A 139072-nucleotide genomic window follows, 5' to 3' on the forward strand; every position below is an offset into this window, starting at 1 on the left:
CCTGTCTGCGGGTCCCCTTCGGGGATAACCGCTCTCTTGTCCTGGGGCATGGATGGTAAAGGTGCCGAAACTCCGTCTCTGGCTGCGGGGACGCCAGCACGCGGTGACTTCCCCAAGGCCAGCGCCGCAGCTCTGGCTCTCGTGGGCCTCGTCCCCCGCCTCGCGGACCCGCGCAACGCAAGGCCGGGGGGCTCAGGCCCAGAGCCGTCCTCGGCACGGTGCTCTGAGCAGCCGCGGTCAACCACAGCCGGCATTCCCACGGCACCTAGCAGCCACCTCGGTAGGAGATCCTCCAGTGACAAATCCAACAGTCAAGGTCAGGGTGAAAAAGGAGGGTCAAGCGAGGGCGAGTGCAGGGTTCTGACCGCCCCTCAGAGACACAGTCATTTCCTCGGATGAGGCTGTCGCAAACACAGTACCTTCCCTGCTGCTTTGCTCGGAATTGTAGGAGCAGAAAGATGCACTTTTGGTTTTGGATTTTCCTTGTTTCCCCATCCCTGCAGGGGCCAGAGCGTCCTGCGAGATGTAGCTACGTGTGCACGGCAGGCTCACGGGGCTGGACGGAGGATGCAGGGAGCTTTTCTTAGCTGTTTGAAAACTGATAGACTTTGCGGGGAGTGGGAAGGGGGGGTTTGGGATTCAACCTCAGGTTTGTTGCAGACCTCTGGATACCGCATGACCAAACATCCCTGTGATCCCCGGGAGTGTGGCCACGGTGTCTGGGCTGGCAAGTGGAACCAGAGGCCCTTTGGGGCCCCCCGAGGAGGGGCCAGGGCGCGCGACAGCCTTGACCCCTCCCCACGGAGGAGGGGTGCCCTCAGGACCCAGGGATGCTGAGCCATGGGGACCTACAGACCACCCGGGGGCACGCTGGCTGAGCCCTGGGCCCCGTCACCTGCACCTGAGATGGAGGAGTGACTCCTCCCAGAGGCTGTGTGTCCCGTCCCCTCCCCTCCCCGGCACTCTCCAGTGCCCTTGTGAGACTGATCCCAAAGACCGAACCTTCTAGATCAGGTCCTTTATTAACCCTAGGTGGGGAGGGGGAGTGGGCGAGACAGGAGCCTTTTGGCATCTTCATTTCCTCTCCCCGCCCCACAAATCCGTTCCAAGTCGATGGCATTTGCGGAGTGTATTTCCATGGGACCCCATAATCCCTTCAGAATATTAGGGCTGCATTATTTTATCTTTGGTTACATTAACTTTAATTTTCCTTATGAGTTCGTATTTGGCTAAAAATTAATATAGTGAAGTCGAAAAGAATCTCATGATAGAAAAGACTAATTTCATCTCCGGCTCCGGACCCCAGAGCACAGCGGGGTCAATGTCATTAAAGCTGCGCCCGCACGCAGGGCTGTGTACACACGCCGCCCCGCCCTGCTGGAAATGAGATTAGATTTTATTGCTCTATATATTCCGGTTATCTCCGCCGAGCCGGCTCGGTGCTGCCGTGACACGCAGAACCATCTGGTACTGAGCCCGTGCGGTTTATTTAAGGATTTAATTAAATGCTCTAAATGGAGAGGTTCTCTGAATTAACATTTTAAATGTGACTTATTGCAGGTTTAATATTGTCTTAATGCCAACCTGGGAAACCCCACCGCCAAGTTGTTGACGTTCAAATTGAATTCATTTGGGCGGCTCCGGGGGGACCCATTAATTAATCGAAACAACTAATGGGGATTGGTTCTGACTTTTGATGAAGATTATTTACTGAGACAATTTGCAATGAATAAAGAGTCACAGTAGGCAAATGCTTAATTGAATTCAAAAAAGTCTCGTTGTGTTTAATATCAAGGATGCATCGCGCGAGTAAGCTCTGAGATAAATACCACGGAAGGGGCCACTGCTTCAATCTTCCTAGCTCGGCGCTAATAACAAAGCAAATGGGTAATTACATTTTCCTGGGCAATTTGCTGCTCGCAAAAGGACAACAGGTCTGGCTGGCTAATCGCTTCCCCGGAGAGCCATTCCTGAAAGCACCCCCTTTGCCCTTGGATGGCACACACCCCCACCCCCCAGCTCCCCAAAGGCAACAAGAGGGGCCTAGGTCTGCAGGAAGCTGCGTGGCCCAAAAAGCCGCCCCCCTGCCACGCCCAGGAAGTCCCTCAGGAGTCGCCACCTCCCTGCTGCTCTGCCGCCACACGCGTAGGTGGCATAGGTGACGCCGGTGAATCCAGTTTGGTGCCTTCTGGGTCCACGCACGCCGCGCCTCTGCTTGGAGGCAAACATAAGGCTGGGAGGACGGGAGCCTCCTCTGTGAGGGGCACAGGCAGCCTGGGGTCCCCTTGGCCCTTCCAGCCCCACCCCAGCCTTAGGGCAACCTGGCGCCAGCACCCAGCGCCCTCCCCCCAACCCAGCCACAGAGGCTCCGGGCAGCCCCTGCCTCCTGCAGTGGCTGGAGGTCACCGCTGGCCAACTGTGTCCCCCCCCCGCCCACCGCTGCCGGTCACCGGCCTTCCCGGCTTCCCAAGGTGCAGCCCAGGACTGGGCTTGTTGGAGATGCAGACATCAGGGGCACCGCGACCCACAGAGTCATAACCGGCCATCGACAAGGCCCCCAGGGACGGGTGCACAGCCCGGTGAGGCCTCTGCTCCAGGGCACTGCCCCCGCGGGTTGGTGGGGCGTGGGCTGGGGCGCCCCATGGTGAGAGCGAGCTTCTCTGGTCTCCGGCCCGCCTGGCGCCAGCGGCCCAGACGCAGGGCTCAGGCTTTGCTGTCTGGGGTCGGCAGGGGCACCAGGGACTGGGAAGAGCCTGTGTAAACAAGGATGGGGACGGGTGGTTCTCCCCAAGCCTCCCTCCTGCCCGGCTGGCGGGGACTCCTGGGAGCTGACTTAGCTCCCTAGGTCACAGGCGCCGCGGAGACCTAATCCCACGAGGGGCAGGGAGCGCCGCCTCGCATGGTGACCCCCCTCAGAGCCCGGCGCCCAGGGACATCCGGTAAATGTCTGTTGGATTGAATACGCCATTTCTGGGGACGAACCTTCCCATCGAGAGGGATGCAAGCAGCTCCCGCGACACCAGTTCCAGATGGTGGCCTATGCTCAAGAGGGGCCTTGGCGGCCCCCAGGGAGGCCCCCACCCCGTCACACCACCCAGCTCGCTCACCTAAGGCAGGTGTGGCAATGTGTCCGTGGACAGGACACCTGGGTTTTCGCTCTGCAGAGCCTGGCCGCATGTGAGTCTCACCAGACAAATCGACGATGCACAGGCGGCCTGTATAACAAAGGTTTTATTCTATAAAAAGGGACCCCACAGAGGAAGCCTCTATGTGCGCTGCAGCTTTGCTTCAGGCCGCAGGGGACGCCCCTAAAGACACAAACCAAAGTGTTACAAAGCCAACGGCTCCCACAGGGAAAGGGCAGCAGACAGGGCGGGCAGCCTGCAGCGGGAGGAGATACTTGCAAACATGTATCTGTTCCAGGGCTGACACCTGTTCCTTCCAGAGCAAAGAAGGAACTCGTTGTTCATTTCACCGCAAAACCCACAAATAACCCAGTTTAAAAATGGGCAAAGGACTGGAACAGACATTTCTCCGGCAAAGACAAACGAAACTCCAACAGGTGTTCAGCGTCGCCGGTCACCAGGGAAATGCCAGCCCGGAGCCCAGTGAGATGCCGCCTCACACAAGCCCTGGCCGGGACGTGCTCTGTTGGCGGGGGCAGGATGATGCAGCCCCCGTACAAAACAGTGTGGCCACTCGGCAGAAGGTTAGAACTGGAACTACCGAAGGGGATTTATCCACAAGTACCGAGGTCAGGGCCGGGAAGAGAGGCCCGCACGGCCGCTCCGTTCAGCGCCATTCACAGGAGGCAGGCCGTGCGAACAGATTCAAGACGGCGTGGCCCGTCCACGCGGAGGGCTCGGCCTTAACAAGGGAGGAAATTCTGGCCCCGGCTCCAGCGCGCACGGGCCGGAGGCCGTTCTGCTCAGTGAAATCAGAGGCCTCCCAAGGGCAAACCCCGCACGCCTCCCCTTCCACGAGGCCCCTAAAGGCATCAGACCTTAGAGACAAAAGTGGAATGGTGGTCGCCGGGGGCTGAGGGCGGGGGAACGGGGAACCGATGTTCCAATGACATCCTTTCGGCCCTGCAAGATGACAAGTCCGAGGAGCCGCTGCGCAGCCCTGTGCTCGTAGCTGTCAATCCTCCGCTGCACGCTGAACAGCGAGCACGAAGAGCGTTTTAAAAAGCCAGCTGACAATAGTGTTGCACCAGCATTCATTTCTTAGTTTTATTGTGGCAACCGTGACTTGGCGGCTGTGGGATGTTGGCATTCGGGAAGCTGCTGCGGGGCTCACGCCGGCCGCCCGGTCTCGGCCGCTGCTGACATTGTGAACTACCTTATTCTTCCTGTGGGGCCCTCCCATGCTTCCCAGGGTGTTCAGCAGTGTCCTTGGCTTCTACCCGCTGGAAACCGAAAGCACCCCTCCCCCCATGTGACAATCAAGCATGTCTCCTGGGGGCTCCCAGTGGAGAATCACTCGTTAACAGGGACTCTACTATCTTTACACTCTTACTAATCTAAAATTATTTCAAAATAAAAGGTATCTACCGTAACACCAGGGCTCGATCCATGAAAGAAACAACAGATAAGGCAGACTGCATTAAAATTGACCACCTCTGCTCTATGAGAGGCAACATCAAGAGGAGGAGGGGCCAAGACACAGCCTGGAACAAACACATTAGCGAAAGTCACACCTGATCAAGGACTGTTACACCAATATACAAAATAACTTTTAGAATTCAACAACAGGTAAACAGCCCATGTGGAGGCTTTGCCCAGCCCACGGAGTCTGAGCCCGCTCATCTCAGAGCTCCCTGGTTCCCGGCACACCTATTAGCGCCCCTCAAACAGAGCACCTTCTGGGAACCTCTGTTCTAGATCAGTGATTTTTGTCCCCCAGGGGACGTGGGCATTTTGGGGTGTCATGACAGTCGCGGGTGCTGCTGGTAGGAGGCGTGGGGGACCAGGGACACGGCCAGCGTCCTACAAGGCACGGGACAGTCCCCGCAGCACAGAGTTCTGTGGCCCCAAACGTCAACCGTGTCCCCGTGGATAGCGCCCACCCCTGGGGATCCCACGCTGTCTGTCCTGGGGATTCCCCTTTGGTGGCGGTGGGTGGGCTGGGAAGGGCAGGAAGCGAAGGAGAGGGCCAGCCAGGGAGCTGGGGGTCAATGGCAGAGGGGCCTGTGAAGCTGGAGGCGCCTGCGGAGAGTAGAGGGGTGTCTGTCCTCTGCAGGAGGCTGCGCGTCCCCGCTGCGATTTTCAGTGCCCACTCCCGGGCGCAGGTGTGCGCCCCGATGTGAGAACACGGGGGACAGAGCCGGAAGGTCGGCACACGACAACACCGACCAGACCGCAGCTGACCCCCGCCTCTCCGGAGCCCAGAGGGTCAGCCCCCCGGGGGCCTCCAGCCCGAGGGGGAGGCCGCCGCCAGCCCGGCTTGGTGGAGGGCAGGCCCTGCAAGATGCGTGTCTCTGTCCCCTCCCGTGGCAGCCCCCAGCCCCCCTCTAGTGCATTAAAAGAAAGCTTTGCACCAACCTCCGTTTTACTACGTTGATCTCACTGGCAGCCTTCGAGATGCCAGATGCTGCCACCTGCCCCAAGGGAAGTCATTTTGTCGCTTCCCCTGTCACACAGAAGCTCGCTGCAAGCCCCGCGGAGGCGCCGGCCTCTGCCCCGGCCGTGGGCCAGGCAGCCGTCAGAAGCGGGGGCTCGCCTCTCCCGGCCCCGGCCCCTCGACGTCCCTCGGTCTTGCAATCGCAAACTGCTGCTTCCATCGCCTGGACGAGGCGTGGGAAATAATTTATTCACAGAAAAGGCTTAACTGGGATACGGCCACGTTATTAAATTGCAGGTACCCTAAAAGGAAAAAACCACATACTGAAGACTTTGTAAAAGAGAAAATGCTGGCATTATGATGTTACCTGGCAAAAAATGCTGAATACCGTATGATCTCAAGTTATAAAAATATGAGAGAGAGAGAGAGAGAAGAGAACAAAAAACAGAAAAATACGGTATCTTATCTTCAGACAGAAAGAGACTGGATAACGCGTTTACTGCTTTGAGCTGTTCTCCAGTTTCGGATTTTTCTATGTAATACTTGGATACTACATAACTAAACGTCCATTTTTTAAAGAAAGTCAACTCCCCTCTCTTCACTCGCAGGGCAATGCGCTTTGACGGATGACACCCCCGTAGGAAGGGCTCACATGTGAAGCCAACAGCGTCTTCTCCCATCATTTATCAGAAGGGATCTCCTGAAAACTGGCCCACAAAAGACATCTTCAGGGGATCGCTTTTGGCGGGGGGGGGGGCGCAGAAGGGAGCCACTTTGGAGCACAGCCCATTTTCACAAAGCCAGGGGCACTAAAGAAGCCCTTTAATGAGACAACCCATCCAAGGACAGAACGAGAGCACCCCCCACCGCCGTCCCACCAACTTTGACATCTATGGAATCTTCCAGAACCCAGCTGGCCCTGTAAGATGCTGCCCGGGCCCAGAACGTATCTTAGATCTGATACCAGTGCCCAGCAGGCAGGGGGAACATGTCTGGGTGCCTCCACGCAGGGGCGTCCCTGGGAGAGCAGCCCCCCTGCCCCGGACAGAGGTGGAGGGGGTCGATCCCAGGACCGGCTCCCCAGCTCCATCCACTCAACCCCTGTGTATTGGGCACCTAGGACCACGTGACGGGGCACGTGCCAGGTGCCGGGCAGGGCAGTAAATCCCTGGGGGCTGCCTCTCTTTGATCCTGGACCAGCCTCAGGGCCAGCTGGGGTGCTCCTGAAACCACAGGTCGCTGCTTCAGTCAGGAGTGGGGCCCCCAAATCTGCATTCATAACAAGTCCGCAGGCGATGCACTGCGTCCGCTGCTGGCCAGTGTGCCCAGGCTGAGAACCACTGGAAAAACAGCAGGGAGGCGGCGAGGCTGGAACCCACCAGCTCCTTGTCCCCACGACAATGGACACAGCACGGGCACAGATCCTGAGGGTGGGGACCCGCCCGGCCGCCCTGGGGTCAGGGAGCCACTTGGCGCCCACAGGGGCCCCTCCCCGGAGGTCTCTGTCTCAGGTGCGGGGCTGGAGCGGGGCAGCCGCGCGGCCTTTGTGAGCGGGCGCTGGCTCAGCGGCCGCCCCCTCCGCCGCAGCCCGTGGCAGGGCCGGGGACGTGCACCATCACACGCACCTGAGGGCTTTGAGACCCCGCAGAGGGCCAGAGCTCGCGTTTGTCGATCCTGAGGGGGCTTCTCAGCACGAGGACCCGCAGGTGGGAAGAGGTGGGTGTGTGCGGCGGGGGAGGTGGCAGGATCCACGGAGATTAGTAAATAATTCACACCTCTCCCTCCACCCAAACAAAGCTGCCTTCCACTCCGCAGTGCTTATCAACACCCTAAGGTTGTCCATCCATTTTTAAAGGAGGTAGAAGGTGGAATATAATCATATTTAATTAAGAAATTAAGCCTTCCCTTCCTCAATATTCAGTCCTGTGTTTATTGCCTCCAGGAGGAGGGGAAAGGAAGAGTCCAGCCATTGCGGAGAAGGATTTTCGTCACCCGCAAAATCCGATGCCCAAAATAGCCCACTGTTGCCCTGGCAACTAGCACTTGCTCCCTCCCCCCACCCCCGCCCGCCTTTGCATACTGCTGCATATTTCTATCACCTCCTCCCAGGCGCTGCTCATAAACAGGGCGGCATAATAAAGAATGTTATCACCAATGACTTACAGCCCAGCTGCGCCCCGCGAGATAGCGAGTGGCAAGCAAATACAATTTCATGCAGCGAGGGTAACAGATTGATTGGGTGCCCTTCAAATGTGATGCCACTTCTTCAAGTCAGTCCAAATTCAGAAATGAAGTTGGTCTCGCCCTCTCCCCGGCCGTGCTAGCCTCGCGCTCGGCGACAATGCCCGGGGGTCTCATTAGGGCTGGAGCCGTCTTGCCCGCGACAGGGATTAAGCCAACAGACCTCTCGGCTCCCCTCCTTCGCCTCCCCTCCTCTCTCATCAGAGGGCCGAGGCCGGGATGTGGGCCTTTTTGAGTTAATTATCCTCTCGTGTGCAGATTACTGGGGCTCGGCGCTGGGGGCGGTGGGGGCGGTGGGGGCGGGGCAGGGCTGCAGCAAATAAAGATCAAGGAAGATTTTCCAGCTCCATACCTGCAGCCTCCAGTTGGGTGGGGGGGGGGCGGGGCAGGGACGGCTGTCTCTCTTCACAGGCAAATGCACAAGCAAGAGCTCTTGGCACAGACCCAAGACCCTGGACGCTCGAGAGCTACTTCTGCTCGGAGAGGTTCTTGAAGCCCGCGAGTCAGACAGCCCTGCGTCTCTCGGGCCCCAGGCAGGGACGTCGTGGGGCGAGGAGGAGGAGGAGGTCCCCAGGGCACCGGCTGGCCCTTGAGAAAACGATCCGTGAAAGACAGGAAGCTGAGGTGCGGGTGATGGCAGAGGTGGGGGGCAGGGCTGGGGGTGGTCAGGGCCTCAGGTGCCCACCGCTCAGCTGACCGCTGCCTCCTGGACCCGCCCAGCGCCCCGTGCAGGAGCCTGCAGAGCGCCTGCCGCTCCTCGCGGGCCTTGCCCGGCGGCGCCGGCCTCTCAAACCCCAGTCCGTCCTGGGCTGCGGGGCGAAGGAGCGCGCTGAGGAACGGTCTCCAGGGGACAAGTGGGAGGACAGCACTTGCTGTCCCTCCTGGAGAGTTTCGGGGCTGCCCGGGCCCCATCCACCATCAAGATGAAGGCCCCCTCATCTTCCTCCCACAGACCCGACCGGCCTAGGGCCCCCACGCCATCACTGAGGAACCGCAGAGTCTGGAGGAAAACAGCCACGCCTCGCCCACTCATGGCTGCTCCCCGAGTCAGCCGGCGCGGGGCGGCGCTTGCGTCGCAGGCTTCTCATATAATTTTTTAATTGAGATAAAATTCACGTAGTGTAAAGTGAACCATCTTAAAGCGAATATTTCAGTGGCATTTAGCGCTCTCACCGTGTCGTGCAGCCTCCACCTCCGTGTAGTTCCAGAACATTTCATCGCCCCGGAAGGAATCCCCGTCCCCGCGAGGTCGCTCCCCAGCCCCCGCACCCCCGTCGCTGGCGCCGCCAGTCGGCCTCTGTCTCCCCGGACATGCCTCTTCTGGAGATTCCGTATACGCAGAATTACACGAGACGTGACTGTCTTCTCCGACTTACCCACGTTGGAGCACGAATTGGAACGTCTTTCCTTTTTTATGACTGAATACTATTCCCTGTGCGGCTGGGCCATGTTTTGTTCATCCATCTGTCAGCTGACGGGCATTTGCATTGGTTTCACCTCTTGGCCACTGTGAATGTTGCTGCTGCAAACATGCTCGTACAGGCCTCTGTTTGAATACACGTTTTCCGTACTTTAGGGTTTATTTCTAGGGGTGGAAGTGCTGGGTCATAGGGTAAGTGGACGTTTAACATTTTGAGAAACCACGACACCATTTCCCACCGCAGCCACACTGTCCTCCGTCCCACCGGCCTTGCCAGCATCCTGGGCTCCCCCATCCTGGCCGCGCTGGAGGGTGTGGAGCGGCACCGCACCGGGGTTTCGACCCGCGGTCCCCGTCATCGGCTCATTGCTTTCTTTTCTTTTCCTCTTTGCAGGAAGTGTAATATGTTTTATCCATTAAGATTTTCACTCACAGAGACAATGCAAACTGAGCCCAGGAGCACATGGGGTGTGGGACAGGGTCAGAGAGAGAGAGAGAGAGAGAGGGAGAACTCACCACCTCTTTCCTCAGACCGTCCTGGTCACAGAGCTGGGGGGAGCGAGAACTATAGCAGGGGACCCAAAGGTGCTGGAAAATATTCAGCCTTAAATTCTCTGCTGTTCCGGGCACGTCTTAAATCTCCCGTGGAGGGAAGCGAGCAAACACACCCCGGTGTGTTCCGTGCCAAAAGGAAGATTCCAAAGAAGGCGGTCAGCAGCTCTAGGTATCTTTCTCACCTTGAGCCATTTCCAAGAAGGCAAAACAAAGTCAGCTTTGCAAGGTGATGAGGCCTTTGTAGGACGGAAAGTTCACAGTGAACTTCTCCCTCTCCTAAGTCCTCACACCGACACCCTAACGCGTCTCTACGGGCCCGCCGACCACCAGGTCCCCTCCTCTATGGGAGCGCAAGACGGCGAGAACCCGCGCTGAAAAATGTCACCGTGCCTCTGCCCCTCCCCCCAGGAGGCCTCCAATGCTCTGTGGTTTTGTCACCCCAGATCAGACACCTGCTTCCTCTTTGTCATTTTCCAGCACAACGAATAGCTCTGCGTGCTGATCTCACCCCAGCCAGCGTCAGACGAGGGGCTGTGAGCGCCGAGGCAAGGCTTGGGCGTCGGACGCGGCACAGGTGCCGAGTTGGGTGGCCAGGCCCCCCGCTGCCTCCTGACCTCGAGCTGGTTATGAAAATGGGACGGCCGTCCGAGACACGGTCACGTCTGCTAAAATCGAGCCCCTCCACCGCAAGGTCTGGGCATGTTTCTGCTGCCACCTCAGCTCCTGCCAGCCCCCGCCCACCATGCGACAGAGAGCCCTCCCCTGGGGCTCAGCCTTGATGGAGGGTAAGGGACCGGGCACTGTGGTGGCCATGGAGACGGGCGAGCTGCCTGGCACAGAATCCCAACTCCCTGGTGTCTGGGTCCTCACCAGGTGGCACCATCGGCAGAGGGCCGTTAGGGGAGTCTCGGATTTCCACAGCCCGAGGAGCTGGCAGTGGGGAGAATTTTGCAAGTGGAAGGCACAGCCCCAGCAGGACCGGGAGGTGGAAACACATGGCCCATGGCGGGGTCTCCCTGGGCCCCATCTCCGCACCAGGGTGTGGGGCAGGGAGGGGGTGCCAGGAGGAAAAGGGACTGGAGGCCAGATTGCGGAAGGGAGGTGGCCTCTGCTCCGGCCCGGGGAGAGCGGGACGCGCCCTTTCCCCGCTCCAGATCAGGGTGGGCCGGCGGGCCTGAGGCGGAGCGCTCACACCACGGAGCCGGCCAGCTTCTCCTCCAGGGAGCCCCTTTCCAGCGCAGCGCGCCACCCCGCGCGACGCCCGCGAGGACCCCAGCGAGCCGCGCTCAGGCGGAGCAGGGCTGTGAGGACGTCCCCATCCGCCTGAATGCCAGCTGCCTCCACCAAGAGGACCTTCACGCTGCCTTTGCCAGTTCTGATCCAGGGTGGGCCGGGCCAAAGTGGGCGTACAGTTGTTGGGGTGGAGAGTGATACAGTAATTAAGAAATAATAAAACAAGAGTAAACTGGGTTTCGCGGACTCACAGCGGTACGCCTGCTTTTGCCCATCCTGCCTGTCCCTCCTCTGTCATAGAGTCCCAGCCATGCCGCTTCAATTCCTGGACCTTTGCTTCCTTGTCCACCAAAAGGAGACAAAGAGCTACATGGCTGTTCTCAAACCTTAGCTTGTGAACAAAACAACATGGTCATTTCTTCTAAACGCAGGTCCCCAGGCCCAGCCTCCCCTCTCTGGGGATGAGGCTGGGAGGCGGCGCTGAGCCTCAAAGCCCGTCTGGGACAGGCAAGGCAGCAGCCCAGGCGCCCCGGTCCCGGGTCTCTGCGGAGTGAGGTCACGGCCAGCTGGCGGGACAGCCCCGTGTGTCCTCTGTCAGCAGCTGCATGGGGGGGGCGGGGAGGGCGCGGAGCTGAGCACCTTGGGCGCTCAGAAGGGGCCGGGTCCCTAAGCTGCCCTCCAGCCTGCTGCTCTGGGATGCGGCCCTCACTGTGGCCGTGCCCTGTCCCTGAGCCTCTGTGGGGACCTGCTGGCCTAGCGGCCACATGGAAAATCTTGGAATGAACAAATAATTCCCAAACAGCAAAAGGAGAGGCGATTTCCATCAGTGAAGACCCCGTAAATCTTTGTATGTTTTTGAATCTCACTTACACTTCTCGTCCGGCTGGCGCATGAAACTTCTCGAGAGTTGCACACGCCAGCTGCGTAAGTCGTCCCCCCCAAGCGGCTCTCTATCTCGATGGCCTTTTGGAAGCCAGTGGCTGCCTTTCTGTTGTTATCCATAATTGGAAAAGCAGTGGAGATAAGAAAATTTATGGCAAGGAGCAGCCTACCTGAGCGGAGCTGTAAAGAACACTGTGTCTGAAGGAGGGCGGGGGGCGGGGAGGGGGGGCGGGGGGAGTGCCCGCTCCCTGTCTATCAACTGTTGTCATCGACCAGGGTCCCCGGCAGCCCCCGAAACCCGAGGGCATGGGAGCCACTCTATTTTCTGAAAACAAAGGTCTGGGGACACAATCCTGCCCCAGCCAAGTTCATTTCCATTTCCACGTGGATGCGGACCGTGTTTCTGCAGAGTTAGGTGGTGAGCAGGAGAAAGCGGGGTGGGAGTGAGGAGGAGGGACCATGGGAGCATCTTCTTGTCCCTGTCAGCCCCCTGGTGATGCCCCGAGGGCCCGCCATGTGCCGTGGGCCGTTCTGGGGGCTTGAGGCGCACAGTGAACAGAGCAGACAAGGATCCTGCCTGTGCGGTGTTTATGACCTGCGGGACCCGCGGCGCGCTGTGCGGGCTCCGGCCACCCCTCCCTCCACCCCTGATCCGGGCCTCCTGACTGGCCGCCCTTCCTCCGGTCCATCCTCTCTGGCGAGATCGCCTAAAATGCCGCTACGGCGTGCTGCCGCCCAGCCCCGGGCCTCTGCGCGGCACACTCGCTCAGCACAGCATCCAAGGGGAGGCAACAGCCCCGCCGTCTGTCGGTGGACAAGTGGGTGACACGGCGCGGCCCATCCACACCCTGAAATATTGCTCGGCCCTGAAAGGAAGGAGTCCCCACAGTGAGGACACCTCAGCTCCAGGGTGAGACCTGAGGGCCTCGTGCCCGGTGAGATGAGCCAGATGCAAAAGGATAAATGTGTGATTCCACTTATAGGAGGTCCTGGCGGAGTCAGATCCAGAGAGACAGGAAGTGGGATGGGGGGAGGGGCGGGGGGAGTCTTTCACGGGGACAGAGGTTCCGTGTGGGAGTATGAAGACGTCCGGAGAGGGTGGTGGCATGGTACAGCATCCATGTCCTTAATGCCACTGAACTGGGTACTTAGACATCGTTATGACGGTAAATTTTGTTTTCTGTATTTTGCCAAAAAATTAAATTAAGAAATGCAAACGCTAACCACCACCAGGTCGCTTAGCCAGAAACTTCTTCCACTGGAGGCCAAGCCCCATCCTGGCTCCGCCCCAGACACTGCTTTGTGTCCTGTGAAGGCACCAAGCTCGTCCCCACCTTGAGGGTCTTTGCTCTTTGCTGTGCCCTCTGCCTGACAACTTCATCACAGGCTGGCTTCTTGTCCCTCAAATTTCGGCTTAAATGTCCCCTCCTCCAGGAGGCCCTCCGGGACCACCTGTATAAAGCAGCCCCCCGCCCCGCCCCCCCCCCCCCCCCCGTTTCGGCTCTCACGCTGCACAGCCCCCTGTCAGGCATGCCCTGACTGTTTCGGTTCCCACCATCCAGCACGGCTGCCTCATCAGAACAGGACCCCGCCTGCCTGCTGGCGCACGTGGCCCACAGTGGCTGTTCAAAGGGCTTTGGAAAGAGGGGTGGCAGGAAAGAAGGTGCTCAGCAATCCTGTGTCTACACACTATCACCGCGGGGTCCCCACTGGGGTCCCGGGACAGCGGACCGGGGGACGGCCCGTCGTGCGCAGGGTTTTGGAGAGCGGGGCTGCTGTGCCGTGCAGGTGGACCCCGAGCTGGCCCGGCTGGGACCCGGGACACGGGCTGTCCCAGGAGGGCCGGGCCAGGGGTCAGGAGAAAGGCCCTCTGTCCAGCTGAGGGCAAGTCCAGGAGAAGCGCTCAGGAGAGCTGGGGGGGTCCTGGGGGGCCGCACGCAGCCCCCACCTCCTGTGTGGTTGGTGTGCCCGTCCCTGCGAAGACACCTCTCCCCAATGACTTCCTGCCGCAACTCTCTGCCCAGGCATGAACCACCATCGGGGCGGCGGGTCAGGGGGAGGCCGCAGGGGCAGGGGAGCTGCGGAAGCCCCCAGGCAGGCCTCCCCGCCCGCCCGCAGGACAAGGCTCTGGACCACAGCCCCCCAGAGGAGCGGGGTGCTCCCAGAACCCGCCCTTTCCCGAGCAGCCGGTTCTTCGCACCCTCAGGAGCCATTTTGCCATCCAAGTGCCATCAACCTCCTGCTCAGCCTGACACCGCAGCCCGGCTCCGGCCAACCGCCCCTCCCGGCGGGGGTGCATTTCCAGTGGCCCCCTGTGGGGTCTGAGCGGGAGGTGGGCAGGGGGCTGTGGGAGGGGTGGGGGCCAATGGCGGCCCCAGGGACACTTGTTTCTGGTGGGGAGAGTGTATGCGTTCACACACGTGTGTCACTGCGGAGCACTGCCAGAGCGATTGGTTTCCAAGGAAACGGGGTGCCGGTTTGGGGGTGCCACACGCACTCAGCAAGTGAGAAATTCGTGTCCTGAAGCCCGGCTCCCGGGGGAGCCCAGCCAATCACCGCCTGCCGCTGGAGGCCGAGGCCGAGGCTGGAGGCGGCCTGCCCGGCAGCTGGAGGGGGCCTGGCCGGGCCAGGAGGCTGCGGGGCAGGGGCGCAGGACACGGCCCGGCTCCCCATTGGCGGCCAGCGGCACGCCCTCAGTGCCACCCTCCCCCTGCCCCGCCCCACCCCGCAGGCGGGCAGCCAGCCATCCTGCGACCCCCTCCATGGCTAATTATTTCCCATGATGAACATGTTATTATGTCTTCCACTCGAAATAATCAATTTGGAATCGCCACTTTGATGAGTTAATGGGCACTTGGTGGGTGTCATTTGAGAATCTCTCTGCAAAGGACGGTTCTCTTTTTAACAGCGGCTGCATCAGGAACACGAGAGGACATGCTAAGGGTGCGGGGCTCCTGGCTGGCAGCTCGTGCACACACGAGTGCGTGCGCGCGCGCGCTCTCTCTCTCTCTCTCTCTCTCTCTGCCGGCCTCACCAGCACCTGCTCCTCCTTTGTGCTGTGGGGCCGAGGACAGGGGCTGGCCAGTGAAGCAGGTCCACTCCCTGTGCCCGGACCATGGGGTTCCCCACCAGGCTAAACCCTCGATGTACACTACGGACTGAAAGTGGGTTCCTCGCAAATTTATAGGTTGAATCTTAATCCCCTGATTAGTGTCCTTACCAAAGGGGCTCCAGAGAGCTGCCCTGTCCTTCTGCCCTGAGAGGACACAGGAGACAAAAAGACAAGACAGCCGTCTGTGAACCAGCTGGGGGCGCCCCACGGGACACCGAGTCTGCCAGCGCCTTGATCCTGGGCTCCCAGCCTCCAGAACGGGGAGAAATGGCTCTCTGCTGTGTGAGCCCCGGTCTGTGATACTCCGTCACGGAAACGCGTCCCAGCCCACTGGACCCGCCAGCAGCCCCAGAAGGCAACAGCGGTGGCCAGCTCCATTTCACGTCGCATGCGGGGGTCTGCGGTAGACCCAAGCCTGACCTTGCCCACAGCAGGTATCTGCTCCGTGTGGCTCAGTGTCAGGCCCTAACGCCGACGAAATAAGCAGCGGGAGGATTCCAATAGATAGAACGTCATCGCAGCAAAGACAGGCAACAGAGGAGGAGCGCAAAGCCGTCGGACACGTAGAGGAGGGTAGAGAGGAGGGGGGCAAGTGTGCTAAGACCCCCCAGCCCAGCCCAGCCCAGCCCAGCGCGGTGGTGCAAAGCTACGCTTCTGAAATGAAATGACGTGACACCTCCGAGGGGACGAGGAGGGGAGGCGTGGGGCGGGGGCCGCGTTCCCCGTCGCGGCTGCGCTGCGCTGGGGCTGGTTCCCCCGCACACAGACTGCTCTGCTGAAGAGGAGCGCTCAGCCTGGAGGGTGGGGGCTGCGCGGGAGAGACACTGAACTGCAGTTGAGCAGCTCAGGAAAGGAAGCTTCCGCCTCCCGCTGGGCGCCTTTGACGAGTCTCTGCCACCCTCGAGGGCTCGCGGGGCACTGGCGGCTTCCCAGGGCTTTGTGACACTCGTGAAACCGAGGAGCGAAGAGAGGAGCTCCCGGGGCACCGCCCCGAGCACGGAGGTGCTGGACGGCCGGGGGCAGGGCCGGCCAGGGACCGACAGAGAGGACGCGCCCGCACCGGTCGGCGCTGTGAATTCTAGTGGCTCCCACTTGCGCTCACACATCAAAGGGCTGCGAGGAGATGCCTGTAAAAGCTCGCAAGCCCCAAGTCCCGGGTGTGACCCCCAGGAACCCGGGGGCTGTGTCACGCACCTACTGCAACGCTGAGAGGGAGGCTCCCCGGGGAGCCTCCGGGCCACCAAGCCGGTGTCCCCAGAGCCACCCTGCAGGTGGCCCATCGGGCTGAGAAATATTCATGGAGGCCCTGAGATAGGTAACAGCTTAGGTGAAAAGGTGGACAGGGGACTGTCGAGCTGGGGGGAGGGACTTAAACAAGACAGAAGCTGAGCGGCATCTTGGGAGGGAACAGGTGCAGGCCACCCAGGTGTGGTGCCTGGCGCCACGCAGCAGCTGGCCGCGGGCTGCCCACCCCGTCTCGAGGACGTGAGCAGAACCGGCGGAGGGTTGTGGCCTCATTATCATAAGCCCCCCCCCACCTCGCCCCGGGATCATTGCGGCCCTCAAGCAAACAACCTAGTGACCCCTTCACCCCACACTCGGAGGGCCACTGGCCCTTTGACCTTCGTGTGGTTTGAAGACAAATCCACTCTCCTATTTGTTTAAGGCAAGGGCTGCGAAGCCCAGAGCCCTGGGAAGAGGCCCTCTTCCTGCCACACAGAGCGGGGCGGGGGGGGGGGCCTCTCCTGTCCCGTCCGTTCCCCAAACACAGGCGTCTTGCTTTTATGAAGCGAGTGCGCCCACGCCCCGGAGGGTGTGACCTAGTGGGTCTCCAACACCCAGCAGGGTCGCCCGACCCACGCGGCCCTGGGTGCAGGGGCCGCCCTGAGACCTGCACTCAGATGCCCAGTGGGCGGCCGGGGGTCCTACCTGGAAACCGGGAATCGGCTCCACGGAGCCTCGGCCCTTCCCGGGTGCCTGGCCCAGGCGTCCCTCTCGGCAGGCCGAGGATGCGCGTCGGCAGAGGCAGGAGCCCGCAGGACAGGGACCTGCGGAGCCCGGGTGCCTGCCCAGGCTCCGGGCACCTCCACCGTCACCATGGATGCTGTGCAGCTTCTCAAGGCCCTGGTACTGGAGGAAGAGTTTCCCTTTCACCGATAAAACTCCGGGGTGCTGGGAGGTAAAGTCACTGGTCTGACAGGCATGGTCGCTTAGGGGACAGCCTCCCGGCTGGGAACGAGCCAGTTCCTTTCCAGAGCCTTCCATGGGCTCTCGGCCCAGCTGCCCGTCAGAACCACCTGCAGATCTTGAAAAGGGCAGGTGCCTGGACCCCTCCCTGCAGAACCGCCCTCTGGGGCCTGACTCTCCCTGAGACCTGAGCCTCGGTCAGTCTGGAGCCTCCGGACGCACCGCTGGGCCCAGTCGACCTCCTGCACCTTGAACTTGGCCAGCCGGCTCCACTTCAGGGACGCCAGAGCCCCAGGCCGGGCGGAGGGGAGGGGAGGAACGGGATGGGACCGGACCGCCCGAGGAGGAGCTGGGCGGGCACAGGCCTGGGAAGGCGAGCGGTGAGTCCCAGGCGGACACTCAGCAAGGGCAGGGGCCAGAGCGTGGAGGTGGAGCTCGCGCTCGCGGTGCGCGGCCTGTAGGAGGCCACGCCCAGCCAGCACGGGTGGGCGGGGCATGCTTAGCGGGTCCACCTGGGGAGGGGGCGGGGTGGGGGCGGCTCCCCGGTGTCAGTGGCAGAGGCTGCAGGTGCGCGCCCCGGGGTGAGGCAGGGTCAGAAGGATCCAGACTGCTCCCACTTGAACTCCCCGCCGCGCCATCTGGCACCAGGTGTTTGCCTGGTAGGCCGAGGCCTGGTGGTCCTGGCCCCCCGCCCCCGCTGCGCCCCTGTTTCTTCTCCGCTGGCAGGTGCCGAGGTTGCATTCGCAACCCAAGCGCCGCCGGTGCGGTGGCAGCACACCCCCCTCCACCCAAAAGCTGTGGTAGGGAAGCTGACGGAAGCAGACGAAGGCCTGGAGGGAAAGCACCTGCTGAAAACCCAGGGTGTCAGATGCGCAGGCCCGCAGCCTCGCATTCGAGGCCCGAGCTCCGTCCTCCCTGGAGCCCGCGAGTTCACCCAGGTGGGTGGGAGCTGGTCCCCACTTAGCTCCCGTTCTCAGCACATCCGAGGAAGGGCCTTCCATACATGTGCATCCTGACTTCCACCTGGAAAGCAAAGGGTGTCCCGTGGAAGTCGGCTGGGTCCACTCTTCGCACTGCACCTCGTGGCTGGGTGGTGGCCAGGCCTCAGGCCCAGGACGAGGCCAGCGTGTGCCAGCAGGTAACAGGGGTGCCTATTCATTTTCAAGTGTTGCCATAAAGCATTGCCAAAGGGGAGTGGCTGGCAATACCTGGGATTTATTATCTTAGATTCTTTAGGCTCTAAGTCCAACGTGGATCTCACGGAACTAGAGCAGAGGAGTCGACGGGGCCACACCCTTCCCAAGGCCCTGGGGGAAATCGCCTGCTTGCCTCTGGCGGCTTCGGTGGCCGCCGGCCACTCCCATCCTCAAAGCCCAGGGCGGGCACCTCCCTGGCCCTTCTTCCCCCACCGCGCCTCCCCCGACTGCAGGCAGGGGCTGTGCTCTGCTTCGAAGGGCCCGGGAGTCGACCAGGTCACCGGATGATACAGAATGACCTCCTGTCTCAAGGCCCTGACTTAGTCGTATCTCCGAATCCCCTGTGGCCACATATGGTGACGTACTAGAGGGGAGCCCCCCAAATGGAATTTAGTTATAAAAAACTGTGCACTGGTTTTGACATGTTTACACTTCAATCACCGTCAAAGAACTCTCCATCTGATGCAATACACCTGCCGAGATATTTTTTTCCACTACTCAGAACAGTGTTTGAACTTGATTTTGATGCCTTTTAGTGATTCTGTCATTTTTTTTCCACCAGGAAAACATTTCCCTTTGAGGACTTTTTTCATCTGGGGAAATAAAAAAGTGGCTCGGGACAAGGTTGGGTGAATAGCGAGGGTGGGGCATGGGGGTTATGCTGTTTTTGGTAAAAAACTGCTGAACACTCAGCAGCATGTGGGCAGGTGCACTTGTGAATCTCCCACCGTGAAACAGGCAAATAAGTTCAAAGAGTTTTCAAAAACAATTCACTGAAGCCGGACGCAGCCTCTCACCACAATGCCAGCTGGTACGCGGATCCAGATGGGTTCCTAGAGCACTCACCCAGCGGGGGGAACAAGGGGCCCAGCTTCCAGAAGATAATTTTGAATTTGGGGGGCGCCCCCTCACACTCACAGGTTCTGGGGACTGGGATGTGGACACCTTTGGGTGGCCATTGTTATCTTGCCCACTGCAACGCGCTACATTGTAGCAACAGCAAAACTCGGGGGTGGGGAGTGTTTCAGTGATCACATAAACGTGAGACTCACTGCAGGGAGCAAAGCTAAGCAGGTTCTGCACTGCAGGCCCACTCGCTCGCAGCATTTACTAGGCCAGCGAGCGGGGTGCAGGTTATGGCGCACGTCTGTGACCCCGGAGCCCCTTCACGTTTGCGTGACCGTTGGCCCCTCCGTAGCTGAGCTCTGCGGGTCCCTGGGCTGGGAACCCAGAGCGGCCCCTCCCACCCCCCGGTCCTTCCGGCCTCCCAGGCCCATTAGACTCCACCCTGGGTGGCAAGACTGAAGCAGCCCCGAAACCCCGCCTCCTCTCTGGGGCTGAGGCCAGCGGAGACTGCGTGGGAGGCCTCCCCGCCCTCAGGGGCGAGGACGCCTTAGCGTCTGGGACAGACACAGCGCTGCCACCGCCCTGCCTTTCTCCGCGCATCTTCCCTGATGGGAGGCAGCCCATCTGGGTCCTCCGCAGTTTGCATGTCAGAACTCAGGGAGGCACTTTCTGGAGGCTTCGCTGACCAGACTGGGGGGCACCCTGCACCCTGCCCCAGGAGGCCCGTGACCTGGGCAGATCCCCGGGCCTCCCCAAGCTTCCAGTTCCTCTCCTGCAAGGGGTGCGGGGTTAGGGAGATGGTTTGCACGACCTCTCCCGACTCCGAGCTCCGGGTGCCTGCCTCCCATACCCCTCTGCATGTTCTCCCTGAGTCCAGTCTGCACGAGGATAACCCTCCGTCCACTGCCGATAACGATGCCCATGTTTTCCAAGGGGGCTCCCCTTCCCTGGCATCCTTTATCCTGCTAATTTCTACCCGAATCGCACGGCTCCCAGGGAAAGCATTGTTTCATCTCATTGTGCGGCAACGTGATCATTAGCTGCACGTGGCCATTGAAGAAATTCCAGCCATAAATAATAAGGCTGATTATAAAAATAATAACAAGTGCAGTCCCCACTCCCTGTCATAGCACGGGCTGCTGCTGCTTTTTTATTTTTTTAAATGCCACTCGGTGCCAAAAGCCTTCAGAAAAGGAGTTAATTAATATCCCTTGCTGTGGACTAATTCTCGTTTCAACATGTGGCTGTCATTTCCCTGTCTTCAGAGCTGATTTACAACAGGGTTTAATTAAATTCTCCCTACATTATTCAGCATTCTCCAAAGACACCCCCAGAGAGGCCCGGGGTATTTAAAATGTCACCTGCTGAGACATATCACCTCTTCTTAAATAAATATGACAGTGATCAAACTTTGACTAATTACAGTGACTTGGTTATTTGTTTGTATGTTTTAATATTTAATTGCTTTCATGTTCATCCAATTACTGAGCAACAGCAAATAGAAATTAACTTTTTATCAGCGTGCTCGCAGCCCAGAGAGGAAGCGCCCCAGTCTCGGCGCACGGGAGGCGCCGCCCGGCCTGGAAGCGGCGCAGAGGCGCGCTCAGCGCCGTGCACCGGTGGATTCAGTTCTGGGAGAGCCCTCCTGGCTCCCGCCCCGGCTCCCAGCCTGCACGAGGGCAGCCCGGCTTCCAGGAGCATCTAACTTACTGCAGGCCCATACTGCCACCCTGTGGCCACTCTGTGCAACTGCCCCAGTTCCTTCTTGTGCCCCAGTTTCTTCCTGGAAGGAGAGGACTCCCTGGGGACAGGCAGGTTTGTGTCTGCAAGTACCCACGCGGGCAACGTGCCTTCCCCTCCTGAGCAGAGGCCCTGTCTTCATGCTCCTCCGGCTTTGGCGGGCAGAGGGCACGTCTGCTTCTTGGTAGACATTCTAGCACCTTCTGTGAAGCTCCCTGGGACAAAGGCAGCACCCGAGACTGTGCCAACTGCATTCCGTTTATATCGTGAATTCCAGCGGCTGGATCCTCCGCCAGCTATGAGCCGGGAGCCGTCCACACGGCTGGTCATGAACGGTGTTCTGAGCACATGCCTTAGGCAGGCCCCGAGATGGCCCGCGGAACCCCCAGAGCCAGTCCCCCCCCCATTTTCTCCGAAGTCACACTCCTCGTCTCTCCGGCCCCCTCGCGCGACACACCGCTCGACACATTCCAACACGCGCCTTTCCTCCCAAGCCTAACCTCAGCATCTCAGAATCTCTGCAGAGTATTTTTTAAAATTTCTAAAGGATGAAGAATTAAGCCTTTTCTGCCACTCTTCGGCGATTCCAAATTGAATAAGATGGTTCTACCTCCCGCCTAACCCCACAGCCTCATGGGATGCTGGCTTGCCATGCTTGGCTTTCCAGAAATAAAAACCACCTTGTCACGTACTTCCATCTTATCTCCCAGGCCCAGGGCCCAGCAGAGGCTGAGCCAGGCGGAGAGCTGGAGGAAGGTCCCTCCGGCCAGCCTCCTGCCGAGGGGCCCATGAGGGGCCCTCCCACAAGGTCTGGCTCTCAAGGGGGCATCTGGGGTCCCGTGAGGACAGGCCTTCGTTCACTGAGCCAGTAGAGCCTGGAGTGCGCTAGGCGCTGACTGAACACAATGGTGACAGATGACAATACGGAGGCCCTGACCTTGGCGCTGAAGTCTGGGAGGGAACACAAACATGCCCAGGGAGTCAAGGTGTGGGGCGGGGGCGGCGCGGGAGCAGCCTCCCCAGGGGGCCGCCAAATGCAGGGACCCGGCTGAGCGCCCAGCGAAAGCTTGCCCTGCAAGCCGCGTGGGCGACAGAAAGTGCAGGAACCTTTTTCACGTAGCAAAGAATAGGGGACCGTTCGGACATTTTCCCGTGGACCCAGGGTGTATGCAAATGACCCCAGCCCAGAACTAGCGATGCTAATTGGTCCCAGCAGGCGCTTCTAGGTCAGGGTTCAGCACCGGTGTTAACCTCTCCTGGGTCCCCAAGGCCCTCACTGGCTGTCCCAGTCACTCTCCTCAGACCCCAGAGGTTTTTACCTTAAATTGGCATCGAGTCCTTATTTCTGTCTCCTCTCCAACTAATGCCCCTTGACAGACAAGTCCTTAGGGAAAGCCGCAAAGCTCTCAGTCCTGTGGCCCAGCTGGAACCTCCCGGGAAGCCAGGACAGAGAGGCGGCAGAGAATACGGCCCCGAGGGCCTGCATGTCACGGGGCGCCCCAGCGACTCGCCCAGGCCGCCCCACCCTGGCTAAGGCACGAGGACCCAGTGCTCCCAAGCCCTGCGCCACACTGCACACCGAACTGCATTGTGGGACATCGCTGGCTGGAGCTCAAGGTCAGACAAGGGCCCCAGCAGCCGAGAAGTCAGAAACTGGCCTTCCGAGACCGACCCAAGGTGCCTGGCTCTTCCGGAAGGCAGCCCAGTGTGGCCCACCAGCTCCACGGCTCGATGGTCTGGGCTTGGTGACGTAGGGCACTTAAAGGGAACCTCAGTTTTCCTACCTGCACAGTGGGAATAACTCTGGGACTCAGTCCATAGAGTTGCAGGGCTGGGTGAGGTAGCCCACGGGGAGCCGGTTCTGCGCTGAAGTCTTCCCCTGAATTAGCTCCTTCGACGCCCCGGCAGCCCCGTGTGCTGGCTCGTCTCCATCTCCAAAGTGGGGAGCAGAGCCAGGCTGCAGCTGGGAGGCGGGAGGCATGCGCCAGCGGCTCCTGCCATGGCCCCCGGCAGCTGGTGACGCCTGAGGACGATATCTTTCTCAGGACATTTTTAAGAGCATAAAATGAAATACGGAGAATTACAACAGTAACCAATGAGACTGAATACCATTCCCCAAAGTAGTTTTTAAAGATCACGATATGACAGGTGCTTCTTGATTAACGCTCGTTGGATGACGGACGTAATTTCTAAGTAATGATGAGGATGAAGACGATTTTGAGATATTTGCAACAACTACGATGCCGTAGAGAAGTGTATGTGTGTGAGTGGGCTCCTAAGGAAATGCTGGACTTCAAGAGAAGGTTCCTGAATCGAAAGGTGGAAATTTGCCCCATCCAAACTCCTGGACTCCCTGAATTTTGTCTACACACCCTAGTAGGGCCACGAGGGCCAGGTTAGGGACCTCAGCCAGCCTGGTCTCTATCACCTCTGAGTAAACATTAGCTACTATTACTGGAGGTTTGGATTCCTTCCGAAGGGCTGCAGAAATCTACCGACTTGCTTCCTGGGTGGGGTAGGAGTAGGGGAAGGGTAAGCAGATGCCCATCCCCGCGCAGAGGCTCCGTGTTTTCCACAGTTGCAGATGGTCCCGAGCCCCTTACCTCCTTCCTAAACAGATGTCAGAGCCCTTAGCCCCCGCTGCAGGTTCTTTCCAGAGGAAAATTATCTTGCTATCCCCATGAGTACACAGCATTTTGAGAGAAAAACAAACAGAAAAACGGACCGTTCAGGAATAAAAGGAAGCACCTTCTGCAGCCTCCAAAGTCAGCAGGCCGCTATGACCCCTCACTTCCCACTCGCAAGACCTGCAGGGACCTGGCCTCTGAGCAGCTGGGGCGAGGCCAGCGGAGGCCTGAAGGAAGGAGGGGACTGTTACCGTGATGTTACTTGATTACGCTAATTACCAGTAACGGCCCAAGCCAGGAACACACCACAAGCCAATTCATTTTAAGAGCTCTATAATAGTGTTTAGGATAAGGAATTAATTTTTATAGCCACCAGAGCCGTTGAATTTCCACTGTGATGCAGATTTATTACAAATTAAAATTTCCCCTCAAGTGCTTAATGCAAAGACCCCGAACGGCTCCGTGACTGGGCCCCCCGGCTATGCTGGAGCCGAGGACAGGTGTGTGACGGCTGCTGCCCCGCCCTGGTGTGTAAATACGTTTTTAAAGATCCTGCTCTACAGATTAAAACATAATAACAACCACAACAACAAAAATGCCCTGGCCAGGGGGCTCAGCTGCTTGGAGCGTCGTCCATCCTGCGCGGGTTCGATCCCCAGTGGGGCATGTGAGGGAGGCAACCGATGGACGTCTCTCTCTGAAATCAACATATCCTCGAGTGAGGATCAAAAATAAAAGAAAGGACAAGACGGTGCTTCAGGAAACCACTGTGGTGGGGGCAGGGGGCCGGCAAGGGCTTTGTGTGGGAAGACTGGCCGCGAAAACGCCCTGGCGGGTCCTCCCATGGACAGTCGGGAAGCCTTTCCCCTTCTGTCCGGGCAGATGTTTTTCGGGGCCTGGGATGTATCTTTAGAGGCACATTCTGGGGTCGTTCTCCCCAGCAGATCCCGCAGGAGTCAGCTCAGGCCGCCCCTCCAGGAGCGGCGTCCGGAGGGGAGGAGAGGGCGGCAGGGCAGGCGAGATTCCGGCGCCTTCTGACGGGTGTCAGGTCGCATCAGCAGCTCTCTCGAAACATCTTCCCCGGCTGTCGTCCTCGCCTCCGGCCCCGGCAGCGGGGGCCCGAGACAGACAGGCCCCCTAATGGAGCCGGGCAGGCAGCCCCGCAGCTCGGCCCTCCTGCTCTCCAAGGGCCAGGAGAGCGTCACGGCCAAGGGCACGGTCCCGGGGCCTCACCCGGCCTTCGAGCCCAGCTTGGCTCCACGTGGCCCTCGGAGAGGCACAGCTGGGGAGGGCGGACCCTCAGCCCCTGCCGGGCCACCCCCCAGGCAGCAGAGAGAAAAGGCAGGACCCAGCTCCCGGGGGCCCTGTCCCCATTTTATGGATTATCGTCGCTGCCACCTGGGCCTACCCAGTGCCGCACCGAGGCAGGCGGGCGCATCCCAGCCCCCTGCGTGCCCGCCCCCAGATCCCCTGAGCTCTCACGCCCGGCCCTTGCCTGCTAGGGGCGGGGGCACTTCCTTCCCAGTAGCAGCCACTCTGCTCCCTGTCCCTCTGTCCCTTGGTGCCCCCACTTCACCCTGGGAGGCTGCAGGAGGGTGGTGACAGGAAGGGACCGAGGGAGGGAAGGAAGAGCAGCCCACGGGCGGCAGGTGTGGCTGGGCCTGAGCCCCGGCCTGTGGTTTCAGGTTCCTCCCACCACAGCCGGGCGGAGGGGCTTTGCGGACACGGACTTGGCAGCTGCCTGGCCTGCCCGCCTCGGGCGGCCATTGGGCGTGCGAGCTCCTGGCCGCTCCACGCTGGACGCCCCTCCCCTCGATTTCTGTCCTCTTTCTAAAACAGCTCCGCTTTGTCCGAGAGTGGGAGCGAGGCTCCGGGGACCACGCCCAGGACACGAAGGGCTTGGCGGAAACAAGAACCCTTTTCCCGCCCCAGACCACGCTCACACCCCATGGCCATCGTCTGGGCTCTGAGCAAAGCGGCAGCAGGAGGAGGAGGCCCCAAGACACCCAGAGACACCTGGGCTCGGGATTGCCCTCCTCCCTGAGACCCGCCGCGCTGCCGGGCAGCTGCATCACGTGCTCCATCTAATCCACAGGCAACACCTGCACCCTGGAGGTGGGCCCCCTCGCCCTCCCCCTCCCCGCTCCTCTCCCGGTGCTCCGCACGGTCGCTGCCTAGGAGCTGCACCTGCAGGGAATGGAGGCGCTTGGGCCACCTGCAGGGCAGCCTAGCTGCCCACGGGGCCACCAGACACGCGGCCAGGACAGTTGCTCGCTGCCCGGGGCTGGCCTCATCCCCGGGAAGGGCTCCAGCAGGGCCAGCAGCCCCAGGAGGGGGCCGCGGTGTTCCTGGGCGTGGGGGGCTCGCTGCGGTGAGCCGTCCTGCGCCCGGGGACTGGAAGGTGGGCTCAGTGAGACCGTATCTTCCGGGGGGCTCACTGTGCCCCTCCCGCCCAGAGCTAGAGCTGTCCTGCCCCCTCGGAAGGACTGTAAAGGGTGCTTGTGTGTTACAAGAACATGAATAAAGCGCTGGTGAGTGCGATGGTCCTTAATGACGTGGAGGTCACGTGGGAGATGGGCGGGGCACCGCGGCGCGGCGCACGGCGTGGGAGGGGGAAGCGGCCTGAACGCGTCTGGTCGTTTCCTCCTCGCCCAGGGAGTGGGGGTGCCGGGCATGGCGTCCACGCGGGGGGAGGGGGGCCCTGGTGCAGGCGCCATCTTCCCACCAAAGGCGTGGACTTGAAATCCATTCACACGTCCCAACGTGCTCAGCCCGGAGCCCAGGGCGGCTGCCCGGGCTCTTGGGGCGCTCAGAGCACCCCCGGGCTTCATTCTGTCCACGCAGCTGAGCGTTGCAAGAAGGGTCCTTGTCGTCTCTGAAGGCAGGTTGTCCTCCTCCAGCATATCCTGCCGGAGCCTCTCAAAACTCCCCCCATAACTTCCCAGTCCCAGGGGTGGGGGTTGTCACCAGCAGGGAGACCTATAGCAGAGGTGGGATGGGCGCCAAAGTCAGCCACTCCCTACGTGGCACTGGGGTGCTCTTGAGCCCCCGCACCGAGGTTCCAGCTTGAGGCGGGACCTGCGGGCCCAGAGCCACAGCGCCTCCACCTTCAGGCCGCGGGCCGCCAGGGAGCGGGGCTGGCCCTCGGGTGTCCCCCCAAGCAGGACCTGGGCCAAGTGGGGAGACAGCCGGCAGTGGAGGGAGCCAAGGGCCAGGCCCACAGTCATCAAAGGCATGGCCCTCAGGGCGCGGGTCCGCCTGAACAAGGCTCACCTGGAAGGTGAGGGGACGAGGCGGCAGCGCAACGTGAGTTCAGGCGAGGGCTGAGCACCCAGACGGGAAAGCCAGCGAGAGAGGCTTTTGGCGGGGCCTGAGAGGCTCCGAGTTCACAGGGACTCTCGCCGCGGGCCATGGCTGTCGCCTGCGGGGAGAGGCCACAGCGTCGCCAGGCTGGGGCGGGCTGAGGGCTCAGGCGTTGGAGCCCCGACTCTCCCAGTCATGGGCGCCGCAACCCAGGCTCGGGGTGGCCGCCTCCAGGAAGGCGGGCCAGGTCAAACACCGGAGCAGAGGCAGCGGCAGCCCGCCCCCTAGCGGCCGCAGCTTCCACAGGCAAATAGAAAAATTAGAAAAATGAGCAGAATTAAGAGTTACTGCCATGTACTACTTACAATGTCCAGTTTTGCCCCCAAATTATAAGCCATGCAAATGCATGGGGAAGCGTGAGCTGCACCCCCAGGAATAAGCCGGCAGTAGAGACGGGCATGAAAGAAGATGGGGGACAGAAGTGGCTGTCGTGTGTTCAGGGCGCAGTACAGAGACTGACTTTGTAATAGCACCCGAGGCACAGGGAGGTGACAGCTCTCCGTAGCTTCAGCCCACACAGGGGACTGAACAGGACTCAGAGCCTGCAAGGCATGCGAAGAGCAAGCTCTGTTTCTGTCGGGAGCTGCCGGACATTCAAGTCACCCTTTTAATCCCCGAAAAGCAGCACCAACACGGGGTGCGCTCACTTCCGCGAGCTCTGCGGCTGACTCGGGGCAGGGGCGGGGCAGATACCAGCCTTCAGAGCCTTGAAGACAGGGCTATTAGAGCCGCGTAGTTTTTAAGAGAGAGACAGAGTACAAAGAATGACAAGAAACCCCCTAAATTACCAGTGTGGGTTGCAGTAATTGCTAAATTACAGAGCTCCAGCTTTATTAGACACACACCCCCTCAGCCTCCCCGGTTTTCAAAGGCTGCCTGGAGCTGACAAAAGCCAAAAAGCTCTGCGGAAAGTCTGGCGTGGAGCTTTGGGTGAGGCTAGGGCGCAGAGACCCGGCGAATTCCCCTGGAGGAACAAAGCCGCGTGCACGTGGGGGGTTTGGAGCTGGGAGGGCAGTGTTTTTCAAATAGGCAGAAGCAGCGCTGCCCGTGGTGGCCGGTGGATTTGGGTCCTGAGGGTTCCTCCGGGGTCTTTGGAGGCGGCCCCTGATCAGGCTCCTCCCCCTTGTTAGCTTTGCTGTCTGCAGCTGTAACGATTAAAGCTTCAAGCAGGTGTTGGTCCTTGCAAATCCCCTCCCTCCCTCCCTCCCTGCACGCAGGCGTCACCCTGTCCGAAAGCGCTGGCCCCGCACACACCCGAGGGCCTCCTCACGTGCCAGCTACACGCGGGCCTGTGCCACCTGTTCCGTGTACACACACATCACGTTTCATGCTGGCCTCTCCTGAGCACCTGAGGAAAGACCCGCCCCCCGCCCCCCCTCCCCCGTGAAGCACCTGAAGTGAGAGGTGAAGCGTTGAAGCCCAGACCCAACTCAGCTGTGCGTTGGCTGGCTCAGCCCCTCCCATGAACAGCCAGAGGGAGGCGGCGGCCTGCTCTTTCCAGGGGAAACATCCGTATTTTACACTGTTTCTCTACACCTGACATCTCAGGGACACTAATAAAATTGTACAACACGTAAAAAAGCAGGAAAGTGTGACCCACAATCAAGAGAAAAATTATGAATAGAAGTAGACCCACGGGCGGCCGAGAGGTTGGAATTATTAGCCAGGACTTCACGTTAATTCTACTGACGACAATGACAAGGCCCAGCGGGAAGGCCCAGCGGGAAGGCCCAGCGGCCCGTGCGGGCAGGCGCCGGCAGCGGAAGTGCTGCAGAAGGGGCTGCAGACGCCCAGCTGCTCCTTGGAGGTCGGCTCTGCCCTGAGCCTCCGGTCTTGTTCCTGTTGGCTCCTGGGCAGAGGAGTTGAGGCCCCAGCAGGGCCTTTCCCTGCATTTCAGCTTCCGGACGCTGATGGGGACAGCGGTGGTGGCGGCGGCGGCGCGGCGCAGGGCGGCCGACGTCTGTGGAGCTGTCCATCGAAACAGCCCTGGGTGTTAGGCAGTTACCACCACTTCACACTTGGGGAAACTGAGTCATGGACCGAGGTCAGGCCCCCCGTTCAAAGCCGCCCGGCTGGCAGGTGGAAGACCCGGGATTCAAAGGCAGCTCCCGAGAACACTGCCCTTCGATGGCCTTTGCAAATGAACACAGTCCAAGGGCCTGCAGAGCACTGAGCAGGGCGGCGGGGAAGGGGCGTACGCATTGCCTGACGACGTCGGCCGCTAGGGAAGTAAAGCGGAGCTGAGAAAACTCCGGGGGCCGCGAGCTCCAAGTCTCCCCGCTCCTCGCTCCTCAGGCCCTCTTCCGGCTGAGGCAGAACAGACTGCAGGGCGTTTGCCGACGGCCGGCCCGGGCTCTTTTTTCTTTGAGCACTTGGATGTGCCCCGGTGGCTGTCTCTGGTTTTCATCACTGGGTTTCGCAAGGCCGGGTGTTGTGATGCCGGTTGGGTCAGCGCTGCCAGCGTGTCCGCCGAGGGCTCCTCTCCCAGCTGCTCCCCTGCAGTGTCCGCGTCCCTCTGCCCGGTGCGGCCGGTCCCAGCCCTCGCCGCCCAGGAGGCGGCCCCCACCCGAGGGCCACCAGGGCCCTGCCGCGTGCTCCCTATACCTGGGCTGCGGGGGCGCGCATGTACTGGAGTCTCCCGTGTGGGGAGATTCCCACACTCTCCCCACTCTGAGACCACACTTGAGGGGCCGCGATCCGGCTGGGTCCCACCCAGGGAGGCTGGCAGCACAGAACAGCTGCCCGAGCAACGCCAGGGCCCAGGCCCCTCCTCCACGCTGCCGCAGGCCCGCAGCCTGTTTCCCCGCCCGTGCGGTGGACTCGCCCGCCTCTGATGTGCCCTCTTCAGAGGGACCGGTGGGTGAGAATCTTTGTAAACCGAGCCCCAGAGTCAGGGCTCCTTGTTCCAGGGCACCAGGACAAGTCCAAGCAGGAGGCCACTTGCTGGGGCCCAGCACGGGACCAGCGTCTGGGCAGAATCCGGATTCTGAGCCGTGTGCACCTTGGCCGGGGGCAAGGACCGCCCCCCAACACACCGCCCGGCTTCCCCGAGTGCCTGGGCCTGGACGGAGCTCCAGCCCTGCACGTGGCCGGGTCCTGCAGCGACTCTCTTCCTGGGACGGACTCTGCAGAAGTTTCTCGGGGCGGGGGGGGGAGACGGAGAGACCGCGGCAGGATGGGGGCGGCCCCCTGCAGGGGGTGAACGGGGCGGGGGCTGGGGACCGCAGTGGTGGGACAGAGGCACAGTGCCTCCCGACTCCTCCGCTGCACCCACCGGGGTCTGCATGGCTCCCACCCTTCCCGGCCTCCTCTCCCAGGACCCCCAAACCAAATAGAGCAGTAGAAAAGCAGTGTGAGAATGATAATCAACACCCTGCCTCGGTTGGTGCAGAGAGGGCGGCCGGGGTGTTCCACTCCTCTGTGACGGTGTTTTCCTGGCATTTTCCGCAGTCTACGTTGTACATGCTACTTTTGTCGTTAGAAAGTTGTGATTAAAACAGGAGGGGGGAGGGGGACATCCTCAGTCAGGATCCAAAAGGAGCCCACTGTCGGCCCGCGCCCATCGGGCTTCCTCCCAAGTGGAACCCATGCACCATGGGTCCTCGCCCACGGCGGGGACACGCACAGGCAGGGGCTCGGAAAGTCCGAGGCTGCCCTGTGGCTCTATTTTCCTGGCTAATTTGAATCTGCAGCCGAGCCGGGGAGGCGCCCTTGGGAAGCCGGCCTCCCACAGGTGCAGAGAAGAGCGAGCCCGTGGGGCTGCCTTGGAATCCCAGTCTCCTCGGAACCCAGTTCTCTGCGAGTACGTGAAACTGGCACGAAGTTATTGTCAACACTGACCAGGTCAGGGCTCCAATCCAATGGCTTTCAACTTCCAAGGAACCCCTAACAGAGGAGCTCCCTGAGGGAACCTTTCAAATGCTGGTTTAAAGGGCAGTTTGCTGCACCTTAAATGACAGTGGGCTGTCACTTTTCCACCGTTCTCACAAATGAGTGCCTCTCAGCCCCCGCAGGAGGTGGGACCGCCCCCGGCACCCCGGCGCCCCGGCCCGGGCTCTCGCCAGGAGACCCGCAAAGACCTCCACTCCGGAGTCCCCCCGGTTTGCATTTGGAACATTTATTTCAGGAAATACATTTTCAACACTTTGTTATTTATACAAAAAGAAACGAATTTCTCAGGAGGCACATAGCAAAAGGCCACTGCGGAACACATCCCCGTGAAACTAATGATTTTTCTGGCTACAGTGAAGGGAAGCGAAGGCGTCCCGGGGCCCAGCAGCACGGGGCCGGCAGGGCGTGCCCACCGTGGGGTCGGGGGAGGGGGGGGCCCACGCTCCGGGCCCCAGCGCTGGAGGTGGGCACGCCCTGCAAAGTCATGGTTTTGGCAAAAACTTGGCAAGTCGGCAAGTAAACTGTTTGCTAAGGGGTCCTTCCTCTGGTGGGTGGGGAGTAAACGTGCAACGTGCCGACACTCCTGTGTGTGCATACGCACACCCCTCAGGCACACTTGCAGCCCCAGGTCTGCCTGCACCCCGCTTCTGCCACTGCTCTTCCCATCGGCTGCAAGGAGCACCCCTGTGGCCCACCCGTGTCTCATCTCTCCCGGAGGCAGGGGGTCGGGGAGCATGAGGGGCCAGCGCGCCGTGCAGAGGTGGGCGACCCCGCCCCGCAGCCGGCTGTGGGCTCTGCAACCTGGCCCCTGACCTTCCTCTCTCTGGGGGTCTTTACCATGGGCCCTGGGGTGCAGGGACCCAGGCCCACTCAGGGCAACAGGAGGTCAGGCTCACCCGGCTGCCGGTCTCCGCAGGCCACAGAGCAGCCAGGGCCAGGCCGGGAGGGCTGGGTGTGTGGCTGGGCCTGAATTTAACCAGAGCGTCTCGGGCCCAGCAGATGTCCAGACACACAGACACACACACACGCGCGCACACAGTCACACGGGGCAGGCACCAAGGCCCCTCGGGCTACTCTGACACCCAGCCATGGCCCACGCAGCCCCCCGCCCCCACCCCCTTCAGGCACCTGCCAGCCCTTCCTCACCCGACTCACTTGCTCAGACCTTCCCAAAATTCAGGGGGTGGGGTCGGGTGGGGTGCATATCTTCTCTTCCTTTGACTCCTCAATCAAACCCCAGTGCTAGGGGGTGACGGGGAGATATGGACACACTCCCCCTCCCACCTGCCCCCACTGCCCGTCTGAGGGGACAGCTGGGGCCCGTGGACTCGAGCGAACAGCTGAGATAAAGGCACTTTCTGATCCAGGCGAGCTCGCAGGTGGGTGGGTGGGTGGCAGCCAACGGGCCTCGCCACATCTACGCAATTGGCAACCTGCGTCTCATGGAATTAACTATTCTCCCCTGGGGCGGGGGGGACGAGGGGTTCGAGGGGGCTCTCTGAGTTATGTGGTCTGAGTCATGGCCCACACTATGCAGGGGGTGGAGTCAGAAAGGGGCTCCAGGTGCCCCCGGCTGGCTCCATGCCGCCCGGGCACAGCCCCGCGCGTTCCAGGGGCCGAGGCCATGGGGGTGCGGGAGGCACCGAGCGCAGGAGGCTGCTCCTCCAGCCCCCAAGCTGGGCCTGGGGCTGGGGCAGGTTCGGACCCAGCAGGGCCTCGCCCCTGACCCGGGCCGCGGTCCAGCCTCTCCTGGACCTCAGGCAGGGCCAGTAACAATCATACTCGGGGAGTCATTAGCTTGTCCTCGGCAGGTGGAAAGGGGCGGAGAACGACGACAAATGGAGAAAATGATATGAAAGAAGATGGGGCGGGCGGGCGGGGGCAGAGGGGCGGGCTGGGGGCTGGGTCCGGGGGCAGGGCAGGTCTACATCTCCTGGGCTCCGGGCTCCTGGTCCTCCACGCCGTTGGACACGCTGCTCTCATGCAGGCGTTTCACGCGGTAGGCTTCGAAGTGGATGCTGCTGGTGATGTCCTTGATGTTCTGCATGTGCGTCCTGGGGGCGCGGGCGCGGGCGGGGTGAGTGGCGGGTGCAGGCCCTGCCCGGCCTGGCCCAGGGCGCCTGCCGTTGCCCTCCCCACCCCAACCCCACTGCTTGGCTCCCGCCGTGGGCGATTCAGGCCCAAGTGCAACCGGGCCTGGCCGTGGTGGGGGGCAGAACCACGGGGACCCCAGACCCTCTCAGGACGCCTGTGTTTTGGCGTGTCCCCTTTCTCTGTGTCACGCCTCTGGCCAGTCCAGGGATGGGGGCTGGGCGCAGATGCCAGGGTGGGCAGGGCTAGAGTGTCCTCCCTCCACTTGAGAGGTGCCAGGCGGCGGCCGGGGGTGCTCGCAGGTAAGGGGCAGCGGGCGGCCACCGCCCAGGGCGGGCGCTGGTCACCCTACCAGTCCCGGGCTCAGACTCCCTCCTGCCACCAGCAGGACAGATCAGGGCAGGTGTGGCAAGGAGGTCGGAAGGGCCTGGGGCGGGCGTCCTTCCTCAGCCAGGCTCTCTGACACGTGTCCCCAAGCCAGAGGCCCCGAGAGATCCCTTGTCCCTCCTGACTTTGTCCCTAACATCCATCCGCCCGCTGGCTGAGAAGCGGGAGCCCTGGGTGCTCTCCATCCCACCCCCCGCGCCCTCTCCTGGGTGGAGGACGGGCTATATTCCTTGTCTGCGCTCGAGGACGCCAAGGGGAAGATCAGCCAGGTCGAAGGGGCGGGATGGGAGCTGGGGACCCCCCAGGGCCCGGCACTGTAGGCTCCTGGGGCCCTGGGTCTACCAGCTCTCAGTGACCGGAACGCAGACCTTCCCACCCAGGGGCTTGGGGGGGGAAAAGGATTTTCCCTTCCTGCTTTATGCCCAAGAAGGAGTGTTTCCCAAGAACGGGAGAAGGGCAAACTGCGCTCCCGAGGTCCGCCCAGGGGAGGGCAGGCAGGTGGTAGGACTGGGGTCCCAGACCCCCGCCCTCCGCACAGCCCCCGCTCTCACCTGATGAGCAGGTCCCGCAGGTAAGCAAACTCACAGTGTGTGGTGTTCTCAACTGCGGAGGAGACAGAGGGGCTTTACTGTCGCTCGAAGGCCCTCCCCCAGCCCTTCTATGCACGCCCCGCCCCCAGCAGCCCTGGTGTCAGGGGCAGGTCCGGGCAGGTGGGCAGGGAGGGGGGAGCCCCGAGCCACAGGTGAGCACGGGGCACCTCGTAGGGGCGCTGCGGCAACGGCACTGACCCAGCTCCCACTCTGCAGAAAGTTCCGGAAAGCGGGGAGATGGCACAGTAACCAGGCCAGGCGCCGCGAGAGAGAGCTACAGTAAGGGACGGACTCCCTGGCTTCTCTGGCCACCCCCCTCCCCCGCTCCCTCGCCTGGAAAACGGGGGTGATAACTGCCACCCCACTCTCGGGGGGCGTGAGAGGGCAGAAGGAGCTGCCTGTGTGCTTCCCCACACTCACCTTCCTCCTGAAAACACTTCAGGCGCTCACCAAGGATGGGAAAAATGCCCCCGGACAGTGCGGGGAAAATAAAGAAATATACGGGGTGGGGGGAACGGATGCACAAGAATGAGGCAAAAGTACTTAAATAACATGCTCGCCAAGAGCAGGCACAGAGGGGACCACTCTAAGGCGGGGCAGGAATTTTCTCCAGGGTCCCCACAAAAGGCTGCTGGGCAGTAGGAAGGGCCACCTCGCCGCCATCCTGCCAGTCCCACGGGGCTGCTGCTTTTAACGGCCCTCAGCAGGAGCCTGCGGTACCGCAGCACACCAATGGGGTCTGAACGGGGACGTCCCAGGGGAGCGAGGCACAGAAAACCAGCCTCGCGCATTCCCCAAACTCCCCAGATTCCATCACTGGCTGCGGCCGGGCCGGGCTGACCACCAGGAGGCAGCAGGGGCCTATCCCTCACCGCGCTGCCCTTCCCCGCCCCTCCGAGGTTCCCGACACCCCTTTCTTACCCCAGGGGTCTCCCCCCAAAACAGGCCTTCATAAAAAGGTTCCTAAACGGCAAGATTCCAGGAAGAGGAAGGGCCAAGACAGGCCGGACGGAGACGTCGAGGTGGACAGGGAGGCGAGCGGCCCCCCCACGACACCCCAGGGGCCGAGCCCCCGACAAGGGGGAGGTGAAGAAAGGCGATGCAGCCCGCAGGGCAGCCGTGGAAAACCCCCAGTCCCCGGGCTCGAGCCCTGCAGGTGGGCGCATGGATTCCAGAGCCTGAGGGTTTTCTGTCCCTCCTGGGGGGACAGACTCGGCTCAGAGCTCCAGGGATTTCCTGTGAGACTAGCTGGCCTGCCTGGGGCCTGCTCAACGCCTCGCAGTTTTCGCTACCATCAGCTTCTCAGCACGCTCTGCCGCACAAGCTCCCTGGCCTTTGGACATACTCTCGTTTTACCAAAACCTGGGCGCACTGCCCTTTGTGGGTGCTGGACACTGAGGCCCTGGCTCAATTTCAAAGGGCCGGGGTGGGGGATGCAGCAGGGACCCAGCCTATTCTGCTTCCTTCTCCACCGGGCCGTTCAGCCGAGGGACGGGGGACAAAGGGGCTTACCACCCGCAGTGGGTGGAACTGTGTCCCCAAGACTGCCCAACTCCCAACCCCCAGTACTTGCGAATGGGGAGTTATTTGGAAAGAGGAAGGTGGGCCGTAAAGCCAATGACTAAGGTCTTTGTAAGAGGAAGGGCAGACAGACACCCAGAAGGCTGAGCAGAGCGGAGGGGTGCGCCTACAAGCCAGGGACACCTGGCAGGGCCGCAGCCGCCAGGAGAGGGGCCTGGAAGATTCTCCCCCAAGGTTCCAGAAGGAACCAACCCTGCCCACAGCTGAATTTTGGACTTTGGGCCTCCAAAACTGTGAGAGTAAATTTCTATTGTTGGACAGCCAGTCTGTGCTAATTTGTTACAACAGCCCCAACGCACTGAGATGCGGAGGCCCTGGGAATGTTTGCAAGGGGAGGGCCACCTGGTTCTCGGAGCTGGACGGAGCCACAGCCCAGCCCTTTCCTAGGCCCAGGGAGGCGGTTCAGTTTGTCCAGGGTTGCACGGCTGCTGGACCCAGAACTCAGCGGTGCCCCGGTCTCCCTCCCTCCCTCCCTCCCTGGACGCTTCCCTGCCCACAAGAGACCCAACTGGTGGCACAGCTCTGGCCCCTGGACGTGCCACTTGGCCCCTCTCATTTCTCCAGGGGGCCCTTCCTGGTGGCTGGGGGTGGGGCAAAGCATGGGATGAGCTTCCGAGAGCGCCCCCCTCAGGCCTTGATGGGCAGCTCAGGGGGCGGGGCGGGAGAAGTGGCTTCAGTTTGCCAATCTGTGCGGGGGCGGGGGGGGGGGGGCCAGACGCCAGCTGGGAAGTTACCTTCAATGGTGCCCCATTTGGTTTTCCTGCCGAGGATCCTCTTCCCGTTCACCTGGTACTCGTGGTCACTGCCGACCACAGCGAACGGGATCATCTCCTGGGGGAGGGGGAGGGGGGCAGGCGGCAGGGGTCACGTGTGGGCCCTGGGAGGAGCTGCCAAGCTTGGGGCCCCAAAACCGAGACCTCTGGGACACTCGGGCCCCACCCCTGCCAGTCCAGAGAGCACAGGCTCCTGGCCCCGGGCCACCCCCACCCCCGGCTTCCCTCAGACCCCCTGGATGGGCAGGGAGACCTCGCACCCACACCCTCTAGCAGGACCGACGCCCAGGGCGGTTCACTCACTCGGAACTTCTCGTTCACCAGCCGGTCCTCCGCGTCCTCGTCAAACTCCTTCTGGGGGTACACGTCGATGCCGTTGGACAGCAGGTCGGCGGTGATCTGGGGGCCCAGAGGCGAGAGGTGTGGACGCCAGCCAGCGGCGAGCCGGACTGCCGGGCAGTGTCCGCCCTCTCCGTGGCCTCCAGGGCCAGGGCCCCGGCTCGGGTCAAGGGCGGGCTCGCGGGAGCGGCTGGCCTTGAAGCTCCCCAGCTCTTGAGCCTCCAGTGGAGGAGGGACAGCGGCAGACCTGCCCGCCAGGAGACCTGCAGCCGCCCGGGGACCCGAGCATCTGCCTGCCTCCCGCTCCAGCTCATCGCCCTCCGGTGGCCGAGCCCTCGCGCCCCCTGCACCGCCGCCTCCCACCCCGAACTCTCCCGGGCACCCCTCTCGCTGCGGCCCCGAGTGCCTGCACACGCCCCTCTTGCAGCCCAGCGTGCACCTGCTTGTGTTCAACTGCCACCTCCCTTCGCAGGGACAGATGCCCCACACTGAGGTCAATCGATACACCCCGCACACAGCCGTCATTTCTGCCCCGAGCACGCACAGACCCACACCCCTGCGCGGCACGGGGGCTTCTGATTCCTTTTCCCTCCACAGACACCCACTGCGGGGCAGCTGTCCGCCCCTGAGCATGCTGGGAAAAGCCCAGGCACCTGGGCCGGAGCGGGGACCTGAGCTCGGGGGTGCGGGGGAAGGGCCTCCTCCATGCTCACGCCCCGTGGGGCAGAGGCTCTGCTGGGGCCCCGCACCTGGGTTTTCGAGTTCCCAGGTGGCCCTGTTAGGAAGGAACGGCCACTTGTCCCCTGCACGGCGACTGTCCCCGAGATGGGGGCTGGCCCGTTCCAACTTTCTCTTCCACCTAATGGAAACCTGCGCGCTGGGTCTGACGAGGGGCGGGGGCCGGGAGCCCTACCCGCTGCTTGAAGTAGACCCTCTCCTCCAGAGTCAGTGTGTCGGCCTTGGCGATGACCGGAACGATGTTGACCACTTTGCTTAGGCGCTTCATAAACTCGATGTCCAGGGGCCTGAGGCTGGAATGCAACAACGTGGATGAGAGTGTGGCCGGTGGAGCGGGGACAGGAGCAGGGGTCCCCCGCCTCGGGCCAGATGGAGCTCAGGGAGCACCCAGCCAGCCTGGTCCCCCGCTCTCCACGGCCAGGGTGGGCGGCAGAGCGAGGCAGGGTCCCCCGCAGGGGCGCCGCCCCCCGCCTGGCCCCAGCACACAGCCCCACACGGGCACGTACGAGTGTCCGGTGGCCGGGATGAAATACAGGCAGCAGTGGACGCGTGTGTCAGGGATCCGCTTCTTCCTGTTGATGTTGACCTCCTCCTGCAGGTACTTCTCGTACTGGTCATTGATGAACTTCATGATGGGCTGCCAGCTGCGGGGGAGGCCGGTCAGCCGGCACGAGGCCCCTGCCCTGGCTCAGGGGAGCCCGACCCCCCGCCCAGGTCACCCATTCCCTGACCCCAGCGTACATGCCAGGGGCGGGACTCTCTGAGCAGGGGCCACGGTCGCACCTTAGACCTGACCCAGGGATGGGGGTGGCAGGGAGGGCAAGACCTCCAGGGTGACTCTGCGTTGGCCCAGAGCCGGGGAGCCCCTCGGGGCTCCAGCGCACCCCGTTCATGCGTTTCCGCCCTGAGGAGCGGCCCCCACGCGCTCACCAGTTCTCATTGTTGATGTGGTCCCCGAAGCCCGGCGTATCGATGACCGTCAGCTTCATGCGGACGCCCTTCTCCTCGATATCTGCGGGGACCACAGTGCCCGCCGAGCTCGGGGGGAGGCCCAGGGCCCTGACACTCCCCGTGGGCTGGGCCCCGTCTGGTACAAGGGGCCCCTGGCTGCCTGGCATCCCCGCCCACAAGGCCCACTTGGGCTGCAGCAGAGTGACCGGGCAATGACACCCCAGGTGACGCCAGGAATGCGAGGGTCTCCAACGCAGAAGTCCAGCGGGGGCCAGCGGCACAGATGCCGGGCGGCCCCGCCCGTGACTTCTGGGGGAAAACGCAGTTGTCTCTGAGCGCGGGGGTCCTGCAGAGCTGGCCCCTCACCCGTGACCCACAGGTAACATGCCCAGCGGCATGGCCGCGAGTCCCCGGCTCAGGGGCGGGGCCCCGGGCTGGCGGCCCTGGCCGGCGCTCACCGTGTGTGATGGACTTGATCTCGATGGTCTTGGGGATGCGCTCCTCCGCCGTGGGCTGCTGCACCGACTTCCGGCTGATTTTGGATTTGAAGAGGGTGTTGATCAAGGTGGACTTCCCCAAGCCGCTCTGCCCTGGGGAGAGAACGGGCCATTGGCAGGGGTGGGCGGGGCTGCAGTCAGGGGTCACAGCCCTGTGACTCAGCAATGTCAGGGCACCCCCCCACCCAGCACCCCTCACGGGGGCCCTGGGTCCGGGAGAGCAGGCAGCGGTCAAGCTCCCACAGTGCATAGCTCCAGCCCTTGCCTTCTGACCACAGGGGCCCAGCTGCCCTGGGCAGGCCCCAGGGCTCCCTGCTGAGGGGCCGAGATGCTGTGGGGGGGGGGGGACCAGCTCCTCAAGGGCTCAAAGGAGAAGCCCCGCCCAGAGCCCCAGCCGGCACCACGCGCCCAGGCCCGCCCGCCCGACTGCACACGGGAGCCCCGCTCACCAACATGTTTCTAAAAATTGCGTTACACTGATTTTCCAACTCTGATAAGCTCTGCAGGAAACGTGTGTGCTCCCAGGGGACAGGGGGCTGGCGTCGGGGATCCCGGCCCGGCTGCCGAGCGGCCTGGGACTGGCCCTCCCCCTCCCCCCACTCCGCCCCCTCGGCCCGCCGGTTTGTGTCCCGGCCAGGCTCAGGCCAGGAGCTGCGTCCAGCATGCCAGCCCCAGCCCGACGTCTGGAGGATGCCAGCAGCTGGTTTCCAAGTTTATCCCAATGTTACTGTTATTTTTATCACCATCGCTGTTATCGCCTGAGCCACCCACCAGCACCCCACTCTCCTGGGGCCGCCCGGGAGGCTCCAGCCAGGCCTGCTGGGTGCGGGGGTCAGCCCCGCACAGGTCTGGAAGGCCAGGGCTCGCGTGGTGGCAGGGGGTCGCTTTGACAGACGCCGACGGGGGCGGCCGCTGGGCAGAGAGCCGTGGCTTCCGAGCACCTGCCCGGCCAGCACCGCCCACCCCGAGCAACCCCGGGGACTCTGAGGGGACGCACAGCGGCTCCCCTGCGGAGCTGGGACCCTCAGGCGGGCACAGGGACATGTACCCAGTGCCACCTGCAACGCGCCCTGCAGGCCGGGTCCGTCACCCCGCTACGGGACCGAAGACTGGGCCGGGGCGGCCGAGTGGCCCCTGGGACGCAGGACTCACCGACCACCATGATGTTGAACTCGAAGCCCTGCTTCATGGCCTTCCTGCGCATCTGCTCCAGGATGGAGTCGATCCCCACGTAGCCGAAGTCCGCAGGGGCCTTCTCATTCCGCGGGGCGGGGGCCTGCTTGAGCCCGGCGTCCCTGGGGGTGTCGGCCATGTCGCCCGCGCAGCCAGGAGCTGCCTCGGTGGCTGCGGAGGAAACAGAGGCGTCAGGGGCGGCAGGGGTCCCCCACAAGCACCCGCCGAGAAGCTACATCCTCAGGTGGCTCCCACCCTCGACCTCATTTCTCAGAGGGGGAAACTGAGGCTCGGCTGGCTGCCCACAGGAACCCCAAGGAACCCCTGGAGCTGAAGCCCCTCACCACACGGCCCAGCCCGCAGAGCGCCACCCCGGACCCTCAGACCTCTCTCCAGAGCAGAGCTGACACCAACCCCCCACGTCCCCCCACGTCCCCCCCACCTGAGCCTCACCCTGAGAACTGCTCATGGGGGGCAGTGCCGGGGTCCCCGGGGGGCCTCTCCGCCTCCCTCCCCTGCCTCACACAGTCCCCACTTCCTGCTGCAGCCTGAAGGCCTCGGGCCCGCAGAGCAAACAGCCTGGGCCGGGACGGAGGCGGTGGGGGGGCAGCCTCGTGAAAATGGAGGCGAGGGACCAGCGCCTGTCCACCCTGCCTCCCTGGGTGAGGTGTGTTCAGTCCGCCGGCAGCCCCAGGGCGGGCGCGAGTGCCCGGCGGCCGTTCCGGGGTGAGCAGGGTGAGCGGGGTGAGCGGCTCCCAGGCACAGCCCGCCCTCACCCGGCCCAGGTGGCCGCTTCCGCTGCCGGCCCCACCGCGTGGGCCAGGAGGCCCTGCTCTCAGGTCGGCGGGCGGGCAGACAGGCGGAGCCGAGCTTCTCAAACTCAGGCTTCCCACGCGGCCTTCCTTTCTACAGCCCCTCCCCCCGGCGGCCCTGGAGCCCACGTGCCCAGGTCAGAGGCTGGGGGGGCTCAGATGATGCCCCCTGGGGACCTGAGGTGCCCGCCCCCTGCCTGTCCCGCCTCCCAGGGGTGACCCCAGGTCTCTCTCTCGCCGCACCCTGAGCTCAGGGTGACCACGCAGCGTGTCCTGACACCCTTGGGAGGGGCTGGCTGGTTCCCCGGGCATCAGCCCCCAACGGAGCCCCCCGGACCACCCACTCCTGCCCCCGCGCCAGGAGGCCCAGGGCATGGGGTGCCAGGCCAGAGGGTCAGCGACGAGCTTTCAGTAAACCGCGTTTCCACTTCCTGGAGAAACCACCACCTCTATCCCCCAACATGCCCTCAGCATCCCAGGGGCTCCCCCGCCACCGAAGCCCCACCACTGCCCGCCATCAGCCACAAGAGCTGAGGTCGGGGGTCAGGACTGGGGTGAGAGCAGGGGGACAGGAAGACCGGCCGACCCGCTCCAGACACCGGGCCCGTCGCCCACGGCCGTTCCACAGAGCCTCCCACGCCAGGGGACTGAGGGCCGAGGCAACAATGTAACGCACCTAAGGGAGCCAGGGAGCCCCCGGTGTGCCCACTGCCACCCAGGACCCAGGAGGGGGACAGTGACTGCCGCCGCCGGTGGGGCCTCCTCCCCACGCGACTGGCCTGGAAGGCCTTTGCCTCCGCCCCCTCCTCACGAACCCTCCCTGGGCCTGCTTCTCTCGATAAACAAAGACAAGAGCTGCACCGGGCCCCACATGTGGCTTTGGGGCTGCTTCCTGGACACAGACACAGCCGTCTTCGGGGCACGGCCCCGCCCCGCCCACGGGACTGAAAATTGCTTCCATCTGTCTGCGGGTTGAGAGGCGTTCCCCACCCCCCACCCCCACACATCCCTCCATCCATCAGCCCCTCCCCAGCAGGACCGGGGGAGACCCCGAGCCCCCCTTGCTTCCCTGCTTCCCTGCACGCCCCAGGAGCAGCCGCAGCAGAAACCCGAACCAAAGCAAACATCCTGCCCACCAGGCCCTGCTTGAGGAGTGATAACAAAAGCCCAGCAAAGCCCCGTCCTTCCGCCAGGCGGCTGCTCCTGCCTGCGCCGGGAGCCCTGGTGGGCGCCGGCCCCAACAGTCGGCAGGCACCGCGACTCAGGCAGCCATGGGCAGGCTGTGGGGCCCCCACGCGGGACAGCGGAGGCCCCACGGGCACAGTCACCCAGTCACTCCTCCTCATGGGAAGCCCCCAGCGCCCGGTCGCACCAGCTGGAAGGAACAGGCACGCGGAGCTGCCATCGACAGCGTCCCTTCCACTGCGGACGGAAAGCTGTCGGCCTCCCTGTTCACGGTGGAGCCACGTGTGCCTTTTAAAAGACTGTGCTAGAATCCACCTAACGTCAAACTCACCATCTCAGTGAAGCGCCCAGCTCGGCGGCCTCCGGCGCACTCACGTGGTTCCGCCACCGTCCCTGCCACCGTCCCCGCCAGCCTCTCCAGAGCTTTGCCAGGGTCCCAACCGGAACCTCTGCACCCCCCCCCCCACTGACACCTCCCGCCCCGTGGACTCTCTTCTGCTTTGTCTCTGCATTTGGTTGCTGTAAGTACCTGATCTGAGTGGAATCGTATGTGTTTGTCCTTTTATGTCCCATTACTTCACTGAGCTCCTGTTTTTGAGGTTCGCCCGTGTGGGTGCCAGAGTTTCCTCCCCTCGGAAGGCTGCATAATATTCCAGCTCAGGGACAGGCCACAGGCCACATTTTGTTTATCCGCCACCTGCTGCGGCAGGGAATGCGGCTGCTACGAACACGGGTGTGCGCACATCACACTTCCAACTCTTTGGGGTGTCCCGCCTGCGTTCCGCTAGAGCCCAGTGGGCCCCCAGAAAGGCCGTGGTCCGGGCTGCCGCCCTCACCGTCCTCCCGCAGACAGAGCCGGCGCCGCGCCCTTGGTTCTGCGGCCCGTGGCCCGCCTGGGAAACCTGGGCCACGCGGTTCCCGCCCCACGCGCCCCCCTGCCGTCCTAGCCTGCAAGCCCCTGAGGCTCGCCCAGTGACACCCCCAACTCCTAGCCCGGGGAGTGGCACAAAGGAGCTACTCAGGAGTGGGTGAACGGGAAAACAGCACGTGTCAGATCCATATGGTGGACTGTCCCTCAGCCATAAAGAGCAGCGCGTCCCAACACGCGTCGCACCGTGGAAGCGCCTCGAAAACGTGACGTGAAGCGGGAGGGGCCGGCCACAAAAAACCACCCGGCGTGTGATTCCACTGGCACAAAATGCCCAGAGCAGGCAGATCCAGACGGACAGACAGACAGCAGGTCGGTGCCTGCCCGGGGCCGGGCGAGGGCCAGTGGCTGTGTAGTGCGCACAGGTCCCCTCTGCGGGTGACGGAACGGGGCTGGAGCCAGACGGGGGGCGGCCGCACGGCACCACGCGTGCACGGCATCGTCTAAGTGGGGGCTCCATGGGGGGCGGGAAGCACAGCTCAGGAGGCCGCAGGCTCGGGGAGGCCGAGGTCCAGCTGGCGGGGCTGGACTGAAAGGAACCCGCTGTGCTGCACGTGCCAGGGGCTTGGGGGACAGCTGACGCCCAGACGCCACACCCGGGCCTGAGGGCCTGGTGCCTGGGGCTGCCAGGAAGTGCCCCGCGAGAGCAGCGCTGTCCCCTCTCGGCAAGGGCGATCCTGGGGGTGGCGGGCCAGCCCGACAGCTGCTCTCTGCAGGTGCCCATTTGCGCCCCACAGGCTGGTGGCAGCTGGCGCTGCCCCGCCCTCCTCACGGGCGTGTGCCGGGGCCTTCTCTCAGGACTCGGGCAGGGGAGGGGTCCCACAGCAGGGAGAGAAGGGCAGGGGCAGAGCCCCCCACCCAACCCCAGCCAGCGACCTTGTTCTTCTGGTGCCTTCGCGGGGGCTGGAACTCACAGCCTGAGCCAGCGCCATCTGAGGATGTCTGTTCCAAGGGACACATTTCTGTTCCCACCCCAAGGCTTGCCAAGGATGACGGGATCGGATTGCCGTCTGTGGCTCGCAGGGCCCGGGGCTGTGGGATGCTTATCTGGCTGGGAGGCAGCCCCAGAAAGGAGCCAGCTAACAGGGCGGGGGGAGAGGCGCCCCTCAGGAAGCTCACACTCCGTCACAAGCCCCGGGGCGGCCGCGGAGAGGCCTGGCACAGCAGGCTTGCAAGGCGCAACGGGAGGCCCAGAGCCGGGCCACCCTCCTCTGCCCGCCCTGCCCCTGTCTGTCGGCGTCCCAGCAACACCCCCCGGGTCCCATCCTCACCGACTCCAGCCTCACACGGACGCCCCCGTCCACACCGGCCTTGCTGAGTCGCCACCCACAGCAGCCAAGCAGAAGGCGAGGCCCACAAGCCCGCGGAGGCCACCAGGCCAACGCCAGGCCCACCCTGTGCTGCCAAGCAGATGCAGGAGGACCCACATGGTGGCCAGATGTCGGGGCTTCCAGAGCACATGGCCACCAGGGACACCCCCGGCCCCACACCTCCAGGCCTGTCCCCGAGAAAGTGTACCCCCAGCCCGCATCTCCCCTCTCCCGCCTCGGGGTCCCCCTCAGGAACCACAGGGAAGGCCGTGGGGACCTCAAGTCTCTGCCAGTGTCTGAGCCCCGGAGCCAGGACATGCGGTCCCTCCAATGGCTGATGTTCCCGTCCCCTGCACCGGGGCTTCTCAAAGACGGGCAAGTAATGCTGGGGACAGAGGAGTCACCAGAGTGGCCCTTGGGCATCTGTAAGTCCAGTGGCCCAGGAGCCAGGCCAGCTTGCCCTCCCTGCGCTTGCTGAGCCTGCCCCCCCGCCCAACCCACGTCCCAGTGGCTCCACAATGACAGCTGAGAAATGGTGTGTGGGTTTTTTTTTCCTTTATACCATGTGTCCCCCAGCGTAAGATTCACGAAGCCAGACACCTCACCCACCACGCTCGCTCCGGGACCCTGTGCTTCCGGCAGGGCCTGGACACACGGGGAGTCCACAACGGAATGCTTGCCGAGGGCACAGAGGAGCGCACAACGGAACGCCGCTCCCCACGACGGCCGACGCTGACTGGGGCTCGGCTGTGCTGGGCGCTATTCTAGGCACGGGCTGTGGTCACAGAGCTGGAGTGCGGGAGAGTGGGGACAGGAACCCAGGCAGGGCTCCCCCGGGCGCTGCCGGGCGCTGGGCCCAGCCAGCTGGAAAGGGCTTGCACTGGGTCTGGCGCCCCGGTCCCATCAAGGGGAGTTAGCATCTTCAGCTCCATAACCTCTGAGGAAGGGCCCAGAAGACCAAGCCTGGCCGGACCCGAGCGGGGGCTGCAGCCCTCCCCAGACTCGGGCGCCGATGGAGGCAAAGCCTGGCCCGCCTGCCGCCCCTGCCCAGGCTCCTGGGTGGACCCCCGTGGAACGGATGCCCAGCACACCCAAACCCTCCGCCTCCGGAGCCTGCCCTGGTGAGCTGACAAAGCCCAGGGGGGCCTCCAAGAGGACCCCTCACTTTGGGTGCAAGTGGCTGGGTGGCAGGAGGAACTATGGTCAACCAGCTCTGGAAGTGCAGGGGAAGGACAGGGAACGAGGGCATCGGAGGTGGACACCGGACACGCGGAGGAGCAGGTAGGCCTTGGAGAGGGAACTGCCCTGGAAAAAGGTGTGAAAGAAATGGCTCTACACAGCAACGGCAGAAAAAGACCCTGGGGTCCTAGTGGACCAGGACCGCAACCTCATCAATCCATTCAACAAATATTTCTTGAGCACCTAATACATAATAAAAAAAGGAGGAGACACCTCAGGCTTGAGATGAGTCAACGACAACAGTGACAGCTCACGGGAACGTGAGCTTCATTTATTCAAATATTTATTACCCAAAACTGCCAGGCAGATTGATAGTAGTTCCTTTCACGTAAGAAACCCAATCTCACAAGACAGTCCAGGACTTTGGTCTGCGTATCGCAAACCTCTTTTAGAAGCTGCCAAAGGGTAGGGACTCCCTCCCTAAAAAACACACACGCGAAGAGAGATACCCCGAATAAATGTGAACAATTTGGGGGATTCATCAAAGGACCCCTAGGCCTACAGATCTCAACTGAGAAAAATAACTTGATCTAATTTAGAATTCATCTGCGGTCTCTCTTCAAAAGTGCGGTGCACTTTTGTTGACACGCACAAGGACACACAGGGCTCTGGAGCCAGAAGAGGGAGAGGAAAAGTTTAACATGATCAAAGGCGGACAATTCGTCGGAGAAGCCAAGGGGAAGAGAGGAAAAGCGTGAGGCTGTGAACAGCTGGGCCCCGTCCCCGAGCACAGGGGTTGTGCCCTATGGGCTGCGGGGGGCGGGGGCCCAGACGCGGCAGAAGGGCTTTGAACGGGGGACCTTTCCCTTGTGTCCCTGTGAACCCACCCAGTCACCACAAACTCCCCATAAATGTCACTGGAGAACTTCCTGTTCCTTCTAAAGATGCAAACACTGAACGTAAACGGCCAAATTCTGCAAACTGTGCTGGTGGGATCAAGGACTGAATTTTAAAGGCGCCCAGGGCTCATCTAATTCGATAAGTGACTCCAAATCGAATCACACTTCACACGTTGTCTGGGGCGGGCAGCATCTCCTCCGAGCCAGGCTGGGAACAGGGAGGCCAGAAACCCGAGCAGCTCAGGAACCCAGCACAAAACCTCGGGCCTCTGCACAGAGCAGCGGGGTCTGCAGGCTCCGCGGCTGCGCCCGGCTCTCCCTCGGAGCTCTGGCCTGTGTCCAAAGGGAGACCCAAAACGCAACTGCAGTCTCACAGTCTCTGTTCGGGAGGAAGCGCACACGCATCGGAATCTCCCACGATTCCGTGCCCTTTGCAGGGGCTGGGAGGGGACTCGGCAGGGCCAGCGCCCGTCCCCACCCGCTGCCTCGATGCGTTGAGGGGCCGAGGCGCCCCGATGTCGGAGGCCCCACTCTGCCCAGCCGCCCTCTCAGCACAGTCTTTATTGAAAGCGAGCCTGCTCTCCATTGTTCCGGAGGAATCTCAAGAAGGTCTTCGTTTCTGCCAGCGCGGTTTCAATGGGCCCCGCCGGGAAAGTCGGGTTTGGCCCCGCGCCAACCCTCCCCCGCCCCGCCCCCCTTCTGGAAGAGGCCCGCTCCTGTGCTTTCAGTTCCTTCATTTGCAGCCGAGGACCTCGCCGACTCAGGGCCTATTGAGACATCAATCTCTGGGCAGAGCAGGCTCCAACCTGCCAGCGCCCTTACTCACTTCCGAAAAAGCCGCGCGGGGAATTTCTGCGTGGAGGAGGCCGGGGTGAGCCCTGTGTAGGGGTTTTCTGTTTAGTTTTCCACAGCCCATTCCCCTTGCAGAACCAGAGAAGGTGGCCAGAGGCTTCTCCCACTGCAGGGACCTTCCGGCGTGACGGGCCCCTCACCAAAGCAAACCCAGGGCCCGGGCCCGGCCCAGCGCGGCGGCCCACAGAGTCTGAGTGGCCAGCCAACCACAGAGATTCCGTTAGTTCTTGGCAAACGTTTGAAAAGTTAAAAAGAGAAAGAAAAGAGCCTCCCCCGCGGATGGGTGGAAACTGGCCATTTGTCACAGGGTGGAATTTCCTCTTATCGGGGATGCCCCCCAAGGAAAGGGGGAGCACCTCTGGGCCCCCAGTCCCTCTCCTATCAGCACGGCAGTCAGCGGATGCGCGCGCAGCAGAGCTGGAGCCCTGGGGGCTCTACCCCACCCCCAATGGGATCATCTGAAGCGACAAAAGGGAGATGGGGCCTCTGGGGTACACCAGGGCACCCCCTTCCAGGGGCTGAGCGGAAAAGAGCTTTACCCCAAAGACAGGCAGCGACTGCCTTCTCTTGTGCAGACCAGCGCCGCTGGGTGCTGCGTAAGGCTTCCCCAGGCCCCGGTCACTTCACAGAGGCAGAGTGGGGGAGAAAGCAGGGCAGGGAGGAGCCAGGAGCAAGCAGAGGGCACGCCCTGTCAGAGGGGCTCCAGAGAGACGTCGTTTGAGGGGGTAGGTGGGGAGGGGTCAGCGCCACCATTTTGCACCCCATTTGGCCCACCCTCTGCAGCTCCAGGTCTGGGCTGGCGGGAGTGGAGCACCGAGGGCCGGTTCCTTGCCCCATCTCCGGGCCCTTCTTGCTCAGGGGACAGGGGGTCTGCAGTCCATGGCCTTGGCCTGGGGACTGGCACAGCCTCTTCCACAGTGCGGACTCTGCAGGCAGCGCCTGGACTGCGCCCACGGCCCCTCTCAGGGGCCACGTGGCTGAGTGTCAACCAGAGAAAGGCCCTGTGACGCCCACAGCCCAGCCAGAGGCCTCGGCCGGTCTGAGACCCACGACCTCAGGCCCCTCCAAAGTGGGACTGGCAACAGACCGACTTTGCAAGGAGCCCCAGGAACACAGAGGCACCCGCTGTGCCAGGCTCTCCCCCGACAGCTGCCCGGGCACCCTTGCGACAGACGCTCCGTTGGCCGTGGACACAGCCCTGCGCCGGGAGGGGTGCCGCACGGGGTGTGAAGGGCACAGCACAAAGAGGTCGCCCCTCACGCCGAGTCTCAGAGTGTGAGCCCCTGCCCCCCGCGGCCGGCCCTTCCCCGGACGCTGTCTTCTCATGGCTTCTGGGCGGCCTCTGCCCCGGCCCCTGTCCCCTGGAACTTCACCCGTCCCCAGGCGGGCAGGGCCAACCTCCGTCCAGACTCGCACACCGGCGCCAACGGAGCGCGAGGCCACCACGGCTCGGCGGCGACGTCGCACGGTGCCAGTCCCGGGACCCGGGGCCCTGCCCCAGGAAGCCTGGATGCCTCAAACCGAACGTGCCCCCAGCTGAGCTCCCACCCCACACCCATGTCCAGCTCGGCCAGCCGGGCACCCAGGGCCCGGCCTCGCTCCCTCCCTTCCCATTACCCCAAACCCAATCACACACCCCAAAGCACTAGCCACTCTAGCCCTGCACAGCCACGGGCGGTCGCCCCGCCTCCCGCCTCCCACCTCCCCTCTCCCCGGCCACACAAGCCAAGCCATCACCAGGAATGCCCCCCCCACATCCACGCTACTCGAAGCACCAGATGGACTGTACAAAACGTGAAGCAATCCCCCCATCCCCTGCTCGAAGCGCTGAGGGGTTCCCACTGCGCCTGGGAGAACACAGAACCCAGCTCCCTTCCAACCACTGTGTGACCCTGAGCCAGTAACTTCACCTCTCTGTCCCTCAACTTTCTTCCATGTGAAATGGGACGATAACCAGGCTTGCCCGCCACGAGTGCCAAGGGCCGGACAAGACATTGGGACTTGGCCTAGCGCCCGCCCAGCCGTGCAGAGCGCATTAGTGGAACACAAGCCCATGCCCGCGCTCCAGTTCCACGCGTGTTCCGACCCCTGGATCCTAGAGCTCCCCAAGCAGGGCTCCTCACGGAGGTTCTCTGGGCGGACGGTCCTCTCCCCGCTGCTCCCAGAAGCCCCCGCTGTCTCCCCAGGGCGCTGATCAGCATGGGCCCCTCTCTTCTCACCCCAGAGAGCCCTGATTACCACTGGTAACTGCGCGTCCATCCCGGGCCCAAGGCCCGCCTCCTCCACCCAGGGGGGCCTTATTCACTGCTGCTGGCAAGTCCTGCCACATCAAAGCGCCGGGTGAGAGGCTGCCGGTGGAGAGAGAGAATGAATGGAAGGCGCACTCACTGCGCCCCCCCCCCCCCCCCGGAGCCCAGGCGACGCCCTGCTCTCCCGAGGTCCCCCCAGTGACCCCCCAGGGACAAGGTCCCCCCAGTGCCGGCTGCATCCTTTCCCATGGCCTTCCCCGTTGGTCCGCATGCGGCAGCCTGTGAATGAGATGGTAACCATTTCCGGTTTCCAAAGCCCTTCAGGAGCCACACAGCAGGGAGGAGGAGGAGGGACGGATGCACTTCCTGGGACAGCTCCTGGCCATTCAGGAAATTCTGCTGCGGAAATGGGGCAGGGGGCAGGGGGCAGCCACTGGGGAGCGGAGGTGGGCGGAGACCAGCCTGCTGGTGACAGGGCCCTAATGCTACCCTCCACCCCCACCCCAGGCGGGGGGCTCGGGGCCCTGGGGGCTCTCCCGGGAGCACAGCAGAGGTGCAGGAGACAGGACAGGAGGCTCCCGTCAGACCGCCCCTCCACGCGGAGGAGCCTGCGGTCTCGGAAGACACTGCCGAGGGCAGCTGGTACCGGTGAGTCCGAGTTCACACTCCAAGGGTGGCTTTTCCCGGTGTCTAGTAATTTGCTGTCCAGCAAATTAGTTACCTGTCCAGTCCACATGACCTATCCCAAGCCTGAACTTACAGTGATTCGGGTAACCAGCCAGGAGAATTTGTTAGCTGAGACACAACCGAGCCCCCAAATGTACAAGACCTCCTCCTGGCCCCCAGGAGCTCAGCTAAGACCAAAAGACACGAGGGACCGGCTGGGCCATCCGAGGGGCTTGCTGGTGCACCTCACATTACAGGTGATGAAGTGCTCAAATTTGTTTTACCTAAAAGTCTCCACTTCCTGCCCTGGCTGGGTTGCTCAGCTGCTTAGAGTGTTGTTCCAATAGCCAAGGTTGGAGGTTCGATCCCCGGTCAAGGCACAGACAAGAAACGACCCATGAAAGCATCAGTAAGTGGAACAACAAATCAATGTTTCTCTTTCCCTTCCCCCTGCACTGTCTCCTTTCCTTCCTCTGCATATCTAAAAATCGATAATAAAAAGAGAGCCTACGTTTCCTGCGGTAATTAGCTGCAACTTTTGAAACCATACCAAAATGACAAGAACGGCAGTAACAATGTGTTCTTCCACAAGCTGCAGCGAAACAAAGTCCCACGCAGGAGGCGGGCCAGTCCCTGGGATCTCCCACACCGGCGGGGACCCACACGCCCTCCCCGACCACAGAAGGGCCCCAGCCCACCCTGGCACTCTCTGCACCCGGGGGGCGGCCGGGGGGCGGGGGAAGACCTACTGTGGGACTGAAAATGCCCGATGCCTTCCAGCCGCTCCGGGAAGTCAGCGCAGAACCTGGAGGGTTGGGAGCCTGCCCTTCCCTGTCCCTCCAGCCTCGGCTCCGGGAAAAGAGGCACATTCATATGGTAATTTCTGCCTGTGAACAGCGGAGGCCCCTCCAGCAGCCCTGCCCGGAGGGGGAGGGAGGGGGCCTGGCCTTCCCAGGACTCGCAATCCCAGGCTGCTGGCCGAGGAGGAGACACCGCGGGGTGGCCAAACTCCCGCACACAGAAGTGATGGGGGCTTCGCTGGAGAATTTGCGTGGCGGTTTAAAATGACAATGGACAGGCACTGTTTTACAGCGTAACGTTTGCGTGCCTGAGGCACGGGATGGACTAGAAGCAGCAGGGCTCAGCAGCGCTCCTGGCGCCCTCCCTGGGTCCCAGAGGCAGCCCCCGCACCGTCCACCGCCCAGGAAGGAAGCGGCAGCGTTCCCACCCCTGCCAAGGCTGATGGGGGAGGGGCACACATCTTCTCAGGAAAGAAGCTGCTTCCCACACCCCAGTCCTCTCTCTTACTTTGCTACGGGGAGGGGGCGGGGTACGCCAAGCCCCCCCACTCCCCCACCCACTTCCTCTCTCACGCTGTGAGGGCCGTGCTCCCCCAGCGCCGCCCCCCCCCACCAAGGGTACGCAAACCTCCACTTCCCCTTCTGCCTCCTTCTGAGCCCTGTGCACGCAAGAGAAGCTGCAAGTCAGGGCCAGGGCCCCGCTGCAGGCCCCAGTGTGGACCCGCGCCCACGCGGGACCCTGCCCCACCTGGGCATCGCTCCATCAGATCCCATGGAGCTGGGCCTGCACTCACAGGGACGGAAAGGTCCCCTGGCAATCCGTGCGAACATGGGTTCGAGACCTGCTTTGGGGGGAGCTCTGGGGGGTGGGGGGGGCTTTGAGGCACTCCCGGCCACTGGGGTCCCAGCACCACGGGCCAACAGTGGGCCCAACCGGTGCGGGCGGGTCAGACTGGACCGCATGACCAGCGCTCCCTCCAGAGAGCGGGAAGCACATCCTCAGCGACCTGGGCCCCGCGCCGACCAGGTGGTGAACAGGTAGATAAACACGCTGTCCGGGGGCCCAAACGGAATACGGTCCAGCCTCAAAACAGAGCGAAGTATGAACGTCATGAGAGGATGAACCTTGCAAACGTCACGCTGAGAGAGAAGCCACACACAAAAGGCCACCTGCCATTCGGTTCCACTTCTCTAAAGCACCCGGAGCGGGGACCGTCAGAGACACGGGGCTCGGGAGAGGGAGTGACCGCACTGGGCCCGGTGTCTCTCTGGGGGGGCGATGAGAACGTTCTGGAATTAGTGGTGACAGTCACGGAACTTTGACAATACACTAAAACACAGTGAACTGTACGCTTTCAAAGAGTGAATTTTATGGTGTGTGAATTATGTCAATAAAGCCATTATTAACAAGAACAAGAAAGCTGGTGACCTGTGAACATTCCCCAGGGGACAAGGGAGGGGACGGGTCTTCCTGCCCGCTCCAGTGCCCAGCACACACCCGCCCCCCAGCCTTCACGCCCCGCATTCTGCGGCCCAGGGTCGCCCCTGCCTGCCCGCCTGCCCCCACACCACCAGGCTCCTTGGGACCCCCGACCAGTCTGTAACGGGCCCTCGGTGCCGCAGCTGCATCCGAGCCTGACCCGCAGCCGGCAGAGCGCAGAACCCAACTCACCCCAGGCCTGGGGCGGGAAGGAGGGAAGGGACCACCCGGCGGCCCAGGATGCCCCAGCATCCGCTCCAGCCTGGACCACCCGCGCCGCTGCCCCGCACCAGAACCTGCCCAGGTGCTGCCGCCGCCACCGCAGGCCCAGGCCTGGCCGACGGGAGTCCGGCCGGCCAGTCTCCCGCACAGGCCGGAGGAGAGCACCGTGGGAGGCCCACCGGCTGTCCTGCCGCCGCGGGACACCACGCAAGCAGAGCCTCGCGAAAACGGAGTCCCCTCAGACCCAGTTTCACAGGGTCACACCGGCCCCACGAGGTCGACACAGTGCAACGGTCACACAGGCACCTGCGTCCCCACGTGCCTGTGGCGCTCACAACCCTTCACTCCCCGCCTGTCCTTGGAGAGCTGCCCGGGGAGCTGGGGAGGGGCCTTCACCCACCCTGCACCCCAGAACCAGGCCCTCAGGAGACCAACTTCCTGCCCCCGACTCACAAATGGCCCCGACAGCCCTGTGAACTGGCGGCAGACAGGAGCTTCTGCCTCTTAGCTGAATGGAGAGACGGAGGCACATGCGGGGCGCGGGGGTCAGGGGGTCCTGTCTCCGGGTCCCACGGGGGACAGGGCCCCAGAATTAGCTCTGAGAGACGGAGGCATGAGGCCCGTGCAGACGGGCCAGGGTCCCCGGCACGGAGGTGTCTCGGCACTGCTGAGTGAGGCCAGAAAGCATCGCTGCGTGAGCGCAGGGGGCACCGAGCAAGGCAGGGTGGCTGCTGCCGCACGGGCCAGGGAGGTCCCAGGGGCCTCGGGGAGATGGGCCGGCCGCGCGGGTCCACAGGGGGCCCGGGCGGAGGCTGGGGCGGCAGCCAAGACCGGGTCAGGTGAGGAAGGACAGCGGAGGGACCCCACATCAAAGCCTCATGTCAGGGGAGCAGGAAGCCGGCCCCTGCTGAGGGGGGCAGCGCGGGGGGCGGCACTCAGCGGCTGTGAGGGGCAGGCGGCCAGAGCCCTGGGCCTGGACAGAGCGCCTCTCCTCGGGGTCTCCTCCACCCCCACCACGCCCCGGGAGGGTCCCCCGGCGGCCAAGCCTCCCTTCCAGCCCCACCTCCACTATTGAACTCAGAGGGCTCCCTCCCCTCCTGACCGGTCCTCCTCCATCTCCCCTGGTACCTGCTTCTCAGCACCCCGGGCCCTGAAGCCCTTGCTGAGGCCCAACCACAGGTGCGCTGCCTTCCTGGGGAGCCCCCCTGGAGCCAAGCCGGGAGGGGTCGCCACCGTCCTGAGATGTCTGGGCTTCCACCTGGGGTCACGGCCGCCCCGACCAGGACACCAGCCCTGCCCCACTTCCGTCTCTGGTGGCTCTCAGCCTGCCGGGTGCTAAGAGGGGACTCGGGTGTCGGGGGGTTTGCACCAAACCTGCGTGGGGGACACACAGCAAGGGGCTCCTGCGCTGCGAGTTACTTACACCGAATAAACCGTATCTACTTCCTCGCTCAGGGCAGGAAGCTGCAGGGGCACTTCCTCGCCCCGCGGGGAGCCTCGGTGGGGACCTCTCTGCTTTGCCGCAGTTTTTACATCTGGCCAATGGAGCAAGAGCAGCCCACAGGCTTTAAAGAGAAGCCCCAGGGTCCGCGGAAGGGACCGTGGCCGTGGGGCAAGGGGCCAGCCCTCAGAGAGAATCACAGCGCGGTCCCACCTGTCAGCTCCTCACAGGCAGCGTGGGTGACACCAAAGAGCTTTCTGTTCCCCACTTTGTAAACAGTCACACGTGACCCAACGGAATGGGGCGGGGGGAGGGGAAGCCATGTAACGCTGGCCCTGCTCCCCATGAACAGAAGTCTCGCTGGGAAGATGACAACCTGCCACGGAAACCTTCTGACCCCGTCATTCGCTTCTCTGCCTCAGTTTCCACCTTCGTCGTGTGAGGAGGGGGCAGTGCCACCCACCAGCGGGCGACAGGTTGTTTCAGTGAAATCCCCCGAGGTAAGGTCAGAGGGACCCCAGGCACCAGGCCCAGAGTAAATGGTGGTCGAGGCGGCGGCGGGATGGGTTCCAGCCCGGGCACACTGACCGCCGAGCCGCAGACGATGACAACGCGTTAGCGGAGCAGGCTGTCTACGGACCGGCCGCTCCGCACCGGTGAGTGAGGCCGAGAGGTGGAGAACCTGGAGGGAGGACGCGTCACCTGCTCCCCTGGGTGGGCGAGACCCCTCCATCCCCCTCTGAGCTGATCTGCTGGCCCCTGGCCGCTCCCCCCGCCCCGTGTCCCAGCTACAATGGGGCCGCTGTCCAACCTGTCATTAGTCTTCGAGGCCCACGACTGTCACCCAGCAATGGGCAGCTTCTCCTCCGGGCCCGGCAGACAAGGAACAAAAGACAGAGCTCCCGTGGTCCTCGCTGCCCCAGCGCCAGGGCGCGGGGGCGGGGCCGAGTCATCTGGTCCGGTCCCCTGCCCAGGGGGGACGCGGTCACGCCGCTGAAGAGACGCGGCTCCTGGGCCCCTGTCCTAACAAGGGCTCCGAGGCGACCACGTGCCAAGGGAGCGGGACCAGGGCCTGTCCTCACCAGGCTCTCGCGCTGGTCCTGCTGAAGCCACGCGGGGTTTGGAGAAAGACACGAAGCTGTGGCCGGTTGGCACTGAGGACTCATTCACACCTTAAACTGATCCAGCACCCGGGACGTCCAGGGCCCAGGACAGCGATCAGTAAAACGCAGTCCCTACTGTCTACTGAAGGACGAAAACCTCCCCACCTGGCGGTCCTCAGTCAGAGGCTGGGGACAGGCACCAGGAACCAGGCCTGGGAGAGGAGTGGAAGCCCTGGGAGGCGGGAAGACCGTTGTGCACATTCCGCTGGGGGCGCCAGGGAGGACGCTCTCCCGCTGCGTCCCTGCGCCGGGCGTCGCGGCAGGGCGGGGGGGGGCAGGCCCCCGGGAGGGGTGCTGCGCACCAGGCACGTGCGATGGGACAGAGCCGGGCGCCCCGGAGGCCGGCGCCCCTCCTTTCCGACAGCCGTGCGGGCCACCGTCGGTGATGCAGCCCCAGCCCGGAGCTGGGGTTCCAAGGGCAGCCCCGGGGCCAACATATCACAGTGGGTTTCCTAGCCCCCAGCTTCAGGACCGTGACAACAAATAGGGGGGCACTCCTGCCATGATCCAGCTACTGAATCCTAATGAAAGCGCTTAAAGTCATATTTAGGCAGAAACAGCGAGGAAGAGGGGACGGAGCAGATGGCTTGTCTTCATCTCTCAGGGCCTCTGTGCAGAGCTACCCCCCTCCTCCCCCAGACCAAGGCCCAGCCCCTCCCCCAGGAAACCCTGCTCTGAAGAGGGGGCTGGTGGGCACAGACAAGGCCAAGTGGCCGCTCGGGTCCCGGGAGGAAGTCGGTATCGGAACCCGCGACTCCCTGGACTCTGGAGGGTTGCGCCCCCTCGTTGCTGCCCCTCAGAGCCTGGCCCAAGTCTGGTTCCCAGAGAAAAGAAAGAGACGAACCCCACCCACACCCCACACGCCCCCCTGGGGAGGAGCCAAGGTGGAGCGAAGTCCCACCCACTGCCGTGCCAGCCCCCAACAAGGCTCCTAAGCTCCTGGCCCAGGTGGGCAGGACGGAGGGCCACCAGCCGGGACAAGACCCCACCCCGCGGGCCTGTCATCGGACCTGCACAGCCACCGGCTGCCCAGGCTGTCCCCCGGAGAACAGGCTCGGCCGCGGCGCCGTTCCTGGGGCGGCTCCCCCCGGCTTCAGCGAGCGCCTGACAACAGGCCCCTACCTGTCCCAGGAACCAGGCCGGCGCTCCGCGAAGAAATCAAAGCTTTGCTCTGGGCGGCAGAGTCTAGGAATGGCGCGTCCCGCCCAGCCAAGGGCTATGATTTTTGCTGGAAGCGCCTTCCCAAGACTGATGCCGTCGGGAGCGGGGAGCCCCGGGACCCTGAGCCCCGGCGGCACACGACCCTGCATCGTCGCGAAGCCCAGCGGGCATGGCCGGCCTCAGCCAAGGCCGGGGTGGGAGGAGAGGGACAGGCGGGAGCAACAGGGGTGTGGGAGGCGATGGCCACACGGCAGAGGACCCCAGCGGGGGACGCAGCAGGGACAGCAGGCGCGTGTCCTCTCCCTCACACACTGAAATAAAGTCATTCTCCCCCAACACGTGGCCAACAGGAGGAGGGAGCCCAGAACCCTCGGGTGGCATGAAGGAGCCAGCCCAAGATTTAAATGCGGTGGGGGACGGAGGGAGGCGGGGAATCGGAAAACGGAAGCTCAGCTCAGCCCTGGTGACCTGCTTCCTCAAAAAGCCTCGAGACCTTTGACACTGCAGGAAGCTGGGCCGCTCCAGCGGGCGGGGGGCTCTCCTAGGGACAGGGTCTTCCCGTTCTGCCCAGTGCCGCTCAGCCCCTGTCAGTGGCTCTATGTGACAGAGCAGCTCAGGCCTGTGTGACAACAGGAAGTGGGGAGGGCACAGTGGCCTGGGGAAGCGGGGAGGCGGTGGGGCGGGGGGAGTCGTCGGCCCGGAGGCTGGGGTGCCCGGTGGGCCCAGGGCTGCTGCGGGGAACGCTCGGTGAACTCCGCCGCGTCCTCGTGGCCGGGCCGTGGCCTGGCTCTCGGGGATGAACCCTCCAGCAGCGAAGGCCACCGTCAGCCTGTGGCTGCTCCCTCCCATCAGAACAGGGTTCGGCTGCCTCCACCTCAGAACGCGCGCACGGCCCCAGGGCACAGTAGGTCCTCCTCGCGTCCAGCTGAAGCGACTTCCGGGTGTCAGCCCCACGGCACAGGACCCGAGGAGCAGAGGCTGATGGAGATACAGACACAGCCAGCGGACACACGGTGCTGTCAGAACGCGGAGGCCGCAAGCAACGACGCCCGGGAGGGGCGGGAGAGGGGCCAGGGACAGCACAGGTCCCCAGCGACAGGCTCCGAAGAGGCCAGCCACAGGAGGCCCCCTGCCCAGCCACGTCCTTCCCCGAGAGGCCCGAGGAGGGAGAGGCAAGGATCCCACCTCGGCAAGGAGGCCTCACGTGGACACTCCCCCACCAAACGGTTAAACAAAGGAGTTCTTCCTATTACCTAAAAGGTGCGCCGAGTTGCCAAAGAGAAATGGCATTTATGTAAACCCCCAGGGAGGCCCGTGAAGTTCCGCAGCCAGGCAGCAATGAATGAAGAGGGAGAACCGCAGCCATTGTGGGGAACTGAGGGACGGGAGCCCTTTCTGCCTCCTCCCCTAACACATTTTTCCATGCGGGATCCAGACTGAATTCCAACCGGGGTGCCGTCCCCACGGCCAAAAGCCCACTGCCGGTCGGCACATTCTTCTCCAGGAAAGGAATTTCAAACTTCCCTCGGGGGAGCAGAGGGGCTCCCCCAAACCTCTGACAAAAACGCCGGCAGATTTCAGAGGAGGCCAGCCTGCAAGCTGAGCCAACCCCAGGGGATACCGGGACGGACTTTCGGAACAGACGCACCGCCTCCGGGCGCCCCGGCTTCGGTACGGGCTCGGCGTGCCAAGCCGCCGTGGCGCGCGACCCGGGGGTCCTCCCAGCATCTCCGCTGGGCCGGCGTGTTCCTGCAAAGCCAATGCTCCCAGGGGCTGCCTTGCTCCTCTCCACCCCTTGACCTGCTCCCAGCAGGTCCTCCAGCAAAGTGCACGCACTCCATACCCCGCCCGCCCCTGGCACCACGGCCGGTTCCACGCCTCCCAGGCTCCTAGACGCGCTGCCAGAAGAGGGACTGCCCCACAGAAAGGCAGGCCGCCGGCGTCGGATTCCGGCTCAGCCGGCGTCTGCTGAAACGGATCTGCAGCTTCGCCTGGGAGCCGCCGGCCCCTAATGGGTGGCGATCACCGGAGGCGGCAGCTGCGGCGGCGGTGGCTGGCCCCAGGGTTCCTGCAGCCCTCCTGGAAGTCAGGGAAGCCCCCTGCGAAAGGGAAATTGACTCCTCCAAGAAACTCCCGCTGGGGAAGCACCTCCACACTCGGCTCTGCTGGCCAAACATTTACAAAGACATAGCTGTGGCGGCACAAAGCCCTTTTCTTCTACTCGGAGACCGAAAATCTGGGCCCCGCGTGGAGACCGAGCTTCTGCCGTCCCTCTCCAGGGGACGGGAGCTGTCCCACCGGCCAGGGGTCCAGGCTGGGGGGCCTCGGCGCGGCGCTGCCCCTGGCCTGCCACCCAGCCATCCCGGGCTGCCCAACAGCCAAGACACCTGAGGGCCCCCTGCCACCGGGGCCAGGCTGAGGAAACAAAGGGAGCGGAGGACTCACCCCAGCAGCTGAGTCGGGCTGCGCCGGCTGCCTGAGAGTGCGCCCGCCCACCGGGTCACATGGCTCGGAGCCGAGCAGAGGATCAAAGGGGCTTTGTGGCCTCGGAACAAGGAGCCTCCCAGAGTGGCGAGGGCAGAGGTAGGAGGGACTGCGACCGCCTTCGGAGGGAGAACCGGCTCCAAGGGGCAGGGCGAGGGGAGCGGAGGAGGAGGAGGCAGGCGGAAAGACGGGGCTCCACTGCAGCCCCGGAACCAACCGGGTTCGCGGGGGGTATCATCTGTGCATGAGAAACGCCAAGGAGCGGTTCCCAAGCCAGCCTCGGCCACCCCAAAGGAAAGGGCCGTGGCCCCAGGGGAAGCGCTCTGGGGAGCAGGGAGGAAGAAACTCACCTGGGCACCAGCGCTGCCCCTGCCAGGAGTCCGCCCGCCTGCACAGCCACCAGGCCCCTCCCCCGCCCGGGCCCTGCCTGGGTGCTGGGCGGTGCCAAGACTCTGACGTGCCCATGGGCGCCCTCTCTCCCTGCTGCCCTGCCCCATGCTCCCCCTTCGCCAGGTGCACCCCAGACGCGCCCCCTCCCCGGCCCTGACCCCCCCCACCCGGATGACACACCTAAGCTCTCAGGGCGAGGGGCCCCCCCAGGGCTGCAGGCCTCCGCAGGACCGAAGTCCAGCCCCGCAGCCCAGAGCTGTTCCAGGCTTCCAAGCAGCCAGGGGCCAGCGCGCAGCGAGCCCCGGTTGCCCCCCACTGCCGAGGTGCGCCTCGTGGGAGGTGGCCCTGCACAGGAGAGGCAACGGGCAGGGGACCGGCAGGGGCTGGGGGCTGGGGCTGGAGAGGCGGAGAGGGGGGCCTCTCACCCTGCGCTCTTTCTTCCTCCTGGAGCCTCAGAACTCGGACTGCAGCCCAGCTCCGGCTGCTCTGGCCCCGAAGGGCCTGGGCAGTGAGTCAGTCTCCCTCCTCCTCCTCTCTCCCCTCCCTGCAGGCCCGAGTAGAGCCGGGACCCCTGGGGGGGATGGGCGAGGTGGTCCCAGAGGACAGGGCTTGGGAGCAACCCTTCGGGGGCTGGGCCTGGAAGCTGGGATGGGCCAGACCCACCCCCTGCCACGACCTTTGACCCTCAGCCTGTGAGTCACTCCCAGGCCTGGGCGTGGCCTAGCAGCCCCAGGCGGCCTCTTGCACTCTCTGAGCTCTCAGAGCTCCTGGGGGCTGATCTGGGGGACTTGCCCAGGCCCCGGGGGACACCTGGGAAGGCTGCTCCAGGGCCAGCGGCTGGTCCTCCCGCCTCCGGCCCAGCCGCCAGGGCCACCGCCACTCCCAAGACGTTCCCTGCTCGCTCTCAGGTTTCCCATGACCAGCGCCCCCACTCTGGCCAGCAGCTGAGGCCCCAGAGCACCAACCCCATCCACCACGCAGGCAGGCTCTGCCCGGCTGGTCCTCCGGCCGGTCCACCGCAGCCCCAGCCCCCTCGATGGCCAACGTCCCCCCAGCAGCCTCAGGGTCTTCAGGTTTGCCACAGGAGCTTGGGGGCTGCTGTCCCTCGTCCGTCCCCACCCACGCGGCCGATATGCCCCGAGGAGCCGCTTCCATCAGTCTCTGAGCACCCGGCCAACACGGGGAGCGTCCCAGGGCACGTCCCGGGGCATGAGTGCCCATCCGGAGTCCTGCTCCCATCTCGGCGGAACAGAGGCTGGTGGTGGGTCTGAGACGTGGGCCCAGAGTCAAACACCAAAGCCAAGGCCCCTTCACTGGCAATCGCTTTGGCCCATTGCTCAGCGGCTGCGGGACTTGACCTTCTCCATCTGTAAAATGGGTACGATTGACCCCAATCGCAAGAATCAAAGAAACACGTGCATGTCCCAACCAGGAAGGCAGTGGCTCAAAACAGGCGCTTCCCTTTCCTCTAAGCAGGTCACTTCCTGGGACAGGGATTGGGGAGGTCCCAGCCACCCCCTCCTGCCCAGCCTGCTGGGCCCTGAAGGGCAGCTCTAGGAACCAGCGACACAGGATACCAAGAGGGCCTCTTGTCACTGGGGGAGGCAGGGCTGACAGGGAGCCTTGGGGATGTCACCTTGGCTCGGGACCTGCCCTGGTGGTTCCCTTGCTTGGCTGCGGGCAGAGGCCGCCTCCTTCCCAGCACGCCCCTTGGACCCCCCTCCTCTGCCTCTGGCCTCACTCTGTCCCCACACGCCCTCCCAGGGCCCAGCACTCCGTCCTGGGTGTCCGCCTGTCCTTCAAGCCCACCCCGCCCCCTTCCTCCTCCAGCCCCATTTCCCCCTCCAGGGAGATGGCCTGGGTGCTTCCTTCCAGCCGTCCTCACAGGTCACCGGTCAGCAGGGGTCTTTAGGGCGCAGGAGAGGGGAATCACAAGCCTGACAAGCGCCCCAGTCCCAGCACTTTTCCCACAGAGAACTCCCGCCCCGGGACTGCTCAGCGCTCCTGGGCGCTCGGCTGGAGCCAGCGCAGCCGGTCGATCTGTGTCCAACACAAGCCGAGCCCGTCCGTCCGTAACGTGAACGAGGCCGGTACCCAGGTTAAAACGGGACAAAGAAACGCATGGCTTCATTTTAATATGTTTCACGTAACCTGATAGAGCCCCAATATTATCAACTGTAACCTGTATAGAGTTGAGGTGTTTTGCATTCTTTCTGTACTACGGCTTTGAAATCCAGCGTGCATTTCACGTTGACAGCACCTCTTGATTTGGACGGTTACATATCAAGTGGCCCAGGGCCACGCGTGGCCAGAGACTGCAGCACAGGGCAGAGCCGCGCTCGACCTTCTCAGCGTTTTCCTGGGATGACACCGGATCTCTGGAGAGTCCTTCACTTGGGCTATCACATTGGGTACCACTGGTCATTTTTAGCAGCCACACTTCGAGCCGGGACAGGACACAGCTCCACGCAACACTGTAAGAGGCCGTTGAGGCCACAGATCCCCACATCACCGCGTCCCCCTGCGGGGAATGTACGGGGGATGTTTCTCTCAGGTGTCACTACCGGAAAGAATGGAGCTTCTCCTAAGAAGGTAATTTTCTGGACACGTGCTAAACATCAATCAGACCCCTACAAAGATGTCCCCTTCCACTGCCAGCTCCCCCTTTCTGGGCTTCCTTCTGCCACCTGGCCCACAGGAGCACAGGCCTCTTGTTCAGTGACAGCGGCCGCAGGCTGACCGGCGGCCTGGCTCAGAGGGCGTGGCTCAAGAGGGACAAGCGGGCCACCGGCACTTCCCCCAGCAGCGCAGTGCCAGGAACTTGGTGGGGGGCCCAGAGACTTGGGGGCCATGCCGGCGTGGGGGCCGGGACACGGGGAGGGGCCATTTGCAAAGAGAGAGAAGGGAACAGCAGGAACAGAGGTGGAGATGCCAGGGGAGGAGGGAGGCGGGGAGGAGGCCAACACCCAGCTGCGGGGACTGCGGCCCCAGGAGCTGTGAGCGCTGCGGGCACCGGCCCTGCCGCGGGCACCCACTCCCGGTACCTAGCTCGCCCTGCTTCTGTTCAGCAACATCAAAGTCGCACAGAACCGCACCAACTGAAAAAATCTGTAGAGGCAGGAAGCACATTAGTGGTTTCTGGGGGCGGGGGACAACTGCAAATGGACAGAGGGGACCCTTCTGGGGTGACAAAAATGTTGCAGAACTAGAGACGGTGGGGAGCGGTGCACGTCAACATGAACGTACTAAATGCTACCCATGGTAAATTCTATACTCTGCGTATTTTACCACCATAAAAACGTATATATTTAAAGAAGATGAGAAGTTAATACGCCCCTTTGTTTCCCCTTAAGCCAGTTTGTTTTGTCTTACACCTTCCAACCAGAGGGCCCCAAGCCGAGTCCTGAGCCCCAGCCCTGCTCCTGGACTCCGTGTGACCGTGGAGGGCAGGAGGGCTCTGCAGGGGTAACCGAGGCCTGGGAGCCACAGACATGACCCTGGACAGTCTAGGCAGGTCCCAAATGTAACCCTAAGCATCCTTATGAGAGGGACAAGGAGGGGAATTTGAGGAATACAGAGAAGATGACCACGCGGCAGTGGAGAGCAATTGTGGAGCGATGTGGCTGCAAGCCAAGGGCTGGCAGCGGCCACCAGAGGCCGAGCAAGCAAGGATGGCTCATCCCCTGCAGCTTCCAGAAGGAACCAGCCTGGCCAACACCTTAGCTTAGCCCAGCGACCCTGATTTCAGACTTCCGGCTCCCAGGACTGTAAGAGGCTAAGTTCCTGTTCTAACAGGCCACTGGGTTGGTTGTGGCAGCCACGGGAAACTCACGCAGCCCACCACGCCGGCCCCCTCCACGCAGACCCCCACCACTTGGCCAGGAGCTCTGCCTGCAAACACGCAGCCGGCACTCACAGCTGAAGGAACCGTGCCCCAGGGCTAGAACAGGATCTCCCCCAGCCCTGACGGGCTCTGGGTGAGACTTCCCAAGGCTGCTGCTCTGAGCTCGACCCTCACGCCCCAGGGAGCAGAGGAGTCCCCTCACGGGGCATGAGGCTGCCGTGCCGTGGAAAGGGGTCCCGCGGCGTCCTTGACCACTTGCCCGTGGTCGGCCCCATGGTCAGCTGCCCAACAGCAGCAGGGTCCCAGTCTGGGTGTCACGGGGGGGGGCACTTAGGGTCCCCCCAACTGGGCCAATTGGGAGAAGAGCACAGTCTGCGAGGTGTCACCATCTGCAGCTCAGGGACACCCACGTGATGCCCAATAGACTTTCACTCTGACAGGCAGCAGTGTCCACAGAAGGGAGGGGAAGTAGCCACACAGTCACATGGTATCCTTCCTCCGTGCCCCCCCCGCCACGTACACACGCACACACCTGCCTCCGTCCCGGGTCCCAGGCCCCCCGTTTCTCTGGTCGAGCCCAGGCTTGGGTGTGATCCCCGGGCTCCGCTCCCCCAGCCCGCCCCGGGCAGCCCTGACGGGGCGCAGCTGATGCTCCCACCAAACGCCGTGAAAAATGTCCTTCCTTCTCATCTGTGGGCCTGGGGCCGGGACCCCATGCATGGCGCCGGGGAAGGGCTGGGCGGGTGCAAGCACAGGTCTGCCGGCTGACCCGCTGGGGGGGGCGGCCAGCGCGTGCGTCCACCCGCCCCGGAGGGTGCCCTGAACGCTGCCGGCCTGCGGGCACAGGGGTGGGCCCCGCGCGAGCTCCTGCAGTCCCTCGGCTGGGCAGCCTGGTCCCTGAGGGGCTTCTCTGAGCGGAGCAGGGCTGCAGCGCCTGGCTGTTCCGCCGCGTTGGGTTGACATCTTTCTCTTTCTTCGGTTCCTTTCCAACTGCACCTGGGAGAACGGTTGAGCCCCCCCCAAATCTCAACAGCAAGCAACCCCCGCCTCCCCGCCCCCCCCAGCCGCCTGCTGACTTTCTCCGTCTCTGAATGCAGCCTCCCGACAGGCGGTCTGCGGCGCGGCTTCTGTCTTCCCACCACCCACTCACTTCGGAGCCTCTGCTGTCTGGCGTCTGCCCATTGAGGTATGAAAGCCCAGCTCTTGAAAGACCCTCATCACCAACATCCAGGTCCACCCCATCGGCGGGGGGGGCGGCATGCGACGAGCATTAACCACTCTCCTTCCTCTTCTCAGCCCCCAGGGCAGGGTTTGGACAGCCTCCTCTGCCCTCACCTCAGCCTGCGCACCTCCATCGTCAGTTCGGCCACCACCCGCAGGCTCACATTTCCGACCCAACCCCTTCCCAGCTCAGTCACATCTCCACAGCGTGCTTTTCTCTGAGGACCCTACATCCTTCATTCAGGCCCCCACATCTCCCAAACCCCATCTACAATCTCATTAAAAGCCACTGCCTCCAGGAAGCCCTCTGGATGTCCTCCACCAGATGCGAGCAGCACCTGCCTCTCCTGTTTCCTGAGCCACACCCCAACCTGCCCCTTACCAGGCTGACTTAGTCACCTCCTCCTGAGTCTCCTTGGCAGCGGCCTCAAGAACCGTTTGTGGGACTCAGTGGCAAGGAGGCCCCATTTCCTCTCTTCTCAGAAAGGTTCTTCCCATCCCCGCTCACTGTCAGGTTGCATCTTCCTCTCCCAGGCACCTTTGGTGCACGTTTGTTTTTCCTCTTGAAAAGCTACCACTGTATCAATAATGTATCTTGCAGGTCTTTTGATGATATCTTAGAACATTGTGGCATTATTCACCTTCAGCAACTCCATTGTTCAGGTGTGATGGCTACTCTGTAGCTCACAGTAGCCCCAGGCACACTTCGACCAGGCCCCCCCACCAGCCCGCCCCAGGGCTGCAAACTCTTGGCAGACACCAAGCCAGAACCCAAACGCCAGGCAATAAAACAATCAGGCCCTGCACTGATTTCAGTCACAGAAGCCAAGTGGGCCTGTTGCACCCAGGAGTCTGGCCCGCTGAGCAGGCTGCTCAGGGGTGTCAGGAGGAAGGGCGGCCAGGCGGGGGCGCTCCAGGTTGGCGTTAGATGCCAGGCTCCAGACCTCCTCGCCCTCCACGGGGACCAGAACAAAAGCTCAGCAACTAAAATGGTAAGACTTTGAGTCATACAGTACATGGTTTGGTATTTACAGGCAGGCTGACATTCTGAGACGGAAAGAGGGAGGCAGAAAGGGCAGCAAAGGCTCTCAATCCTGGGGCACAGGGGCCATCTAAGAAATACAGACGCCTGGGCCCCCCTTGGCGATTCTGATTTAATTAATCCAGGGGTTGGTCTTTTTAAAAAGTTTCTCAAAGGACCCTAAGACGTAGTGAGAGCAGAGAGCTGCTGGCTGGGACCGGCAGGCCCGCACGGCCCTGACATCTAGCGAGACCCGGCCAAAGGAGCCAAGTGTGTCCAGGAGACACACGTGGGGTGAGTGCGGGCGGGGGTCACTCGTCCTTCAAGTGTCCCAAGGAGCTTCTGCCCTGCAGAGGTTTCGTCCCAGCTGCAGACCAGTGTGAACCCAGCATGAAATCAAGCCTTGGCTCGGTCCTTGCTGGCCGAACGGTGACAAGCAAGGGGTCCCGGCCAACTCGAGCGGCAAGGCCTGGGCCTCTCACGAGGAGTCTCCACGCTGCCCACTGCCTGGCTGGGACTTGGAGGCAAACAGGAGACGGTCGCCCAGGAAGGGGTCCTGAATACTCCACCGCAGCATAAAAATTAAGAGTCGAAGGCCTTTGGTTCCTGAAGCCTCCTATCTGCCTGAAAGCAGAGCCTCCCAGAGCTCCGCTGTCACCAACGCGCTCCTCTGTGCAAGCTGCGGAGACAGGCTCCCACCGCAGAGACCAGCCCCTCACCTGCCCTCTACAGACGCGTCTGCCGAGAGCCGGCCGGCGCTGGCCTCCGGTCCGTCCTCAGAAGGCCTGTTCGTCTTCCCGGAGTCGCTTCCCAGAGGAGAGGAAGGGCTCTCCTCTGCCTTCCCTCCCCCTATGAAGACGGCGGCAAATAAGCCCCACGTTCGAGAATTCCCCACACGGATGTGATTAAATCCATCTCTCCTCCCCCTAGTGTAGCTCTGGTCAGGTTTATCTGCAGACCTCCGACTACTCAGCCTGACAGGACAGGAAAAGATTTTCCTCCCAGACACCTAAGGAAGAAAGCCCCTCTTGGAGGCCGATCCGCCCCCCGCCCGCCGCCTCCCCACGCCTGTGCAGCAGGAGGGTAACCCACTCCACAGACGCCCCCGAAAGCTCCCCGTGGGCAAACGGGCTTGGCAACTGCCACCCTTCCTGCCCTGCTTTTGGATATTGCCAAGTACCTATCAGTATACTAAATGTATTACGTTCTGCCACGTGCGTGGGTGTGTTTAAGTTAAACTGTTTCCCAAGCTCGTTAGACTGTGGAACCCCTTTGCCTCTACAATGCTTATTAATGGTCCCACAGAGCACACAGTTTGGGAAACACTGGTCTACACTTATCAGCCCCATCTGCTCTGCTCACGCTCTGGGCCAGAGGCCAGATCATGCCGGCCGCCCCAGAAACAGGTCCGGGCGGGCGGGAGGGCCCGCGGCCCGCAGGGAGGACATGCGCTGAGACAGCCGCAGGTGCTGGGATCATATTTTTAATCCAAACTCCTGAGTGACAAGGGGACACAAGAAAAGTCACGGCAGGATTGGGTATCATGGCAAAAACCTGACAGCAACCCAAACGTCCACCACAGAGGGAACAGAAGCTCCGGCACACCCGCCAGCGAGCGGCAGGCAGCGGCGGCGCACAGACCAGCAGGCCTCGGCGCCCAGGTGGAGAAAGCCGCAAAAGCACGCTCGTCCGCACTGCGCTGCTAGGTCTGCAGTTTTGCAACATGCAAACAATGCCACGGGTCACTGAGAGAGCCGGGGCTGGGTGGCGAATGTTCTAGGTGCACAAGGCAGCGCCTCATGACAGGAAGGAGAGGCGGCGGGCCGCTGTCGGCCTCTCGGGCTGGCCCGCGGCACCCAGGTGTGCTGCATCCGAACACTGAACGCTTTTCCAAAGCAGAAAAAATCCTCAGAGGCACTGGGCAGTGACAAGCCGTGAGCCTGCGCCCAGCCTGCTAGGTGACCCAGGAGACAGGTCCTAACTTCCCTGAGCCTCAGTTTACTCACCTGTAAACCGAGGGCAACAAACCCACCTGCTGGGGAGGAAGTTGCTCAAACTTCCTGCTCTCGCTGAAGGGGGTTGGGGAGGAGGATGTGAGCTGACTGAGGTCAAAGGCTTCGGAAACCACAGGAAGCTCCTGACCTGGGAGCTGGCTGCAGGCTGCCTTTCGTGACCTGGCAGAAAATGTGCAAAGGAAGCTTCGCTCCCCTCCAGGGCCTGAGGGGCTTCACGCCGCTCAGTATATGTGGCATGAGGCCTCTGTGAGCCCCAGACTCACTTCTGCAGAGCGTGGGAGCGGGGGGTGGGGGGTGGCCAAATCCCGCACCCCTTTCACAAAGAGACTGGAGCAGGTACAACCTGCACTCATGGGAAACGAACAAGCTTGTTGGAATTGGGCCCAAACCAGCCCAGACCAGCTCTCTCGTCCTGTCACTTTTCCCAGAACCGGGAGCTCAGGAAACTCCAGGTGGTGATGTGGCTGGAACATCACCTCCGTCTGTTTGTTCAGGGAGGGGACCTGACCCACCTCCCCTTCACCCACCTGGGCGTCGCTGGTGCCACAGCCTCCCTGCCTGGGGGCCACTGACCCCATCTGTGAGCCCCCTGCGGCCTTGGGGGCCTCAGGCATGCCACCAAACTCTCCATTTCATTTGGGAAACACAGGCTTGGAGGTCGGAAGGATGGGAGTTCAAATCTGCCTCCACTTAATGAACTCAGTAACTTTGGGCAAATTTACTGACTCTCTGGGAAGCGGTTTTCTCATCCGTCCAAAGGGTCCCGAGAGGGAGCCTCCCCTCAGCAGAACTCGCAAGCAACGAGGAGAGAGGGGGCACACGGGCAGACTGGCGTGGGGCCCAGCACCCACGCAGACGCTCGGAGCAGCCACCCTCCTGCCTCCCACCACCGGCACTTGCGGGGCACGCGGGCAAAGGCCCAGCCCAGCAGAACCAAGCACCCACCAGCTGCCAGGACTCAGGGGCGCGGACTTGGAAGCGAAAAAAGGAACAAGCAGGAACTGCTGACTGACGTGAGAGTTTTGATTACCAGTAACTTTCACGCTTCTGTGATTTAAAACCCTAATGCCGGAGCCAAAGGGTCATCTGGGAAATTTCTCTGTTAAAAGTACACTGAAGGGTGGTGGTGGTGGGGGGGGAGAAATAAATCCTGCAAATGTGATATTCAGCGAAAGAAGCCGGAAATAAAAGTATACCATGTGGTACTGCTTAAATAAAGTCCCAACCAGGCCAAACTCTTCGTGGGAATGGAACATTCCTGTACCCCAATCAGGGCAGATGATCCCCGCAGTCTTTTTCAGCGACAGAATGTGAACCTATATGAGCACATTTTGTAGACTCAAACCAGAAAAAGGTGGGCCTGCACAACCGGTGACAGCTGACCGCGCTGCCACCTGGGCCCTGGTGGCAGGTTCCTGGTTTAGACGCGCGAAGGTCTGGGCCACGTCCCGGGGGCGGTGGTGGGAAGAGCACGTGGGGCCCTCTGCTGCTTTCGAAACTTCTGGGAAGTCTACGGTTACTTCGAAATGAGACTTTTTTTAAAAAGTCATTTAAAAAAATGAAATGTTAAAATTTGTTATCGCAACACACAAGTTAGAAATGGGGCCTGGGAGATGCACAGCTGGTCTGTTCATTCCTTCACTCAGCCCCTGTGTGCCGCCGAATCAGGCCCGGGGACGAGAGGGGAGTCCCACCGGCCTCGGCCCTGCCTGCTCAGGCCTTCCTGTCCGGCAGGAGCCACCAAGCCCCAAGAAGTGGTGGGCAGAACCCACCCTCTCCGGCACCGCTTAGCCAGGGCCGGGCTCCGAGGCTGCCCCCCCCCGGGGTCCTTCTCGGTGTGTCCTGAGAGGCCCCGTCCACGGAACAGCAGGCACGGGACCTGCCGGCAATGGCCGGTAGAATGAGGCCGCAGGTTTGATTTCCGGACCCCAGGCGAGGACAACTAGAGCTGTGTGGGGTTGGGGTTTGCTCACCTGGCCCCCACTCAGCACCCAAACTGACCGCCACGCGGCCTAACTCTTGCACGCCACGGCCCCGCTGCTGATGGAGAGGCAGGGATCGCACGCCCAGCCAGTAGGGGCTTGGGAGCCCCGGGCAGCCCTGGAGGTGCCTGCAGGAGCCCCGCCTCCTGTTCAGCCAGGGCGTCTCCTAGTCCCTGGGCTCCCAGGGCTGCAGGGGGCCTGTGTCACCTGGGAGCCGTGAGGAAGGGACCTGAGGTCCAGCACCTGCGGCTGCAGCAGCTCCGCCAAGCCATCCTTCCAACCCGCCACCCAACCGGTTTGCTCCCTGGGAATCCAGTCCTGGTTCCCTCCCCCACCCCCATCAGGAGCAGGAACTAGAAATCGCGCGGGAACTCCGTGCATGCCCCAGGGCCGGCCATGCAACCGCCCTGCGCCCATTTCCTTATTTGCAGATGATCCCCACAGTCTCTTTCAGCGAGAGAATTCCAAGTCTGAAAGGCAAGTAAGTCACAGAAGGGAGGACGGTGCGCCAGCTCTCACCCTTGCCTTCATGTGTGAAGACGGGAAACGGTTTCCCCAGTTTCCCTCCTGCCCTGCCTGGGGTAGCCTTCCTGTGCGTGCAGGAGCTGGGGGAGTCCAGGGGAGCCCAGAATCTTCCAGGGCTCAGGACGCACAGGGAACCCCGCCTGAATTCTTCCAGAAGAGCAGCGCTGCTTCCTCACCATATTCCCTTCCCACTGGGGCTGCAACAAATCACCCTAAATTTAGTGACTTAAAAAATGAAACAACAGAAACTTGTCCCCTCTCAGCCTCAGAGGCCAGACGGCCCAGAGGGGCTCGCCGGCGAAGCCCGAGGTGTCGGCAGGGTCGGCTCCTGCCGGAGGCGCCCGGGGAGCGGGCCGGCTGCAGCGCCTGCGGCCGCACTCCAGGCCCGGCCCCTCTCTCCCGGCCCAGGGGCCGCTCCCGCTTGCGTCAGGGCCTGACCGCCCCCGCCCCCCGCCGCCCCGCCCGAGGTGGAAAGCTGCGTGATGGGTGGGGGTGATCCGAGACGCCCCCTCCCAACTGCCCAGGGAATCTTGCCCCTTAAGGCCAGCCTAGCTCCCTCTGCAACCCCACTTCCCCTTTGGCCCGGGCCGGAGGCACACGCAAACATCCCCGCTCTGGGGCTCCGGGTGCGGGCCTCCCAGGGAGCCATCGCTCCCCCCGCCCCCCGGCCCCAGGTCCCGGAGGGCAATGGGGGCAGGATCGCAAGCCCAGGAGGCTGTCTGCTCGGGTTCAAACCCCGGGTCCAGCGCTTAGCGGAAGGATCCCGTTATCAACACGAGTAAAACGGGGCGGTGCACCGCAAGGGGCGAGGGGAGCAGAAGGTTGCCCCCAGCAACTCCAGTCTCGGCTCACGGACCAAGGACTCCCCCAGGAAAATACTGGGGTTTGCTGGGCTTTCCCGGCACAGCACGCGGCCACGGCAGGAGGATGTCCGGGCCCGCCGAGGCCGCGGAGGGCGGCTGCAGCCCGCCTGCGGCCTCCTCCCTCACCAGGGCCACAGGAGGCCCACAAGCCCTCGCCCGCCCCGTCCACCAAGAGAGGCAGCCACACACCCAGGGGAGCCCGGGTCGTTCCCGCTTCCCACAGAGGGGCCACAGGGTTAGCAGGGTGAGGGGTCAGGGCTGTGTTCCTAGAACCCAGCCCCTGGGCCCAGACTCGGGCCAGACCGCAGGCCCCGCTGCTCTCCGAGGCAGCGGGCTGTGCTCCTGACAGCCTCGCTGGCCGGGAGCAACCCAAGCCTGAGAGGCCAGACCGCCCCAAATCACAGAATCGGAACGGCCGGCTGGGCCGCGTGGCCTCGGGGCCATCACTCTTCCTCACTGGGTCTCTCGCTTCCTCCTCTGTGAACCAAGAGAGCGGGGCCAGGGGGTTCCTAGAATCAAAGCGGAAACCAGCCCCGGCCCCACGGACACCTCGTGGCGAGCCCCAGGCCAAGCTTCCGCCGCCCAGCGGCAGCTGCTGCCGGAGAAATGCTTGGGGACAGCCTTGATGCTCTGTCCAAAGCGGTGGCACCCGGGCCTTCTCCCTGGAGTCCTCCCCAAACCAGGGCAGTCGGCCCACCCTGCCGGGGCGGCCGTGGCTCTCAGGCGCTCCCAGGACGGCCGCTGGCTGCCGGGAAGGAGCCTTGCCCACCACGCCTGCCCCACCTCCACCGAGAAAGGCCGGGGCAGCAGAACAGGAGGCCGTGGGTGGCAGGGGCCAAGGGCCAGGCCGGGCTCTCCGGGCGGGGGAGGAAAGCCGCACGTGATTCCAGCCCGCGGTTCTCAGGGGAAGGGCGCACGGCCGAGGAAGCAGGGGCCCCAGCTCAGCTGCGCGGGGGGGGGGGGGGGGGCTCTGCCCGACACCCCCACCCATGGCTCCCACCCAGGGCCTCCAGGAGGACCCGCCCCCTCCCATCTCAGGGGAGCGAGTGAGGCTGCTCCTCGCTGCCAAATTCCAGGAACGAATCCCACATTCATTCCACCCCAGCTTATTGCGAACCCTCCCCCCCCCCCCCGCCCCTAGGTTGCTCTGAACAGCTGGCCTGCAGAAGTGGGGGGCGGGGGGGGGCGGTGCACGGCTCCGAGGTGCGGTGCAGAGGGCTGGCCGCGCCCCCACCCACCCCTTCCTCTGAAGAGCAGGCCTCTCGCTCTGCTCGGCCCCTTCCTTGGGAAAGCTGGAGCCGAGTCAGGAACCAGATCCTCCGTTAACCCCTTCCTGCCCGTCAGATCCCGCAGGCAACCCTGCGGCGCCCATGGAGCTGGGGAGACACGAGCGTGGACGGTGGGCGGCGGCGCAGGTACGCACAGAGCCGGGCTGCGTGAACCCAGGCAGCTGGGAAACCGCTTTCCCGCAGCCACGTGGCCGAGCTCTGTCCCCATGTGAGTAAACGGTGCAAGATTCAGGGGAACAGAGGCCCCAAGAGCTCCTGCCTCGCAGAGACACAAAGGCAGGGCTCAGAGCCAGCGTGTTCCGTGCCCACGCCGCTGCCCGGACACGCGGTGCGGCTCAGAGCCACACACGCAGCCCGCCTGCAGGGAAGGCGGTAAGCTGACTGCTCCCAGGTGCAGGCTGACTCAGTGCAAGATGGCCCGGGGCGAGCAGGGAAGAGCTGAGACGCAGAGGCACCCACAGACCTGCAAAGGGCGTCCGCTCCCCGCCCCCGCCAGCTGCCCTGTCCTGTATTAATGTCTTTCCGGAATGACACGTGGGAAGCCGGGCTGCGCTGACCCACTGGCACCTCCGTGGCCGCCCATCCCCCGAGGATGAGCCCCTCTGCCCCCCAGGCAGCTCCTGCCTGAACACCGCTGGAGGCTGCTTGGTGACGCGGATTCCACAGGACCGGCGGGGCCTGGGGGACAGGACGGCAGCACCGCCACGGACGGCAGCGGCGTGACCCGGGCCCAGTTACTGCCCGCTCTGGGCCTCAGAGACAGAGACAGAGTGGCATCGGGCGTCCATGGAGCCACACCTCCTGAACTCGAGCCCTGCTCTCTGTGCCTCGGGTTCCTCATCTGGAAAATCAGAGCAATAGCAGAATGGAGGTCAAAGGCTTGCTGGGACGATTGCAAGGAAGCACTTACTCTAAGAGCCCTGAGGTGGCGCGAGGTCCAGTTACCAAGAGTGCACGCGACCCCCGGTCACCATCACCAAGGGGCCCCGGCCAGGCACCAGCCCACAGAGGGTGCCGCCTCCCTTCCTCTGTCCCCCAGGGGTGCCCAGCCTGAGTCTCCAGGAACCAGACGCCCTCGCGAATGAGCACAGCGGCCCGGCCACCCCCAGCCCACCTGCGGGAGGAGAGCCCTCTCTCCCGGGCGCCATCGAGCCTGCGTTTTTCACTCCTCCACGGCCCCACGTGCCAGAGCGAACGCCCACCTCGAGTCTGGTGGGAAGAGGGGGGTGAATTTAGGGAAACCTCAGGCTGGGGGCAGATGAAACAAGGGAGTCGTGTTTCAGGTGCCACAGGGGTACCCCGGGGTGTCGCGGGGCTCCCCGCAGCCCAGGGAGGGCCCCCTGCCCCTGCCCTCCACACGGCTCCCTTCACGGCCGGTGCCCCTTTTCCTCTCCTGCCCCGTCCCTCCAGCCGCTGGAGGACACGGTGACCAGGTGGGTGGCAGCCAGACAGCTAACAGGCGGGAGTGGGGCCCCGCCGCACTGTGTGGCCCCGTTCAGGGGAGCTTCTACAGAACGCGGGCGGAGAGCCGCTGCCTGGGTGGGTGGAAGGGGCCCACCTCTGCCAGCAGCGCGGGAGCGTGGCCTGCCCCAGGCAGCGAGCCGGGGACCTTTAGCACATGAGACAGTGAGAAACTTACACACGTCAACCCCGCACGCACACATGCACGCGTGCAACGTCTGGTCTGGGGTAGGCGGGGGTGGGCGGCCGGAGACAAGGGCTCGGTGCTGGGGAAGCCCCCGCCCCTGGTCAGGGAGGCCCCACACAAGCTCCCTTCTGGGCTGCGCACAGAGCAGCGGGCGGAAGGCCTTAATTAGTACCAGACGGTGTGGTGCTGAAGGGAGGGAGGGGACAGGAAAGAAAACCAACATGGAACATGAAGGGCCCCGGGAAGGGGGTGGGTGGGGGCCGCGGAAGAGCGGGGTGCCCTCTGGGCCAAACCCACAGGGACAGGGGCTGCGGGCTGCAGCCTGGCCTTGCCCCCACCTCCTCGGCAGGTCTAGCCCAGCTTGGCTATCGACAGCCCGTCCCTGGGAAGGCTGGATCTGGCTCCGAGGTCAGAGGCCAGCCTCCAGCTCTGGCCGGCCTTCCCTGCACCCCTGCGTCGATGCCAAGGGACACAGCTGCCGTTTCAGGGTGCGTAAGCCGGCCCCAGCCTGGGACAGCAGACAGGGTCCCGCCTCAGGGGCCTGCCGCGGCCGCCCGGTACACCGCGTGCATCAGGGAGGACTGGCCAGGCGCTGGCCCCTTCTGTGCACAGACCTCCACCTGCCACCAGTCAGGGTCGGGGGGCCTTGTCCCTGTCCCCACTCCCTCTACCGGAGGAAGGTCACCGTAGCAGGCGTGCAGAGGTCTGCCCCATACAGCCCCCTTCTCAGCCCCCCCGCAACCTGGTCCAGGGGTCACCCTGCTCTGTGAGGGGCACCCACGTGCTTCAGGGCAGGAGCCACCAGGCCCGGCCTCAGCCAGTGACCGCGCCCCGGGAGGCCAGGCTGCCGGCAGACTGGGCTTGTGGTGGCAGGGGGCCTCCGGGGACGCCCGCCCCACTTTTGAGAACTGGCCGTGCTCTGGGCAGCAGCTCAGGAGTCCGGGATTGTCCCCGCGACCGCGCAGCCCCCTCATCAGGGCTTCCACGAAAAGCGCTGCACGAAAAGGTGGGTCAGGGTCCCGAGATCCAAGAACATCCCCGGGACAGTCGCTACGCCGGCTGCCAACGCAAGAAAGCGCTTCCCAAGGGCAGGCGCTGTTCCCAGACGGCCCAGCGGTGCCGTCTCCCAGAATCTCACGTGCGGAGCGGATCGGGGAGCAGGGCGGCGTCCTCTCTCCGTCCCCGGTTCTGAGCTCAGGCTGGGCACAGAGGCGGCCTCACCCGGCGAACAAACCAACCAACGAGCAAACAAACTGGAGTCTGATGGTGGGGGAAGGCAAAAGGGAGGAGGGCACATCACAATGCAAGTCTCAGTTACCACTCCGAGAACCGCCGGGGACAAACAGAGAACGCGCCCCCGGGGCTGCTGCCTGCCCCCTGCCCCCCACCGGGTCCACCCTCAGCTTCCAAGTCTGCGGCCACCACGGGAGGGTCAACCTCCCACAAGTGCGGCCAACGTCTCTCATGCGAGACCCAGGCAGAGGAGGCAAACACCAGTCCAGCGCCAGCGGCATGGCCGTGCAGGGCAGGGAGAGGCGTCAGGTCCATTTTTTGTTTTTTAAAAAAATCATTTGTATTAAGTGCACGTGTAGAAAAAACAGGCTGGAAGGAAACACCTAAATGTTAACAGTGCTTATTTTTGTAAGATGTAATTATGATGAATTGTTTTCTTTATAATATTCTAATTTAAAAAATTTTTTTGTCATGAGCAGGCATGATTTTTTTAAAGCCCACAAAAAATTAAGGCTGTTCTTAGTCAGGAGGACAGGCGCTTCTTGGCCTCGCCGAGGTCCCCACATTGGCGTCGCCTGGCCCAGCGGGGGGACTGCTGAAGGAGGGTCAGGGGGCACCGGGCTGGACCCCCGGGGACCCAAGGGACCAGGTCCCTTCTCCTCCACGTTCCACGTGCAGAGCTGGGTCCGGGACCCGCCAGGGGACAGCCGCGAGGCCACTTCCCGTTGGGCTGCAGGGAGGGTGTGGGGTCAGCCCGAGTTTGTGTCAACACAGCTCTGGTTCACCCACCGCCTGGCGGGGCCTCCGCCCCTGGCCGGGCCCCCACCCAGCCCGGCGGACAACTCCAGGAAAAGCAGCTGCGGGGAGGGACGCCGCTGGGGGGCTCCTTGGAGACACTTTCCAGGGACAGGACTGTAAACCGTCCTCTCCAAGGACTCGAGACCGCCACTGCCCCCTACTGACCGGCTGGCTTGGAGAGGACAATGGGGACGGGGTGCCCAGGGAAGCCAAGCCTGAGTGGGCGGCAAGCCCCACCCCGGAGGCAGGAGGCGGGGCTGGGGGCGCAGAGGCCGGAGGGCAGCTCCTACCCTGGCCGGCTCCTGCCTCCGGGACACCGCTGTGTCCTCCCTCTGGCCACTGAATGAGGCTGCCTGGGACCACACCCCCCGCCAGGGGCGAAGGCTGGGCTTTTCCCGGGCAGCACACCCCTGGCCGAGCCCACCGGGGCCAGTGCCCGGGTCTGCTGTGGCCACGTGGAAGGGAACGTGGGGGCCAGTGTGTCTATCCACACTTCAGTCCTTTACTCCGGCCCCTGCGCGCCCGCCGTCCTCAAAGACCTCCCGCAGGAAGGACACCGTCCCTAAACACGTCCCTGGAGTGGCCGCCTTTTTTGGATCACAGGAAACTAAGACACGGCGTCTAGCCTTCTCCTCTGACGTGCCTCTCACTGACAGACGTCACCTGGGTGCCTGACACCCAGAGCAGCCCCGTCTGCGTCCAGATGTTCCCCTAATTCTCTGCCACCGCCCCCACGGGGCCTCAGTGCCCAGCCCCTCCACCGATGGCAGCACGGGTGTCCAGCAGCCTCCATGTGACCGCCCGCTGGCAGCCGGGCTGACGGCGTCACACGGCAGCCACCTCCCCTCCCGCACAGGCGCCGACTGGCCCTGCCCGAGGGCCCGGGGGCTCTCAGACACTGGTGACGCCATCGCCCGCATGCTCATTCATCCTCAGTGACCGTCAGACAGGGGGGAGGCTGACGCCATCCCTGGCAGCAGCACTGGATGCCCGGATGCCCGGCACTGCGTCGTGCCTATTTCTTCTGTTGTCCCATCAAATCCCCCATTTGCCCTAATTTACACACAACAAGACAAATTCAGAGTAGTTACCCTGCTGAAAAGAGGGAAAAGAAGAAGTGGCTTGAACCCAGATCCCGCTCCGACCGCCCCCATCTTTCCTGAGCCTGCCAGGCGCCTGCACACAGCAGGTACTCACTTCCCAGCGGGGGGGGGGGCACTCCCTCCCTCATCTGCTGGCCCCCGGGGCCCTCCTGCCCTGTGCGCAGGAGCTCCCAGCACCGCTCTCCGCAGCCTGGTCCTGCTGTGCATCCCAGGATCAGTGCCCTACCGTCTCTGGGCTGCATCTTGAACATGAGGACATAGCGACACTATCCTCCTTCAAAAGACCGGCGAGGCGCACAGCTTTCTCTAAATCTCACACGTGCTGCCCCCGCCGGGCTTGGAAGGTGGGGACTGTTAGTTCCCCTGCCCCTGGATCAGGGAGCTGAAGATCCCCGAAGGCGTGCAAGGTCACCCAGACAGCGAGTGGGTCACAGTAGCTCAGGACCCGCACCTCCACCTGCTGTGCATGTCTCCCCAAACGAGGTCACCAACAGGGCTGCCCCGCCTGTGCTCCGAGGCGCCTTGCCTCCTTGCCGCGTCGGGCCTGGGGCCCTGCAAAGGTCCTGGGGTCCGAGGCGCAGCTTGAGTACCGGCACCCGCCGTGTGACTGTGGGCCAGTGGCGCAGCCTCTCTGTGCCTCCTGGCGGCCAGCATACTGAGAAGGCCGGGCATGTGGCACCCGTGTGGTAGAAATGACAGCCACTACGATCAGTGCATCAAACCAGAAGGGTGAGTGAGCCTGGGGAGGGGGCGAGCGGGACGCCCCCACGGGACGGGCAGGCTCCCAGCGGCAGCCTTGGCGAGGCCTGGAGGGCACGGCCCCCCCCACCCACCCGGCCGGTCGCCTCCTGTTCCGACACTGCCTGCCCCGGGGCGAGCAGCGGGCACCCATGGGAGCGCTCAGAGCCGGGAACCTGCTGGGAACAGCTGTGAAGAGCGGGCATGCTCCTCAAGTTCCCCTGGGCCTGGCACCTCCGGGGCAGGACGGGGCTCTGGCTCCTAAACAGTCGGCCTGAGACGTGCCCTCAGCGGGCGATGGCTGGGTCTAGAAGCCCAGGCAGGGGTGCGCCCCCTCCCCCGCCCGAGTCCTCTGCTCATCCTGACGTGCTGGTCTGAGTCAGCCCGAAGACCACTGCTCCCAGGAGAACACCTCCCCCGCAGGTCACACAGGCGGACCCTCCCGTCCCACCGCCTCCGACAGGTCAGGACCCACAGGCCTGCGTCTGCCCTGGATCCCATGGCCGGTGCGTGGCGGTGGGCCAACCCTGCAGCTTCTGGCTCCAAGCCACAGACGTGGCTTCATTCCACGCACAGGCCCTGAGCACACGTGTAAGTGCTGGATGTGGGGGTGGGGGTGAGTGGATTCCCGTCAGCCCCCCAACACGTGCTGGGCCCCTGGGGGTCCCTCCGTTCCTGAACACAGACACGCCCCACTCGAAGGCTAGAAGGCATCGGCCTCAGGAAGCGCAGGGCCAGCTGGGGCTCCTTCCACACAGGGGCAGCCCCAGGGTGGCGCCCCCCGGCTCGAGCAGGGCCCGGAGAGGCAGAACTGCCGCGAGAGCCGCACTCCGGGGGGGCAGCCACCGTGGGGAGGCGGCCACATCCCCCTCCTGGGCCTCTGGGGCCGCAAGTGGGGGTCAAGGGCTCGGGGCCCCAGGCGGGGGGGAGGGGAGCCCAGGCAGGGGCGGGCCCCACGGCCACCGATGCTGGGAGTCCAGCCTGCAGAGCCGAGGCATCCAGGGCCCGCTGGCCCTGCTTCCTGTGCAGCTGGACTCCCCGCACACTCAGTCCCCGGGCAGCACGACCTCCCACAGCTGGGTCCCTCTTCCCAGGCCCGCCTCATGGTAGGTCAGAGCTGAGCTGCTCCGGGGGATGGCAAGGCGCCAGGAACAGCCCCAGGGGCGGGGGTCGCTCTCCCGGAAATGGAAGAGAGCTCGCCGGGGCCCAGCCCACCCTGCACACGCCCCTCCTGCTGCCACCCCCTCTCCAGATGGGGACCTAAGCCGGCGGCAGGGGGCGGGGCCTGAGCTGTACACGCCCGGGCTCCGAAGGGACCGGGCTCGTTCGTCCCGCGACCCAGCCGACCGCTGGTCAGTCCTGCAGTGCAAAGGCTTCTGTGACGTTTCTCGCTGTTCCCCCAGGAGCCCTTTGAGGCAGGGGGACGCCCTTCAACCCATTGCACAGGCAAAGAAGCTGAGTCCTGAAGTGACCTGCCAACGGCTGCCTTCCATTAACATTCAAAGTCAACAGCTAACACCCAGGGCGCCTTGCCGGGCATCGTGAGGGTCAAGCAGGCCAGACTCTGCTTCCTGTGCCTTCAAACCCCGAGGCCGCCACCCAGAGGGGCCTCTGAGGGGCCAACACCCAGGGGGACTAGGTGGGGCCCAAGTGACCTGACGGACCCACCAGTGGGTCACAGACCCTCCTGCTGGGCCAAGTAGCCAACCAAGGGCTGTCAAAGTGATGCTGAAACCCTGTGCCCAACGACTGACCAGCTGGGGCTCTGCAGTCAACCCACCCCTGTGTTCAAATACTGAACCAGCCTGGCCACTCCCAGCTGAGCGGCCTGAACAGAAGCGTCTCTAAGGCTGTGCGGATGCAGACGCGTCCACGGCGCCCAGGTGCGCTGGAAGTCGCAGAAGCTGCTGGAAGTCGCAGAAGTCACAGTGATTAGTGAAAACTAATGAGGACAGGGAGGGGCGGGCCCACCTCCCGAGTCCCCTGCGGGGACGAACCTGCTGGGCTCCTGGCCCGGCTTCCAGCACGCAGACCAACCTCTGGAAGAGAGTTCCCTTCGGAGCAGCCAGGCCCAGGGCAGGCCGCCACCCTCAGATTAGCTCAGAGCTGGCGCCTGCTTCCAACGCACATGCTTGGACTTTCCAGATCTTTCTTCCCCTCTCCCTGACCTTGTCCCACTCAGTTACAGCCTCCCCCACTTTCTTACTCACTCTCTCCTTTCCTTCTTGTTCAAAAACAAATAACCCAGGCCAAGCATGTCAGCAGCTCCCTGGGCTCCCAGCAGCCGTCGAGGTGGCCTGGGAGGGAGGCGCGGTGGGGCTGTGGCAGGGCTGCTGAGGGGTCCCTGGGCCAGGACAGGGCCCGCCTGCCGCCACGCCCCCATCGGACCGAGCCAGGGGCCACGCCCCTGAAGTCTCCTGGAAGAGAGACTGTGTGTGCCCGGTCACACGGTCCCAAGCACAGTGGTGGAGCCTGCCAATTCCGGGGCTGGGAGGTGCCCCGTGGGTTCCTGAGCACTCTGTAGACAAACACACAGGGGGATGAAGTTCCCTGCCCTCCCCCCAGCCTGGCTGAGATGCAGGTGTAACCTCCGGGTCCACGCTCCCACCTGGTGGCACTGGCACTGAGTCCTGACTTCAGAAAGGAAGAGTTAAAAGGTGCAGGGTGGGGGTGGGAAGGGTGTTTAGAGCCGTGTTTAGGAACATTTCTTCGGCAGAGTTGCCCCCGCCGCCTCACCGAAGAGATCCTGGTTCCAAGGGGCAGGTGCAGGCCCAGGAAGCTGCATTTCAGGGGCACAGCTGCCCAGAGACGTGCCCTGGAACCGCAGGCCCGGCAGGTAGAGGCAGGGCCCCGGGGGTCGGCCGTGAGCGCCCCCTCCCGCGGGGCCCCGCCCACGCGGTCAGCTTCCCCACCGTCCCACGTGGCCGGGGCCAGCCCTGCGCACTCCCTGGGGGACGAGGGAGGGTGGTCCTGCAGATCGTCTGTGCCCCCAGCCCCGCTCTCACCCCCGCCTCCCCCACCTTCCTGCCCCCCCCCCAGGCAGGACGTGGCAGGGATGCTACTCCTGAGGCCCAGAGACCAGCCACGAGGGGACTTGAGGACGCTCCCCTCCCGTCCCCCGGCCGTGCGGGCGGGCTGACCTCCCAGAAAGCCACGTGGTGGCCGCTACTGTCCTGGCCGCCCAGCCTGGCCTGAGACAGAGCGTTGACAAGAATGGAGACGCTGCTTTTCCACTGGCTTCGCCACCTGACATTCTCTCTGACATCCCGAGGGCCCCAGTGCGGTGTCCAGGGAGCACGGACTGGGCCTTGTGCTGGTCAAAGTGACGCCTACCAAGAGCCGAGGGCAGCGCCCCGTGGGGCTGGGCAGGACCTCTGGCCAGGGCCTCTGTCGGGGGGTAGTGAGGGGTGGCCGATCCCCGGGAGCAGTGCTCACCCACTCCCAGCCCTCACCTGGTGGGGTCAGTGGAAGCCCCCTGGGAGAGACGCTCCCCTCGGCACCTAGCGCAGCCCCAGCAGGTGGACAGGTGGGGGAACCTCTGAGCCCAGAGAGAATGACCAATGACCTCTGGTGAGCCATCCCTGCACAGGAGGACAGCGTGCGCGGGGACTGGCGGGGGCCTGCAGCGGGCCAGGGAGCAAACCCGGAAGGCGGGAATGCTGGCGTGGCGGGCCAGGGTCTCCGGCCCCTCCCAGGGCCCACCTGGACACCACAGGGGAGTCTTAATTCAGCCCCTTCCCCAAGGGAGAAGGCACGCCCACTCCCCCACCAGCCCGGACATCTCCCATTGGCTCTCCCAGCAGAATTCAGGCTGGTCCTGTGAGGCAGGGCGGGAGAGAAAGGCAGCTTGCGGGGGTGGGGCTGGCAGAGGCTGGGGGACCGTGAGCAGCAGCGATCAGGCCAGGCGGCTCCCAGTCTGTCCCCACTCACCCCGTGACAAGCAGTATCTTCTTGCAAAACCCGGGGGCGGGGGCGGGGGGGGGCGGCGGCTGGAGCAAGAAGGGGAATACCGGAGTCTCCTTTCCAACTGGGGATTTCTTTCATTTCGTCATCCTCGGCTTCCCAGCTGAAGCTCGCCGGTCCCCAGCGCCGGTGGCCAGCAGAGAGCCGCCCTCTGTCCCCGCTGCTGCCGCCGCCGCCCCCGCCGCGCCCGGGGCCCGCTGGGCACCAGGAGCCCCCAGAGTTCAAATCCAGACTGTGAGCCACTGTGGGGCCCCTGGCCGGTGGCCGGAGCTCTCGGGGCCCTGGCTCCCTGGTCTGAGGAATGGGATGACGAGGTAACTGCTTGCTGGGGAGCCAGCCACGCTTGTCTGGCCAGAGCCACCGGGCGCGGTAAGGGTTCCACTCGTTGTTGCCACAGGAACGCGGGCCTGGAAGGACCAAGAACATCCTCCAAACATGAAGGGGAGGGGCTTGTGCCCGCTGGCGAGCTGCGGGGAGAGGAGAGAGCCAGGGAGCAGCAGGGAGCAGCAGGGAGGTGCAGGGGGGACAGACCACAGGGAGGGCCCTCCAGGCCCTGAGGACCTGCAGCAGGGACACCGCCCCGATGCACCCCGGCTAAACGCTCCTGGGCCTCCGGGTCCACAGAGAATCGCCCCCCACGGCAGCCACATCCTCACAGCCCGAGGGCAGACGGAGCCCCACTCCACCCCCGGCCCCAGGATGCGAATGCCTGCCAGGGAGGAGCATGCGGGATGAAGAGGGGGGCCTGGGCACCAGCGAACCTCCTGCTTTAGTCAAACATCAGGGGACTCGGGTTCTAAGTTGCTGGCCCGGACACTCCACCCTGAACAGGACGCCATTTACATAAACTGCCCACAAAGCTGGGCTTTGGATTCAAGGTCTGGCCTGTTCATGCACCTGCCAGTCCACACAGCTGCCCTGCGGTAGGGCTGGCTGTCTGCCTAACGGCTTGCAGGGACGGGGGTCCGCCCCCTGTGAACCACGGGCCAGCACCCCCAGCCATGCCCCACCCCGGAAACCCGCCGCGCCCACGTCCTGAGGCACCCAGCCTGAACCCCCCTGGTGGGATGGGGGCAGGGGGGACGCCTGCAATCCAGGCGGGCAGGGACGGGTTGGTGGCTTCAGGGCCTTGTTTTGGGAGGTGCCCCAACCCTCTGTCACCCGAGCCTCTTCCTATCAGGCAGACGCTTAGTCAGCGGGCGGGTGGGCGGGGGCTACCACCTAAGGCAGGCCTGACTCAGACCAGAACTCGGGGGAGCCATGCTAGGAGGCGGGGCGGAACAGGGTCCCCCATCCCTGGGGCCGCACTGTTGGAATGTGCAAGGGGGCGAACACTGCTCCGGGGAGCGGGCAGGGGTCGCGCCATGATTCAGGCACTCCCAGGGGTCCGAGAGGGGGTCCGACAGGGAGGAGGTCACAGCTGGACTGTGTGTCCGGGGCCCCGCAGCCCCTGAGCGCCCGCCCACCTTGGGGCTCCGCGACTCGGAAGAACAAACCCGGTGGCTAAAGCCCAGCGGCTAAGCTTCCGTAAACTGCACACCTGCTGGCAGGTGCCTCCTGGGAGGCCGCCCAACCCCACCAGGAGGGCTGGGCTCCTGGGGCCCCAGGGGAAGGGTTTGGGGCAGGACTGAGGAGGAACTTGGAGACATCTGGAAGCAGGAAACAAAGTTCTGCGGGTGTCCCTACAGAAACCCCAAGTGAACATGAAAAAATATGGGCACATCTGTTTACGGACAGTACGCATTTGCGGATAAAAATGACTTCTACATCATTAATTGCCATTAACCATCCCCTGTCTGGTCAAAAGTTTTCAGGCTCTTCCCGCAGCTTCGGTTAGAAACACGTACTCCCGTTTGGCTCTGCGGAAAGTCCCATCCACGGGGAGCGCTCTTCGGTTTCCATACCTGGTTCTCCACACCGGGGTCCAGTGCCTTTCCCAGGTGACGATTTGGAATGCCCAGACCCCTGCCTCCTCTGGCCCACGCACACAAGGAACTCACAGGAAACTGACTGCCGAGGGCCACCCCCCCACCGCCCGGCCCGGGGGACCCGTTCCGAGGCTGAGCCAGCCGTCCTGCCTCTCGCCCAGCCCAAAGCGACGCCCGCGGGCCCCCTCGCCCGCCACCCTGGCCTCCCTCCCCGGCTCTCGAGCTCCGGCCCCTCGGATGACCTGCTGCCAATCATCGAAGGCTTTTCTACCTGGAGGAGCGTGGCCGCTTGGGCAGCACAAGGTACACGGGAGCCAGTGCTGACAATACTTAGCAGTGATTAACCACCTCCTGCATGCCCTGCCCAATCATAATAACGATAAAGCAAATTAAAACATCAAAATGCTCCAGGCGCCTTCCTTACAATTCACCCTCCCAACATCCTGATGAGAAAACTCTGTCAATGGGAAACTGAGGCACAGAGAGGTTAGGCGTGGCAGGGCCAGAACTGGAATCCCCGCAGCCTGGCTGGATCCACATCCCGGCTCCTACCAGGACAGTCACCCTGTGAGACCCTGAGAAGCTGGGGACTGTGGTCACCCTCCTTTCACAGCTGGGGAAACTGAGGCACCACACAGCCCGTCAGCTCCGGGATGTAAGCCCAGTGGTCCTCAGAGCGCAGGGAAGGTGGCACGTGGGGGCTCCACGCTGGGGTCCCCCCGCGTATCCGGGCCTCACGGACGGTGTGACCGGGGGAGTCAGAGAGGCTGAGCAGTGTCTGGACTGAAAGTCAGGGCGCTCCGCGTGCAGCCCGTGGGGAGCTTGCGCGGCCCCAGGACACAGGGTGGAGGCCCGGCCCCTCAGGCCCCTCCACACGCGACCACCTCTCAACCATCTGAGGGATTTTAAAGAGCTTACCGGATGCTTCTCTAGAAAGAGGATATAAAATATAAGGAAAAAACGCAAACAGAACCATGGAAAATTTTTAAAAATTCTGAAGCATGAGGCTCCCACGAAAGTATCAGGCTCAGATGGTTTCACCAGTGAATTCCTTAAATTTTTAACAGAGATGACTGTCTTGCTCTGAAAGATGTTCCAGAACACAGAGGAAAAAAGAAACATATCCACATTATTTTTGCTCAGCCAGCACAACACTGACACCAAAACTGATAAAAATAGCACCCGCGCGCCCACCCCACATGATGGGGATGGGGCCACTTGCGTGTTATTTGCGCAGAACCCCGGTGCCTACCTCGCTGTGGAAACCCAAATAAATTCCAGTGGGTCGATTTCAGCACATGGAAACAAAGCCATAAAAGCACCAAATGAAAACCTGGGGGAATTCTTTCCTGAGATTTTGGAATGCAGAAGCCTCCCAGCAGAACATGATCCCGAAGGCAGAAAGGAAAGACAACTTGGCAGCCGAAGGGTTAACTGTCTCTGTTGGGAAGGACACACTGAGCAAAATATAACAACAGGAAAAAAGCACTCGCACCAGCTACCCTGTAGGTGTACAAAGAACTCTTAAAAAAAATCAGCAAGAGAAGGATCAACAGCCCCACTGGAAAACAAGCCAAGGACAAGAGTAAGCAGTTCACAGGGCGCCCAGGGCCCTGGCCGCCAACAGGGGGGAGGCGCTCCCCCTCCCTCAGCTAAGGGCGCACCGACTAACCCAACAGCCTGGTATCTTCCCAGCATCCGCCGGGAGCAAGGCGCCTGGACGTTGCTGTTTGGGGCTAAATACAGGTGTGACCGCCACTTTGGCAACGTGGCCCGACATCCTAAAGGCACACGTCCTTGGTGCAGAAAGTCCACTCCGAAGGGCTATCCGACCGTCAAGGGGGCACAAATATAAATGAGGGGTGTCCTCGAGCCCTTGTTTATCACAGTAACGAAGGGGACAACGCCGGCAGGACCGCAGAGCAGCTGCAACGCAGCCATGAGAGGAACGTGCGGAGAGCAGAGACACCACAGGACAAGGGATGGGGGAAACAAAGCGAGGCGCAGCGTCTGGGTCTGTTTGTTCTCAAAACGCCCCCGTGACATGTGCACAGACCCCCGCACGCGAGCCCGAAGGACGGGCCGTACCTGCAGAACCCCAGGTGCGGCGCCCCAGCCCCGGGGAAAGGGCGGGGGTCAGGAGAGGGAGACTGCCTTTCAAAGTTCACACACCCTTTGTTTTTTCTCCTCCGACCACGGGCAAGTGTCGCTCGTGAGGATTAGAGAAAGGTTAGAACTAGATAAAGGTTACGGGGACGGGAGCTGCAGACGCAGGGCAGAGCGTTTGAACACGAGCCAGGCCGTCCAGGAGGCAGGGGCGGCATTGAGCTCCCTCCCTGCACTTGGTTCACAAACACGGCCAGGGTGGGGGCCACCCCGGAAGCGTCCCTTTCACCTGACCGCGGCTGTGCACGGGGACTGTGCCCGCCACGGCGACAGCAGCAGTCACGTGGCCTGTGCAGAGCAGGAAAAGGGACATCGCCCCCCCCCAGGCAGGTGGGCAAGGCCTCCCAGGTGGCCCCCCCCTCGCTCCAACACTGCACACTCAAGCTGTGACCTCTGTGGGTCATTTTGGAAGGAAGAGGAGGGACTGGGTGACCTCCAAGGCCTCTTCTAGTTCCAAGTCCTCCTGGCCTCTCTGAACTGTGCTGGACCAGAGCGGGGACCTCCAAACCGGGTTCCCTACAGCCCTAGGGTTCCACCGAAGTCGCCCAGCAATAGCACCAGGAAAGGGGAGGGGCGGCCCCCCTTCATCAGAGCACGTCCGCTTTTACCTGCCACCCCCCCGCCGCCCAGGGAACGATGCTCAGATCAGGACACCAGCTGCCTCCACTTGTCACCTACGACCTGCAGCTCTGGATGCTCCTGGGATCCAGGGGGCAACTGTGACACCCACAGAAAGCCCCGGTCAGGGACAGGCGAATCGAAGACGACGCAGGAGAGAAAGTCACACCACACACGACCACAGGTCTACGTTTGGCCACATCAGGCCGGGGCGCACCCACCGCACGGCACCCTCCAGGCCGAGTGCCGGACCCCAGGGTCTGGGCGGGGCTGCCCACACCTCAGGGCTCCAGGCGGGGGTCCGAGCACACTCCTCCGGTGCTGAATGTGCCCTCTGTGCACGTGGCACAGAGTGCGGCTGCCTGGCCCGGGCACAGCCACAGACAGCGGCCCCATTGTGCAGCCCTCAGCCGCAGCAGCTGTCCTGGGCCTGCGACGCTGCGGGCACAGACGCAGCCCCTCCTCTGGCAGCTGCCCGGCTTCCCGGGACGCGCCCCTGGAGGCCTCGCCCAGCGCATGTGTCTCGGGCCCGGGCCCACCCTGGGGCCGGGCTGGGTGGTCGGGGCAGAGCGGCCTCCGGGCCTGCGCCCTGCCCAGCCTCCCCCGCAGCTGTGCCCGCTCTATTTGAGGCATTCGGCAGCTGCCGGGGCCGCATTCCCGGGTCGCCCCTCGGCCCTCCTTGTCAGGGTGGGCCGGGCAGGCAGTGGGGCGGGCTGGCGAGCTCCTTTTCCCTTTTCATCGCTGCCCCCTGCTCTGCCCCACCTTGAAGGACACACCTGGGCCTGGCCCCTCCTCCAGCGGGGTCCTCCTTCCGGCAGTGGGAGGCCGACCTAGGTGTGAATGGGCCTCAGGACAGCTCAGATAAGGAGGCCCCTTCCCTGTGACCAAGGACATTTCTAGATGGCTTTAGTCAGAGAGAAAACCTATCAAGACACTCGCTCAGTCGCCCCACCTCAATCTCATGCCCCATCACAGGTGGCTCCTGGTGCCACCAGGGAATGGGCACCTGGAAAGCTCAGGCCGCCTTGGGCCAGCAGGGCCAGCCCTTCCCTCATTTGACAGGTAGAGAAACTGAGTCAGGACACCCCCCGATGCCTCAGCTGGGCTCCGGTCGGGGACACCCACTCGCCACCAGGCCCTGGCACCCTGCCCCCCTCCCCAGGGCCTCCTATGAGCACCCGGCAACAGCAGAGAACCAGGCCTGTGAGTGAGTGGCCAGCGCCCGCCTTATAAGGCCACCTCGGGAAGCTTGGCGGGTGTCAGCATTTGGCCAGAGGAGCGGCTCCCAGGGTGAGGCGGAGCCAGCGGCGGGGTTCCACAGCCTGGCCCATCCAGAGCCACCCAGGCAGAGGCAGGGGGAGGGCGGGGACCTGGGAGAGGAGGCAAGGCTGCTCCTGCCCAGAGGCTGAGGGAGGAGCAGAGATGACCCGGGAGGAGGACAGGAAAACGAGGAGGGAGTCAGGTGCAGGGAGGGGGCCGCAGCCTCAGGAACCCAGAACCCAACGTGCCAGAGTGGAGAGGGTCAGCGCTGTGGGTCCTTATTTGACCAGAGAAGTATCTGCCTGGTCCCTGGAGGGTCCCCTGGGGTCCCTGCATCAGCCTGCGGGAGCGACAAAGGCCACCTCGTTGCGCTCCTCCAACACTGTTTCCTGCGCACCTGCTGTGTCCCACTTCCTCGGTATGTTACGGGATCCTTACAAACAGAAAACAGGCCTGGCTGGTGTGGCTCATGGACTGAGCGCCAGCCTGAGAACTGAAAGGTTGTTGGTTCAATGCCCAGCCTGGGTACGGGCCTGGGTTGTGGGCCAGGTCCCCGGCTGGGGGAGCGTGAGAGGCAACCTATCAATGTATCTATCGCACACTGATGTTTCTCTCCCTCTCTTCCTCTCTCTAAAAACAAAGAAACAAAAACCCCCAAAACAAAAAACAAAGACAACAGCCCGACCCTCAAGTAACCTAGAATCCAGTGGGGGGCAGAGAGGGAATTTGGAAGAAAATATAGCAAACATTAAGAGTGGATATTAAAAAAAAAAAAAAAAAAAAAAGTAGATATAGCTGGGTTACAGGTGAATCTTAGTTTCTTTCTAATTTCTGTATTTTCTGAATTTAAAGATACTACGAAGAGCTACTTTTTTACATTAAGAATTCCAGCAAAGGAAAGAAGGTTCACATACGAATAGTTTATATTCCAAGCTAAACACGAGATATCATACATGAGCAGGAGGGAAAAGGCCAGGAGTCGGGGGGAGGGAGGCTACTTCCAGCTAGTGGGAGGGCTGCATGGAAGAGGTGCCATCGGAGCTGGGCTTGGAGGGATGCAGAGGAGTTCAAAGAGCAGTGAGTGACGTGAAGAAGAGCAAAGTCAGGGGTCAGAAGGTCAGAGCAGAACAGCTGTGAGGAGAGGGGCCTGTGGGAGGCGCGGGGGGACTGCGGCGGGAGGGGCTCAGGAGCAGGCGATGGCAGCTGGGCAGGGGGGCGAAGGCCCGCGGAGGCCCGGGCTGAGCGCGCCAGCGAAGGGTCAGAGCGGGCGGGAATTCCATCAGCGCTGCGTTTAGGGGCGTCAGTCGGGGAGCAACTCATTTGGGGTCCCAGGACACCTGGTCCTGCACCTGCAGCCAGTCTGGAAGGCTTCCTGGAGGCAGAGGCAGAGGGCGGAGAGTCTGGCCAGAGGGCACAGAGCTCCTCTGCTCCGAACCTTTGCCCCTGCAGGGCCAGCTGTGCAAGGGGTAGTGTGCCGGGAAGGGCAGTCAGCGTGGGCCTTCAGGGTGGGGGGCTCCCAGAGCTCTCTGCCCACCCCCTAAAGGCAGGGGGGAAGGCGATAGGGATGCCAGGCCTGCAGGAGAGATGGGCCAGAAGCGGGGCTGGGGGAGGACAGGATGTGCCTCTGCAGGGGCTGCGCAGACCAGCACCAGAGGCGGCGGAGAAAGGAGAAAGGCAGACGCAGACAGAGCAGAGGCTGGGCAGGAACGCAGGCCTGGGCCCCCAGGAGCCACGGCAACGGATTCCAGGAGCGCCCCCCACCAGGAAAGCCTGCCCCCCACACCGACCTGCCCACAACCTCAGACAGGACGCCAAGGTGGGTCTAGGCCCCAGTCCGGCCCTCAGAGGGCCTCGCCCACTCCTGGAGGAGGAAGGAGCCTCCCGAAGTGAGTCATGCATCCAAGCCCCGCCTCCTCCACGGAGCTTCTTCCTCTTCACAGTGTCTGTCCAAACCCCGCCCCCTCCGCCCAGTCCCACTGCTTCCGTTCAGCCTAAAGGTTCTAAGGTTCTCAACAGGTGGGCACTGGTCTCAGAGGGCCCCGCCCCACACAGCCGCTAAGACACGGGGTTGGGGTACAGGCACGTGTGTGTATAAACACGAAGAGCACATCCCCCACCCCCCAGCTGGTGCCCAGGGGCGAGGGCTGGAGGACAGCCGCGCTGGCCTGGGGCCCCTCCACGTGACTCCCATCCTCACGGGCCACGCCCAGAGGGGCAACAGGGTCTGGGATGCTGCCAACTGCCCTCACACCCGCTCAGACATTTGCATTCTTTTCTGCGGAGAAGTTCCACGGCTCCCTTGGGTTCAGGCTCCCCAACACCTCTGGACCGCGGCCCTGGCTGGGAATGCTTCTCTCCCGCCTCTTGCCTGGTCAGACCCCCCAAACCTCGGGGGCAGGGGCCCCTCTCCCGGAAAGCCTCCCCACACTGTTGCCGGTCCCACCACCGCCATCCTGCTCCCGTAGTCCCCCCCACCGCCCCCCACTGAGCCAGGGCAGGCCGGTGACCCAGGGCAGACACCCCCTGCCCATCCCCCAGAGCCAGGACCACCTCCTGGCACAACGAGCACCAGCTGTCATCACGGCCGGGACAGCCAGCGATGACCATCTCCCAACCACATCCTGTTTGACTGGGCTGAGTGTGAACACCTCACCCCCAGGAGGGGGACGGGTCCAGTGCCAAAGGCCCTTGACCAACAGAAGACCGGGAGGAAACGGTCGCCGGCCACTCCCCAAACACTGGCTGTGCCTTCGTCCACTCAGTGCACCAGGGAGTGGCTCTGCAGGGTCAAGTTTAGAGAGAAGGGAGCGAAAGCAGAGTCACACAGAACCAGGGCCGGAAGGGACCTCCAAGGCCCTGTGGTCCAGGCCGCTCGGGGTTCCCAGCGCCGTAGGAAATGCAGAGTCTCGGCCCTCCCTACCCCTTGCCGCGACCTCCTCCAAATAAACATTCACTTGAACAGAACACAGTAGGTCGCCCAACACCCCCACCCCATCGCAAGCCAAGTGCCCTCCAGTCCCCAAGTCCACCGACCATTGGAAAAGTCTTTGTCAAAAAATAAGATCAAATAACAGAAGGATTTGAAAGCAAGGACTTGAAGAGACATGTGCGCGCCCGTGGTCACAGCAGCACTAGCCACAGCACCAAGGGGCAGAAGCGGCCCGATGTCCCTGAACGGAAGACAGATAAACACAACGTGGTGCCCCACACGACGGAATACCAGCCCCGAACAGGAAGGGAACCCAGACAGCTGCAGCGACGTGGGCGGACCCGAGCGCACTGTGCTCAGGAACCAGCCAGACACAAAAGGACACGTACTGTACGCTTCCACGGATGTACGGGGCCAACAGCGGTCAGATTCAGAGACATGAAGTAGGTGGTGGGTGCCGGGCGTGGGGGAGCAAGAAGGGACCCGGGTGTATAGCGAGCTCCGGCTTCCACTTGGGGCGACGGAGAAGTTCTGGAGACGATGGGGTGACAGCCGCACAACAACGCGAAGGCCCCCAGCGCCACGGAGCTGTGCGCGTACACGTGGGTAAAAGGGCCGATTTTGTGTTCCATGTAGTGTAACCGTAATTAAAAATGACTTTGCAAAAGTAAGTCAAAACCCCAGAATGTTCTGTCTGTCCCATCCAAAAAACACCCCGTGAACATTTACTGAGTCCGAGGCCTGAGACCAGACCCGACCCGGCTCCGTGGAGCCTGCAACCCAGCCGGCACCGGCACAGAGCCAGTCCCAGGGCCCGCAGGGATCGGCACGGCCACCCCGGAAGCCCCCCAAGCGAGCCAAGTCCAGGCTGCGGTGCTCCAGGGACAGTACCCAAGCCTCTGGCTTCCGTCCCCCCCTCACCAGAAGAGCAGCCCCAAACATCGCTGTGGGCAGGCATCGTGGGGACCCCTGGGCCAGGGGCCTTGCCCCGCGACGCAGAGGGTCTCAGGGCGCGGAGGTTAGGCGTTCTCGTGGGCCCCTCGCCTCTGGGGGAGGAGGTGGGAGACCCTCCAGCGCAAAACCCTGGGAGGGCATGAAGCCCCCGCTCCACCCCGGGCCTCAGCCCCTGCCAGGTATTCGCAGGGCTGCCTGCCACGCCTCCCTGGGCCCGAGGACCCTGAGAACGCAAGAGCCCATTCTTGGATCACACGCCCTCTTCCTTTCTTGTCCAGGCTCCCAGCCCCCACTGTCCTGGGCTCACACAGCGCAGCTTCCACAGCACGGCCTACAAAAGGGGGCCCCTGAAAACCTGGAGGTTCTTTCCAAAGTCTAACTCAAGTCCAGCTTGCTGCACCTGGTCCGTCCTCCATGGACAGAAAGAACCGAGTCCGCTCCCCTGAGCCTTTGATCACTCACCCCTGTATTCCAGGTCTTTGCAAAAGCACAGCGCCCCCCCACCGCCGACCCCAAGCTTCCTTCTCCAGGATTCCACGGCAAATCAGCTGCCGCCCCCAACTGCCACCCCCATCGGCACGCTGGCCCTTTGCTACTCACCCTCCTGTCTCCTGGGCGGGGCCTCGGCCAAGGGGGGCTGGGGCTTGGGCTCCAGCCTGCTCTGCAGCTGAGACATCGGGGTGGGCTCTGAATTCTCCAGGGTCTGGGCTGGGACAGGGGAGGCGGGCACCTCGGCCGGCTTGGGCACCTGGATCTCCACCCTCTTGGGGGCAGCATCAGCGGTGGGGGCGGTGGGCACCTCGGGGACCTTGGAGGCGGGGGCCTCCATCCTCCGGTGGGCTGGCTCCTGGGGCTTGACTATGGTGATCTCCGTCCTCCGCGGGGTGGGCTCCGGCGTCTTGTGGCCCAGCGCTTCGGCCCGCTTGAGCCCGAACCGGGACGGCCCGGCGGCGCCGGCGTTCTCCACCTGCTTGGACGAGATGTCGATGGATAGCTCGGTGCGCCGGGACACGGGCTCGGTCTTGGGGCCCGACAGCTCGACCCTCCGCAGGGCCGCCTTGGGGGATCGCTGGCTGAGGGAGTCTACATAGCGGGCGGCGGGTTCTGAGTTCTTCACGCCCAGGTCCTGGAATTTCTGGGTGGAGCTGGCCACAGTGGCCCGGAGGAGGGGGGTCTGGACCCTCCGGGGCGGCGTGGAGTTGGGCGTCTCGACCTCCTCGACCTCAAAGGACCTCTTCAAGGCTGAAAGACAGAGGAAGGCGTGATGAGCGGGCGGCTTCGGAGCGTCCGGAGGCCTCCTGCGCACGGGAACGTCACAAGGTAGCCAGCGAGAACGCTGCAGCCAGGAGCCCGGGGTGGGCTCTTGCACCCCTCACCTCTCACAAAGGCAAGAGGACGGCCCCCCTCCACCAGGGGACCCAGAGGCACCAGCAATGCCGTGTTCAGGGGAGAGAAAAAAGGCTGGAGCCCGGAGGACGGCGGCCTCTCTTTTCCTGCCATGGCTACAGCGGGGACCCAGCCACACTTCCCATCCAGACGCTGGGCTCCAGGGGAGCCTCTGACTGCTGTCTTGTCCCTTCTCCCTCCTCACCTCCCCTACGAGACACCACCAGCAGCAGCAGGGTGGGGGGTGGGGCACGTCCCCAGTCACAGCAGCACAACTGTCACCAACGAGGGTCACCATGGGAATGACACTGTCGTGTCCGTAACAGCGTGAAGAGCCGACACTGACCACGTCGAGTACGTAGGGACCAGGCTCACTGTGCACGTCACACGGACCACTCACTGTAACCTTGTGCTGCCTGTCAGTAAGGCTACTGTCGCCTCGGACAGATGGGGAAACCGAGGCCCCAGGGCTTAAGCAATGTGCCCAGCAGCAGGGACAGTGGGGGGCGGGGCAGAAGAGGCGTCTGTCTGACTGCAAGACCCAGGGTTCTCAGCATGTGGTTGCCCAGCTTCCGGCGGAATCGCAGCCCCCCGGCGTGGTCCACCGCAGCCCCCGCCCAGCTGAGAGCTGCTCCCGACCACCTGACTCCCACCCCGCTGCCAGGATCTGCCCCCTGAGGGGGCGGGGACGGTGCCTAAGAAGTCGCCATCCTCACAGCCCTCGCACTGCAAACGAGAACCAGCTGCTCCCAGTCATCAAGACCAGAGCAGGAAGGGGCCCACGTGGCAGGGACACTCACCAGCTCCTTCCCGCAGGCCGGCCCGCAGCCACCGCGGTATCCCCAGCCCCTCTCCTCGCCTCCAACCAGAGCCCAGAGCGTCAGGGCACCCCACTGCTCCCTCCCCACCCAACCTGCAGCGGGTCCCCAGCCCCCAACAGCCGCTCTCCAGGGCCATTCTTAGCAGCCCCTCCCTCCCCGCGCCTTTTCTCCGAATTCCAGCTCAGCCCTCAAGTCCTCCCAGCAGACAGCACTTCCTTCAGAAGACGCCTGGTTGGGGGCTGGGTGGGCAGGTGGCCAGGGGGGCGTGCGAACCTAAGGCTGGCCGGGGGAGGATGCGCAGGGGGCCCCACCCCAGATACCTGCCACCTGAGCTCCCACTCCCTGGATGCGGCACCCCTGGGAGGCCCTCTAATTAGGTCCTGGGCACACCTCCTTCTCGGTGGACGCAGGGACCAGATCCTGGGTTGCAAAGCCCAGGCATCTGAGAGGCCCAGCAGGGACTGCAAACGGCCTCGGAGGAACCGTGGGGGGTTGGGGCGCCGGCACGTCACCGCGCACCCGTCTCGGGTACACACCTGCTGCCTCCCAGGCGTGTGGCCCACTGTGGCCAGAGTGTCCAGCGTCAAGAGAACTGGACACCCACCCGGGGGGTCCGTACACCGCCTCCCACTCTAGGTGCTGCCGTGACCAAAGCTCCACCAGCCCCGCCGAAGAAGCCCGAGCGCCCCCAGGAGCGGCTGGGCGCCTGCCGGGCTGGACACAGAGCCCAGGGCTGCGCACCCCGACCTCCCAGCAGCCGGTCTGCCCCTCCCCCGAGAGCACCATCCAAACGCCCCCGAAGGGCAGCTCCTGTCTGTCCGTGGGCTCCCTGGAGGAGGGACTCCCCACCCCTGCACGGGCACCTCCAAGGACAGGCATGTCCTTGGTGTTGGCTCTTTGGGGATGAGATGAAGAACAGAAAGTGGGTGGGGGAGAGGCTTTCCCAGGTTCGCCCAGGAGAACAGTAACAAGACCCTGGACCAGGATTTAAGTCACGGCACCAAGGCAAAGCCCTGCCGGACTCGGGCACCTCGGTCCGGCGGTGGCCATGACCTGGGACCTGCCCTGCCTGGGGACACGGCGCCTGGCCCGGGTGCACTGCCCCGTGCGTGTGCCCGGCCGCACGCGCCACCCCCGCCCCTCCTTCCGCTGCGCTGTGTTCCTCCGCAGCGCAGGTCGCTCCTGGCCTGTGTCACCTGGCGCTTACTGTCCAGCTATATTATACACCTGGTGCGTACCGTCCAACACTATCCCTCCCCACGAGCACTGTGTTCCCACCGCTGGGACAGCGGCTGCTCAGCAAGTGCCCGGGTTGCTTGGGTCGCCCTTGATGGCTTGTACCGTCCCTGAAACAAGCACGCCACCTCCTCTGAGTCCCCTCCAAGCCTCCCCTGGGCCCCGAAGTTCACACTGCCCCCTCCCCATGCCATCCAGGCCATGACAGGGCCTCAGGGGTGTTTCAGGGGCCCCTGGGGACACAGCCTGATGTCCTCGCCTGTCTCAGGCCACGACCCCGCTCTCTGTCCCCTCATGGGCATCCAGAGTTTCCGCGTGACTTAAAAACCGGTTGCAGGGGTGTGACTGCAGGCACCGAGCCCTGGGGAGCCCCAGAGCAGGGAGGCACCAGGTCTTCACTCCCTTTTCAGCCCGAGAAGCTCCCCTTTCCTCTAAGTCTACGGTGGGTTGAACAGTGTCCCCCAAAAGACACATCGCAGTCCTAACCCCCAGGACCTATGAACGGGACCTTATTTGGAAACAGTGTCTTCACAGATGGATTAACGGGAAGGACTCAGGATGGGCTGAAAATCCCACGTGTCGTCATAAGAGAACAGAGAGGAGATATGAGACAGAGACACAAAAGACAGGCCAGATGGGGACGGAGGCGGAGACGGGATGCAGCCACAAGGCCAGGCGCCGGGGCCACCGGGCGGGGAGGGGCCCACAAGGACGCGCCCCTCAAGTGTTTGGAGGGCAATGCGCCGCCGACACTTTCATTTTGGACTCTTGGCCTCCAGAGCTGGGGCAGAATCAAGTTCTGTCGTGGAAGCCACGCAGCACGTGCTGATTTGTTGCGGCGGCCCCAGGAAACGAACACGAGGACCATCAGAAGGACGAAGCCTCCGGGCTGTGACTGTCAGGACCGCCCCCCCACCTCCGTGGCCACCTCGCGCTGCACCCTGGCCCTGTCCAGTCCCAACCAGACTCAGCAGGTAGGCCAACGGGCATGCGGCCGAGCGACTCCAGAACTGCTGTGTCTTCGAAGGATACAGAGGAGGAAGAGCTGCCTCCTCTTCCCTTTGCTGGATTCACAAAACCCCAGGTGGACAGAGAGGTCGCCAGGCGCCTGGTGCTGCCTGAACTCACACCGCAGCGTTTGGGGGCGGACAGATCGTTGTGACGGCAGGCTCGGCCGAGGCCGCCCGTGCACAGCTGCCTCTCCACCGAGGGTGTCATGACACCAGAAGCACCCAGCTGGGACAAATCAGGAGACAGCCTGTCACAAAGCTGGCAGGACAGAGTCCCCCAGCGTCTCCTCCCCGATCAGAGATCAGAGTTCTAGAAACACAACTCAGATGGCACTCAGACGCGCGCACACACCCTGTCCCGCCCCCACGGGGGATACCCGGGGTAACTGACTCACGTCCCTCGCCCTCCCCGTCCCTGCAGAGGCAGAGGCAGCCAAGCGGTGTCCACACGCGCCACGGAAGCCAGCGGGTGTTCATGAGCTTGTCACTGTGTGTATTTGAGACGCTCCATGACCGCGCTGGGGAGCAGCACCAGCTGCCACCCCTTCGGCCTTAAGGATGTTATTGCAGCCGGAGGGCAGGCCAGAGAGCCCAGGGGGACAGGACAGAGTGGACTCCCAGACCCAAGACGAATAGATCCGGGGCCCCTGGGAGGGAGTGATACTGCTTCCCCCACAGGGTGGGTGCGCCCCCTCTGCCACCCCCTTTCTGAAACACAGATGCTCCTTCTGCCCCCAAAGCCAGGCACAAACCTCGCCTGCTCCCCGAAGCCCTCCCCAGCCTGCACCAAGAGCCCGGGGACATTCACGCACTTGGGCCCTGGCTGGGCATTTATCCCAAGGAGATAATCAGAAGAGCAGAAAGATTTATTGGACGTTATCAGTGTTAAAACAGCAAACACTGGAAACAATTCAGGTTTACACTGACTTCCTGAACCTGCATGCCGAGGTCCCACGCAGGCACGGAGACCAAGGTTTTGAACATGAGCGATGCTGAGACTGTGCAGTAAAACAGGAGAGCACAAGGCGGACGCGGGCAGAGGTCGTGGCTTCCTCGCACACACGTGCAGGGCGCACGCACGCTCACTGAAAACGCCTCTGGGTGGCATCCCGGGGGTGTTTTCCTCCAGGAGATGCTCCTGCCTTTTCTGGACCTGCTACGTGACTAAACCAACCTGGCTGTGCATACCTGTGCCTGCCCGCAGATCCCGCCCCAAAGCCTAGCCCTCTCCTGTCCGTCAAACCTCAGCTGCAGCAGAGACCCCGCCCCGCCCCATGTGCAAACCTCGGAGGCCCCGCCCACCCGCGGGGTCGAAGCAGGAGCAGCTGGATCTGGGCCTGTTTAAGGAGGAATGTGCCTGCACACAAGGGGCCATTGTGAAGGTCCTGCTCTGACCGCAGGCGGCCAGCAAACCTCTCCCCACTCCCAGAACACTTCCTGGTGCATGCAGGGGCCTGGGGAGGGGACACCGGGCAAGCCACAGAGCCCTGCTCCAGTCAGGGACAAATGTCAGAAATGAAATGCTAGGAGCAACGAGGTCAGAGCAAACCCACTTGCGGCTCCCAAGAGGGAGGGCGGTGAGGCCGCCGCACAGCACAGGGTCCAGCTCTGGCTCAGGGTCCAGGAGTCCTGGTCAAACTGAGTCTCTTCCAGGCAGCAGCGGAGCAGGGTCTGGCCCTGAAGAAGCAGTGGCCACTCAGGAGTCAGCGTGAGGGGCCCAGCGAACCCAGAGGAATGGCGCCAGGCCCCCTGCCCTGAGCCAGCAGGAGACAGCCACAGGACCACCCCGCCCCCGGGGTCAAGGGGATGCAGCCCCCTGCTCTCTCTCGCCTGTGCGCCTGTGCGCAGGGGTCTGGCCCAGGCCCTGGGGCTGCGCGGGGCGGGCACGGGGCAGCAGCGCGGGCAGAGCGGGGCCGGCTTTTGAACAGGGAAGACAGAAGAGCAACCAGGTGATGACTGAGCAGCAATTTTTACAGCTGTTGGTGTAATTACCGCGTGCATGTGTGCACCCCATGTGTGCATGCATGTGTGTGCAAGTGGTCACCGCCCACACACAGGCGGTCAAGACTGTACACGCCTTACCTGTGTCCATCACACCCACAGCCCCTCCAGGTGGCCACCTGGCGCCCCGGACGGGAAGCGGGGAAGGGGGAACACTGCTCCCCGCAACCGCTCTCGGGCAATAACCGGAGGGCCAACGTCCCACTCCCACCCAGGGGAACACCCGCGGGGCGGAGCTCCAGCTGCCCACGGCCATAGCGCTGTAACAGCGTACAAGGTGCCCCTCCCGGTCGCATTCTCTCGGGGACCATAGGGACCTCTGCGCCCCTGAATCCTCCTCTCAGGGGCGGCCTCCGGGGGCCCAGCAGAGGATGGGGTGCCAAGGGGGCAGGTGGAAGAGGAAGGCTCCGAACAGAGAAGAGGATGCAGAGGGGGGAAGGGAGAGCTGGCGGGTGCCCTCAGGAAGCAAAACAGTCCAGAAGGAAGGGCTGAAAAGTGGCCGCCGGCCGAACCTGCACAGGGAAGTCAGAAAACAGAGCCGGCCTGAGCTTCCCGCAGAGAAACACGTTTGTTTAACATTGTTTAACAACAGTGGCCAAGTCCATATAAAGGAAGGGGGATGAAGAGCTCCAGCCTCACGGTTCAAATTCAAAGCCCTCCCTCCCAAGGCTGGACACAGCCTCAGGACCGCGTCTGCTGCCCCCCCAGAGCCAGAGTGGTGGCCGAGGGCTCACCTGCACGGGGGACGGGCTGAAGGAGGCCTGGCGTGCGGGCGGCGCGTGCACAGCCCCTGCTTCCGGGCCCCCCAGCCAGGCGGAGGCCGGCGCCCCATCACCTGGCACCGTCCCACCAAGGGTCTGGCCTATCCCCCCCCTTCCACCCTGCCCCAGAGAAGAAGGAACCAGCTGACTCATTTCCACGTGGCCCCGGGAGATGGGGAGGGGGAGCCAACAGAGCCCCTGAGACTCACCAGGAGGTCTCTAGACCCAGGGGAGTCCCCCCACACATTTATTTTGATGACTATTTTTGCTTTGGCTGTTAGGTGCAGCGGTCTTTGCCAGGCCTCCGGTGCGCTGGGCCACGAAGACTCGGGTGCCTCCCAGGGTCCCTTCTGCTCATCACAGCCCCACTCCGGAGGCCAGGCCTCGTCCCTGGCGCTGGCCGTGGCACCCAGGCTCTGGACGGACGACGTGAGTGTGAGCAGACCTGACGTGCCCGCGGGGCCGAGCGAAACGTGCCCCCCTCCCTCCTCCCCAGGCTGCAGGAGGGTCTGCGCCTCTCTCCGAAGCAGGGGGCCCTCCACACCGCCTGCAGGGCGCAGCAGCCCTTCCCCACCAGCGACGTGTCCGGGCCTAAAAAGAATGCACAGGCCGGGAGCAGAGAGCCAGTGATCCACGGCCCCGCTCGGGACAGGACCTCCGGCGCTCGGCAGGGAGCCTGGAGCAGCTGCCGCCAGCAGCTGGCCCTTGGGGTCCCAGGCCTCATCTCACTCCCCAAATTCATTGTTACTTTCTCCCTGGACAAGTGAGGACACAGGCGGAACCAGCCCCAGCTCCCAGGCAGCCCTCCCTCAGCCTCGCCACACCGCCTCGTCCCCGCAGAGTGGGACGTCCCGCCCAACTCCTTTACAACAGCTTCCAGAATCCGCTACGCTATCTGCAGGACGTTGCTCGAACAATGGCCCCCAAAATGGCATGTTTAAGTCCTAACTCTGGAACCTGAAAAGTGACCTTCTTGGGGACAAGAGGCTTTGCAGGTGTAATTAAGGTAGGGGTCTGGAGACAAGGCTGTCCCGGAGGAGGGTGGGTCCCAAATCCGAGGACGGGGTCCACAGAGAGACGGCAAAGGGTATGACACGCGGGAGTAGACCACCGGAGACGGAGCAGAGGCCAGAGGGACACGTCCGCCAGCCAAAGGTCGCCCAGGATGGAGGCCGGAGCCCCATAAGCGGGAGACTGGCCTGGAACAGGCTCTCCCTCGGGGCCCCCAGGAGGAGCCTGCCCTGCGCCTCGGGATCTGTGAGAGCCTCGGTGTCCCCTGTTTTAAGCCCCCCACCCCCATGTGTGGTGCTTTGTTACATCGACCCGAAAAAACGAATGCACCAGCAGAATATAGAATAGAGGGCAGGTCTGCATTCAACTTCCTCGGCCTTCGGGGGATGGCAGAGCCACTTCCTGCTGTGATTCACCAGCGCTGACGAGGCGACAAGGGTGCCCGGGGAGGAACTTGGCCGGGCAGGGAGGAGCCTGCCCGTGCGCCCGCGTCAGCCCGCCCGCCTACCCTGGCTCTCCACGGCGGGCCCAGGGCCTCTTCCTGCTGCTTGCCGCCTGCCACCCCCCCCCAGAGCCACCCCCTCATCCACTTGGGACAAGGGACCCCCGCGTGCTGCCCAGGCGGGACGGCCCAGCTCACCACGGCTGCCTCACCGTCGTCATTCAGCGCACCCTTCTTGCTCCCGGAGGTGCCCCAGTTGGGACCCTGAGTTACCCGGTTGCCCTACCCAACGGCGGGTTAATTCCTGATCGGCCCCCACACACCAGAGAAGGGTCTCAGGTGAGGCTGTGGGGGGTCGGGGAGCCGCCTCACAGGTGAGACTCCAGCAGGCCCCACGGGACGCTGCGACCTCTGCTTCCCGTCTGTCTGCACGCGGGGCACACCCAGTGCCTCAACGCTGGGAGGAAGCCCCTTCCCAGGTCCGGGGCCCCTGCGTGGACAGCCCCGCGCCTCAGAGGGCGACCTCTCAGGGCAGCATGGCTCCTGCGCTGGCTCCCGCCCCCCACTCCTGTCCCGGGTCTGGGGACACCGGGTCCTTCCAGGCAGCCCTGAGGTCACCCTAAGGTGCTGGCCTGCCGTTTTTCTTGACTAAATTAAAGTGACAAGGACATGAGCACATTTGGAAGGGCTGTGCTTTGGGCCAGTCCTGGCATCCTCTCGACACCTGCCACCCTGCTGGCTCTTTTCTGCAAAGAACAGAACAGGAGGACGGACAGGGAGAGCTCAGAGATGCGGGGGAGAAAAGGGGAGGGTTTCCTGAGCCAGGCCGGGGCCCGGGGCTCCGTGGGAGGCAGCTGAGGGGGCAGCAGAGGTGCCACTGGAGGAGAGCAGGGGACAGGTGACCTTCCAGGCCTCTGAGGGTCAAAGGTTCTCTGATAAATGGCAGTCCCTGGGAGGTGACCAACTTCAAAACGTTGCAGGCCCAGCCCCAAGGGTCTCACACGTTAGGGAGCCCCTCCCCGACTAGGGGGCCCCACTCATCTCCCGAGCCAGCTTTCCACCTCCTCTACCCACCATCCACAGCTCCCCAAACACCCCTCTTCCCAAAGCCATAGGCCCCGCAGGTGCTTCTCCCTGAGAGTGCCGCGCCCCCGGGACCCTAGCAGCCACCCCAACGCTCCTTCCATAAAAAGACCCTGCAGACAAGCCTTCCTGCCACCCCTGTCCCAGGCCCTGAGCCGGGTGCGGACCAGGATGGGAGGCCCGGGAGAAGGTGCCAGCCAGGCCCGCGGTCAGCGGCTCTGTTCTCAGCGCAGCGACCGCACACACGGGTGGCAGAGGGTCCCCATCCACCCGGGAGACGGAGCCACCCCTCCCGCCTTCTTCCCCCGCTGACCGCTGGGGGACCGGGAAAAGCACTGGAAAAATGTAAAAAAAACCCCAAACCTAAAGAATAAAAACCCTAATCCCAGGGGCCCAGGTGGCACCCTCCATCAATCACGCCCCCTGCCCAGGGACGCCAGAAGGGCAGACAAGGCTCTCGGTGCTGTGGCCTCGGGGTGGACGGCAGGTGGGCGCGGCCCTGGCCAGTATGCGCTGTGGTCTAATTACAGGGGATGGTGACCCCAGGGAGCAGAGTTCAGGCTTCGGTCAGGCCCCCGCCAGAGCAGCCCCCAGGAGCCCAGCTGGGCCCCAGGCCTCCCGAGGGATGGAGTGGGGAGGGAGGAGTGGTGGAGACTCACAACAGCAGGCCCCAAAACTGGCCAAGCTGGGCTGGCGAGAGGGCGGAGCCTCGGTGGCCACGAAGCCCTGCATGCACCATGATGGACGTACGGTTCAGGTTCAGCGGCCCGAGGGCCTGGACCTGGCCTCTGTCCTCGAGGGCTCGGGGCGGATGGCAAAGGAGGGGTGCACAGACATCTAAAAGGCGGAGCTGGGCCTGCTGTGTGGGAGAAGCCGGAGCTGGACACAGAGAGGATTCCAGAAGGGGCCCCCGAGAGCAGCGGCACCCCCACCAGAGGGGCCGCCCCACTGTCCCGAAGAGCCCTGGTGGGGGCTAAGGGCGGGCTCATCCGGTCGGAGGCCTCCAAGGCTCTCGCCAGGAAGCTCGCCGGAAATTCCCATGCCACCTAAGGCTGGAGAAGACCTAGGAGCCTAAACTGAGCCCGCGCGGCCTCTCAGCTGGAGCGGATCGCTGGGTCCGCCCTGAGGGCCACCCGAGGTCTGGGGTCTCCACACTGCAGCTGAGATCCCAGAGCCACGTGGGCCAAGCCCAGAGCGGACAGAGGAGCCGAACAGAAATGAGGGGAGAGTCTGCCTCTGAGGGAAGCTGAGCTCTGGAAACGGGGGCCCAGCGATGTCACCCCCTCCCGAGCCCCAGGGGTCAGGCAGGTGCAGGAGGCAACAGCAGTCTGTCTACAGCAAGGACGGGTGTTTGGCTCTGGGCCCCGCTCACGCACTCACCCAGAGCAAGCCACAGGGACAGCACCCCTGCCCCCGCATCGGGACCCGGACCCTCCTCAGGGATGCAGGGGGGCAGGCACACAAACGACGCGGCCACACCGCCCGGAGACCGATGATCCCTCCAAGTCAGGCCACAGGGACGTCCCAGCCTGGTCGCCCCCCCAGCCAGGACCTGTCCCACTCGCCCCAAGCCTCGAACACTCTGTAGTAGATTCAAGAGGGGTCTCAAAAACATACATCTGTGTCCTGGTCCCCAGAACCTGAGGATGTGACCTTATCTGGAAATAGGTCTTTGCAGACGAAATTAAGAATCCCAAGCAGAGGCCATCCTGGATTTGAGGTGGGTGCTAAGTCTAATGGGCGTCCTTCCAGGGAACAGAGGGGGCGGACACAGGGAGAAGGCACCTGCAGACGGAGGCGGAGGCTAGAGGGATGGGTTGCTGAGGACGGACAGCCGCCCCGGACGGCAGGAGAGGGACGTGGAACAGACTGTCCCTCGGAGCCCCCCGCAGGGACTGGTCCTGCCGACTGACGCCCCGACATCGGCCTCCGGGCCTGTGCTTTAAGCCCCGTTTGCGGTACTCGGCGGCAGCGGCCACAAGAATGCCCGCCGCTCACTGACTCCCCGCCCACCAAGCCTCCTCTTTCCCCCCACGGCCCCCGACCCCTCGTGCCCCGACGACACCCCAGAACACGGGTTCTGTGTGCCGGTTCTACCTCCCAGGACCCATCGCGGCTTCCAGGGAGTGACCTACGGACTCTTCCCTCTTTCTAGGTTTGCTCTTGGAGTCTCCCAGCACTCGTCCAGTTTCAGGGGAAAACCTCCCGACGGACAGAGCCGCCCCCGCCGCTGAGCAGGGTGGGCACTGGGCCCCAGCACCCTCGGGGGTGACCCGGCTTAGGCAGCACCCTGTAAGGCGCCTGCTGTCCTTCCCAAGAGGGCGAGGGCCTCTGGGGCAGGGAGTGCGGGGCCCTGCTGGCCACCGGCCTGCTGGGCCACAGGTGGACAGGTAAGCTGCCCCCTCCAGGACCACGTCCCCTGAACAGACAAGCCCTCAGTTCTGCTTACGGCCCGTGGGAGGAGAAAACGAGAGCTGCTACCGGTGAACGCCAAACCCTCTGCGCCAGAGGCCCTGGGAGGCCCACCCCGCCCCCACCGCCCAGCGCCCCACCTCAGCCCCGTAACCTCCGACCTGCCTGCCGGCCACGCAGGCCCAGGCGGCCAGTCCCCACCTCCCGCCTTGTGAAGCCGCGCGGCGGCCAGGCAGCCTGTGGGAAGCGTTGGGGGCAGAGAGAGAGAGCCCGTAGGAAACAAAGCCACAGACAGGAGTCCTTCCTTTCCCAGCTAAAAATGGAGAATTTTTGCCAAGTTGTCCTCAGCACAACTGCTTGGTGTGGGAGGGTTGGAGAAGCTCTGCAGACGGCCCAGAGCTGCGGGGGCAGCGGGGGCAGGGCTCGCAATTGTCACAAGCGCCACCGATGCCCCACCGAGCCAGAGGCTCGCCGACAGCAGGCTCCTGGTGAAGTCCAGGAAGGGCAGGGCTGCAAGGTCCCTGCGGCTCGGACACAGGGCCACTTTGAGACCTGTTACCAGCTCCACACTTCTCTCACTGGTCCTGAAACAACCTGGTTCAGCAACCCCCACCCCCGGCAGGACTGCAGGCCCTGCCAATGCGGGCCAGGGCGGGCCAGGGCGGGCCAGCCTACCTCCCTCCCAGGTTGAGGTCAGGGACCTTGGCTCCGGTCACATTCCTCTGTGGCCAAAAATGCAGCCACCGGCAGGGCCTGCAGCTGGGGTTCCCAGCGGCCTTCACTCCACTCAGCACCCCAACCCAGAGCTGAAAACGGCAGCAGGGACACGGGAGATGGGTTGGGTGTGTCGTCTTTCTCTTCGACGATGAGCTTTTAAAAATAATTATCTACTGCTCTTCTGATACTAAAAGCAACTTGCGTGCAATGGGGAGATTTTGCAAAACACACAGGACGCCTCGGGAAAAGCACCCCAGAGCCTGGCCCCAGACCCCGCCGTCGACATTTTGGCAACGTCCCTCCAGCCCTCTTGCTGTGGACAAGGACCTGCGTTTGTAAACACAGGTGCGGCAGGCACGCTGCCGGTGCCTCGCCTTGCAGGCCCTGGACCCTGCACGTCCTCGCACCCGTTCCTGGTTCCCTGTCCACTGGGTTCCCTGTGGCTCTAAAGTTCTGACTCCAGTTCGTTCTCAGCTTCGACTGCTCGTCAGAATCAGTGCTGGAGCCTGGTAAAAAGTAGACTTCAGAGGTGCTGGCTCCAGAGGGCTGGGGGGGCCTGGTGGCCCAGCGGGCCTGACGGGCAGTCAGGGAGCCCCGCGCTTCCGGGGCTCACGGGCCTGGTCCCACCCCCAACCCTCCTGAGAGTCCTGTGAGAATGAAACCGTGGCCCAGACCCTGCTGGGGACAGCCCTGGCCAGGTGCCTTGGAGCGGCCAGCTCGGCAGCCCCACCCGCCCTCACCTTCTGCAGAGCCACCCAAGGTCAAGGTCGACGCCCAGCCTCGGCCGCCACGCTCAGCTCCCAGGTCAGTCCCCCGCCTGAAGGACACACTGGACAATGCCGGGCGTGGAGGCCCAGTGGTGGGGGGGTGTGGGTCATAAGATCCCCAAACCTGGCCCAGGCCCAGGCTCGCTCTGTTTACCACAGTGGCCCAGGGCCTCCACGATGAGATATGATAGAACTCGCCTGCCACAGGGACAGGGCCGGACAGGGCCACCGGCTGGCACCCAGGAGCCCCCCCCGCCCCCCGCCAGCCCCCACTGCCACTGGCATCTCCCTGCTCCTCCCGAGGGCAGGGCGAGGCGTTGTCCCTGCTACAGACAGAATATTTGGGCACCCACACATTCCTAGCCCTGCGTTGAATCCTACCCCTCGATGCCATGGTGCTGGGAGGCAGGGCCTTGGGGAGGGGCTTAGGCCAGGAGGGTGCAGCCCTCACCAAAGGGTTGGCGCCCTCATGAAAGGGGCGCCTCTGCCCTGAGAGGACACGGCGCGACCACGCCGTGTCCGAGCCCTCGCCAGACACCGACTGCGAGCACCTTGGTCTTGGACTGCAGCCTCCGGAAGTGAGATCTCAACGTCTAGTGTTTGAGCCTCTCCGTCTAAGGCGTCTTGTTACAGCAGCCCAAGCAGAGAAGGCAGCCCCCTTCCCCACAAGGGCCTGGGACGCCGCCTGGCGTGTCCTGCTCATCTGAAAAGTGTCTGCTTCTCTGAATCTCCACTCGTCAGCATTCGGTGAGTGTCACCATGCCCTGGGCCTGTTCCATGGGCGTTTACTGCATCAGCTCATTCAGCTGCCATGGCCACCTGGAGAGAGCGACTTTCACCCTCATCCCCCTGTCACAGATGGGGAGCCAGGGCAGAGAAGCTACTGACTCACCCAAAGTCACAGCGTGGGCACGGGCGAGGCCGGACGGCAGCCAGCACGCTCCACGTAGCCCCAGGCTGCCATCAACTCCCACCCGGGCCCCCGAATCTGGCCTCGGAAACAGAGGGTGGGCCTCTGCATCAGTCTACGCCTGCCCCGCCAGCCCCAGCCACCTGGCAAGCTGGGCTCTGTTGACAGACGTGGTCACTGGGCTGGGACAGAGGCAGCCCCCAATGCTGACCAGTAGGCTGAGACTTCCCTCACAGCCAGGCAGGGGCATGCGCAGTGGGGAGTGGTGGCTGATGCAGGTACCGGGTCAGGAGGCCCTGTGTTTGCCTTCGGGTGTGGCCTCGGGCCAGCCGTGACCTGAGCGAGCCTAGGGGCCTGCCCACCTCGCCGGGCTCCAGAGGACAAAGTGCCCAGCCCCTTGCCTGGCACACAGTAGGTGCTCAATAAAGGAGAGAGTTACGAAAAAGAGGAGGAGCCAGCTTGGTCAGAGGACGTGCCTATGAGTGAATGGGGAACAGCTGGAAGGGCCTAGACTTGGGTCAGAGAAAAAGAATGCAGAGGGAGGGGAGGGGGCGGGGCAGGCGGCCAGAGCCGGGCAGCTGGCTCCGGGGCAGCTGTGTGCAGGGGCCTGGCTCGGTCATTTAAATGTTAGGAGTGATGTAAACGTTCGAGTCCCTCCTCAGTCCTCATCCCTCCTTCTGCCCCAAAGTGGTGTTTCCCCAGGCCAGGACCTGGGGTGGGGCAGCCACCCAGCAGGGAGGGGACACGGCTCCGCCCCCCACCTCCGCCCCTGCACGGGGCCTGCAAAGGTAGGAGTGAGCGATCACCTTCCCCACCTCACCCCCAAGGGGCCCCAGGCCTGCCAAGGGTTTCTTTTATAGTTTAGCAGAAAGCAAAGCAGCCCTTCCTGAGGTTTGCTGGGGGAGGCCCGGGTTAAGGCACCACACTCCAAGCCGGCTGCTCCCTTCCTAGGTTAACACACGGGGCCTCTCACCCACCTGGTTATTCGCCACCCCAGCCCCTCCCAGGAGGCAAGACGGAGCCTGGGTCCTCTTCCCGCACCCCCTCTCCCCCCCGCTTATACTCCTAGCACAGCCCTCCTTCCCCACCTCGGAGCCCAGGGCTCCTGGGCCAGGTGTGGACGCATCGGGGTCTCCCAAACCAAGCAGGCGCAGTCGGAAACTGCAGGGGGCAACTGGCATCACCTGCCCGGAGACCCTATTTAGGTGCCCCTTCCTCCAGGAAGCCCTGCGTGGCCTGCCCCTCTCCTGGGCTCCTGCCCAGCCCCCCAGGACTTGGAACCTACCCGGCCCCTTGCCGGCACCCACCAAGAGCTGTTGAACAAAAGAACGCTGCCTCTCCTGCCCCCTCGCCGCCCGGCCACCCAGAGGACAGCCGGGTCCCAGCACCAGAACTGAAGGAAAACACCCAAACCCAGCCACTTCACAGGGCATGCCTCCCGCACACTTTAAGTGGGCAGCAGGTGGCAGGGGCCACGCAGAAGGCCGGTCTGAGGGCTTTTATTGGGGATAACGGCCATCGCAGGGGGCACCAGGCTGGGGCCTGGCTTCTCAGAGAAGCTGCCCCTCCACGTGGATAGCGGGCCAACCAGCCCTGCTCTGGGCCAGCTTCCTGCACCCAGGGAGAGGCCAGCGGGCGCAGGCTGGGACCCCGCCCGGGAGACCACTGCAACCCACCAGACTGCAGGCCTTGGATGGCCGCACCGCAAACATCTCCATCCCCCGTGAGTGGCCAGGAGGGGTGCCGGCAGAGGCCTGGACCTCCGCCAGACTCACCCTGCCAGGGACGCGTCTCTCCTCCCGCCAAAAAGACAAGCAGAAGGGCTGCCGGTTCGCCTCCTGCAGGCGGAAGGGGAGCTGTCAGTGGCCCAGGTGGCCGGGTGTCTCCCCTCCTCACTCCCGGGCCCCTCAGCTGTGGCCTCCCACAAGGAGGTGCCTGGACCCCCCACCCTGCCCCAGGGACAGCGGGAAGCCAGCAGCACTCTGCGAAGGGCAGGGAGAGGCCGTGGGGGTGGGGGTGGGGGAGGAAACCACACGCTGGATCCGCAGAGGACCTGACACCAGCTGTCCAAGCTCCCTGATCCAGCCCCTCCCTGGAGAGTGAGGAAAGGGGAAGCGGCCTCCGTTTAAGCTGCCTTCCCCCAACCGGCAGCACCCCCAGCGAGAGCGGGCCTGAGGCCCTGGGGGTGCCCTGGCCCCACGAGTACCCAGGGAACAACTGTCGTGGACCCCCAGTCAGATGGTCCCTTGGCACAACAGCCCGAGGAATGGAATGGAGGTGGCAGGGGCGGGGGGCGGGAGGGGGGGCGGGGGGGCCATGGGGCCTGGCTCCCCTCCCCCATCTCTCCGGGCTCCAGGGCACTACTCCATGTATTTAACCTGGCGTGGGGACAGGGACACAGGAAGCTCTGAGCTGTGTGTGGGAAGGGCACATTAATGAGTTTAAGGCCAGGCCCCTGGGTTTTCTGGATTCGCAACGAGGGCCAACACTGGCTTCCCCAGCTGGCCCAGAGGCCCAGGGGAGTTGGAGTTGGGGCCGGGGCCGGGGCCGGGCAGGGGCGGGGGGACAGCAGGGGACTCAGGGACACAGGGACGGGGTGGACAGGGAGCAGCACAAGGAAGAAAGAGGCAGGTCAGAGCCTGACCCCAGGCCCCTGCCTCCCCCGCAGCCTCCCCATCCCACCAGGCTCTAGACGAGAGCGCAGGGCGCACAGCGGGCTGGCTGTGTGCACCCTCCCCCTGCCCCATCAAGGCCTCCCCCCCCCCGCCCCGTCCCTCCCCCTAAATCTCTGGATGTTGGCAGCACTTTAAAAACGACAACAAACTTGAAGTTTCTAGGACACCTCCTGGTCCAGGCAGAACGGAGGCTCCAGGCTCAGTCCAGCCCAAATTAAACAGCCTGGGCCCAGCAAGGCCCTGGGCGCCAGTGGTGTCTAGGGACCAGCTGAGACTGTGTTCCAGAGAGTTCCGGACCACTCGGCCTCATAAGCAACTCAGAGAGCCTCCAAATTTGGGAAAAAGCAGAGAGGGCTTTGGAAAGAAAGCCACTGTTTGACTGTCTTTCCTCAGTGGCTTTGGCGAGACAAAGCCCAGGACCTTGTTTCCTGGTTGAGTTTCTGGGACAAATCAAAAGAGCAAACCCCCCCGGGACCCCTGCCTCCGATGTGGCTCCTAGCAGAGCCCCCAGCTGCCCAGAGCCCCCAGCCCACCCCACACCACCTTCCTACACACACCGCCTGGTCCTCGAGGGTCTAGCGCACATGGCCCACTGTTCGGTCCCAGCACAGCGAGCACACACAGCCCTGCCCTGGGGGTCTCCAAACCAGAGGGGAGTACCCGGTCTCGCCCAGCAGTGAGGTGGCTCCTTCCTGGGTTTGAAGGTCCCCACAGCCGGCCCTGTCTCCCATCAGCACCCAGGAGACTGTCAGAGGAGCGGCAGGCTGGGCCACCCGCCCCTGGGGCATTCATCTGGGGACCCAAGTTGGGGGCTTGACCTCTGACCTCCGCTGACCTCTGGGCACGCAAGGAGGAGGAGGAGGGCCCTGTTCTGCTCGGCCAGCGCAGGGACAGGAGGGCTATGGCCCTCCCAACGGGTAAGCGGAGGCCGCAGTGAGCGGGCGGAGAAGCCCCCGGCTCCTACGGAGCAAGCACACCGCCTATACATCCCTATTCCCTCGGTGGCCCTCCATCACGAATGGGCCAGCAGGAGAGCCACCCCCTCAGACGCCCCTAAGCGAGTGCCCGCCTCTGCCAGCACCGCGCCTGCTGCGGACCCTGGGGCTCCACTCCAGTGGGTTTGTCTTCCAGGCACAGGGGCCCCCGCGGACACCAGCCTGTGCCCGGGCTCCTGGAGACCTCGAGGGCAGGGGCTGCAGAGCTCACTGGCCCCGGCGGGGGTGAGGGACACACGGCTCTCCCCACTGGCCAGAGACGGGACTGCTCTCCTCGCTGGGCACCGGGCTCCACACCCACACGATCAGGACCCTCACAGGCTGCTGGACAAGCCGGACGCCCCTCCCGACACCGGCCCCCGGCCGTGAGCGCCTTTCAGGGAGGCTGGGGGCCGGCGGAGCCTCAGGCATGCGGCCTGACCACACGCGTCTTTGCAGTCAAGTGGCCCAGCGCGAGCCCGCGTCACTGTCCCCACGCGGCCCCGCAGGCAGGCCCGCGGTCCACCCCACTGTCGTGCCCTGGGTGCAGGGGGTGGTAGAGGAGGCTGGGTCTGCCTCCGCCAGCAGGAGCCCCGGGACCCCAGCCCTTCTGTGACAGGGAGGGTCCGGGTGTCTGCCGGACTCAGGACCCCCAGCAGGCCCCGTGGGCACCCTGAACCTGCAGGGTCGAGCACGTGGCGCCCCTCACCCCCCGGGGGACCAGACAGACCCTTGCCTGGGCCTTTGCACATGTGCCATCCCCTGACCCCGACATTCAGGCGCCCACATCCACCTGTCCTTTGCAAGTACCCACCTCGCTCCCTGGGGCAGGACCTAGGCTCAGCGCTGGGCAACCCTCAGAGGTGTTCCTGACCCCACTCAGCAAAGGGGGAAACGGAGGCTTGCGCTAATCCAAAGGCAGCGTGCGCTCGCCCTGAGCCTTTCCTGTCACCCCGCAGAGGGGTGTCCCACGCTTGCGCTCATCTCCCCAGCCCAGGGCTGCCCCTCAGCCCAGCTGTGAGGCTGATCACGGAAATGCTTCCGCTACCTGCAGCGCGCACATCCGCCCCTCCCGGTCCCGTGTTCTGGACGAGAAGTGCACGAGGCCAATGCCTCGGGTGGCTGTCGGGCCCTAGGAGAGCACGTAACTGCAGGGCCCCGTCCCGGGAGGCATCGTGCACAGTGACCCTGCCTCACATCCTGTCAGGGCCGAGCCTGCTCGCAGGGTCCTCTGAGGAGACAGCGGAGGAGTTAGAAGGGCCGACATCCTCTATGTGACTGCGTGGCTCTGCGACCAGGACGCCTGGTCTGGTTTCTACAAACACCACTTTCTGGATTCTTTCTCCACGTGCAAATCTGGGTACAGCAAACACTGCCGGGAAGGTGGGCCCGCAGCCGGCCCTGGGAGTGGCTTTTGTCGCACAGAGGCCCAGGCTGGCACAGCGGACTTGGCCGGCACTCCCTAAAGAACATGCCGTCCAAAGGCCTGTGCCCGCACCAACCCGCAGCCAGACAGGGGATGGGGTCACCCCGCCCACCACCGCATCACGCGGGAGTGACGGGTGCCAAAGTCGCCCCGAGGCCCGTCTGTCCCAGGAAACGCGGGGAAGGAGACTCTAAAAAGCACAACGGCAAATACAAAGCCCTCCTCTGGCCCCCACGCAGGGGGTCAGCACTGAGCCCCAGGATCATCGGTGAAGAGGGGCCAAGGCGGGTGCGGCAGGTTCGCTTGTGGAGGGCACCGCCACCCTCCCCGTCCCCAGGGCGGGGCCTGAACTTGACAGACAGTCCAACATAGGACAGGCTACACCCCAGTGCTACCCTGACCAATCTCACACTCAGGACCAACTCTCCGAGTCCTCAAGGGCCGGGCGCAGGCCAGAGACAAGGTGACAAAAAGAGATGGTGCTCCGCAGGGCAGGGGACAGCTGTGCCCAGAACGTGGGGCGCCTGCTCCCCACACACACGCCCACCAGTGAGAACACGCCACCCCGGGGCAGCTTCCCATCTTCCCCGGCACCCCCCACGCCGTCCCTGAGAGCTTCCGGCTGTCCCGAGGCCACGACTCTGGCCTGGACACACACCCCCGCAGTGTCCCTGAGGCACCCTCCGGCCTTGTGGCGGGATGCCAGTCTGCCGGCCACTGCAGCTCGGGCCCCCATCCTCCGGCCGTCCACGTGCGGGAGCGGGTCCTCCGGCCTCGGGAACTGCCGGCCGCGGCCCCACAGCTGCGCGGGAGCTGGCAGCTTCGCCCTTGCCCTTTCCCCCCACCGCACAGAAACTGACACCGGGCGGGCGGCTGTCCCCCAGACACGGGCCAGCGCCCCTCCGGAGAGCCCCTCACTCCGGCGGCACTCCCAGCCCCCTTGGCCACCCGCGGGCCCCTCCTCGCGCCCCAGCCCCCTCACGGACCAGCTTGTCCCGGCCTCCCTTGCTTGCCCTCCTGACCAGAACGGATGGCTCTCCTCCTGCCTCTCATACTCAAGTTCCCACTTCCCCGCAAGGCCCGCCTCCTCCATAAGGACTTTTGTGCTTAGCCAGCAGTGACCTTTGTCTGCCCTGGGTCACCCACTGTCGCTCTGGGTCACACTCTTCTCCTTCCCCGTGTCCTTCCATCCAAGGCTGTCGGTCCTCCACTGCCAGCTCCACTTGAAGTTCCTGGGGCACTTAGGCCGCCGCTCTGGTCCCCAGGCTGGCACCCTCCCACCCACACTCGGGCACACCTCCCCTCGGGCGGCCGGGGGGCCCTCCCGCCTGCACCCCCCGTCCTCAGGGAGCTCTGAGCTTCGCAGGGCGCACAACGGCGGGTCCCAGGCTCCCTAAACGGAGAAATCCCCCTCTAGAGCCACAGGGCTGCCAGCTGTTCCCTGGGATGATCTCAATGAGGCCATTGTCTCCGACTAAATTAGAGGGTCAAGGAGCCACCCAGGAGGCAGCCACAGAGGCTGCCAGCATCTTCAGACGGGGCACCCGGTGATGGGGACGGACCCCAAGGCAGAGGCACCAACAACCCACGTGGCATGAACTGTGACAGCTGTAGGACCACACGACCCCCAAGCTCCACTTCCCCATCCTGCCCGTGGGCCCCCATCACACCCCATTCTTCCTCACAAATCCCACCAGCAGCACTTCAGGCTTCAGGGCCGGCCAGCGGACTTACTGCTCTGGTCACAGGGAGAGCGCGCGCCCAGGGGGAGCCTGCAGGGGGCAACCTCTCCAGCGGGGCTAATTCTTGCCCACAGACAAGCGGCTGTGGAGGGCCAGGTGGGGCTGCACCCAGGCGGGCCCGTGAGCAGATGGGCTCCGGACGCCCAGATCCCGGCCCTGGTTCTGCGCATGAAGGGTGGAGGACCCCCGGCTTAGCCTGGCACCTGAACGCCTGTAATTCCTTCCAGGCCAGCCTCCCCCACACCAGCCCACCAGAGGGCTCTGCCCAAGGCTGCCTGGGAGCCCCTCCGAGGGGCGGGGCGGGGGCTCCAGGTCCCGGCAGAGGCAGACCCGCCCCTCGAAATCCGGCCCCAAGCGCTGGAGACTATTGTGTGAGCTTCCCTTCCGACCGCTGTATTTACTCCCCAGGACACAGAGCCTGCAGGCGGTCACGAGGGCTCTCGGCTCACGAAAGCGCGAGTGTGCGCACACGCACGCACGCACACCCAAAGCCAGGATGCGGGACACCCTCGCAGGGACAGGCACCGAGTCCCTCCACACGCTGGAAACCCCTAACAGGGGAGGGTACCCGAGTGCACTCCCTACTCGCACGCAGACGCCCACTTCCCCGCACTGCCTGACTCTGGCGGACGGCTGAGGATGTCCCCCGGCCTGGATGGGGGACGATGGGACGCCCTCCCCAGGACGGCGCCGTGTCCGCTCGCGGCCCTCCCCAGCCCGGATTCGGCTCAGCCCAGGCCCAAACTGGTGTGGGGGAGGGGCTTGTCCTCCGCGGCTGGGCGCGGGGGCGGGTACCCAACTCCCCAACTGCCCCGATCCGCGGCAGGGCCGAGTGGCCTTCGAAGGCCCACCGGAGGCGCCCCAGGGAGGGGGCTGAGCGAGCGCCGAGGGAGGGGATCGACGACAGCCGAGGGGGGAAGCTGCACACCCGCCCGGTGTTCCGAGGAAGCCCATGAGTCCTCGAGGAGGTTGTTGTCGCTCAGCACACACAAACAATAAAAGGAAGGAAACCCAGGCGGCAGCTGTCCCCACACAGGGTCCTCCGCGTAGGCGACGCGGGGCGGGGCAGGGGGCGCGCAGCAGGAGGGCTCCCCATCGGGGGTCCGCCTCCCGCTCCGCGCACCCGTCCAGCCCGAGCGCTCCCAGGGCCGGCACCCACCCACCTTCGAAGTCCGAAATGATCCCGTCCAGCTGCGCGTTGACCGCGGGGTCGGACATGGTGGCTCGCGGGCAGCGCGACGCGCGGAAGGCGGCAGCGGCGAGGAAGTGCCCCGGCCGGCCCGGGCCCTGCGCGCTGGCTGGGGCGCCGCGCCCGTGGTCCCGCCGAGCAGAGCTGGCCGCGGAGCCCCTCGGCCCCCGGGCTCGGCTGAATGAATGGGGGAGGCGGGCGGGCGCCGGCCTCCCGCTCCTGGCGCCCCCGCCCCGCTCCGCCCCCGCCTCCTGGGCGGATCAGGTTCCCCCGCACCCTGGCCCGGCCTCCCTGGCTCGCACTGGCTGCTCCGCCCGCCTGTCAAAGCTGGGACCTGGTGGTGGGGGGAGGCTGGGGCGAGAGATGCCACCGAAGGACAGGCCGAGTTCTGGGCGCCCGACCCGAGTGCCCCCCTTCGCCCGCCGGCCTGCGCCCGGGGGTCAGCGAGGGACTAGGCAGCCCCCTTCCCCCAACGCCCCGCTGCGGCCAGATGTGGGCGGATGTGGAGGCCTGACGGAGCTGTGGGGGCGGTGCCGAGGGGGTGGGAGGGAAGAGATCACTCCCTTTCCCTGGGGCGCAGAGTTCCTTCTGCGGGAGGTTTTATTTACGCAAGCAAACAAAGTTGGCCGCCTGCGCCTTCCCGCGCTCGGCGCCTGCAAGGGTTAAGCGCTCGGGCTGGCTGCCCGCAGGATCCTGGCCTGTTGCTGGCGAAGAGCCGAGGGGCTAGCGCAACAGTCACGTGGCCCGGAGGCCCCCCCCACCCCCCGCCCCGCCAGCGACTCCCCACCCCCATCCTTCCAACCGGGGTCACTGATGCGCCCTCGGGGACAGATGACAGAAGGCGCTGGCCCAGCGGGGGCTTGAGGCAAGGATGGCAAGCCCTGTCAGAAGAACCAGGGACTTGCGCTCCCCGCACCCCCCAACAACGAGGGGCTTCTCGAAGGCGGAGCGGAGACCCGGCCTCCGTAGTTACTAGATAAGGAGTTTAGGATGCGGAAAACGGCCTCCTGCCCCGCGCCCCGTCTGGGCCCCTAAGCTCCAGGCGCTCCAGGGCAGTTAGCAGTCTACGCTTCCCCATCCCTTCAACAAACATTGATCAAACCCTATTACCTACCCGGCCAACAGGTCCTAGGGGCTGGGGACAAACAAGAGGATGGGTTGGAACTTGAGAAGCAACAGGATCAAGTCCCCAAGAAGGGCCATCCAGGTGTGGCCCTCACTTCTGGGTGGGGTGAGCCTCCTGGTCACTCCTGCCTGTGCCCGCTCACTACCTTAGACCTGCGGGGCCTGCCCAAAGTCGCGGGGGGGGGGGGGTAGTGCCAGAATTGGCGGCGTGGAACAGGACCCTCCGAGCCATGGACAGTGTGGCACCACAGCGCCCACAGCTCCTCCTAGTTCTCAGGCTGGTCACTGCCACCCCTCCACCCTGCACCCCCCGCCCCCCCCCGCCCGCCTCCAGTCCTGACGTGCAAGGGAGGCTGAGGACTGCCTCCCAGTCATTCGCGGCCTTTTGCAGAGGATGAACCAGGTTGGGTGGGCTTTTTTCAGTAAATAGAACCGAGTTCTTCCTTTTTAAGGAAAGCAGCCACTCCCTCCCTCATGCTTTGGATATTTTGAACTATTTTCAACCAAGTGAGTTTGTGGACACGGAGCAGCAAAACCACAGACATTTCAGATGCGCGCACGCCCTCCGCTGCCCGGGCGCCCGGGTTTCAGAGCCGGCGTCGCGGCCGTCAGGAATAGCCCCCGATCACGTATTCCACACCAGCCGGGGCACTTCTGGTCCGAACGCCAGCACCTGGGGTGCCCGACGGTCCACCCGTCTGGGGTACCTGCCCACCCGTGCTTGGGAGTGTGGCGGTCCCCGACCCCTAAGAACAGCCTGACGCCGCGCCACCTGGGAAGACCCGGGGTGTCCTGGATGGTCTCCCGCCTGGGCCACAGGGTCATTCTCCAGTGTTTTCATAAAAAACACCTGGTGCGCATGGACACGCCCACGTGATTGTTCTCGCAGAGGCTGGCCTGGGCTCTACCGGATTAGCGGAGGGCCTGCTTATTGTGCACTATTTCACGGCCATTCACAGCGGCGCTAAATATACTTAGGCTGGTCTCCTCGGAGAGCCCAGCCAGGGTACACGCCTCATCAAAATGCTCCCCAAGGGGGACCCAGAGGACAATGGCAGGAGGGAGTCAACCTCCGAGGCCAGAGAGCGCCCCACGCCGGCGGGACCGCTTGGAGCCTGTCCAGTCCGCCGCCTGCCTCGGGCGCCGCTTCACTTCAACCACGGGGGCCGCTGAGGCCAGGCTGGACACGTCCAGGTAGGGGCGGGCTGACACTCCCCCCAGAAACCCCGCCCGGCGCCCGGCTGTGCTCCCAGCCAGGAAGTTCACCCTTGTATCTAACCAGCCACTCTAATTGCACATCATTTATTTCCTCTTTTTTTTCCTGTTCTCCGAGGAGATGGGAAACAGCTGGGCACCACCCTGCAAGTAATAATTACCTTCTCCAAACTGGAAGGCAAGCCGGTGGCTCCTTGGCCGCCTCCTTCCCAGCCTGAATCCCCCTGGCCCATCCCTTTGATCTTCCCCCGCCTTTGATCGCCCCTGATGGCTGAGTCCAGTCTTTAAGGCCTGATCCCTGTGGGGGGGGGGGTAGCCTCCACCCCCCTTTCCCAGGGCACCAGCAGGCAGGGCCCGGGGCTGAACCAACGACCCTGGCAGAGGCCCTGGGCAGATGAAATGAGCAGAAGCAGCAACATGGAAAGGAAAATGAGCCGAAATTTGGCAAAAAAACCCCAACTGTAAGGGATCTGCCTTCTGGGATGGCGCACTGTCCCAAGGCCACGGGAGACGGTGTGATTGGAGGGTCACCAGAGGGGCCGTCTGCCTCACAGGCCCACCCTGAGACTTGTCATGGGGTGAGTGGTGCCCCCCGAAAAGAAAGGTCCATCCGAATCTCAGGAGGTAACCTGATTTGGTATAAAGATCTTTGCAGGTGTAACAAAGACAAGGATCTCTGGATAAGATCTTCTTGGACTAGGGTGGCCCTCAACTCAACCAGAAGCATCCTTAGGAGACTTGAGGAGGCGGCACAGAGATGCAAAGGAGAGGCCTCGTGAAGCTGGAAGCAGAGCCTGGAGGGATGCAGCCACAAGCCAAGGACACTTGGGACTCAGAAGCCAGGAGAGGCAGGAAGGCTTCTCCCCTCGCGCCTTCCGATGGAGCACGGCCCTGCCCACGCCATGACTGGCCGGTCCAGCCTCCAGAAATGGGGGAGAGCCCACGGCAGTTGTGTTCAGCACCCACAAAGCAGTCCCTTGTCCCAGGGCCCCGGGACACGAATACAGGCCTGGAGACCCCACTGGAGTCATTTTCTCAGGCCAGAGCTGCATCTCCTAAAGGTGTTTCATAAGCCGCAGAATGTGTCCCGGGACACCGAGGAGGCCCCGTGGATGGCAGTCCTGAGGGACTGGGGTCGGGGCAGGGCATCTGGGCAGCAAGTTTGAGTAAGGAAAGCTGGACGCCGGGGGTGGGCAGAGAAGGTCCAGCGTGAAGTCCGGTTCGGGCCTGTCTGGGAATGGGAAGCGGCCGCAGGCTGAGGAGGAACCCGCAGGCCAAGCCCAGGCGGAGGGAGCTCACGAAGCTTGGGAAAAAGAGGGAGGGAGGGAGGAAACGGGGCGGAAACAGGCCTCTGGCATGCACGCCGGTGTCCGTGACCCCAGCTCCGTGTGGCCTGGGGAGCGGAGGGAGGACGGTGGCCGTGGGCCCAGCCACTCCGTGCTTTTGGACAGGACACCCCGTAAGTGGCTCATCTGTTTTGTTACAGACCTGAGCTCCTCCAGGACAGAGTCCACACGACCTCAGCTCTGCCTGGGCGTGGCGCACAGTAGGGCTTCCCTGAGCTCCCGGGCCTTGGAGCCGTCAGCCACTGGGCCTCCCCCGTCCCGGGCGCTCCCCGCGTCCCTCCATCTCCATAAATGGCACTGCTGTCCACCCGGGCGCTCCAGCCAAACATCTGGGTGTCACCCTGAGTCCTGTCTCCCGCCCGCTGCCTCTGAGCCACGGGCAAGTCTCTGCCTCCCACGCATGTGCCTGGGGAGGGAGCAGGCTGCTCTGGACCCGCAGTCCATGCCCCAGCCTCAGCCCCAGCCCCTCCTTCTGGCGTGAACACCAGCACTTTGGCGGGGGGCGGGGGGGGGCGGGAGTGTTACAGACAAACACCACCTGACTTGCAGCATCTGCCTTTTCCGTGGAGTAAATACCCTTGGCCAATGCCAGGCTACCAACGTGCCACCCTGGAAGGTGAGCCAGGGAGAGCTGTGCAGGGGCCGCCGTGCAGCGCGTCAACGGCACAGGCACCCGGGCGGGGGACACCGGCAGATGAGACGGCCGTTGTAAAACGCCAAGGGCGTGTGGGCGTTACGCGGTCATCACCTCTGCCCCTGACACGCGTACCTGTAAGCTATTGAATTCATGTTATAGAAACTTCCTATGCAATTCCACTCTTCTAATAGGGCACTGCATTTCTTGACGGCGGTAAAAGCAAAAAATTGACCATTTTAACCATTTTTAAGTTACACGCAAGCAGCAATAAGTACATTCACGTCGCTGTGTGGCTGTGTCCAGAACCTTTTCATCGTCCCAGACTGAACCTCTGTCCCTGCACATCACGGCCTCCCCACCTCCTGGCCCCCGGCCACCTCCCTGCTATGTTCTGTCTCTATGAATGTGACTTCTCTAGGGACTTTATGGACGTGGCATCGTATAGCATTTAGTCCTTTGCCTCTGGCTCCTGTCGCTGAGCACAGCGCCCTGAAGGCCCACCGGCGCCGGTGTCAGGGTTCCCACCCACCCCCCGGCTCCCGTGAACGCGGCTCCTGTGAACGCGGGTGCGCACGTGACTCTTCAGGTCTCTACTTTTCATTCTTTCAGGTATTTACCCAGAAGGGGAATCATGTGGAAATTCTATAATTTAATCTAAAATAATGACTTATATACAACTTTTTAAACATTGTAGCTTTTATAATATGTAAGTAATATATTTTTACATAACCGATCGTTAAGTTTTAATACAGGCTGTGCTTAACAACCGGCTCACCAAACGCCTCCAGCACAGGCTGGCTCTCGCCCTGCGGCTGCCCTCTCCCTCCTGAGCCTCTGCAAAGCCCCGGCCACCGGCCGACCCGCTTCCCCCCCCCACACCCCCAGCGCCAGCGGGGCCCTGCGGCCCTGGCTCGCGGCCGACGTCTGTTTATTGGCACATCCAACGGGCTTTTGATCAGAAAATTCAGAAGTCTGGGCCCCCCACAGGCTTGCTGAGTTATCACCCAGATGCGCTTCTTTTGATGACTCATATTTGACTCCTGATTATTCCCGCTTTACACAGCCCCACCGCCCTGTGCCCCTCCTGCGGCCCCCAAACAGGGCTTTGGAACGGGCTGACGTCCCCAGCGTCCCAGCGGCCATCCAAGGCCTCGTGTACAGAGACAGGTGGGGGGGCGCTCAGCACCCCCACACGCCCGGCTGGCGGGAGACTCCGTAGGTCCTCCCAGCGGCTCTGCAGGGGCACACGAGGTGCCTCTCCAGAGGGGCCAGCTGGGACCAGCCCAGCCTCGGAGGAGCGAGCAACCACGCCAGCCCGCGGACCCCTCCCCCAGGGCCGCCAGCAGCCTTGGCTAAGCTGCCACCTGGGAGGGCAGGCTGTCCCCAGGGGCCCTCCGTGTTCCAGCCTCCCGGCCACTGTGCTCCAGCAGGCACCCTGCTCCCCGGGCTGGGAGGCTGGAGGCTGCCACCACGGCTGCGGTGTGGGGACAGGGCTGAGTCACCAGCCTGCCCCAGTTCCACGTCAGCGGGAACAATGGCATTGGAGCAGGGAGATAGGGCAGCCGGCCCTCGGAGGCCACACTTATTTTTAAAGTCACCGCAGTGACCGAGGTGACGTTGTCTCTGGGGAGATGCCCGCCCGACGGCCACCTTGGACTGCAGCCACGCGACCTAACAATGCCCCCGCCCACCGCCCTGGCGACACCCGGCAAGCGGGGGGGGGGTTGTGGGGGGGGCGCCGAGGCTCAGGGTGGCGGCGGTCCACGCGGGCGGGGGTGGTTAGGAAGCAGGGGCCCCCGCGCCCTCTCAGGTGGGCGTCAAGGCCCAGCCTGCGCCACCACCCCGTTGGAATCCAGCTCCGTCCCGGTCCCCTGAATGCCCATCGCCCACCCTCGGACGCCTCCGGCGAGAGGGCGCTCAGTGCCTGCCATTGCTGCTTACTCTATCTTTGGCCAGTTTAAAATAGAGAGAGAGATAAAGAAGGAGAGGGAAGGAGGAAGGCGGGGGGTGGGGGGACAGCACACGGGGAGCGGGGAGTGAGAGGGAATGAACGGAAGTCAGCCTGACTGGCCCCCGGAAGGGGTCCCCACTTGGCTCTTTCCCGGGCGGGAAAGGCAGAGAGAGGACGCGGAGGGGTACGTGGCCGGCCGCTCTCGGCTGAGAGGACGACTGAGACACTGGCCCCCAGGAGTGTTGGGGGGCTCCGGGGGGGTCACCTCCCATGTGTCCCCAGCAAAGACTGAAACCTGACTATGGAAATGCAACAGGCCCAGGTAGAGAATTGGCTTTCGATCAAACGGTGCCTCGGGAGGAAATGTCCCGGAAACCGGCCCACGAAGCCAGAGACTGTTCTAGAAGCATGAGATTGGGGAGGTGACAAGTGTCTAGGCAACCAGAGCTCTGTTTCCTCCTCAGCCAGAGGCCCCAGGACCTCTGGGGCTCCAGGACGTCCCCCAGGGGGCAAACCCGGGTTCGAGGGAGGGGGAGAAGGCTGGGAGCCGCCGCCAGCTCCCGTGCCCGGCTCCATGACCTCAGCGGGGAAGCCACGGGCGTTCAGGGGTAGAATTTGGGCTGGCAGGTCCCCCGCCCCTGGCCCCCCATGGAGGGATGGAGAAGAGAGAAGGGGGCTCATTCCCCAGACGCTCCGACACCCTGTCCCTGGACAAACTGACCCCCGACAGCAAGTGGGGCCTCCCTGTGGGCTGGGCTTTTCTACCCCATTCCCCCTCCACAAAGTGACAAGAGGTCCTGTGTCATGGGATGCACCCTTGGCCCGCTGCGACCCCCGAGGGAGAGGGAGGCCACGGCACCTGAGGTGCGGCCTCTCCTCTCGTCTTGGCCCCGAGCCCTGGGAACAGAGTGCTCTGCGGGGGAGGGAGGCAGGAAGAGCGGGCGCGCGCGGGCCAGGCGCCCCCCGCCCCCACGGCAATCTGGTATTGCTTTCCTGGATAATGAACTGTCCCCACCCCAAGTGCGGCTGGAGCCAGCCAGCAGCCAAATCAGCCTCAATGAGCTGATTGTCCCCCGTGTGAAGTGGCCTGGGGATGAAATGGGTTTGCTATTAACGTGCCCGCCTGTCCCTTTCCCCGTCACCCCCTGCATGAGTCACTCGCCGTGAGTGGCCCAGCCAGCGGCCCTGGCCAGGGTTCGCCTGCTCTAGCTGGGCTGTGTGAGGAGAAGGACCAGGACAAAGGACAAAGGCTGCCCGGCCCGGGGGCCCATGCAGCTCCCCAAGTGCTGTTTATGAGGGGGTGCCCCCTGAGCAAGGGGAAGCCCTCATGGGTCTCAGGTTCTTGGGGATCTGGGCAGCCACGCTCTACCCATCTGGGGACGGGCAGCCTCCTGGGGACTCCTGCAAGGCTCCTGACCAATGTGAAAACCGGCCCGAGAGACGGAACAAGACAGCCCAAGGCCTCCGGGGCTGGCGAGCGCCCCCTGCCTCTGGGAGGGCAGCTGCACGGGCGGGGGCACCGAGGCAGAGACAGCGTGGGGGCGCCCATCCCATCCGGAGAAGGACGGACCCGACAGGCATCGCCCCTCCGAGCCCCCAGGCAGCCCGCCAGCCAGATGGGCCACCTTCTCAGCACAGCTGTTCTCGGGCAGGGAGAAATTTCTCACTTTCAGGAACAGGGTGGGGACATTCCAGACAGGGCCACATCTACACTGGCCTCAGGGACTGTGGAGCCTAGGTCTCCGTGGCTGGCCTCGTCCACAAGACCACAGAGCTGCCTCTTGGGCCTGCCGGCGCAGCCCGGTGCGCACACCCCTGGAGCCCCGCAGCCCGAAGGGCAGGCCAGGGCAGGGGACTGCCTGGGGCGCCGGCCCACCGCGCGGGGTGGGGGGAAACAGGCTCGCACGCAAGTCCAAGCGCAGCCTGTGGTGCTGGGCCACCATCTTCAAGTAGGTCAACATGGACATTCTGGGCCAGTGAATCACCACTGGCAGCACATCTGGAAAGGCCCCGCTGCCCCTCCCCCACCACTGGCGAGGAGTGTGCGCACTGCACACGGTCTCCTGGGCCCGCCGGCAGTGGGCGGCCCCTCGATAAGAGGTTTCTACTGGATCCTGAATCATCCTGAGCTTGTATCCTAGGAAAAGTACAGGGATGTCCAAACAGGGACTTAAAGTCTCAGAACCCACATCCCCCTCCCTGTAGACCATGTCGCTTTCCTAGTGCCCACCCTCTCCTGCCACCTGCCAGCAAAGCTGCCGCTGTCCAGAACAGCACGCAGCGTGGCCGCTGCCTGTCCTGCGGGCGTCTGAACCTCCCCCTTCACCCCCCGCGCCTTCGGGTCTGAGCCATGGGCGGACACTCAGAACTGCGACTGGAGACCAAGCAAGGTCTTGAGACTGGGGCTGCGCTCTGCTCGGCAGGGACCCCCTGTTAAAGCAGAGGTCAGTACGCAAACATTTCAGGAAGACTTTTGTTAAGCAAGGATGAAAGAAAAAGGTTGAAACAGTAGTGTCTTGGTAAATATTTAACAACCTGCTCTGGCGGACAGGGGAGGGCGGGGAAGCTCGGTGTTTACCCATTGCTGCGCTGTAAACACACTCCCGTTGGCCAACTACCAACCCACCAACTGTCACCGGAACACGGAGTTGGAAGGGACGCGCACACCCCTGGCTGAGCCTCTCAGATAAGTGTAGCATACTCTTTCCTGGGGTGTGTGCGGTGTCTCAAGTACGCTTTGCTGCGGCACAGAACAGCTGTGGGAAATAGGGGCCGGCTGGCAGGCCGACCCCACCCGCTGCCCACCGGCGTGATGGGGCAGGTTCCCAGGATGCCTCGGTGCTCAGGGAGGAAGACGGCTGTGACGACGGACCGGTGAGGTCTGCCCCTCACAGGAAATGAGGAGGATCACAGCTACTTCAAAATGCACCAAAAATGAAAAGGAGGAGGCGGCGTGGCCAGACGGAAGGCTGGCCAGGTAGACGGCGTGGGGAAGGCGGCGTCATCCGGTGTCCGATGTAGAACTGGAGTGACAGGAATATGAGTGTGCACTGTAAAATGTCCCCCACTTTGCTGCATGCTTTCCCCGCGGGCGTAGGGAGGGGAGCGGTAATGGGGGCACTGCAGCTGCTGGAGCGGGGGCCCACCCCCAGACCCAGCGCGCCAGAATTCCAGCTCAGCGGGCGTGGGTGCGGCTCCTCTTTCCACTCCCCCGGACGGACGGCAAGAAGGACGTGTGCCCTAAAGGCTCAGAGTCGCCGCCTCTCCCCGCTGCCCACCCTCTCCCCGCTGAGACCCGGGAGACTCTGCAGGTGCCGCGGGCCAGCCCACATGCCGGCGCCCCACCCTGCCCGCCGGGGCACAGTGCTGGGCCTATGACAGATGCCCAGTGAGCGCCAGCCCTTCCCCTCCCTGCCCCCTGGTCCAGCCACCCAGCTGTCTGGCTGCTGGCTCCTGCAGCTATGCTCCATGACCCTACAAACACCCTAAGTCATAAACAAAGGCACTGGCACGTGTCTCAATAGCTTCCTCCCCGTGGCGCTGTCCCCTGTCCCACCAGCGTTCCATCCTGACACCGGCCCCCGGTCCTCGAGCTGTGTCTCCTGAGGCTGCCCCAGCCCACCAGGCAGGGCAGCCCCGACTCCGTGCTGGAGCCCCACTCAGAGAACCAGGGAGAGGACGGGAAGGCAGGGGGCGCGGGGGGCACCCATCACAGCGCCGGCGGCAGCGTGGGGACAGGGGGTCGGAGGACAGAGCAGGAGGAGGCGCTCTCCTGAAGGCGGCAGCGTGCTGGCCTCCACTCCAAGCATCGCCTGTATTGTTACCTGCCTTAACCCTCAAGACCCCCACGGGGGCCTCCCCACAGCCCCCCTTTCTCTGTGGGACACAGGCGCAGGGGAACTGCCGAGGCCCCGAGGTGTCAGCAGAGTTGCTGGCACAGGGACCTCGCGTACCCACGTCCATCCACGTGGACCTAAAAGACTCCGCAGCAGCAGGGCTGTGGCTTTGAGCCCCATGTGGCTTAGAGCCACAAGGGTTCAAAAGGCCAGGGAGGCGAGACCAGAGGCCACCCCGGGGGCAAGGGACCCGCAGTGCCCGGGAGATGCGGCCTGGGCGTCCGCTGCGCTGCGGAGCGCAGGAGTAAACGAGGCTGAGATGTGGAGCAGCCGCCCCCGGAAAAACCCTGGCAGGCAGCCTGGGCGTGGCCCCCAAAACAGGCGTCCCTGTGGTCTGGTACTGTGTGCCCCAAGCCTGGGACCGCCCTCCCAGCAGGGAGAGCCCCCACTTCAGTTACTCCAAGGTTCAGACGCCGATTTTCCCCTGAGGATGCAAACTCAGCACCTGTCGGGAGGAAGACGCCAGGGGCTTCCAAAGCCCCACGGAGGTTTTGCACGGATCCCACCAGGCTCTTCACTGAGAGGCACTGTGGACATGGCAGCCACAGCGCATGGGACGTGGGTCTCCACCGCCAGGTAAAAGGAGCATCAGAGGTGCGTGCGCATGACACACGATCCACGTTCAGGTGCTCTGCACGCAGCCACCTGAGATAAGCCAGCAGGCAGGACACAAGGCCAGCACCGCACCCCCCCCCCCGCACCCCACCACGGGCCAACGCTCCCAGGCAGAATCTTGGGAGCCGCCCTCGGGGCTGGTGGTGGAGACCAGGGGAGGGGACGCTCCGCACGCGTCCCCGGGGGCCGGTCTTCGCACACATGTGGCTGACAGTCACCCACACACGTCCGTGCTGGCGACCTGGTGCACGGCCCACCAGCGACAGGGCGCTGGTGATCCCCAGCTGCCCTCCTGACGCCACGCGGAGACGCCACCCGCGGCAGGACAGAGAGTGTTGGTGTTTTCAAGGTCACACCCCCACCCCAGAAAGGGCGATGCCGGGTCAGGGGAGGGAGACAGGTGTCGGGGCCAAAGCCAAGAGCTCTCAGTCATCCACGTCCACGGAGCACACACGCCAGCTCCTCCGGCGGTTCCATGAGTGGCTACCGCAAGGCCCGCGGCCAGGCCCGCAGGTAACCCAGGTCGTGGAGAGGCACCTCTGTCCCTTCCTGGGCCTGGTGGAACGGGGCTTTTGGAGTCCCGCAGCCCTGGACAGACGTCATGGTATTAGTCATGGTATGAGCCAATGGAGTCCAGGCAAGTTGCTCAACATCTCTGAGCCTCCGCGGGAGAGCCAGCCTGGGGGCACCCAGCCCCGGCCTTACCTGCCTCAACCCTCAAGGTTAAGGGCAGCTCCTCAGCCACATGTGTGCGCTGCCCTCCCCTCCCGGGGCAAATGCGCAAGTCATGGCTTCTCCACGCCCGCCCGTCCTGAGGGCAGGGAATGGCAGCAGGTCCCCTCAGCTGCTTCTCCCAAAGCTTCTCTGGGAGGGGAACTACCGGCTCAAGTGTCATTTCCTCTCCGGACAGCTGCAGCGTGCCTCGGTCCGCAAGCGAGGGGCCGCCGGCCCGTGGCGGCAGGAGGGTCTGGGGGGAGTGGGCTTGAACCTGACCTGTGACCTCCGGGGAGGAAGGGGTCGTTCGGCCATCCCTCCAGCTGGAAAGGAGGCTCGGGCTGGGCAGGGACATTTGGGGCAATCCCGTTCCCAGGAGCCGGGCCGGACCAGGGGGCCTCGGCCGCAGGAATGCCCCGCAGTGCCCACCCCAGAACGGGGCCCGGCCGGAGGGCCGGCGGCCATGGGACAGGCCATGCAGTCGGCACGGCAGCCGAAGAGAAAGGGCGGGTGGGGGAGGAAGCGTGCAGGGCGACGCCCAGCCTGACCCCCGTCCCAAAGACCAGGCCGAGTGCACAGGGCCAGGCGGGCGGGCGGGCGGGCGGGGGGTCCCTGTCGTGGGCACATGACCAGTTAACGTTACACTTTGAAATTCAAGGTCTCATGAAATAACAGGGGCCTGGCACTGGCAGAGGCCTCAGAGGCCCCTTCCATGGCATCCTGAACCGCCGCCACACGGTCCCTGCTCGAATACTTCTGGGCCGGGGAACTCACTACGTGCAAAATGGCTGGCTCCACTGTCAGGAAATGAAACTTAGGAGAAAAATGCCTCTTTAGGTAACAAGTCAAACTCCACTTTCTAGTACTTTCCAAGTTTCTGGTACTGCTTTTATATCTTGGAGGAACTGAAAATAACCCTCTCCTCCTACAGGACAACGCTTCAACTCCGTGGAGACAGCGACTAGCTCTTCTTCTGCGCCGCCTGCCCAGGCAACCGCCCCGCCCTGTGCTCTGACTCACCCCAGCCCTCTTGCCAGGCAGGCCCCTCCCCGGGGCCCCTGGTCGCCCATCCCCCTGCTTCAGCGCCGGGCCTGGGGAGTCCCCTCTGCACCCCGGGCCTGTCGCGGGTTGAACTGTACTCCCCAAAAACCCAGCCTGAAACCCCGATGCTCGGAACCTGGGCATGGGTGTGGCCTTATCTGGAAAGCAGGGCTTTGCAGATGTGGGCAAACTGCAGCGCAGGCACCCTGGACCGGGGTGGCCCCGCCTCCTGCAGCTGGCATCTTGATAAGGGCAGCAGCAGATGATCTGGACGCAGACCCACGGAGGCCGAGACTGAAGAGCTATAGCCACGGGCCACCGCAGGCACCAAGGACCAGGAAGAGGCAGGGCAAACGCTGACCCCCAGCCTCAGGGGGGATCAGCCCTGACTCAGGCGTCTGGCCCCAGGGCTGGCAGAGGAGAGACATATTCTGCGTGAGCCCCTCGTTGGCAGGTCGTCTGTTACGGCAGCCTCAGCACAGTCCAGCTGAGCACCGGGGCAATGGCACGGTGTCCCCTCCCCGCTGCAGCCAAAGTCCACATCTGTTACGTTGTCTCATTGACAAAGTCACACGGCTGTTCACCCCAAGCTCCGGGCTCCGGTCAGCATGCATCTGCGGACTTTCCCACGTCCCCAGCCTGGCCAGCGGCTGGGGGCCTCCTGCCATCCTGGTGCCCTCGTTCTGCTCACTCTGGGCAGCTCCGCGCCCTCGTCTGACCCCGAGGTGCCAGGGTGAGCTGGAAACCTGAATTTTAACAGGTTTCCCGGCGACTGAACCAGCCCCCTGCACTCGGCCAGCTTGGTAGGTGACAGGCGACGCTCTGTTGTGTGACAACATCCTGATCTTGGCCCATGACTCTGGGAGAAAGGCCAACGCGCAGCGTGGCCGCTCCAGACCTGCAGAGACACCTGGGGTCACAGACGTCAGTCCCGAGCCCTCCAGACCTTGGGACAGGAGCCGCCAGGACAGGCCCTCGACTGCGCTGGACGCATGGGCAAAATCTCTTTAGAACGAAAACTGTCCCCACCCCACCCCACTTTCTGTTCCCTTGAATGAACAGCAACAAAAACATGGTTTTGTGCCAAAGGTGGGGCCCGCAGTTTCCCAGAGTCCAGTTTCCTGCAGGGCCGAGGTGCTGCCTCGGGAGCGCTCGCACGACTGCGCGGGTGTACCGCACTGCCCCGCGTGTGTGCACACGCTCACGCGCGGCCCTCCATGCGCAGCCCGGGGAAGGGATGGGAGGCTCGCGGAAATTTTCCCCCGTCGTCAGGAGGATAGGAAACTGGAAAACGAGAGCACACAAGCACACGTGTGCACACACACGCCCCAGAGGAAAGTCCTTCCTCGTCTTTCACCTCGAGGGAACCCAGGCTCACAGCCGGGGCCGCACAGCTGTGACTGCAGGCCCGCCGGCTCTGGGCTCACCTCCGCTGCCCTCCCAGGTGTGGCCCGCCTGCCCCGCTGCACGGCGCCGCCCGTTCCCAGGGCCCCGCCCGTTTCCTCCTCTGGGCTCCACTAACCCGGGGGCTGCCTGCCCTGCCCTGCTCTGCCCTGCACGTCTGCACTTGGGTGTGAATCATTTCCTACACACACACTCGAACTCTTCCGGCTCAGCAGAGGAAGCGGCTTCTCTTCCTGGTGCCCTGTGCCCTGTCCCTCCTCCGGCACAGCTGCCCGTGGCAGGAGCGCCAGGGCTCGCTGCTCCCCGCACGCCTCTCGCCCCAGAGGGCCCCTTCCTGCGGACCAGCTCTGAGCCCCGGGGCGCCCGCCACCTGGCGGGCAGTTCCCGCGGGCCCTCCCCAGCCACCCACACCTGCCGGGGTTTCTGCTGCCTGGGCGGCCGCCGCCGCAGGCCCGCTGCATCCACGCCCTCTGGCAGCGGCTTTCTGCCGCCAGTTGGCCCCAGGTGTCTGTGGCAGCCACGCGCTCGCCAACAAGGCCTGAGCCCCTGAGTAAGGGGGCGGCGAGGGCGGTGCTCCAAGTCCTCGCCGCCTTCTGGCGCACCTTCCCCAGCTGCGGACGCAGTTGTTGCTTCTTTTGTGTGCGTGGCAAAGAACCCACAAGATACGGTTTACCACTTCACCAACTGTGTACGTTAATGTCAACAACTGTGGCATTAAGTACGTTCACAATAAACCCTTAGCGCCCCGATCTTCCCTCCCCCTGCGGCTGCTACGCGCATCTGCTTTCCCGTGTCTGCACCCGTCTCTGAACGTGTGCGCAGATCTGCTTCCTATTCCTTGGGGTAGATAACTGGACGTGGAATTACTGAATCATAGAGTAATTCTATGTTTAATTTTGGGGGGAACCGCCACACTGTTCCCGTAGCGGTTGCCTTCCCAAAGCAAAAGCGTCCTCATTTCTCCGCGTCCTCAACAACACGCATCGTTTCCTGGTTTCTCATGTGTTTGTTTACAATAGCCATCCTCAGGCATGCAAGGTGGTGTCTCACTGGCGCTTTGATTTGCATTTCTGTAATGATCAGTGCCGTTGAGCATCTTGGGTATTTTTGTTGGCACTTATGTCTGTTCAAGTCCTTTGCCAACTTCTTTAGGGGGTTGTTTGCTTTTTGTTACAGCGTTGTAGGGGTTCTTTACACATTCTAGATACTCGTCAGATACATGATTTGCAAATATTTTCTCCCGTTAGGTGGCTTCCCTCTGTACTCGGCTGATGCACAAAAGTGTTTATTTTGATGAAGCCCCAGCTGGCCTGTTTTTTCTATTGTCGCCTGTGCTTTGGGTATCAGAGCCAAGAAGTGACAACCAACTGCAAGGTCACGAAGCTGCCCCCTATGTTTCCTTCTACAGTAGCTGCTTCTTGTGTTTGCTGTTTCTGTTCCTCTGGGTCCTTTTAGCCTGGTAGCAGTTAACCCTCTTTTATCAGGTAACAATTCTTTATACTGCACTTCACTGTCCTCATTTCTGGTGCGGTTTCTGCTTCCTGCCTGGGCAGCGGCTGAGGCACCGGAGTGAGTAGGAGGAAGGAAGGCAGAGGAGGGCAGAAATCAAGAAAGTGGAAAAGAGAAGGACGATAAAGCCCCAAGGGAGCTCTTGGGGAGGCTCACAGGTCAGTCAGAGAGGGGGGACGGGGCTGAGGCGAGGGCGGCGAGAGGGAACGGGAGCAGCGGACACCAGCCTCGGGGGGCAGAGCCGGCCGGTAAACGCTGCAGCCTTTCCAAGGGGATATTGTGAGCAACGCTCTACCAATAAAGCCAGTCTCCTACGTGAAACAGACACATTCCTTCAAAGTGTAACTTACGAAAACTGACACAAGAGGAAGTGAAAACATGGAATAGCTCTCTCTATAGAACTAAATTGAATATGTTTAAATATTAAATTAACTTACTATATTGAACACAAATGCTTAATTTGTAATTTTAAAAAGCTTTCCAAAAACAAAAAACAAAAACCCCATGAGGGACAGGTGGCATTTTTGGTGAATTCCAGCAAACATTTAAGGAAGAAATAACAATAATTGAGTACAAATTTTTACAGAAAAGTTGAGAAGGAGGAAATACTTCCAAACTCTTTATATGAGGCCAAAATAGCTCTGACAAAGGTGTCACCAAAACTAAGGAAAATCGCACATCAATATCCCTCCTGAATCTACATAAAAAATCCTTTACAAAAAACTAGACAAATCAAATACAGCAATATCTAAAAAGGATGACAAATCATAACCACGTCGGACTCATCCCAGACACGCAGGCTTGCTTTAACAGCCCGGCCGCAGCCACTGTGTCCACCCCACTCGCAGAACCACGCGGGGGAAGCTGGCCACCTCCCCCGACAGTCACCCCCCGTGCACGGTTTGGCTTTCCCCGGTTTCCATTACCCTCAGGCAACCTCCGTCCAAAAACATTACATGGAAAATTCCAGAAATAAACAATTTCGTAAGTTCTACATCGTGAGCCTTTCTGCGTAACGTGATAGAATCTCGCCCCACCGGGTTCTGCCCGGCCCGGAACGCGAACCGCCCCTTGTCCAGCGTCTCGGCGCTGCCCCGCGGCGCACCCGCCGGTCACTCAGCAGCCCTCTTAGCCATCAGGGAGACGGTCCCGGCAGCACGGTGCCTGGGGTCAAGTCGCCCTTATTTCATTTAGCTATGGCCCCCAAGCCATTTATATAACTTCTATTACAGTACATTGTCACCACTGTCCTTCTATTACTAGTTATTGCTGTTAATCTCTTACTATGCCTGACTTATCAATTAAACTATATCACAAGTATGTATGTGTTGGAAAAAACATAACATATATATACACACACACATACACATATGTATAGGGTTTGGTACTGTCCACGGTTTCGGGCGTCCACGGGGGACCGTGGAACATATCGCCCGAGGATAAGGGGAGGCCACTGTACGAAAACATGTTTCTCAAAGCCGACACCCATTCGTGTTTAAAAACTGCAGCGCACAGGGGTAGAAGGAAATGTCCTCCATCTGGAGGTAACGTTGTTAGTTCTGGCACGAGGCAAGGACGCACGCTCCCCGCCTCTGCCCCGTGTTGTGCCGGCCACTCTAGCTAGTGTGACAGGCCAGAAAGAGAAACGAAAGGCACCAGATCGAGAAGAAAAAATAAAACTGCCTATTTTCAGATGACGTGGTGTTGTACTTCGTAAGTGACAAAATATCCACAGAACAAGCACTAGAATAAGTAAACGGCTGTGACAAAGTCACAGGATATGAGATTTATGCGCACACATCAATTGTATCTTTATATGGTAGCAGCAAACAGTTGAATGTGAAATGTGAAATAGGTACTCAATCTACAATAGCACCGAAGCAATAAGAGGGATAAGTTTAACAATGGATGTTAAGATCTTTACATTGAAAACTACAGAAAAGTATAGTTTTGTAGAGATTAGAGAAGCAAGAGAAATACGAAAACACCTTAAAAATGAAGGCATACCAGGTTTATACAATAGAAGACTTGATGTTTTTAAAACGTTCATTCCAAATTGACCTATAGTTTCAATGCAATCTCAGTCAAGACTCATGGGATATCTTGGTAGAAGTTGACACACTACTTACAAAATTTATAAGGACGTTCAAAGGATATAGAGAATATCCAAAGCAATGTTTTGGATATATTGGGAAACATTATTTCAAGATTTGTTATAAAGCCACATTAATCAAGACAACGTGATACTAACAAGAGAACAGACAAAATATCCATAGAACACAGTAGAGTCGTCAAGTTAAAATACATGTACACAGTCAAGTGATGTTTAATAAAGGTGCCCAGGTAATTCAATACAGTACAGAATGTCTTTTCAACAAGTGGTGCTAAAACGACTGAAAATCCCTACAGAAAATAAAAAAGAAAGGAAGGAAGGAAGGAAGGAAAAATACGAAAAAGAAAATGAATCTTAACCTCATACCATATACAAAAATTAATTCAAGATAATTTCTAAACCTGAAATAAAAGCCATAACTATAAAGCTTCTAGAAAAAGCATTGAAAACATCTCTGCAACTTGGACTTAGGCAAAGCTTTCTTGTAAAGAAAGCAGAAGGTGGTGACCAAAGGGAAAGAAATGTGTAAAATGAGGCCGCATCAAAACTAAAATAACAGACTTTCACTCCTCAACAGATACCATTAGGAAATGAATAGTCAAGCCATAAAATTGTAAAAAAAAAAAAAAATTGCCATCTGTGTATCTGACAACAGACCGGTATCCAGGAAGGACAAGAAAAAGCCAAGCAACCCAGTTTTAAAACAGCCAGTCAGGGAGCATCCGAGCCGGACTCCGGCTTGTGAGCCGTGGTCTTACAGGGAGGGGAGACGAACATCGGTCACGTATGTGGAAATGCATCCAGGTCTCACATGGACTGTTGGTGGGCCGGGGTGGACGCGTGGAGAGGCCACCTGAGCCACACGCGTGCGCTGCAGAATCTAGGGGGCGGGCGGATGGGTGTCCACGCTGTTGTTTTTTCATCTTTCCTGTGTGTGTGTGACATTTTTCATAGTAAACGTTGGAAAAATTTAAAAGAGATTGAGGCATATCAACCAAAAATCGGGAAGAAAAGAGAGGCGCTCCCAAACCCCGCTGTGTAGGATGGACGTCCGGGCGCCCCCTCCCGCGCGCCGGCCCCCGGGAGCCAGGAGGGGTGTCTTCCCGTCCTCGTGGTGCTTCCCTTCTCCCACCTGCCACTTCCCACGCGGCGGGGGCAGCCACAGTGAGTGGAAATCACACCGGGGCAGCTTCCTCCCACAAATTCCGTGCGAATAAAAACCGGGAGGCGAGGGGCTCTTGAGGGCTTGCACTGCCACCTTCTGGCCAAAAGGCTTCCTGCACCCGGATTCCCCCGTCCCGAGTTTGGGGCTCGATGGGGCCTCTTGCTGCAGTAAATCTGGGGGCGCCCAAGCATGGAAGATGCACGTGTCTAGCACCGGGGCCCCCCTCTCTCTGCTCCCCAGAAAGATGCATGCTCCCCTCCGGCTGCTCTCTGCAAGCAGGGGACAGGGGTGGGGGGGTGGGGCTGCGGGGTCTTAATTGGTGCGTGCCTCCCACCCTCAAACACGCATCACGGAGGCAGCCCAAGACCACCCCTTCCCTCTCCCTTGGACACCATCAGGATCAGGACCCTGGGAGGTCACAGGACTGGGAACCCTGTGGGAGCCAACCATCCCCACGCTGCGTTTCCTAGGCTATCAGACAGCAACACCCCGTTACATCTCACACGGCGGGCACGGCTGTGCGCCTGCGTCCCAGGGGCGGACATGCTGCCTGGAGAGGCCCTGGACCCCCACAAGGACCCGCTCCCAGGCTGGAGGGACGAGACAGCCAGGGCGGGCCTGGGCGATGCGGGGCACCGTCCACACAGAGGGCCACCCGGCGTGAACACCAGGGGCGCAGGGACAGAAGAGACACGGGCCTGAAGCACAGCCACAGAGCGGGGCACACACAGGCCCTGGGGGCCTCTGCCCCAACCCCCCAGGCACCGCGGACAGTCAAGGAGCGTGCTCTCTAGGCGCCCACGCGGCTCTGACCTGAATGTCCCCTCTGTGGGGGACAGATGCCCACTGTCCCCTTAGAGAGGCTCTTGGATCTCCTTTGTCCCTGAGTCCTCAGCCCTCCCCTGGTGAGCAGACCACAGCCTGGAAAGCAGAGAAAGAATCCAGGACCGGCCGCGCAAGGGCCAACTCCAAGCAGCAGCTCAGGCCAGCCCAGCAGGGGGGTGTCTGTCCCCAGCGGGCACCAAGCGTCACGACGGGCTCCGGGTAAACCCGCCTGGACACTCAGGGCCCCGGGAGATATGACACAAGAAGCCGAGAGGAGCGGTTCCCCCTCCCGGGCCCGCCGTCCTCCCTTGAGGCCGCCTGCTCCGGAGGCCGCCTTCCCGGGACTCGGGCCGTGTGTGCCGGGCCAAGCACACACCAGGCCATAGCCGGCAGCCTCCAGATGCGGCAGGCCAGGGCGGGCCGGGCACGGCCGGGCAGGGCTGGCCACCACGGCAGTGTGTCCAGCAGCCTCTTCAACCACCCGGGTCCACCCAGCAATCACGGGGCCTCGCTGCACGGCCGCCCACCCCTGCCCGGCCGCCCACCCCTGCCCGGCCGCCCACCCCTGCCCGGCCGCCCCGCCCCCCAGCGTCCCCTCCCTGCCCCCGACGGGCCACTCAGTCCCTCCACGTCATGCCCGGCCCACACCCTGATTTCGACCCCGAGACCCCAGAACTAGGAGAGAATCCACTGCTGTTGTCGCAGCAGCCGAGCATGCAGCACCCGGTCACAGCGGCCCGGGAAACAACTCCAGGCGCCCGGGCCCGGGGCGGCCAGCGCCGCTGAGGTGGCCGGGAGGGCTTGCGGCCAAGCCTGTCCTCCAGGGGACTGGAAAGTGAAGCCAGAGAGGACGAGCGCAGGCAGGCAGCCAGGACCACGGCGGAGACAGCAGAGAGGGGGACAGGTGAGGGCTCAGGCCCTGGCTCCCCGGGGGGAGAGGACCCCCTGCAAAGAGCGGAGCGCCGGCTCTCCTGCTGGGTGGCCGCCCTGTGCCTCGCTGCCCGGGGCGGACGCCCAGCCAGGGCCGATATCCAGGGACAGGGCGGCCCGAGCCCCGCAGGACCCTGCGCCTGCAGCTGTGACCCCGCGGAGACGTCCCCATCCCCGTCCCTGCCTGCAGCTCACCCGCGGCCCGTCCCACCCTCCCCGCAGCCAGGCTGCACAGAGGAGCAGCCCCGCGGCGGAAAGTTCCGCCTGCTGAAACACAAGCGCTTGGAACCAGATAAAACTGCTCAATTTGTAAAAGCCACAGAGCCGGTCCAGAACAAGAGACAAAACGCTGACCCTTGGCTGGAAGGAGCGGCCTGTGTGTCTCCGCGGCCAGTCACTGCTCTGTGATTCACCGCCCTGCTGGCTGGGGAGCCCACCGCCCCCTCCCCCAGCCCCCCAGGCATCTCTGGAGGGCTGGGCGGGACCGAGGGCCTCCTGCGGCTGCCCACTCCTGCCCCAAGTCCCTTCCCTGAGGGTGCGCAGGCCTCCCCCTCCCCCACAGCGTGTCCCCGGCAGCTGCTGTGCAGTGGCTAAGGGCTGGCCGGACACGCCTTCAATGCCACCCCTGCCGGGCATGAGCAGGGACAGCCACATCCGGAAACGGGCGGGCAGGCCCACCGACCAGCAGGCACCCCCTCGCCATCCACCCAGGCACAGCAGCCCGGCCCCGCCACCTCCACCCTGTGCTCGCGTGGGGCCTGAAGGGTGACAGCCACCTTACCGTGAGACTAAGGGGCACGCGTGGCGCGAAGGAAGGCGCCCCCAGCAGGCAGGGGCCCCCAGGACAGACTCAGAAGCCCCCGGTGGCGGGGGAGCTGCCCCCGGCCGTGCCTGCCAACTCCCTTTTTGCAGATTAGGAAGCCGAGGCCCTGGCCACGGGGGTTCTTGCTCAAGGCCCCAGCAGGGACGGACGGGGTGGAACTCGCTTCCCCAGAGACTGGCCAAGTGCTGCGTTAGCATCAAAGACCAAGGCCGAGGTCTGACCAGGCCTGACGAACATGAGGAAACAGCTCGGGGATTTTCATTTCCATTCATACCTGTAACCAGTTTCTAACTGAGCTTTGGAAGAAATGCGTTTTGTTTGTTTTGTTTTAATGAAAATGCATCCAAGTGAGAATTTCATAGAAAGTTGCAATCTTCCCTCAGGCACATCCTGGGAGAAGGTCTCCACTTCACCCCTTCCGGCGGCGCTGTCCACAGAGGGCGGCGGGCTCAGCCGGGCGCACAGGCGCAGAGCTGGCCGTCCGCAAGGGCGGTGGCATTCGGTTCACTCAAAGCTCCTGGAGCCCAAGACGGGGCCATCGCGCCCGACTCCCCAGGGAGCCGCAGCCTTTGCGCACCAGCTCTCTGGTCCGCTGGTGGCCACCCACCCGGGCCTTGGCTTGGCCATTTAAAGTGAAGGCTGGACCGAGGCCCCCGCCAGCCAGGCCAGTGGAGTCGCCGCCCTGCCAAGCCCCACGTGGGTCCCCCTCGCGTCCCGCTGCACAGCCCCACCAGGCTGAAAATAGGCAGCCCTGGCTCCTTGCCCCCAGCTCACCCTGGCGGGCCCACGTCACCAAGCTCAAACGCAGGCCGATGTGCCTCGCCAGCCGGGCCTCCGCCGCCTCACGGCCCGTCTGCCGCGCCTGTCTGCCTGTCCAGGGGCGCGGCACCCGCACACACGCGCCCCGTCGGCAGTTCCAGCCGCTCTCCCTCTCCCTCTGACACACGCCTTCCTTCTTCCCGGCCTTTTGGGGAGCCCCCCACCCAAAGCAGAGAGTGGCAAACAACGCTGTGCAGGGACCCCCTCAGCCCCACTGTGACCCGGGGGCCAGCAGAGCACCGGAAGCCCAGGGCAAGCTGGCAGCCCGAGGACGCGCCAGACCCGCCGGGGGCAGGGGGGCGCGGCACCTGGCCCGCGGGGTGCGCTGTCAGCAGCAGACGCTGGAGCGGACAGGGTGACTCATGGGGCCGTCAGATGCTGACACAGTTGCTGCACGCCATCCAGGCTGGGGAGCTGAGCAGGCCTGAGCGGGAGGGCCGGCTTCTCACTGGACCCCTAGCAGAGAGGCGGCCGCTCCCTCCTCACTCACCCGTCCTGGCCCGGCCCCAAGGCCTGGGCCCGCTCCGGGGGTGCTGCCGACGTGAACAGCCACTTGGCCTGCCTCTGGGGGGCTCACAGCTCAAAACCCAGCTGCCTGACCTCCCCCCCCCGGCCCTGCCATGACGCCCAGGTGTTTGAAACGGTGACTCTGCTCCAGGACCTGAGCGCAGCCCTGTCTGCTCCTCCTTCTGTCCCGCAATGCCCCTCGGGGCCACGTGCGATCTCACTGCCCCTCTCTCTGTCACGGGGCTCCCGGGTAAGTACAGGGCCCGAGTGGCACTGTCACCCCAAGTGGGGTTCGTCTCAGCTCCCCCACGCCTCGGGCGGAACAGGACAAGCTCTCTGCCACGTGGGCACACACTCCCGCGCACACACACGCACACGTATCTGCGTGTCTCTTCCGGGCACGGGGAGCGTCCTCCCCTGTAATCAAGCCCTGAGAAGAGAAGGCACCCAAATGCTATTTCAGGGAGGAAGCCACAGCAGCAGCCTTGAAGACAGGCTCCGTCAGGCAGCGAAAACACAAGCCGCACGGTGGACGAACCAGCCCCCGACCCACAGTCCAGAAGGCCGCCGCCCAGACGCCCGCCCCCCACCCTCCTTCCAGAGCTCAGCGCCAACAGCCTCAGCGCTCGCGGCCTCTTAAGACGCAAAAGTGGCACATGGGGAAATGAAAGAAACAGCGAGGGGAAGGAAGCCGAGTTTAAATAAAAGCCAGACTTAGTGCAGCTCAGCTTTTGGAATGTTCTGTCCCACGACCTCAGAACAGTCCAGAAGACAGATGTGACCACAGAAACGAGCACAAGTGACCCCTGGGTGCTGATTTCCCGAACCGTAAGGGAAGCTTTGGGTGAGGGAGTCGGGGGGGGGGCACCGTGGGAGGGGCCGCGCCTACCTGAGATCCGGTCTCTCTCCATCACTACAGGAGACTCAGCAGCAGGCGGAGTGCGTGTCCCCCTTTCCACAGGCGTCCTCCCCTTTCTCACCCTGTTGCCCTCCCTCCTTCTGCCTCCTCCTCCTCCTCCAAAAACACTCTTTGTCTGGTCTAATTTCTTCAATCTGCTGCGATCGCAAATGCATCCAAATTACCACATTTCCATGTGCTGATCATATGTTTGCACTCCAAACTGAAGTAGCATTGTCTCTGAATCGGAGCAAGCAGGGAGCGAAGGGGCAAAGGAAAAAGGGCCCCACAGCCCCGGGTCCTCCGGTCCGCCGGGCGGGCGGGCAGCAAGGACCAGCCGAGGGCCGAGGACTGAGCACCGAGGACCGGCGTCTGGGCTCTGCGTGGTGGCTCAGAGCTTCCGGCGGGCCTTCTCTCCACCCCCTCTGGCCCCGCTGAGTCTCGCTCGCTGCTCCTTTTTAATATCCACTTGGAGAAGCTTAACTTAGCCTCTTGGAAACCAGCTCACAGAGTCAAATTCCTGGCGACGTCCAAAGTCTTTCATTTTCCCGGTCCCGCGATGCTATGGTTTCCTCTGGTTTAAGCGTCTGAACAGCCCGGTTCCTGGGCCTGCCTCACCTTCCCACCAACTGCTGCCGCCACCTCGACCCCGCCTTGGCTGGAAGGAGGGGCTGTGGCGCCCCAGGCAGGCGGCCCAGGAGCACCTGCCCAGAATGAGCCCCACGAAGTCACCCTGCAGATGCCCGGATGTCCCTTCGGCCTGCGGTGATAGAGGCAGCTGGCCGTCCCCGCCCAAGCAGAGAGCGAAAGCTGGATGGAGACTTCCTGGAAGATTCCTACCACACTCATGAGTCAGGGAGTCTCCAGCTGTCCCCTGGGAGGGAGCGCAGTTCCTTACCACCGATTTCCCCAGACTCAGCGCCTCTCTGGGAGGGAACATGGGGCCCGGCAGGGCTGGGGGCTCGCAGCCGTTTCCTTCTGGTCTCCTGGGGTCCCCAGGGCTGCCGGCCCATCAACCTCGGGGGCCCTGCCTGCACCTGGTCAGAGTCAGGGCCGGGGGTTGGGGACACCCCCTCTCTCTGGGAGCTTCATCTGCCTCAAGGGTTCAAGCTGGCAGCCCTCCGGCCAAGACAGGGGCGGGCGGGGCTTGCCTGGCCCCGCTGAAAGCAACGTGCGCGCGCGCCAACTGGGGCACTCGGGCGGCCTCACTGAGAGCTCCAGAGTTTCGCTTCTCTTGGAAACCAGCTCACATGGGCACGTGGCCACAGCAACGAGTCTTCCTGCCTGGCCACGCGGGCTGGGTTGTAGAGTGCCACCCCTTTTGGATGAAACCACATTTTCCGGTTGGCTGTGGTCCCACGGCCCCTTCCCTCATTTTCACTATTGGCCACCCACCCCCGCCCCGCCCACCTCTGGATTTGCAGCCTCTGCCCGATGTGACCACGGGAGCTATGTGCTCCCGTGACCGGAGCCCAAGCAGAATTCTCCACGGGGTGGCCGGGTCAAGTCCCCGTCCCCTCCTGCCCAGGACAAGACCCCCAAATGCAGTCTGCTAGGTAGTGAGGGCGTCTTCCTGGGCAGGGGACAATTTCCAGCCTCTGCGAGGCACCAAATGCAAGCACGGCCCCCCACCGGCCCCCAGCAGAGCCTGGAGGACAGCCCCAAAGGCAGCCTATGGGGGA

General features: G+C 63.2%; 1 protein-coding gene across 2 annotated transcripts; it reads right to left on the bottom strand.

Moving 5' to 3' along the window:
• Positions 1-32748: 32748 nt before the first annotated feature.
• On the bottom strand, positions 32749-113926 carry SEPTIN9 (septin 9). Of its 2 annotated transcripts, XM_054593137.1 has the most exons (11): positions 113832-113926; positions 91895-92536; positions 39955-40146; positions 38764-38895; positions 38285-38366; positions 37861-37998; positions 37530-37647; positions 36581-36676; positions 36239-36335; positions 33885-33936; positions 32749-32909 (listed from the first exon to the last, which is right to left on the bottom strand). In XM_054593137.1, the coding sequence occupies exons 1-11, from the start codon at positions 113884-113886 to the stop codon at positions 32780-32782; spliced, it is 1734 nt and encodes a 577-aa protein (XP_054449112.1). In that variant the 5' UTR covers positions 113887-113926; the 3' UTR covers positions 32749-32779. The 2 variants fall into 2 exon arrangements, with proteins under 2 accessions (XP_054449112.1, XP_054449113.1); XM_054593138.1 differs by lacking the exons at positions 91895-92536; positions 113832-113926 and adding an exon at positions 59622-59797.
• Between the last annotated feature and the right edge of the window lie 25146 nt (positions 113927-139072).

The sequence above is a fragment of the Pteronotus mesoamericanus genome, unplaced genomic scaffold (assembly GCF_021234165.1).
Source record: "Pteronotus mesoamericanus isolate MK-2021 breed Mesoamerican mustached bat unplaced genomic scaffold, CSHL_Meso_final scaffold_408, whole genome shotgun sequence".
NCBI lineage: Eukaryota > Metazoa > Chordata > Mammalia > Chiroptera > Mormoopidae > Pteronotus > Pteronotus mesoamericanus.

Coding starts and splice junctions, on each gene's coding strand:
- SEPTIN9 (XM_054593137.1), bottom strand. CDS start 113,886: ATGTCCGACCCCGCGGTCAACGCGCAGCTGGACGGGATCATTTCGGAC. Junction 92,537..113,831: donor GATCATTTCGGACTTCGAAG/GTGGGTGGGTGC, acceptor TCTGTCTTTCAG/CCTTGAAGAGGTCCTTTGAG. Junction 37,999..38,284: donor CACATCAACAATGAGAACTG/GTGAGCGCGTGG, acceptor CCTCCCCCGCAG/CTGGCAGCCCATCATGAAGT.